The sequence below is a fragment of the Vicugna pacos genome, unplaced genomic scaffold, assembly GCF_048564905.1.
Source record: "Vicugna pacos unplaced genomic scaffold, VicPac4 scaffold_117, whole genome shotgun sequence".
Taxonomy (NCBI): Eukaryota; Metazoa; Chordata; class Mammalia; order Artiodactyla; family Camelidae; genus Vicugna; species Vicugna pacos.
The window spans coordinates 13,660-157,838 of NW_027328797.1; the positions used below are offsets into that span (position 1 = coordinate 13,660).

Consider the following 144,179-nt stretch of genomic DNA (forward strand, 5'->3'; position numbering starts at 1 on the left):
GAAAATCCACCTGGCGGCCTCCATCAGTTTTCTTCCAGCCACAAAATGCCTCTAGGTCGGCCCGCTAACAAGTCCCCCAATAAGGAAAGCCGGCATCCACACTGCCCCTGCTATCCCCAAGTAGCCCCGATGCCCATATCCCAGCCTGTGAATGGTCTTCTAATGATCCCCCAGTTGGTGGCACCCACCCCCTCTTCCCCGCTATACAAACACAGAGAGCCACGGCAGCCTTCCCAAATCACAAATTTGATTACATCAACCCCCACTTCAAACCCTTTAGAGGCTCCCTGTTAGAGTTCTAGCCCCACCCCAGACCCTGCTCGCCCATCCTCACCTAAGTACACAGGTCCCCAGTAACCACAGGGGCCCCTGACCTGCTCCTACTTCCCACTTGCTCCAGTCTTATTTTGACTGTTTCCCAAGGAAGCCTTCCCTCCCTCCAACCTCCACAATTTGTTCCTCTCTTCCTAGAACATTCTAGGCTAAGTCAACTTCTGACAATGCTAAGCTCTCAAGAAGCAAATACATTTTGCTTACTAATGTGGCTACACGCTCTCTCCCCTAGACTCACAGAAGTGCACGTGTAATGTATAAATGAATGACCGGTTGGGTCTCAAAGGGACAGACATAACTGCTCTCGCCCGTCCCGATCCTTCGGTCTGTAGAATATCAGAAGCAAAACCAGAAGTACCTTTCCTGAGGGTCACTTCTGTTGACACCCTTCACTGCCTACTGTGTCAGTTCTAGTAAAGCTCAACTTCTTCCAAAGCCCTACATCCCGGACTCTCTCCAGTGTCCTCCCCAGCAGGGGCTCCCTCCACCCTGGACCGCACAGGGCACTCTCCACGGGTGCCCACGCCAAAAGCCTCCAGGCCTCTGCCCGGGCTGCACCTGCGATCTGAGACACATTCTTGACTCCTTCTCCTGGCTGACTCTTACTCTGTCCTCACAACTGAATGTAGAGCCCATTTCTTCCAGGAATTCCTCTCCGATAATGTCCTTTAGGTCTTGTCTGGTCTCTATCTATAGCAGCAGTATATGGTGACCAACTGGGTGTTTGCCCGCTCCTTTGAGACCACGAACACTTGAGAACCACGTGGGAAGGAGTGAGAGATTACAAGACGGTTGAGGGAAGCAAAAAGCAGAAATCACAGTCCAAGTCCCAAATTCAAGGATACTTTCTCAGAAAAAAGTATAAACTATTTCACACGTGTGCAATTTGGCTACTATTTTTGTGGCTTGGGGACAGCAAGAACTTGGTGTTCTAGTCCAAAACCTAGGTTACATGCAAAGAAATGTATACATTCATATCCAAAGGAAACCAGAGCTGCTCAACAACAGTTTGCAGTTAGAACTGAAAGGAACTTTGATAAAGGCAATCTCTCTCTCTCTCTCTTCTTTCTTTTCTGGCATCATATAATTTTAGAAGTATTTGCGTGACTAACAGATGGCTACAGCCCGTGATTCTGCACTGGATTGTTTGGGGCTGAGGAAGACCAGATTAGATTCACTCTGTAAATGCAATCACACCAACACACTGATAGGTGCCGTGGTGGTGAAACTGATGTTCCAAAGCAGGCAACCTTATTCGGTAAGAGAACTCTGAATAGAAAGGAAGAAATGCAATGTCCTATACTGAATTTCATTTGCAATATGGGCCATTAACTGATAGTATATCTTGACTAATGAAACCCAAAAATAAATTGTCAATGTCAGTTTTCTTCATCTGACCATTTTATGCTAACATCGGATATTAAATCCTCACTCCATACGGAAGCTCAGGCCTATGCTGCAGCACAGTTACACCCCGTGGAAGAAAGCCGACCAAGGGAGAATTGGAGAGTTTCCCTTTAGAAGCTGCGAAGTGTGGTTTTACACCTGTATATCATTTGCAACCACATCATCGACAATGGAGTTAGACGTTACCTCTGTGGGGCGAAAAGCACTGCATGCTTCAGAACAATCAAAGAACGCTGAGCTTTGTGAAACAGTCCTGAGGCACTTAAATCATACTTTTTCTGAAAGGCTCCAAATCTGACCCACTTCACCATTTCAGGTATAACAGGGAAGTACTGGAAACAGTAGAGAGAACATGCCCTTGAAGTCTGACAAGGCTCTGCTTGAATCCTGCTACAGCATTTATCAACCGCTAAACAAACCAATTCCTTAACCCCTCTGAGAAGGCTTCCCAATCCCCAAAAGGGGGCTGTCAGCGCCCACCTGGGAGTCATGGATGTGAATGAAACACGCAAGTAGGGCGGCCGACTGCTACCTGACACGGGGCCTGGCTAGTTTCCCTCCGCTGCCCTTCTGCCCCTTTAAACTTGCACTGATCCCCCTGGTAAGGATCAAGTCCCCGGAACAGACTGCCCGTATCTTCGGTGTATCCCTGAATACATGACTTACACTTAGGAGGCCAGAAAAACAACTGCCTCCTCCCAAGTCACTAACAATATTCTTAAGAGTCTGGGTATTTTTAACTCTATTTTTCAGGGAGACTATTCCAGAACTTTCCAAGCACCATTCTCCAGGTTGGCTTCCCTCCCAGTGCCCATCCTTCTTACCTCAGATCCTCTGTCTGACTGCCTCCTGTTCATGGGAAAGCGAGTCCGGTAGGGTGGGGACTCCCTAGGCCTCCCTCCCTCCCTCACAGGTGACTGTGAATACCTTCTCCCCACTCCAACTCCAGCTTCTGAGGATTCTAACCTTCCGTATCCTGCAGCCTCTGCACCTTCCTAAGACGCACACGTGGCCAAGACTCTCCCTTTGGATTTCTTTCTGGCTGGCCCTGCTGAACCCCAGGCCCCTTAAGGATAAATGGGATTGCTCTGAAAATGACAAACGCCGCTGGCTGACACACCAAAGCTGCATGGTCTGGGCTTTCCTCCAACCGAGGCACAGCCCTCCCCTCCCTCAGCCTCAGTCTGCAGATCTCGAGATGATCTAATTCACATGCAAGGCTGTGAACACCAGCTAAGAATGACGACTCCCAACTTGTATCTCTAGTCCAGCTCCTTCACCTGAGCCCCAGTCTCATAGAGCCGAGTGCCTCTTTGAAGTCCTAACTTGGATGAAAAATGGCATCTTAAAAATGCCTCATGTCCACCATTTGCTCTGGAATTCGATTCCTGGCAGGTACCTCCCAGACTCCCCATTTTAGTAACAGCCTCAGCACCCACCTAGTTGTCTCAGGTCACATTCAATTTCCACTGTTCCCTCCCCCAGGCCCTGCCCTGGAATCAGTCCTGTTATTTTCGCCAATAAGCTGATCTCAAGTGTGGTTTTGCAGGGACCATGGCCGGAAACACACAAGCTCACAGCATGGTGCACTAAAAGTCCTCCGTAGGGTGCTCCCTGGAGGGGGAGGCATCTCCTGCCGCTGGTCACCTCAGAAGGCACTGGATTCTCACACAGGAGGCCCAGGAGAAGGGACTCAAGATTTTCCCGTGGTCTGAGCTTTGAAGGGCCCGAGGTCTGGGGGAGCTCCTAATTAGCAGACACACTTGCCAGTGAGCAAATGAGGATGGGGGAACCCACGCAAGGCTGTTATCACTCCAACTCCTGGGCTCTTGGGAGCCACGGGAAAGACCTGTGTCCAGTGTACAGCCCAGACATCACAGATCCCAGCCTGCATTTGCCAACCCGGACAGCCTAGACTCCATCTACTTGCGACACTTACTTCTGTTCTGTTCCCCACCCAGAATGTGATGGACTCATTCAGATATTCTGGCCTGTCTCAAGCGAGACAAATTCAGTGAAAAATGAAGTGTCCACATTTGGACCAGAGCATGAAAGGAGAAACAAGGCCTCATGGTCAGCATGATGGTGGTGGCCAAACCCTTCCACCGGGTGAGATGAACCATGGTGAGGGTGAGAATCCAGGGTCCTAGGTCGGCCAAATCATCTTCCTTCACGGTTGTCTGGGGTGTTGGAGACTGACTACCACAAACTAACGACACGGCTGTCAGTGGTGGATGTCAGCTGCAACAGAAACGGATTCAACTCTTTACTGCCAACATGGGTTAAAAGTAAAGGCCGGGGCAGGGAGGTCTGCACGGCTGCTGAGGCAAACCACAGACCCAGCTCTGAATGCCCACTGGCTGGAGCAGAGAGGAAGCTACGGCCCTTTTAGCTGTCCCTGTGTCCAACAGATCCAGGTGAGCCAGCTACTTAGGAGAAGGTCATGTTGTCCTGATACCCAGAAAAACCAGCCTCGTAAAGGGAACAAATAGTGTCATGGATTTTAGACCCAATTCTGCCCCTTTATGAAGGCAAAGTAAAGTAAATGGCACGGGGAAGTTGAATGCAAAAAAAAAATTTAAAGAACCAAACGGTGACCGCTTCCTCCAACAGCGTCCCCTGCAGCTTCCTCACCAGTGACCGCCGGCCATGAAGCGCCGTCACGCACGTCACACAGCGACAGCCAGGAACCGCGTGCCGAGCACGTTTGTGTAAAAGCAGGAATCGAGCAAAATGCTGCAGAGTTTCACCTTACAAGTTTAAATACTCCATGAAAAGAATCCCTGAGCAGCCGACTAAATCAATTCGCATCTCACTTCTTCAAAACAATCAAACAAATTTAATAAGGGCGCATTTGTCACCAAATAAAAGGAGGACCAAACAGGTCCCTCAAAGCAAGGATTTTAACAGTTATCTAACACCAGTGGGTAATGTGCTAACAAAGCAAATATTCCAAAACATTAGAAAATACAAAATGACTAGGATAATACATGGATCAAGACAGATATTAAGATTTTGCTTTTTAAAGCGATGGAGACAGTATGGAGGGCAATCTGGCTATTTCCAATGCAGGGTGTGCACAGCCCACATTTTCAGATGCAACAACATGCTCACTGGGCAGTACAATTGAAAAAGGAATAAAGAAAAAGGAAAAGAGGAACAAGAGAAAATTAGAAACACACAAGAACAAAAATGATTTTGACAGCATGTACAAGAATTTACGTGAGTGTGTGAGGCCAGGGATGAGGGGATGGTGAGACCCACCCTCACCCCCTGCTCCAGGGAAAGCAGGGACCTGAGGGGAGCGGCGCTGCCGGGGGACCTCAACGTGGTCAGTGCCCCTAACCAAAATTCCACCTACAAGCTTCAAGGCAGCTTTTGAGCTACAAATTGTGGTCGCATTTCAGTCTGGACCGTTTTACTCACTTCCACCAAGAGTAGCAGGAGAGAATTAGGCTCTGCTCCTGTACCAAAGAATTGTTTAAATAATTAATGACTGTGGAATACTAAAAGCAACAATGGGGTAAAAGTGACTGGAGGAGAATGTGCTTGACCTGAGCTCACTGGCCGCGTTATCTCACTGACGTTCAGAAGCTGGCTGAGCCCTTATGGTACCAGAACAGACAGACCCAAAAGGAGGGAGGTTTAATGTGCTGCTGTATTTCGATACTGGGAGCCATGCCTGGTACACGAGGTTCTGGGTAAACAATGGGGACAGTGTCAACCACTGTGGGCTAATTACACATCCGGATACTCCGCCAAGTCCCAAGGGCAGACTTCAAAAGACAAAAACAATCTGGCATTCTCTGGTGGGGCTGCAGACTCAGAGACAAGCATTTGTTGAGCAAAAATATCACCAGTGCCTCCTATGACAAAAGAGGAGGCACTGGCGTGGGGGCTGGGGCAGGGCTCCAGGCTTCCACTGCTCACTCACCAGTCTGTCCAGGGGGAGAAGTGGTCCCTGCTTATGTTGCACCGATGCACCTACCTTGACTAATGCCTGGGGCCTCAGCAGGTGTTGACAGGAGAGGTGAACGGAGCCAGACTTGGTGTAGCACGGTGCTGGCAGCTATGCCCTCAGCAGTGCCCAGGCTCCTATACATGCCAGCTCATCTTAAGAAGCAGATGGGGAGTGCGGGCATGTAGATCACAGGGCCCTGAGAGGACAAGTACAGATCATGGCTACAGCATGCCTCCCCCTTCCTTAAGTCATAGAGGTATGTCTGGGAGGAACAGAAAATTCATCCAGAGCCCGCTACATTGTCTCTCGCAGGTGGGACTCGTGTCCCCTGTGCTTCTCACTCACAGGGCTGGTCTAGACATTCTTTTTATCAATTCTCTAGCATCTTCTCCTCCAACTTACCAACAACCAGAGAGTAGGATCTGATCTTAGCTAAGTTCAAGAGTCACAGAGCACTTCCTTCACAGCGGGCCCAGAAACATGTGCCAGGTTCTCCGACCGTCACCTGTGGGACCACCATGAGCCCTCTCCAGACTCAAGGACAGAGGCCGTAGGCCGGGGGAACACAGCTTCCCTCACTCTCCCCAGCAAAGGTTTCCACGTCTCGGAAAAGGCATCTCACCCTCTTCTGCCCGAGGGACAGCACAACAGATACACCGGGAAACAGAGCTGAAGTTGGGGGGGGTAGGCAGCCCAGAAGAGCTCGTCTGTACTTCCGAGGCAATGTGGGGCCGTTGACTTAATCACAGGGAAAAAGTGAGAATGAACATTTCCCTGCTCTGTCCCATACACCGTGATACGCCTTTCCCTGCATAAGGAGTTCATTCGGAAGTCCCCGGCGGTGTTTCTGATGTCCTAACTTGGCATGGAGGCTGTCGGGCAAGAAGAGAGGGCCTGAGCAGAATAGGTGCTGGGCCTGGGAGGCAGGAGACACCGGCTCCAGCCCCAGCTCAACCAGCTCCTCGTTCCGCCTCTCGGGGTTAAGCATCTCATCTGTAAGCAAAGGGATGGGACTGTTCCAGGACAGGCTGCCCAACAGAAATGAAATGAGAGCCATGTAAATAACGTTTCCCATTTGCCACGTTTAAAATGGTAAACAAAGAAACAAACCAACAAACAAAAAACAAATACTAGAAACTGATTTTAAGAACAGATCTTACTTAATCTACTGTATGTAAAATACTATCATTTTGATATGTAAGCAATATAGGAAGTAAAGAGATAGTTTATATACTTTTACTAGACAAGCCTCAGTGTCTGATGTGCATTTGACCTACAGCACATCTCAGCTCAGTCCAGCCTCCTCCCCAGTGCTCCTAGCATCAGTGGCTTTGACTACTTTATTGGACAGCAACCCCAGGGGTCCCACCATGGTCATGGCTGTAAAGCGGGAGTAAGTGTCCACACTAACCCTAAAAGGATCTCTCTGAAACAAAGGCGGATTCACTTTGAAATGTCTGGAAACCGGCGGGCTGCATCTCCATCCCCCCTTGGCTACAAGACAGACTTCTTCCTTGCTGATCCCTTTCTGGATGTAGGGAAGCAATCCGGCACAAAGCCAGGGTGGACTGGCCTCCAGGTAAACTTACCTGCTGTCTGTGTCCAGTCCCATGAAGTCCTCCTTCTCAAACAGGATGCAGAGGAGGGGAATCTTGTCCCCAGAATTCTTGGGGCCACCATCCAGCCACTTGGACTTGAGCAAGATGAAGAGTGACTCAGTGAAGTCCTCGATCCTCTTCTCCACCACCCTGCAGTCCTCTAAATTTGAAGGCAACGTCGGTGCGCGGCTGCTCGACTTCCTCCACATGCAGTACAAAGACAAAGAGCTGAGAGTCATTATCGAGGTGCCATACAGCTCCTCTGCACGTGGAGCTTCTCCAAGGCCTTGGCAGAGAGACAGTCGGTAATGGTGACAAGGCCCACGACCTTGCAGTGTTTCTGGAAGACGCTCCACCCATTCTCGGGCACATAGCGGTGCCTGTAGTGGATACAGAGTGTCCACTGGGAGCCACATGGGCTGATATGGCTCACCGAGGTGAGTAGCTGATAGATGCAAAAGATATTCTCCTCTGAGATGATCTCCATGGTTTGGACTACAACGGGAAGAGTCTGGTGGTCCTCAGCACACTGCACGTAGTCAGGGATGCTCATGTTGCAGGCCCTGCCGAGACAGGAGAGGAGATCGAGGTACATACTCTGCTGTGTGCTATGGGCCCATCTGGGTTGCGGTGACCTGGTGTGTACCAGACAGAAGGCAAGGGAAGCCAAAGCAAATCCGGGGGTACAGTTTGTCCTCATAGTCTGCACATGGCTACTGTAGCTCGGATCACATTACCCAGTTTTTGGTCTAGGCTTCCTGCCCCTGCAGAGAAATGTCATTTCTTATTTTATATTTCCAAGCACCTAGCAAGGCTCTGATATGAAGTCACTACTCAAAAATGCTGAATAAAGAAATGAACAAAGGATATGCTTTCCCCAAACCCCTTCAGCAGAATATAAAGAAAAGGACCACAGTAGGATCAAAAGATCTGGAATTCTATTCAATTGATTTGAACCCCTTAGCTTCATAGTAATGGATAAGAAAACTTGCCTTGGGGTAGAGGGTACTGTTCATTGGTGGAGCACATGCTTAGCATGTACGAGGTCCTGGGTTCAAACCCCAGTACCTCATTTTAAATAATCAAACAAATAAATACACCTAATTTCCCTCCTGAAAAAGTATTTTTTAATTCAAAAGTCAAAAAACACCTTGCAATTGACACAACATTGTAAACTTGACTATACATCAATTAAAAAAAATCCTTGCCTTGCAAGAATATATCTGGATTACGGATGTTTGCAAATGTAAAATGCCTAGGGTACCACCTGCATAAAAAGTGGTGACTGTACAAATGTACTATCCCCCCTTTATGAGCTATTCTTCCTTTGGGGGAGTTATAACCTCTCAGAGCTAATTTTCTCAGTTTAAAAAATATAAACATTACCTGGTTCTCAGTACTGCTGAAGAATCAGATAACCCTAAGAAAGCATCTGACCCACAGAATTTACTCAATAAATGTTTTTTGAATGAATGAATAAACAAGCAAAGTGAATGCTGCTCCCTGCCAAAGAACATCATAATGATACTTCCTGGAAATCCCAAGCCCACGTTCACCAGACTCTGCACTAACAATGTGGGTGACCTGGGCAGGCCTGTGTGCTTCTCTAAGCCCCAATTTAATCGTGGATAGAAATGAGGGCAATAACACAAACCTCAAATTGTTAGTGAGTCAGTAATGAATTGTACCCCAATATTGCAAGATGGAACCATTAAGGAAAACTGGGCAAAGAGTCCATAGGCTCTCTCCATATTATCTCTTACTACCACATGGGAATCTACATTACATCTCAAAATAAAAAGTCTAATTTTTTAAAGAGGTTTTCGAGGTTAGGTGAGCTCACTGTCTCAAATAAGGAACACACAGTACAAATAGGACAATGCCCAGCCCATGAGATACACTCAGTTAACATTCCCACTGAGCCCACTAGTCCCTCCAACTTCTAATGGTGTCCACTTCCAAGAGCCCATGTGACCATCCTTGTTCTAATTTTCTATTTGTAATTTTTTTCTTTTCATTAAATAGAAACACCCAATTCCATAGAATTCTTACCAGATATCATGATGGCAGCCCTTCAAAACCTGACCACAGAGATCATGATGGCAGCCCTTCTTGGTGAAACAATAAAATGAATAGCCATTTTCACAAGACCTCTGAGTAAATCTACTAGGGAACTTCATCCTGGACTGAGGAAGAGGACTGGGGAGGAGGGGGCATTCAGGGGCACAGAGAATCATGGGCCACCTGTCCCACGATGGACTTTAGACTCACCCTCACCCTTCAGGAACTACTAAATACACACAGACAGAGTGCTATGGACAAGATTTTTTTTTTTAAACAAATCCCTGAATCCCTAGCAGGTCTTGTTTCTACCCATACACAAATGGCTTATTTGCATAATGTTTCACAAAAGCCTTAAAATATTATCACCCCAACTTGACACATCAAGAAACTGAGGTAGAGAAGTTTATCACATTCTACAAGATTAGAGAGAGGCCACGTCAGACACCGTATTTAAATCCAAGCCCCTGCTCCAGTGCTCACACTAGAAAGTGTGACATACTGCCCCTTTCCTGCCCTCTCCCTGCAATCAATCTCTGAATAGTCTTTTCTGTGTCACCTGGAATCACAATCACATTCATTTTCCACAAAGAGCTATGTCACTCCTTGGAGGATTTTTCAAAATCTAAAGGGTTGGTTTGAGAGGAGAGATTTGCATTTTCTGTTTCTCAAAGGAAACATGGCTTTAAAAGAAACTGAAAAGTAGTTATCTAGTCTAAGCCCTCATTGTGCAGAGAAAGAACCGGAGGCTCAGAAGAGATGAGGAAAGGGCCTTATTAACAAATATTGCCTCAGCGCAGCACCAAGCCAGACCTGGCACTTCTAGGGGAGGATCTGAAAGGCCCAGGAGAATGAGTGTTAGAAAACAGAAAGAGAAGAAGCATACAAGGCCCCGTCTCTTCACCACCATAACATGAATTTCCACCAAATTACCCAGAATGGGTGCAGCCAATATTAAGTTTGTCAAAAGAGGTTATAGAATTCTCAACCATAGTGGAAATTCCAACATTTACTGTGCTTTTTTCCCAGTTCAAGCATCAATTCAGTGGGCACTCTGTACCAGGGACTACACGAGGCCTGGGGTTCTCCCAAATACAGATCTCTATTACCACGTGTGCAAACCACATTAAGGCCACCAGAAGAAAAGCGCCCACAGATAAGATGGAATTACTGAAACTGAAAGCAGCAAAAGAGCATATATTACTAGGAAAAACGGTGCTCCTAGTAATGGACTCATGGACATAGAAAGCAAACTGTGTTTAGCAGGCAGGAAAGGGGGGATTAACAGATAAAAATTAGTAAATATAAAATAAATGACAAGGACCTGCTACATAACACAGGGAACTATATTCAATTTCTTGTAGTGATTTATACTAAAAACAATCTAAAACATATATATATATACATATGCATATGTTTATAACTGAATCTCTGCTGTACACTTGAAACTAACATTGTAAATTGACTACACTTAAATAAAAAATAATTTTAAAAAATAAGTAAAAATAAATGCAATGCCATTAAGAAAAAATAAAAGAACTCTCTAATCCCCTTAACTGTAGGTGGTCGAGAAATCTAGCTGCAAACACCAAGTCCACTGGATCACTCCAGCACTGGCTGTCACTCTTTCTGACCATCAGAGAGTCACTTGCTTCACTGAGGTTAATTTTCTCTTCTGTGAAAGGCTACACTTGCAACTAACGATGTATAGAATCTCATCATTCACAAGCCCAAAAAGTAGTGAGGACTTCACATGGGCCAGGCTCTGGTCAGATGAAAAGATAGGGTCCCAGATATATTCATGGGTAGAAGAAGTTTATGCCATAAAGGTATAAATTCTTCCTGTTTTGATAGACAGATTCATTTCAATTCTGGTTAGAATTCCTACCAGATTTTTCTTGGAATATAACAAGTTAATTTATGGTCAGGAATAGCCAAGAAATTTCTTTAGAACCACCACTTGGGTGGGGTGGATAGGTCATTCATTTCCACTGCTCTTTCTGAAGTGATGAAAACGTTCTGGAATAATAATGCATGCACCACTGTGAATATGCAAAAAGCTGCTGAATTGTACCATTTAAATGGATGGAATTCATGGTGTGTGAACTATATCATAATAAAACTGTCCTATGAAAATTATTTCTTGACAATTATTTTTCAGTTTATACACTAGTCTGTCCCACAATTTAAGAAAAACAAAAAACCTAAACAAGCCAAACTATGCCAGGAGCACTTTAGGACTGCAATATCCCTGGGTCTCCATGGCCTCTGGTGGTGCTGTTCCTGTTAACACACACTAGCTGGGCTGGGCTAGTTAGGGACTGTAACTATCTTTTGAAAATCGAGGATCACTCCTTTCACCCTGGGAGAGGGAAGGAAGGAGGATTTCACAGCCTCATGCCTTCAGCACATTTTTAACAGAACCAAGCCCTGCTTTCACCACTGCAATCCCTCTCAATATAAAAACACGTGACATCACCAAGCACCTCCATCATAACACCTGAAAGTGTTCAAGGTACTTACCTGCGGCAGAAACATGGAGGGGGGAGACAGAACCTCGCTTAGCAGTGACGCTCCCTTTTCCCAACTCCACCAGGAGAAGCTGGGCGTTAGAGCCGGAGGCTTTCAGCCCAGGTAGCAGCGCCCACGCCACAGAGCTGGTCCTCAGGCAGCGGGAAAGGGAGAGCAGGGCAGCCCCGGGGTCGCGGGGCAGGGAAAGCGGGGAGGGGGACGCGGGCTGCAGCCTCGCTCGGAGGACAGCCCCAGCCCCAGTCCCAGGCGCCCGCCCCCGTCCGGGTCCGCAGACCCCGCCCGTCCGGGACACAGCCCGCCCAGGGGCGGGGACGGGCCGGCGGACGAGGAGAGGAAGCCCGGGAGGAGAGGACTAGCGGGAGGGAGAGGGGAATGGGACGCCAGCCGCGGACTGAGGGGATCCCGGCTGGGTGAGAGGTGGCAGGTGCACACCAGGCCCTGGACACTGTGGCCGGGGCGCCGGGGCAGGTGGCGCTGGCAGAGGGGTCTGGCCTGAGCAATTCATCTGAACACGGGCTGACTAGCGCCCTTGGGGTCTGTGACAGGCGGACCGCCCTCCCGCAGCCGTCTGACCCCTTTCCTGGGAGCCCCCCACCTTGCACTTCCACAGTCAGAGGCCCCGGCAACAGGCAGGAACCAAAGGCCTACCGGGCGACGTAGTTGAGAAGCCTTTGGGCCCGATCCCCGGCTCGGATATGGAGCTCCCAACCAGCGGACCACTTGGCACTGACTGCGCATGCGCAGGAGGGCCAGCGATCCTCTGGGTTCTGTGAGAGAAGGTGGGACAGCGAGGGAGGGAGAAGATGGGAGCGGGTGGAGAGGACGGGAAAATTGGAGGGATACAGATGGACAGGATGAGCAGAGAGAAGGAAGGGCTCTGGAGAAAGGAGGGTCTTAGCGGAGTTGGAGAAAAAAAGCTTTACCTCTGGGGCACCCCTAGGCGGCAGACCTGCCTCTGTACCTTCTGTTACCCTTCAAGCCCCTCAGCTCAATTTTACCACCGTGATCCAACCCTCCGTCCGATGCTTCTGCAGAAACCCTAGGGAGATCACACCCGTTGCCCCCACGCGGAGCTGGGTTTTCTGTTGCTCTGAGAACCAAGCACCCGCAGGTGTTGTCGCTCAGAACTACCTTGGGAAGAGCACATATTCCCCTTTTACACGCTGGGAAACAGGCAGGCAGGATCTCTGCCTTAGCTCCACTGTCCCAGGTGTTGGGCTGGCGGGGAGCGGGATGGTACAAGATCAGAGCCCCAGACAAAGCAGACTGCCTGAGTGTTGGTGCATAGTCCCCATCCCTCCTGGGTAAACCATACCCACCCTAGTGGAAACATCAAGGGCTCACAGTAGTTCCCTGGGTGTGGGAGAGCTGTCCTCATGTGAAGGAAAAGTCCAGCTGGGCTAACAAGCTAAGTCACAAATCTAAGTGTGATAAGTGTCAGTTTACTGATCTAAATTCTGCTGGGCTATCTCGTAAATCTGAAGTTTAGTGTCAGTTTATTGGCCTAACAACCTAACTCGTAATTCCAAGCTCAACAAGTGTCAGTAATGTGATCTGTTACAAATTGATAAGATCCAGTGTACTTATTCCTTGCTTTTTGTTCTTTGAGCCTTATTGGCTAATCCCCCCTTACTTGTAATCAAGCCTTTAAAACCTCATGTGCACGTCTTGGAGGTACTCAAAACTTCGGAGCCGAAGCCCCTCTGAGCCCACCGGCATAATAATTCTGAGTACTCCAACACTCCGATTGGTGCTTTTTTCTTGGCTGGCCTGTTTCCATAACACTCAGCTCCAGTGCCCAGCTTTCTAGGTAGATAGGAGTGTTACCAAGTCGAAATTCATTCTCCTCAGTGCAGGACAGGCCAATAAGTTGGGAGACCAGATGTTGGGGCATGGAATAGCAAGTTTCTGTAGACCTAGATGGCAAACTAATGTCCTGGAAAACCATCTCCCCAAGTCACAATTCAGGCTCCTTTCCTATGTGCTTGGTTAGTGCAAACTTCTTAGTGTAGGAATTCCTTCTTGTTAGAATCCTTTGTTCTTGCAGCTATCTGCGTGGGTCAGATCCCTGTAAACCTCCAACAAAAGAAACGTTATTTTCTATTCTGCAATTTGCTATCTTCTAATGAATGAAAAAGTGTTAAATATCCTTAAAGGTCAGAGGCTTCAGAATAGGCTCTCCTGTTTATTTCAGGCTCTAGGCAACATTGTTTTACAAGCAAGATGAAGCCTAGGTGACAGAGCACAGGGTTAAATTCAAAGGAACAAATCTAATATGGAGTCAGATTTGTTCTGTTATATTACCCGGCCAGAAGCCACTTGAGGATTTTAATCCCTTTAAGTTAAAAATAACTAAAATTTTAAAGGAATTTACATACATAGGTGGGAATGTGCAAAGCATATCTGGAAAAGCACCCAAAGGATAGTAAACAGAGGCATCTCCAGAGAGGGCTGAAAGAACAGAGGATGAGGGAAAACTTCTTTCACTTGTGTATTTTTGTGCTCTGTTTGAGTTTTTTTTAAACCATTTCCTTGTATTTCTTTTTCAGATAAAAGAAATGTGTAATGGAGCAAAGGAGTAATTAGCTTAGCAAATACAGCAGCCATGGAATCACTAGTCATCACTTTTGATTTAAGCCAGAAAGCATTTTTTGACTCTCTCCAATGTGCTCTGTCCTGTTTTAAGACTTCTATTAATACTATTATTATTATTATTATTATTATTATTATTATTATTATTATTATTATTACTATTACTACAAGTACTACTACTATGACTATTACTATTATTACTATTATTTTATGAAATAATAACACGGTTTACCTCACCCCTGCCCATGGCTGGTGGAAAACCAACTGAGTTTTTCTTGAGTTGTTTTCCAAGGAGTGGAGATGAGTTTATAAACAGAACACATCTTCAGGGCAAAACAGGCAGTGTGCATTACCAGCAGGCCAGACAGCAATGAAGGGTTTTCAATAGAGGCACCCAGAAGCTGAGAGAGAAAGCCTCCAGGACACTACAAAAAGCTGCCCAAACTGCCATCTCCATGGTACTACTGAAATAGGAAAGAACAAATCTGACTCCATATTTGATCTGTTTCTTTGACTTTAACAAATCCAAGTTAATATGCTCCGGTCTTTTCATGGGTTATGATGTCACAGAGGAAACGGACAGGTCAACAAGGAACCACTCTGCCGTGATCACGGAGCCGGGGAAAGGGATGGGCTGCAAGATGTATGAAGCAGCCACAACTGTGCCCGTGCTTCTAGGCAGGTATCCAAAATCGCCTCGACAAGGTGTCAAAAATTTGTGCCCATGTCCTCATCAACAGACATGTATTAAAGACAAATGGAAACATATAAAAGGCCAATACCCTTGCTGGGTACACCGTCCAAAGAACAAAGTCTCAGTTTGACAACTGGCCATCTCGGTTCCATGGGATTCATTCTTGGAGAACCTTAAAAACCACTCTTCTGTCCTCAAGAATTGCTGCATATTTGTCCTATCTTTGGCTCAGGGATGCAGCACGTTCAAGTGAACTTTAATGTCTGCACAGATTTGACTGTCTTTTTCCAGGTTCACTTGTCCATTCCAAAGAGGCTTGAGCTATGTCCATTTTCCGTAAGATCTATTCCCTCCAGTGACAGCTCATTGAGCCTGCAATTAAAAGCCAAGTGAACAAGACTGTCCTCAGCTAAAAAGTTCACCCACCCTTCACTGTTTTCTTAATCTCCTCTCCTGGCTAATTGCAACAGACTAACACCTCCCTCCACCAAGATACCCAACTATGTCATTTTTCTCCCCAAAGAGAAAATAAGGTCCATAAAAGAGGAGACAACTCCATAGTCACCTCTGAATTCTTAGCATATAGTAATGTCAATAAATACAACTCAGATTATTGTTAGTTTCCTTTAAAACCTTTCTGGTTATTTCAATGAGACCTTGGAAGAGAGGTGTTTGCTGTCCAGTATCTTGATCCACAAGACTCTGGAGGCCTTATTCGGAATAGCTGTTCACTGATTCATTCAAAACACAACTTATCAATCAAGGAGTAGCTGTGGTTTTCTGCCAGGAGTTTGTGGTCACTCTCATGCCAGAACAGCTTTAAACTATATCCTTAATTTGGATTTGTTATTTTTCCCCTCTTCCACCAAAATTGACTTTTCTTACTTTCTTGTCTTGAGGAATTTTTTTTTCCTATTTCACCCTTTAGTAAAGCAAGATTCTCACCCATCCAACTCCTAGTGTGAGAGGTCTGGGGCTCACCTGCTTCCCTCCTGTCAAGGCAACTGAAAATCAGTTCAGGAGCCAACCAGCACACCACGGCTTCTAACGCTCACGTATCTCTCAGAAACCCTACTTTCTCGTTTGTCTTGGCTTCTGAGAATTTTCCCTCACTTTCTTGACAATGAGTTGTGCAGCTTGAAAGATGAGGAAGGAAGGTTTTATTTCTCAATCAGCGTTTTAAGGAACTTGTGTAATGGAGGTTTTCAGGAGTTTCTAGAACCCTCCATTGCCGAGACAGAAAACACACTAGACATTTTCTAAATTTAGTTCTCATGTGCATTTTTTCTTTGCTTTTTTTTTTAACTGCTAACAGACATTTTTTAATTAAAAAAAAAATAAGGCCCCAAAAATAATAGAACACTGAAGGGGCAAACAAATTAACGGGCAAAGACAGAAAAATGATAACTACTCTACAAAGTTAATATAATACATACACTATGTATCAGATCAGCAATTCTCAGTAACAGCTAATTGAAACATGACCATGAGGTAAAATTTCTCTCCTGTCAGGACATGGCCAACAGAAAATACAATTAAACCAACAAACTAATATCCTAAGTCTGGCGAGGTACAGAAGGCTACAAGCTAAATGTGTCTTATTCTAGAAAAGAGGGAGTCTCACCAGCTCTTTTCTGTGGAGCCTGAGCCCACGGGAGGACGGTGAAGTGAGCTCTGTAAGTACACAATTAGCAAAGTGAGTGATGAATAAATAGACGTGAGCTTTGATGACAGGGATAATACTACTATTCGTTTGTCCTTTAAAGTATGACTTCACGTTCAGTGATCAATACTTCAGCGTCCTTAGGAGTTGAGATTTTAGGAAAATGCACAACCTGGGCCCAGATCTCCTCTTTAAGCTCGTGACACTGCAGTTAGTTGTCTCAAAGGCAGCTCCAACTCCACATGCAAAGAGCTGACTTCACGGTGTTCCTCCCATAGCCGTCCTTACCAGGGCCCCTGGTCGGGGGGTAAGGTCTCCCTGCGTCTCCCAACTCAGGCCCATCACTCACAGATGTGAATGGACCCCTCCTTCAGGGACCAGATATCCTCAGACTCCGAGTCCCACTACCCTCAACTGACCTACCAGATACTCACTGGCACTCACTCAGCACTGACTCTCTGCTGGAGACCACGCTGCACACTGCACAGTGTATCTCACTGGATCTCCACAATAGTCCTGGGAATTGGGTACATCACTGCTTCAATTGATTAGATAAATTGTTTCACTTCCTTGCGTGCGTCATTCAAACTGACACGGCTACTAAGCCACAAGCCTGGGCCTGAAAACCACTTGAAAATTGGACACTGCTACACCTCGCAGCCACCCTACTCTGACTCATCACATCATCTCCTGCCAAGCCTTCTAAATGTTTCCAAACATTCTAGAAGACAAATATGAACTAGGAGAGCACCCCACTCTCCTACTTAAAATCTGTCAATGATGGTTCACTCCCCTTAGGAGAAAGCCCAACCAGGCCTGAGCACAGCCTAAGGCCCCAGCATCCGCTTTCCCTGCACGGCCGCGCCGCCTCACCCACCACGCAGCTCTACACGTGCCGTGTCTAGGACAGGGATGCTGACTCCGCACAACCCAGGGCTTGTCTCACTCGAACAATGATCACCTTCTTCAGTGTTCATCTTCTTCATTGCTGACTCTCACAAAAATGTTTTCTCATGATGAATCAATATCTTTTTCCTTACAACTGCCCATCATTAATAATGAGCTCCCCCCAAAGAGAGAAGACCTAATTCTCAGTCTCCTTATCTGTAAAGTGAGAATAACAAGGAAATATGTGAGGTTTCAAGAGAAATAATATTCATGTGAGGCTGAGGGACAATTCCATCATACAGTAAGCATTCAATATGTGCTTACTTAATATTAATAAGAATATATTGCATTCTAGCAACCTTCAATCAATGTTTTATGACTTTGTCCAACAGACTACTGACAAACTGTTGGACGAACCACTTTGAGCAGATCAGCACAAGCATACTGGGAGAGGTAAGTGCTGACTCCAGTTACAGCTGCAGCCACCCAGCACTACGGGGCGGGGGCAGTTTGCTCAAACTCTTACATGTTGCTTGAGCATTTAGTTCTCATTATAGAATAAAGACAGTTGTTCTTTAGTCAAAGCTCCTGAAACATAAATCTTCAAAGATTGATGCAAATTAGGTTTCAAGTACAACACTCTCACTAGAATTTATTTGAAAATTATAGTCTTAGCTACTCCGCACATCAAAAGGGCATAATCTTAATGTATCTGACTAAATACACTGAAAGGGTTGTTTAAAAGTAATTAAGAAGAAGCCATTCAGAATAAGCTCTCAGTATCATCTGCACAAAGACCCACCCAAGGGTCTCATTTCTCACTTCCACATAGGTGTTTTCAAGTAGCTTACCTTGGGTCTTGGTTTCTTATAACACGGGGCGGGGAATAGTTGTGGATAGATTTATGTAGCAAATATATACCAAGGGTATTTGTTGTGAAGGAATTCTACAAATAAGAAGATTGATACATAGTCCCACCCATAAGAAATTCAGCCTTTCCATTTACAACAGCATTAAAAATAAAGTGAGAGATACATTTAACAAAAATTTACAAGATTTGTACATTGAACTTTTTGAAGTATCACCAGAATAAATTTTAAAAGATCTACATATATGGAAGACATCCCATTTTCATGGAATGATTGACAATATTATTAAAAATGTTAAGAATCCACAAAGTGAACTATATATTCAGTGGAATCCCTATCAAAATTCCAGCTGACTTCTATGCAAAATTGAAAAACTGATCCCAAAATTCACATGGACGTGCAAGGGGCCCAGGACAGCAAAAACAACCTTGAAAAAGAAGAGTAAAGTTGGAGGACTCACTTTAAAGTGTACTAAAATGCTATAGTACTAAGTCAGTATGATACTGGCATAAGTTTGGATAAATAAGTCTAAGAGACACAATAAAAACCCACGGGGAAAAACTTACATTTACAGACACTTTTCCACTAGGGGGCCAAAAACACTCCATTGAAAGAATAGTCTATTCAACTAATGGTTCAGGGACAGCTGGGTATCTGCAGGCAAAAGAATCAATCTGGAATCTGAACACCCATATTTTATATAACAAATAAAATTAATTGAAAATAGATCACAGACAGAAATGTAAAAATTAAACCTATAAATTTTCTAAAAGAAGACACAGTATAAATCTTTGTGGGCCTAGGATAGGCTTTGGTTTCCTAGATACAAAACCAAGAGCACAAGTGATAGAAGGAAAAAGCAGATAAACTGGACTTCATCAAAACTAAAACCTTTTTCTTACAAAGGACATCATCAAGAAAGTGAAATGACAGGGGAAAAGGGTATCTCAAGTCAGAGAGTGCGTGCTTTGCAAAAAAATAAAATAAATCTTTACATCAAACTACCTCCCTTGTAAAGAAATTGTTTTAATGTTTAAAAAAATATAGTTAAAGGACAATGTGCAGAATAGAAGAAAAATTTTGCAAAGCATGTATCTAATAAGAGAGTAGTATCCAGGATATATAACGAATGCTTACAACTGAACAATACAAAAAAATACACCCAATTTTTAAATTTACCACGAATTTAAATAGATATACAAATGGCCAATAATCATATGAAAAGATGCTCAGCATCACTAGGGAAGTCAAAAACAAAATGAGATCTCATTTTACACCCACTAGGATGGTTATAACCAAAACATGGACAATAACAAATGTCGTTCAGGAGGCAGAGAAACCTCATATGCGGCCAGGGGAAAGGAAAAATGTTGCAGCTTCTTTGGAGAAGTCTGGTATTTCCTCAAAAGCTTAGAGTTATATGTCTCAGCAATTCCACTCCTACATATAGAGTCATCTCTCAATATCCTTGGGGGGTTGGTTTCAGGAACCCCACACCCTGGATACCATAATCCAAGGATGTTCGAGTCCCTTTACAATCAACCATCTGGATTCATGTAGTGGAAACTAAAGATATGGCGGGGCAAATGTACAGCCAACAGAATGAAAACATATTCTCATAAAAAATTTCACATCAATATTCATAGCAGTATCATTCAGAGTAGCCAAAAGTTACTAACAATATCCATCCATCAATGAACGGATAAACAAAATTACCAAGAATAGGCCCACAAACTTTTGGTCATTGAAACTTTGACAAAGGAGGTGAGAAAATACAATGGAGTAAAGACAGCCTCTTCAGCAAATGGTGTAGGGAAAACTTAACAGCTGCATGTAAATCATTGAAGTTAGACTACTCCCTCACAGTATATACAAAAATGAATACAAAATGTGTTAAAGACTTAAACATGTAGACAAGACACTATAAACCTCTTAGAAGCAACCATAGGCAAAACATGTGACATACATCTCAGCAATGTTTTCCTAGAGCAGTCTACTCAAGCAATAGAAAAACAACCAAAAATATACAAGAGGGATCTAATTAAACTTACAAACTTTTGCACAGCTATGGAAACAGTAAGCAAAACAAAAAGACAACCAACCTATGGAATGGGAGAAAATATTTGCAATAAATGAAACTGCTAGGGGCTTAATTCCCAGAATATGTAAACAGCTTTTACACTTAATAAGAAAGAAAAACAAACAATTCAATTCAAAAATTGGCAGAAGTCCTAAAGAAACATTTCTCCAATGAAGACGTACAAACAGTAGCCACATAAAAAAATATTCAATATCATTATCAGAGAAATGCAAATCAAAACTGCAATCAAGTATCACCTCTCACCAGTCAGAATAGCCATCATTCAGAAGTTCACTGACAATAAATACTGGAAAGTCTGCGGAGAATTGGGAACACACCTACACTGTGGTGGGGATACAGTTTGGTGGAGCCATTGTGGAAAAGTGTATAGATGTTCCTCTAAAGACATAAAATTGACCTCCCAGATGACCCAGCAATCCCACTCCTGGGCATATATCCAGAAGGAACCCTAATTGAAAAAGACACCTACACCCCAATGTACACAGCAGCACTATTTACAATATCAAGACATGGAAGCAACCGAAATGTCCACTGAGAGATGACTGGATAAAGAGGTTGCAGCATATTTGTCCAATAGACTACTATTCAGCCATAAAATAATAATAAAATAATGACATTGGCAGCAACATCAATGGACCTGGAGAATGTCATTCTAAGTGAAGTAAGCCAGAAAGAGAAAGGAAAATACCATATGAGATTGCTCACATGTGGACTCTAAAAAAAAAAAATAGAAAGAAACAAAAAAATAAACTTATCTACAGAACAGAAACAGACACAGAGACATAGAAACCAAACTATGGTTACCAGTGGGGAGAGGGTGTGGGAAGAATAAATTGGGAGTTCAAGATTTGCAGATACTGAGTATGTAAAGAATAAACAGCAAGTTTATACTGTATAGCACAGGAGAATATATTTAATATCTTATAGTAACTTATGTTTAAAAAGAGGATGAAAATGAATACAGGTAGGTTCCTATTTAGCTGAAGTGTTGTGCTGTACACAAGAAACTAACACAAAATTATAAACTAACAAGACTTCAATGAAAATATTTTTAAATAGACCAAAAACGAAAAAAAAAGGAAAAGGATATTATCAAGCAAAAAGAATAAAGTACTGATTCAGGCTACAATTATGGATGAACCTTGAAATTTTATGCTAAAATAAGCCAGACACAAAAAGCCAAATAGTGCCCTTTAAAGTGAACTGTATCTAAGCGTTTATTGTACTACTCCTGTAAATTTTCCAGAGGTTTGAAATCTATCAATATCAAAATAAAATGTATTATGCATTAAAAACTTAAAACGCTTCCTCACAGGAGGGCTTTAATTATTAAATGCAGAAACGCATATAAAGCTCTTGGAAAAACAATTTGCACGTCCACACACAGTCACTGCTGTCACTGCCACTCAGAGGGTGGTGACAGCGCTGATGAGAGCTGCCTCCACTCGCTCCCCTGCAGAAAGGAGTGAAGGCCTGAGCTCTGACAGGCAGGGTGAGCGTGAACCTGAGTCATACACAGCCACGTTCCAGACTCTGCGTTACCCAACTTTCTTATACAAACTGCAACATGTAATGTAAACACGCTAGAGGGATGTATCTTACAACACAGGGAATACAGACAATGTTTTACAGTAACTATAAATGGAGCATCTATTGTACACCTGAAACTAATATCATATTTTAAATCAGCTATATTTTTATGAAAAATTAAAAAATATTTTTAAAATGCTATCACTTTAATATTCAATTCGGTTTTTAAGTTACTACTAAACAGCTCAGAATGTATAAAAGCATTTAATTGTGCTGTTTGCTTACATATTTATTTACATTCAGCCTCTTGCTAAAAGAGAATTTAAGCAATTCTGTTAAACACAGCTTAACAACCATAACAACAAAAAGGCAAAACTGAGAGTGAAGAGAAAATGAAGATTCAATACTTAAATGAAACCAGGGGGAAGTAAACTCATAAAAATGGATTCCATGAAGTCAGGGCAAGTGTTAAGGCTGACTAGAAATTCAGCTGTAGGATTCTTGGCAGCGAAACCAAAAAGAAAAGATGATGGGGCGGGTGGTAGAGCGTGTGCTTAGCGTGCACGGGGTCCTGGGTTGAAGCCCCAGGGCTTCCACTAACAGGTTCATACATCTAATTAACTGCCCCCCTAAAAGATCACCAAAGAAAAGAAAAAGAGAAATTTCTTTCCCAAAGAACCCTGATATTAAATTTGGATTAAATATTAAAAAAAAGAAAAATTCAAAAGGTATGTGACACTGAAGGAAAACCCCAGCTGGGCTAACAAGCTAAGTCACAAATCAAAGTGTGATAAGTGTCGGTTTCCTGATCTAAGTTTTGCTGGGGTACCTGGTAAATCTGAAGTTTAGTGTCAGTTTACTGGGCTAATAAGCTAACCCGAAAATCCAAGGTCAACAGTTGTCAGTAACGTGATCTGTTCCAAATTGATAAGCTTCAGTGTACTGATTCCTTGCTTTTTGTTGTTTGAGCCTTATTGGGTAATAGCCCCATACTTGTAATTAACCCTATAAAACCTCATGTGCACGTCTTGGAGGTGCTCAGAGCTTTGGAAAAGAAACCCCTCTGAGCCCGCCAGCGTAATAAATCTCAGTACTCCAACCCTCTGTGTGATTCTTATTTCTTGGCTGGCCTTTTGTTTCCATAACAACACAAGCGATAATGCCCGTGAGATAAATCTGGGGAGGCTGCTGGTAAATCCCCATGTCTCACGTGGGAAAATCTGAAACATCCTTCTCACCACTCAGAGTCATCATAAGCCCACACCACACCTCCTGCCGTTAAATGCAGGAGCACGGTTAGGGCCCGGCCTTTGCTGTCTTTGTGTCATCACAGTGATACAGGATGGAAGGGGGAAGAGCACAGCCATTCAAGGAAGGCCGCAGCAATTGACATCAAAATGGTGAAGGATTCAACCCCCAATAGGCCTTGAGGCTCAGGATGAAGAGATTTAACTTCTAGCAGATCTTGAGCTTCAGTAAACATCCATTGTAATAGTAACCTGGTGAATAACATGCCCCAGGCACCATGGCAGTCCCAATGATAGCCACAAAAGGTCAAAGGGTGGGAAATGGCCAACTCCCAGGGAATCCTAGCCCCTTGCCCTAAGGCTGGTCCTTCTACTTATTAGCATATGAAACCACCAAGCCCAAGAAAACAAGCAACACAGCGCCACCTCGCGGTCACCACTCTCTGTCCCTCTTTGGAGAAGACAGACCTTCTGTCTGTGGAGTGTGTACCTACTTCCAATCTGTGCATGAAACCCCCACACCTCGTGACGTTTCTCTTGCATTTCAATGTATCTGTCTGAATATATATACCTTTACTCAACACTAGCTTGCTCTTGAATTCTTTACTGCATGAAGTCAAAGAACAAAATCTGGTGGGGCACATCCCAGGGGCTCAACGAAAGCCTGGGACACAGCCCTTCTCATGCCCAACGTTTTTTATTCTTGTATCAACAGGACTGGGCTGTGAAGTGAGGTCTGAGGCCCCAGCTAAGGGACAGAACCAGCTTCCAGGGTTCCAATTTGCGGGCAGCCTCTCCCCCAGCTTGGGCCTTGGGGTCTGCCCGGTTCTCTGTGTTTCTCTGTTGTGCTGACTCCCCAGCCATACAGCGTACTCCTAGGCCTGTCCCCACAAAACCCTTCTCTCCAAAATACAAGCACGTCATGTCACAATCCTCTTGTTCAACCAGGAAATGTTCAGCCCACTTTTTTCCTCCCCAATAAATTACCCAACTGTCCTCCCTCCCATCACATCACTTCTTTCTTTGTGAGAACTCTGCACTCGCCACACCCCATCATGAACACAGGTGTCTTGCTGGCTGTGACCGAGATGTTTCTTTCTCACACAGCAAGCGTCCTTTCACTTTCCCCTTGTTACCTTAAAAAAGCCTTTCCTGAGTCACCCACCCCTCTGATTATGAACTCACAATGTGCTGAAGTTGCAGTCACTATGTGCATACATCCCAGTTTTGGCTAGGTTTCCATCACAAGATCTTCATTAAGGAGCTGCATCAAGAAGTTATACAGGGTATTCTTACATCAGAGTGGAGGAACCTGCAAAAAATTTAAACGGCTTTGAAGAGAGTGTTAACCAGGGACAGAGATGTCGCGGGTCCTAGTCAAAAGTGTCATGAGGAAAAATGTTCTCCCAAGGCTCAGAGTGGCTTCTGAACACAGAATCCTCAGGGAGGAGGTGACAGGCAGTGATTAGGGTGGGTGATACAGGTTACGCTCCCCCAGCTGGGGAAGAATAGGTTTTTTTCTTGTTTTCCAAACAATTTCTTACTACCTTTTTCTCTTATTGCCACATACCATTTCCTACGAATTAAGCATATCAATGTCAGTCATTTGGGCCACTTGGGAGAAGCTACACGATGCCATTCACAGGGATGGGGCATGACAGCCACACCAGTCTGGGTTGAAAGACCAGTGGGGGTATTTGCAAGGTAATCACGGGCATGCAGCAAACTCCCCAGCTTCAATGACCTCATCTCAAAGCTGGGGTCAATAAAACTACCAAGCAAATTGCGTGAAGATTATGGCCAATGTTTACTAGGTAAGTGCCCGTGAAAGCTGCCGCTTAATGGGGAATGAGTACGATCAATGAGGCCCTGTCTACCTGCCCACACGCGCCCTGCCTTCCTGCCTTGCTGCAACAGCAGAACTTGTTTAGCTGAGATGAACGCCCCCAGAGCAGCCCAGACGGGAAAGCTCCCAGCTCTGTACGGCGAGACGTGTTCCTTTCCTTCTCAGAGCTGATCACAGTTTGCTGTCGTATGTTTTTATGTTTATCCCTTTTGTAACTGCCTCTCCTCCGGAGTTTTTGCTCAAGCAGCACAGGGCCAGGTGTGTCTTGGGTCCTGCCGGATATTCTGGGCAGGGAAACAGCCAACTCCATATCTGGCTCTGGTGCTGAACGGAGAGAGCAGAAGGCCCAGGGGCCCATGCTGAACTGAGGCCCCTGCACCCAAAATTATGGTCTGACCTTGGGCAAATTACACAGTCTTCTTTACCCTGAGATTCCTCATCTGTCCATGAAAATAACTGCCCATGTCACACAGAGTTACAAGTATTAAAGGAAATCAACAAATTCACAACCTAGCCAAGGGGCTACAAGTGCATCCTCAACAGACAAATGCTGCCTTTACGGCTCTGACGCACGCTAAGCGGGGCGGCCCCACACAGTGAACACTGCTAAGTGCCAGGGTGTTAAATGCTTCATGTGTGCTATAATACTCTTTAGATCTTACAACAATCCCAGGAAGAAATGAATATTATCATGCCCATTTCACAGATTCACCAACAGGTTGAGAGTATGCATTCTATTCCAAGGCCCTATGGTGAAGAAATGGCAATTTAAACCGGAATCTGGGCCCAGGCCTTGGCTCCATCTCTCTCCCATCCACCTGACCACTTGCCTATGAATTCCACCTGTCCAATATAAAAGTTTGCAGCCGGCCATCTCTTAAAAGCAATGTGTGCCACCGTTTGTCAATGTTGTTTAATTACCATAAACTGTTCTCAGAAACCACTACAGTAAAGAAAGTTGGACTTAAGGAATTCTGCATTGCGTTCTCCTGCAATGTGCAGGATCCCTTTCCTACACCTCCAAATCCAAGTGTATGCTTCCTCCGTGTTTATGTTTGCACACGGCTTATTAAAGCAGAAGGTATCTGCAGTAATTCCATCTCGGTTGCTTTCCAAGTTTGCAGATTATCCATATTCGGTCTGTGAACGAAAATACTACAATGTGAATGAGAATACTGCAACCATGTCAGTAAACAAAGAATACTGATACCAAGTCATTAAAGGCTTCCGCCACTCCCCGGCGAGGACAGGCCTGCAGCCCAGCCACTGCAGCAACTCACAATGGTGCCCTCTGAGCAGACTCAGAATAAGAAAGGACGGGCTACTGGCCCGAGATAGCTAGGTGCTTGTCTAAAAAATGAATTCAGTGAGTCCTAATATTTGCTTCCTCCCATTCATACAAAATCACTAAATTCTTGAACTTGAGATACCTGGCTTTCTTTAGATAACAAGTAATCTTTTATTGTTCCAACAACCTGGTCTTTGTTGTAAAGCTCCTATATATCCTAGCTCTTCCTCAACCTCTTGGGAGCAGTCCCTCAGAGAGTTCTGAGAGACGGTCATCCTGGCTCGAGTCCTCCCGCCAAATGAAACATAACTCTTAACTTTTAGGCTGCATGTTTATTTCAGTCAACAGCTTTGGACACCATGAAGCACCACAGCAGATTTCTCTCCACCTGAACTCTCCAAGTAACCAGAGCCTTGGTACCAGCAGTGGCCCTTTGTGCTCATCCGCCTCCTCGGGGGGTCCAGATGAATTTGGCTGAGTCTCTCCTGGTTCTCAGATCTCACATATTGGTTGATGATCCTAAGTTTTATCTGGCGGTGTATCCAGGTACGTGGCCCTCCAGTTGAAAGAACCTGAGGTGAATTACCCACCCAGTGGAGACATCCCGAGTGGGTCCAAGTTGAAAGACACTGGGTTCAGGACTGAGTGGTTAGGTTAGAGGCTGGTCTAATGTTTTCCTCAATTTGGTTACCTCCATTGAATTTTTCAGGATAAAAGTAAAACTCTTATGAGGAAACTTTCAACTCCAAATTTTGGACCATCCTCCTGGCTGGTAACAGCATTCTCGGGTGACAGGGAATCTTCCAGGAGTGGTAGACACAAAGACTTCATGCCACAGAGTTGTCCCTGTGGGAAATCTTACTAGCAAATTTATTCTGAGAACCCGACCTTACAATGGGGAATAGAACTTTCAAAAAAAAAATAAAGAACAGAAAAGAAAAGAAAAAGAAATGACAGATTGCCAGTCTCCAAGTAAAACCCCAGCCAGATTTATGTACATACAAAACTTACAACATTAATCGGGAATAAGAAAAAAAAAAAACTCACTCTGGAAATAACCAGGCCTGATAAAATCATTTTTTGGCATTCTGAACTTATAAAAACAAAATCCCCTTTAGTGGGAACTTGGATTTCTCTTCCTGTGTCCTTGAAATGTAAACGTTTTATCTTTCTCTGGATGTTTTAAGTGTGTGCATGTAAGTATATATATGTTTAGTTTAGTTTTTAAAGGAAACCTTGGACTCTGCCATACAAAAGTTTCAAGTATTGTGTACATACGGTGGCCACGCAAATAAATTGGGATTCTAAGCAATTCTTTGATTGTACCAATTTTCAGATATTTTGCCATCTTAAACTTTGTTGCATCAGCCTGGACCACGAAGGCTTTAAGCTTTTGGAGAGTAAACCTTTGAATTTTATTTAGGCAACACCCCGACTCTCATGTGGAAGGGCCTCTTCATCTTATTGGTTTAAAATCACTATATATATATATATATATATATATATATATATTTATATCTATATAAATTGATGGCCATATGATGGATTTTTTAATTTGGAAAAACTTTTTAATTGGTGAAAGTTTAAAGAGATCTCATTATAAATGGCTGTTTTATTGGTACCTATTAAAATAAAGTTTAAATGCAGAAAAATATATCTAATGGTTAACCTAAGAACTCAGATATAAAAATATAACTGGTTTGAAAAGCTACATTTTTGTTTTTCCTTTCTGATAAATGTTTCTAGAGATGCTAATAAAAACTTAGTATAATTAATGTTAATTAGGTTGAATAACTGGAAAAAGGATTGTAAAAATGTCAAAAAAACAGATAAGTGGCTTATCCCAAAAGGATAAATATTTTTATATGGTTATTTTGAATGAGATCAATAAAATGGACATTTTTGGATTTACATACAGGGTTTTGATACTACACTACATAAAGTTAAAAAAAAAAGGGCCAAAGAGTTCACCTACTCCCCCCCAACATTAAAGTTCAAACAAGTCCGTTTTATTTACCACAGTTTAAAATATATTTATATGTAGACTGAAATACTTGATCAAGGATTGGGACAACAGACCAATTAATGAAATTAAAAATCGAGAAGGGCCTAAGCTCTTTGGCTGAAACTTGGACATCCTAGAGACTTCTATAAAATTATATACAATGTACACCCACAAAAAAAAGGTTTCTGTCACTCCTTCTAGAAATAAGAATTATTGATTAAACTTAATAAATATAAAAATTAAAGGTATAAGATTTAATAAAATTGAGATAAAAGTTTGTGAAATTGGTATATTTAGATGGTCTTTATATAAACCTTTTGCTTATGTTGTGGGATAGATATGTTTCAGTGGAAAAACGCTTCCCCTTCTTGGTATTATAAGGCTGGGCACATGTCTATCCCTCTGAAAATATTAATTGAACAAATTAAAGGAAACCAATATAGTTACTTGAGACGTCCAATATAACGTAAATCTAAAAAGTAATTTGAGTAGCTAAAAAAAAAAATATAGGTTTACCCTGGGTTTAACTTATAACTCAAGGAAAAGAGACCTTAATAAATGTCTTATGCAAGCTTTGGAAGACAAAATAAAGAAAACCTTAGTTTTAAAACATGGAATTCTTTGTTTACAGCTCTTCTCACTGATACAAAAATGCCAATTAAGGAGATAAAATTGGGTCTGGGTGACAGAGCATTTATCTGGGGACCTGGAAGAGAGTGTCTTTGTCTTGCAGATCAGAAATATAAATACAACAAACAGTGACCTAGGACTGAGCCTAATTAGCTCAACGAAATAAAACTTGAGGCCATGAAATTTTTGGCATTTTAGAACTCAGAACTCTGACGGGTCCTTCAGACTTTGTGAGGAAATCTTAATTATCTGTTTCATAAATAGTAAGCCTTAGTGATTTGAGCAAGCAAATTCAGCTTACTCCAACTATTATTATAAATATAAGTAAGTTTTAAAGTGAAGCTATGAGATCTCTAGCTTTTGTCTGTTTATAAGCCTGCATACAGATTATAGAAGTGAGATATTTCTACTGCTAAAAAAAAAAAAATTCGAAGTCAAAGAGCTCTGCTTAATTGATGTAAAAATATAAGAGCTTAAAAATTAAGTATTTTTAAAATAAAAACTTAACAAATTGACTTTCAGTGTCATGTGAATTGGAAAATATTCAATATTAAGGTAATATTTGATATTGTTTAGTTTAAGTATGTTCTAATAAATGTAGACATCTTTAAAATCATCCATCTTAACTATAATACCTTTACTGTACCTAGGTTTAATGAAAGTCAAATAAGATCCTGTTATATCTGTTGCAGATTTGTCAAAAAAAAAATAACAGTAATGTGCTGTGGTAAAATTTTAAGTAAATTAAATGCAAATGAGATGAGAGCTTTGGGTAAATATTTAAAATATATTTTTAAAATGTATGCTTAAAATAATCTCTAAATGTTTGATATCTTTAAATTCTAGAGTTGTGCTAAATTAAGTTAAATGACAAGATTTTATTAAATATCTATGCCATTTTCAGATAAAATAAGATTGAAATATGAATTACTTAACATTTAACTTCCTCTTACAGTGAAACTAAAGGTGTTTAGAAATATTAATAAATGGTTGGTGTCACACAGAAATAGTCTCTATTAGTAAGGGAATGATCTCAGTATCCTAGGAAAGTAATATAAATGCGTAAAGGAAGATGTAAGAATGGAATAATACTTTGTTAATGAAAAATAGTGACTTTCTCCTGAAGCTGGTTACCTCTGAATGGAAGACAAAATAAGGGACACACTAATATAAGTATAGAAAGCTGTGGAAGGCTTGTGGAAAAGGAACCCTGAGGAAAGTTTTGTACGTGGTCAGAATTGGCTAAGTTTAGAATCAAATTGGGCAACGTAAATGAATCTTAGAAGTTAGCTGGAACAAGATTAGATTTGGTTTTCTCTCTGTTAAGAGGAAAAAATTTTCTTAAAATATTAATCCACCTTCAGTAACAGATTGTAAAACTTCTTATACCACTTAGCTGATCTGTTCTGCCTTTACATTTGACATATTTTCTTGTTAATGAATTAGTACTACATTACAGTGATCTATATGTTTATCTGATCAAGTGTTCTGAAATCTTTCAAAAAGCTCCCCAAATATAAAATTCTAATTAATTAAATAAAAATTAATTTAATTAATTAAAATTCTTTTAATCTCCAGTTAAGTTTGGGATGCTACAGAAGGCCCCTGAAACATCCCAAAGAGAGATTTTTAACTATAAAGTTTCATTTGGCATTTTAAATAACATGGAATTGTCAAATGAATCATAAAACTTCTAAGGTTATATTGAATGAGAAATATTATTAATATAGGTATTGTAGAAATTATATGGACTCCCTAAAATTCTGGTTTATCTGAAATGTTACCAGTGATAATTATGGGTATAGTGAACAGGTTTCTTTATTGATTATAGTGTAACGGTGTTTAACCATGCTTTTAAATCTTTTGTCATTTATAGACAGTTAATTGTTTTCTTCTGATGGTTTTGCAAAATGCTTTCTCTTCAAGGAGATTTACTGATTTCTAATAAATTTCAAACTACAGCACTGAACTAAACTGGGTAAGACATTTTAAAGTTCTAATGAAAACTCTCATTAAAAGAATTAGTTACATGGGACTGATTAACCAGCTGAATATGGTTATAATTTTTGATATTGTTTGAAATACTACTGCCTTTTAACCTGTTTCCCAGACATAAAGAATCTCTTCTCCTTAAGCTAGTTATGGTTCACAGCAATTTGATAAATTATAACTATGTATACAGACTTGGAACAGTTATCTTTTCTCTCTATCTGATCCCTCAAAAGACTAAAAATACTTAGGTCCCCAGTGGCTCTATCAGACAAATTAGGGAGATCATCTCCTAAGAGATATAGGAGTATAAAGGTATTTTAAGGATTTTAAAGAGAAAAGAATTTACCTAAATCTGTAAGGCAAAAATCCATGAAAAGCCTTGACGTGGCTTTCTTGGCCTTAGAAAACCTTATTAACATTCTACCCTGAGACTCCGTATTAAAACTTCCAACACAGTCAATTTAAAAAGCCTATATGATCAAATAATCAGATTTAATTTGTAAAGAAATTAATCTTGATTTGGCTATATTTGAGAAAACTGAGGGTAACTTTAGAGAGAAAAAAATTATATTTTAGTCGATATTAAATTCTAGTTTTGTTAATTGAGGTCCATATTTACTAAGACACTTCCCAGATCATTCCTTGCTGTTATGTCACACTGCTGTACAGTTTAATTGAATTATGAAAAGAATACTCTAGGTTTGATTCTGAAGCTCAGTAATCTATCCTTGGGTAAAATTCCAATGCCCCATGACCTGCAGCCAGGGGATTATGCATGCTGAAACAGGCATGACTTAAAGAACTGTCTCCAACCTGAATGGAAAGACCCTTTTTCAGATACTCTTAACTAGACCATACACACCAAAGCTGAAGGAAACGGAGTCTCGGATTCATTTCCTATCTGAAACAGCCCCTGCAGTGCACTGGCCTATAGAGCGCTGTTCACCTTAAAACAATGCCCAAATGGAGAAAAAGCTTCCATACCAGGATGAGAAGAAGACGACATCTGAGCTAGACTGCTGACCCAAGACACCGGACCAGGACTGTATACCAATTACTTTGATAATTTCTCCAACCTTTGATTATGAACTACTCCAATTGTTAAGTTTATGATAAATTACCTATGTCTAGTACTTCTGTGTTACCTTGGTGGGTTTCCCTAATACAAGGCTCTAACTAGGTAGCCCTCAGAAACATTATTCTAAAAAGAATTTATAGTTCTGTTTAGGCCACTGTTGATCTTACAAGGTGGGAGATTTCAACTGGCCAATTAATACCTGCTCTGACCCTGACCATAAATATGAACTTTCTCATAGGATCAAACTCAGAAACACAAGCAAAATTTTAACCCAAAAATACAACTTCTTGACTATTAAATTCTTACTCGTGACTTTATTAACGTTACTAGCTGTATTACTTATATCCTGTCTATTTTATAAAATTGTTGTCTATTACATTTCCCAATGTGTAACTAGGCCCACAAGATTGATGATGGCTAAACATCTTGAAGAAACAGATAAAATTTATAACCCTGAATAAAATAAATATAATAGTGTGATTCTAGGTATGGGAATGAGCAAAGAAGGTTAAACACTTCCTGGATCATAATAGAGTAGTAAGACAGGTGATCCAGAGAACTTTTAGTATCAACAGGGCCTGATAAAAAAAACTAACACCTTGAATGGCAACTCAGAAGATTCTTCACCTGAACTAGGAATGAGCCATCCTAGCAACGTGGGACAAAATTGGTCATGAAATGTCTCTCAAAATATTGGTCGAATTTAGGACCAAGGGGGAACACTGTGAATGAAAATACTACAATGTGCATGAAAATACTGCAACCATGACAGTAAACAAAGAATGCTGAATCCGAGTCATCAGCAGCTGCTGCCAACCCCCAGCGAGTACATGCCTACAGCCCGGCCTCTCAGCCACTCACAGTGGTGCCCTCTGAGCAGACTCAGAGTAAGAAAGGACAGGATACTGGCCCTAGATAGCCAGGGGCTTGCCAAAGGAATGAATTCAATGACCCAAATGTTTGCTTCCCACCATACATAGAAAACCACTAAATACTTGAACTTGAGATATCTGGTTTTCTTTAGATAACAAGCAATATTTTATTGTTCCAATTACCTGATCTTTGTTGTAAAGATTCTATTTATCCTAGCTCCTCCCCTACCTCTTGGGAGCAGACCCTCAGAGTGATCTGAGAGGCTGTCATCCCGGCTCGAGTCCTCCAGCCAAATAAACCAAATCCCTTAACATTTAGGCTGAACGTTTATTTCAATGAAGTCCCAGAGTAGACACAACTCATCAATTCTGTAATGGAACACACTGAATCAGGAACCAAAAGCGTGTTTTAGTCCAGAAAATCTCCAGGTTCCTATTTCTTCCTGTCATTATACAATCCCTCCAGAACTCATTACTTTGCTGTCTGCTCCTCTGGCAACCAAACTCAGAGAAAAGTCAACTCAGCAGAGCACCATGCTGGGGAGAACCCCCCGCAGAAGCACTGCAGGCTGCCTTCCCTCCCGCACGCTCTGCTGACCCTTGGTGTCCTCCGTGGAGACCAGGCCAACACAGCTCTTCCCAACAGCTGCAAAGTCGCTCACGTTAAATAAATCATTTTATTTTATATGATATTTTACGTATATACCCATCTCTGAAAACAGCTTTGCCAGAAGCCCAAATCTTCAACATTAATCTGCAAAGGCAAATCAGGTCCCAAGGGAAAACAAGTCTTAAGACGACGCTAAGGCCTCCAAAGTCCTCTCCACGACCATGAACCAAACTGCATGCAGGTCTGCAGCTGCAGGAGGCTACATGTCTGCTTTTAAAGCAACCCCTTTCTGCCCTCGGGTGCTACAATGCCCTTTTATGCCCTCCCATCACAGGGCAAGAGCAGCCGCTGCAGAACCTTGCAGGGCAGCACTGACAGGACTGGACAAAGGGGATCAGAGCTAAACAAAGCATTCTGATGACACGAGCTTGTCACTGTGTCTCTTTACAGATGTAGATATATATAGAGAGAAGTGGGGTGATATTGCTCAAAGTCACACAGCTAATAAGTGGCAAAGTATATAACTCTGCTCCTCCCTCCTGTGTGACGCCCAACTGGGACAACCACAGGGTTCTCTCGTGGCTGCCTGAACAGTCTTTTCCTATCACTCATGACACACAATAGTGTCTGAACTTAGCCTGCATTTGCAGCATCTTTTCCCTCCAGTTTCTCAGGAACAAGGCTGTTCGGGCCTGTATGAATTCCGGCTTCCTGAAATCTCCGTGCTCAGGCTGGTCTTGCCTGTGCATCCGGCCCGCTGCTCAGAGGCTCTTCCTCCCCTGCAGGAGGACGTTTCTAATCTTCACAGGGACACAACCTCAGGGGAGCTCTCCTCTCGCCCTCAGCATGGCAGGTATCCCAGGCCTCATCCCTAGCAGCCCCGTTAGGACGGTGTCTGCCCAGCTCTGCTAGTCAGATCAGCAGCCTCACTGCCAGGGATTATACCCAGGTCACACTGCAAACCTACTGCCCGCCTCACAGCCCCCAGCCAGCAGGTCACCTGGAAGTCACAGCAAGTGCCCCACCCAATCCAGCAGTCTCTTCTTTTGCCAGCACCACTGATGAATGGTTTCCAACCTTCGGTCAGTTTCGCACAAAACAGCACCTTCAACTGTGAAACGGGCGGTTTTTCTTCTGCACCTCATCCTTACTGGAAACGTAAAGGGAAACCAAAAGGCCTTTTCTCAACCCTTTTCTGATGAAACCCTCCCACCCACAATACTCATATGCTCAAGAGCTTTGGATCCACATGATTTTCTTTCTCTTAGGCTAAGTGGCTCAAAAAACTAAGGGATTCTTTCTCCTTTGAGGGTATTAGCACTCAGTTTCTCGGCTTTAATCTGTTTTTGTCTCTCTCTTCAGTGACCCTAGCAGTTGCCACCTCTTACTCCCTTCAGCAGCCTCCCTCCCAACATCTAGTCTAGGAAATCAGCTGTGATGAGGGGCACGGGGGCAGTCACAGAAGATGCAACTAAGGCACAGAGAGGCTACATAATTTGCCCAAGAAATCACCTTGAACCACCAACAGAGTGTGTCACGTCCCTCTGTTTAACTCTAATGCTAAGCAAGTTAACTTTTTGTAGATTATGTTTATAAATAGATGAGGTATGAAAATACATACAAGGACACACATCAACTCTAAGATATTCATTAACTCCACTATTTTGTTTCTATTTATTTTATTTCTATTAAAAAATTAAGAACCCCTGCAGTCAATATAGCAAAATGTTACTGGGTTTTAAATCCAGAATATACAGGGGTTGTGTCATTACTCATTCTTGTATGTATTTTCACAAGACAAAATGATTTGAAAGTCTCTCTCCCCGCCCCCTACTCACTACTGGCTCTCACCAGAGCTCCCAGACCACACATCTAACAGCCTTTCACTTTACCCACAGCTGAACTCATCAGTTTTCCCCCAGAACTCCCTCTGCTGCTTTCCCTCCTCAGAACACAGCAGGACCATTATTTAACTCATTAATCCACCCAGAAACCTGGGCCTTACTCCATCCTACCTTCACAGACAGCATTGATCCTTTCCTCTTTACCATCTAAACATGCCTTCAATCTGTTCGCTTTTACCCACTGACCGTCCCACCGCTCAAGTGGAAGCCAACAACACTGCCCACCTGGACTCATGAGTCTCCCAAGTGGCCCCACAGCCACTCTCCCCTACTTGAGACAAATGTGATTGTGTCTCTCCCACGCTTTTGGACTCATTTCAGACCCACTGTTCTTAGAAGAAACTTCAATTTCTTCACCTGGTGAAGGTCTTTGCCATGAAACTGTCAGCTCAGGAAGGGCAGGACACACCCTCGTCCCTCGGCTCCACCATCTGGCAGAGCATCAGCTTGGGAGGATTGAGTTCTTAGCAAACTACTTCACTTATCCATACAAATCCATGGTAGATTAGAAAGATTTTAGATGTTGAGCTTGACTATTAATTTGGGGATTTTGCACTGGCAACCTGCAAGTATATATTCTAATTATTGTGTCTTCTTAAAACCATACCCAGATTAAAGGAGTATTTGTGGAATGTCTTTGGAGTAAAAGGGACTTTTACTCTGTACTTTTACAGATTTTACGTTTTAAAATATGAACAACCCGGACAGGGTCAAAAATAGTACCGCCTCACAAGTGACAGAAGACAGGTGAGACGCATATAGCAACAGGTCACAAAGATGGTAAGAGCAAAGTTGTTTCTCCAACCCCCGAAAAAATTCCTCCAAGAACTGAAAACTCAGAAATTTGAAAGTAAAATACTATCATATAAAGAAAGAAAATAAATAATCCTCTTCATCAGGGTTTCTAGATCTGACTGCAGAGTTATTAGCAGGCCATACTGAATCCTAGCACAGAAAAATCAGATGGACTAGTGGTGAGTAAGTTCCAGGAAAACGGCAGTAACTCCTCCACTTGAAAGAGGACACACACTCACTTGTTCAAGGTGATTGTAAACCACATTCTGCAGAAATTCAGAAGATTCAGGCACCGCTTCTAGATGGTGATGACACGGAAGGACGGCTTGGATGCATGCTTCTAACTGAGTCACCGGCATTCTTACACTGCAGGGGGAAATGGAGGCCCTCAGCCAAGAGCACAGTTGTTCCTGTCATGTATCCCAGGCCGTGCCTCGGGGACTCAGTGTACTGTAGCAGTCCGGCCCCAGGTGAGGACCCGCAGCGTGGCCCAAGCAAGCAGGAGGGGCACTGTGCTTGAGAAATCCCATCCCCCATGGGGGCAAGAGGGGCTGGTGGGGTTGTGTGAACCTATAAATGCTCATAGAAATACACCTGCATACATTGAAGTGATAAAATTAAAAGTAGCAGGCTATTTAACAAAATTTCAATTGTCAGTGTTAATTTTACCATTCCATTCCGCTTGTCCCCTGCACTCTGAGACAGGCTTAGGCTCTCTCACACATGCAGCTCTGATGCAATAGTTGTGAAGTTATTTTACTTTGCTGCAAGTGTCTTCGCTCCCAGTGTCACTGTGACTGTCGTCTCTTAACACAGTCAGATATCTTCCTGGATCTCTCCCTGAGTTCCTTGCTCCTGCTTCTCAGATCCTGAGATAAAGAACAGGTGAAGGCACATGACTGGAAAAGTCAATGTGGACTTGACCAAAGTCCTCAGTGACCCCCTAGGTGAGTGCTGCCCACCCCTTACCTTCGATTCTCAAGGTTCTGCCCAGGGTGACATCCAGCCAGGAGAGAGTCCTGGGCCCTATTAAAAGCTGTGTGGCTTGGGTGCAGGGAAAGCTGCAGGAGCTGGTTCCGTAGCCGGTCCCATCCACACCTCTGCTCCTCTCTCTCCCGAGGCAGCGCTGCCAAGCCCCCAGGCTCCCTGAGCTTCTGTCTTTCTCTTCTACTCTACTTCAAGCCCTTTTCCTCTTCCTTTATTCCCTGATTATCCCTAGCTGGAGTGATTTTTCTATCATAGAATCTGAAAAAATTTCCTGCACCTGAAAAAGAGGTGCCAGAGGTCAACGCGCATATGGTGGTTCCTGAATAGAGCCCCTGGTTAGGGGGACCCTCACCAACACTCATGGGGCATCAGGCATGTTGCAGGGTCGACCACCACCAACAAGAGTTTGCTGTGACACCAAGGCACGCACAGCATCCCTGCTCACTAAAGTGTAGTTGTAGTCCTTTATTAAGAAGCAAAAATAAAAAAATTGCTCATGTTTCTTACTAAAATTATTTATGAGGGAGAAAAAGAAATTGTAATAGAAAGAACAAATTTCACTCCATGTTAGATGTGTTCATTTGGCTTTAATCCTGTACCTTGTTTTCTAGGCTCAGACTTGCTATCTCTGCACCTTTTGTAAAAGAAAGTTGCCTTTAGCCTGAAATATCCAGGAGGGTCTATTCTCCGGGCTCTGATCTTTAAGGATATTTGCTCTTCTACACTTATGTATAGATGGCAAGTTGTAAAATAGTGAATAACCTTTCTTTTTTTTGGAGGTTTTACAGGGGCACCATAATTTGACCCACATGGACAGCTGCAGGAACAAAGGATTTCAAGGACAAACAATTCATACAGCAAGAAGTTTGCAACAACCAGCCACATCCCCGCCGCTTTTTAGTATAAAAGGAGACTGAATTCTGCCCTGGGAAAGAGAGTTCTACTGGATAACAATATGCCATTTTCTGGGTCTGCCAGCTTTACAAATAAAGTCTCTTTTCCTTACTCCAACATCTCATCTCCCGATTAATTGGCCTGTCATGCAGCAAGCAGAACGAGTTTGGACTTGGTAACAAATTGACTGCCTTAGAGGTAGTATGTCTCCACTGTTTCCTCATTTCCAGTATTCCACAACCTATCAATTTTATATGCTTTTTAACAACATGAACAAAAAACCTATTACAAGGAATTGATTCCACAGAAATAAAATTATTTCTACTCCCTCAAGACTTTTTTCTTTTCTATTTTATTTTGTTTTGCTTATTGAAAAGAAAATAAATTCAAATCTTTTTATTTCACGTATTTTTATAACTAGATATTGTAAATAGTACAAAGATATTTAAATTGCAATAAAAATTGTTCATATATTAGTATAAAGATATATACACAATCAATGCAGATTAGGAAAGGAGTAGATATTTACTAAAAATCCACTGCACATCCAGTCTTTTACAAGCATATCCTGGAATATAAGCTCTATTATCCAGGGTCCCCCACCCCCAATCTCACTGCGGAGTCCCTTAGTAATCAACTACCAAGGCACCAGCATAGAACCATGAGATCACTATTTTAGGTATAAATGAGAGTATTAGCTCATTCAATTCTAAAACAGAAACCTTAAAATAAATACTGAACTTACTTACAGATAAACAAATTTGGACACAAAAAAGTACAGTTTCTCCCCCAAATTCACAAAGATAATAACTGGTAAAGGCAAGATTTGAACTCATGTGCCTTGAATATAAAGCTAAGTTGGAAATCCCCTTCAACTGTGGAGGACCAGCAGCACAGCCTGTCACCCTATCTTTGTTCAGATCTGGCTTTAGACAGCCTGAGACAGCACCCCTTCCTATGGAACTCGAGGGCAAACAATAACAATAAGGATTTTATATTCAGTAGTTTCTTAGGTCTCAATTATATAAAGTGTCAGCAGGTCAGCAGAAAACTCTGGGAAATATGAGTGGGTCCAGAGCTTTTTGCTGATAAGAAACTCAATCTATCAGGACAGAGTGACCTTCCCATGAGAGGCCTCATGGACATAAACTAAAGGCAACTGAGCAATGAAAACTAGCAAGAACATGGAACTCAAGCAAGAAGGATCCCTACCATCCCCTGCCCAGTTGCCTCTTCACCTTTGTGGACAAGACGGCAGAAGGTCCATGTTCTTGTCCAAGTTACAACATCATGGATTCTCACCCATATAATATTACGACTCTATGCTGTCTTAAGTCCTTTCCAACTAAAATATGATGACACCAATATCTCAGCGGAATGTCTATGTCTCCACTTTCTCTCTTCTATTAGGAGACTATATTTATGGCCACAAAGCCGAAATTCAATTAAAAACACCATGCACGAAGCCTGGTGAAAGTCTGTGTAAGAGACATTGTTCTCAAGCTCAGTGAGTGAAAACTCAGAAAAAGTGGTCCTTATCCCTCTGCAAGTGGAAGGTAGCCTGATTGTGTGTGTGTATGTGTGCACACGTGTGTGTGTAAATCAAATACAATGTATTCTGGGATGTGCACAGATTTTTTTTATGTTACTATCATTTCATGAGGATGAGCCAACCTTTAAAGTAATTTGAATCTACTATTCTGAGAGAGTCTCAGGATCTTTTGGTGGAGGATGGGAAAGGGGAAAGGAAAGGAGGAAAGAAGTAAATGAAGCAAAGCTGTAAGTATACTGCTAGGGAAAGCAAGACATTAATTTTGTTCCTACTTGCATCACACACAAATTAGGGACTGGCTTTCCCACATGTCTTGTCAAGCACTGAGTTGCAGAAGAACAGGTGACAGCCCATTTCTCACTGAGCTTGTGACTGTACGTGGCATCTTATAGACACTAATTATTTAACCTGATCAAACAATCTAGCAGCAGGCTGTAATTCTCCTCTTTTGAGAGATAAGAAAACAGGAAGTGAAAGAGGGTATATAGCTTGACAAAAGTCAGAGGACAAGTAAACTAAAGAGGATGAATTCAAACTCAGATCTGAATGCAGAGTCTGATCTTCCCACTCCGAGGGCTGGAAATTCCTTAACACACAGGGTCCCCAGCTCCTCTGCTTTGTTCCTGGCACCAAGCATTTCCCATGGCGATATTCTCCAGTTCTCAGACACAGTGCTCTGTGCAGCCAATAACCTCCATTCGACCTTGATCATCTACCTGTCACGCCCACCAGGCTTCACCAGGCAAGAAAGCTGGCTTTCAACTGCATACAAAGCCACCCCTGTTTTATCCTGGACTCTTCAGCGGCTTTTCCAGCATAAACACAGCCATGAAAGTGCTCACAGTTTGTACATGAGCCACACTACCTCTCTCCATCTGTCTCCCCACCTATACTACTTTACTATGACCATTTTGAGAATCTTGGAAACAAATTTTTAAAAACAGAAAAGAAAGGATTCTGTAACAAGTACTTAATACTTACAATTTAAATGAGAAGTTACAAAGTGAGTATTTACAAACCGAATCTGCCTTCCTAGGTGTCAGTTTTAACAGTTAAAATATACAATAGCAAAAAATTCTGACTTAAAAAATTAACAAAAACATCAACAATAATCTGGAATAAACTCAAAAACAATGCCCATGTTGTACATGGAGGAAGTACACGACTGTACTGTGGGGTAAAGTAAGAGGTGTGAAAGTAGAGACATCAACATTTTGTATGGAGGAAAGCAGTTTTGTAAAAATGTACATTCTCCTAAAGATAATTCAAAAGTACTAAAAAATCCCACGAGAGCACTTCTTTTTTTTTTTTAACTTGAAAAATTATATTAGAATTCTTCAGGAATAATAAAGTCATAATACTAACCAAGAAAATTTGGGATCGAAAAGAGAATCAAAAAATCGCACTGTCAGATATTAAATAAATGTTTACAATATGTAAGATATAGTGCTAGTGTAAGAAAGTAAGATTGATAAAAATAAACCATGAGCTCAAAAAGAGACTCTAGTGTACATAAGTATTCTTTACAGGTGGGATTTCAAGTTAAAAAGCAAAGTAGGAATTCAATAATTGTCTTGGGACAATCAGAGAATCCCCTGGAAAAAACAAATTCTATTCCAGTCATAATGACCGCAAGAAAAATTACAGAATGTGATGTGAATATTAGAAAGTACTAATAACAGCGAATATAATTCTTTGCTCATATTAATTCAACTTCTCTTCACTATAACAAGTACCATCATCATCTCCATCTTAGAGATTAAAAAAACCTACAGAAGAAATTTATACCATTATAAGAAAGTATTTCTAAGAATAATATCAGGAATAAAACCCCAAAAGAAGACATTTACAATCTTAAGATTATTTTGGGCCACAACAAAAATGAACCTACTGAACAAAATGAAAGGCAAAAAATGAGAAGGAAAAGCTCTCTGATACATGTTGATGAAGACAAGGGGTTAATGTTCATAATATACATAGAGCTGTCACAAAGCAACAAGAAGCTGCCTCACTTAAATGTGTGCAAAGGACAAAAGAGATCATTCACTTTTTAAAAGTCAGATGGCTAATGAGTGAAAAATGCTCAATACCTCACTGGTCATCAAGTGCAAATTAAAACAATGAAAAAGTACTTTTGCTCATCATATTGGCACATATTTTTAAAAGATATTCTAGCTAGTGTCCATCTTTGAGAGAACAAACTGTGAGCGATCTTTTGGAGGATGACATGTCAATGGATATGAAAACTCTGAAAAACGTGTGTACACACAGGCTGAACTCCACATTTTGGAATCGTTTCATTTAGAAAAATTCAGTTCAAAAAGATGTACTTATCAGAGCATTTACACAGCACTGTTTACAATGGTGAGAAGGAAAGCTGAAGTGAAATCATATCCAGCGATAGAGAATTGGTTACATAAGTTATTCTACATCTTTTCATTCCCCACAGGAGAAGGAATTTCTAGATTCACTTGAAAGGAGCCTGTGATTTATGTAGTTGTCACATCCAAGGACTAAATTTCCAGAAAACTTAACGAAAATAATACTCATACAAGATCACAGGAATGTTTGTATAAGAAGTATGCCAGTCAAACACCCTTTCTGACAGTGGAAAATGGAGAAAACTTAAGTGTCCACCATCAAGACAATGATGCGGTAAATCACGGTGAGCTGTGGGCACTAAAGTTCCGGTGTTTCGGCGTGGTCCAAGGCCTTGTCCACAGTACGCTCCCACGAAAGGTGTCCTTACACAAGAGACCAAACCTGCATATCAGGAAAACCCTCTACTCTATCTGAAAGGACCGGGTGAGTCTGGAGGGAGAGGACGTCTGTGATATATACCTGAGTGAATAAACCGAGCTGCAGAAAACATATAGTATGGCCTTATTTTTCAATAAAGCATATATACACACACATAGACATAGATTTCTCATATACGTGTATGTATGTGTTTATTTATATTACATAGGCATAAAGGTCATGAAATATATACTCCACATTGTCAGCAGTTTTTACTCTCAGGAAAAAAGGGGAAGGGATGTAGGGGACTTTCGGTACCACAACAGATCGCTTTTCAGAATTTCAGTTAAGTATACTTGGAATTTAAAAGTTTATTTAAGTCCAAAGTAAAATGGACGAGGACTCCACAAGACAGAATGCTATACTAGTCATTAAAAATCATGCCAGGGGAGATAGAATATTGTAGAAAAATGTGTAATAAGCCGAATGGAAAATGGAGGTCTCCACACAGTATACAGGCACACATTGCTCGCTGGTTTTTATGACAGAGGTAATACACACTGATGAAAAGAACAGAAAATAGATGTTAATGTGTTAATTATTATCTCTGAGTACTGGCACCAGGATAGATCCTTTTGACCCTTTTTTCAGACATTTATATTAAATACACACTATTTTTCATCTGAAAAATGCATTTTTAGATGTCTAGTACCACACATTGGAAAATTACACGAGTACTTACAGAAACAAATAACTAGGAGACACCGCAGCAGCGTCACAAAGTGTAGAAAGGGCGATCCTGAATAACACCGCACAGTTACATAAGGACCCACAAAGTGAGAGCACCTGCTGTAACAGGGCGCGGCCCCCTTCCATTTGTCAGATGTGTCTTCAGGGCTGAGGCAGTTCTGAGCACGGCCAGTGTCAGTGCTGGTGTCTGGATGGATGCCACTGGAGGTGAGGGTGCCTGCAAGCCGAGAGGAAGAACAGAAATCATCCTCTGCTTTTTCTGTCTTGTTTCTTTTCTCTTTTAAAGAGAGGCGGAAATAAGATAAACTGGACCTTTCCTACTGAAATTTCAGTAATGAAACCATTTTTAAAGTGATCACAACTTATATTCTGCCTATGACTGTCTTTTCAAAAAAGCATCATATTTATAAAATGTTAATTAACTCAGTTAATTAACTCCCTGTTGAAACATTCTAGTAAAGAGCATGAACTGCAGTATGTAAAAGAACCACACCTGCAGTGACTAGCTCAGCTGTCTTGACGGCAGTGCAGTCAGCCCCCACCATCCCGTGGCCCTGAGCTCCTGATGCTGGTAAGAGAGCGCGCTGCTGCCTCAGATGGAAAGAAAAGGTGAAAGCATTTTCTGAAATCTACAGCACTGACAAAACATAACTGATAAATCCCAGGCTCCTTTGAGGCTGTCATTTTCCGTTTCTGGCCAACACCCGTCAATGAGCAGAACCACCCCATTCCCGAGTCATGGGACTCACGTGGGCAGAAGTTTTGGAGAAATTTCCAGGTATAGAATGTAAACCAACTATACATAAAACTCTGAAAAAGAAAAGATGCAATAATCTGATTTTGGAAGACACTAAAATATTCTCCTAAGCCTTAGTACTTGGAAAGGCTGGGCTTCTACTAAGCCACTTATTTATTTCACAGCCAATGAGCATCTCCCACAAACCCTGTTTCCCTGTGTCTGCTGGGAGCTTCAGGCACATTGATGTTGTCTATCTTATAAGTCACAAGGCAGAGGCGTGTGTCTCACGCTGGCAACTCTCACACAGGCTCAACTCCTAGCCTCACTGTATGAACTTGGCCCCATTTTCTCACCTGTTTATTTGGTACCTGTTCTTCTGTAAGCTGCCTGAAATGCTTATTGAAACAAGTCAGAAGAATGAGTGGGTAGAGAAATGGACAGATGGACAGGTGAGAGATGGGCAGAAAAACAGAGAGTCTCCAAGAGAAGGGGAGCAATCAAAATTACCTATGCAAAACCCTCTTCTAGTCAGGGAAGGAAACCACCACGGAGAAGTGTGAAGAGGCAGGTTGCTTAGGACTGTTTCCTGGATTCCATGAAAAGTCACACCAAGAGATGAGAGGGTAGAACTCTAAATAATAAAAGAAAAAATCATGCATGTTTGAAAAATATATCTACATTATGTACTTTCTAAAGAATAGAGTCAAATTAGCAAGGCCCAATAACACAATCCTTGGGTATATACAGAAGTGAGAATCCCATCTCCAATCTGCAAGGCATCCCTTTGGAGCACTGAGAGTCTACACGGTGCAGTCATAAAGCCATCACCGCAAAAGCAATGCTATCCTGCACTTACGAGGAAAGAGCAGTTGTGCTCGGTCTGCCTACACGTGTCTTTTACACCCCTCAGCACCTCTACGGGGGAGGGACGCCTAGCGAGCCCCATCTCTGCAGGACAGAAAACAAGTCCAAGAGAGGCTAAGCCGACCTACCAATTCTCCATCTCACAGGACTTGTCACTCCAGACCAGGACTCGAACTCGGACCCACGTTTGTAACCACAGTACTACCGTATTTTATGTGCTTTTTGTGTGTATAATACATTTGTTTCTGGCATGAAAGGGTATTTAATAAATGATCGGTTGTCTTGTCTATCTCATTAGTTCACAATCTTTATATTTTTGAATTGTACTCTTCCCCTGGAGAAAGGAACGGAAAGAGCGGGGGTCAGAATGAGGTGGGGCTCCATTCTTTATCTGTTGCCTCATCTCATCCAAGTCCCCAAACAGGGAGAAAGAGCAAATGTTCTCTTCATCATTTAAAGAGAGGGCTCCAGTGACGGTGACTTACTCAACCCCAAAACCAAGTCTGGGGGAAGGGCACATGCAGCAACGAGAGCAGTATCACCTGTAGGAAGGCAAAAAGAGCTCAGGGGATGGCTCAATGGGTCAGCCTGATTTCATTTCAATCGATAATACAATAGCACACTCTAAAAAAACTAGAATGCAATGGATTTCCTCTTTCTTGACATCTAGCAAGTTTCCACATCTCACATGTAACATTATCACGAACTAGTGAAAGGAAGAGTCCACAGACAAGGAAAATCAATGCCACAGGCAGGCTGAAACACAGGCTGGAGGAAAGGAAGGGAAAGGGCATAGTAAAGAAGAGGCGAAATTCTGGGAAAAAGACATCATCACAAGGACTCTCAAGCATCATCCAGCAATCATATAATCATTCTTTCAAGAGAGAGTTACTTAGGTCCTATTTTGTGCAACATTGTACAGTGGGCGAAGCAAGAGCACAGCGTCCATGGTGGCAGCAAGCTGCGGAGCTCCAATACACTTCTGATCCCGGTACCTTGCACACTTGTCCTCAGTATAAAGGCAAAATATATAGTAAAATAATCCAATGTAAACTCTATGCAATGCTGAAAAAAATTAAAGAATACCTAAATACCTGGACAGACACACCACGCACATTCCTGAATCAAATGACAGCATTCTTGGGATGGCAGTGCTCCCCAGAGCGATCCATATATTCAACGTGGACTCGATCACAATCCCAGTGGGTTCCTCTGCAGAAACTGACTATCTGCTGCTACAATTCATATGGGAATTCGAGGATCTCAGTAACCAAACCGTACTTGAAATAGAAGAACAGTTTGAGAGGACTTGTAATTCTCAATTTCAAACCTTACAACTGTATCTCCAGGTGAGATTAGAGGCCATTTTTAAGTTATAATTGTGTTTATCCTTATTTTCTAAATTCTGTACAACGAATATACCTGTTAGAATAAGAAATTTAAAAAGTAAGGTATCTTTTAAAACATGCAAACCTATTCATTCATTGGGAAAAAAATATTTTGACTATAAAGAAGTAAACAAATATCTAGTGAAAAAGGACTATTTAAAAACAAGAGTGCATTTACATTTTTTGTAAATTGGAAACTGAAAAGCACAAACACATCAAGTTTCTAGGGAGAGTGTTGCAACATATTAATTGTTATTTCCAAAATTCTAATTGAACAATGAAAACTCAAGAAAGAGAAAATCTTGATTGACAGCCAACTGCAAACACATGGAGAGCAAAGGCCTAGAAATCACAGTTCCTTTAACTCTGCTACTAACTCAATAGGAGAGGAAATTCCTCAGTGAGGGGACAGTGGAATCCCATGCATAAGACAGGATACACAGTACAAACTGCACTAGAATTGGGGGTGATTTCCATAGAAGAATTCTAAAGTTACAACATTGATGAAAAACTATAAAAACACTGACAGACAGATTAAAACACACAGTCATATATATTATATAAAAACATATGAAGTCTGCCCCCATGTTGCATAGAAATACAAACATATTTGTTCATTTATGGGCACTGATTACTTTATCCCAGGTAGAATATTTCAACTAAAATAGATAATCAATAATACACTCCTCTTGTCAAAACTAGTTGATAAGTTACTCTGCTATGTATGCATAATGTGTCTAAGATAGATTTAAAATTAGTGAAAAAGATTTTTGTATGGTTTCTTGAACCCTTCTCAAAACACCAAGCTTAATTTTAAAATAAATCTGAGCAGTATTTCTATATGATCTTTTCCCTTGTGAAATGAACAACACAGTCTGTTGTCAAAATTCTTTCCTTACAATGATTCACGAGCACCGTATACTCACAAAACTGCTGGACAGCAAGGCACTATCCAGACACTGTGACAAATCAAATGAAACACAAGGAAGACAGTGACCCTATTCTGCAGGGCTTATAATCTGTTCCAACACCGGGTTTTTATTTGATTTGTTTGATTGGTTAGAAAAATAAAATCACTCAAGTACATTCTTCTTTGAGCATTATGTAAATCATGACTCTCTTTTTAGTGTCATGAGCAGGAAAGACTTGAGTATGAATTGATTAGATCAACTAGGCACAATCATCGCTGGAGCCTGTGTAATAAATAAGTACATGAGATCTAAAATAAACCTACACAGATCTCTGCAAGGAAAATGAAGAGGTGAGTTCCCCAATGAGAAAACAAACAATCAAGAAATCAAAAAAGGAAAACTTTTTCATTAATGATTCCAGGCAGTAGTGGAGCATGGTGGTGAAGATCACAAATGCTGGGGACAAACATGAGGGTCTGAAATCCCACAGCACTGGGTAGCTGTGACACTGATATTTCAGTGAAATTTTCTGCACCTCAGTCTCCTATCCATAGACTGGGGACAGCCACAGCACCCATCTCCTAGAACGGTCTTAAGAATTAAGTTATTTTTTATATAAAAGTTTAAATAAAATACCTCAGATTTTAAATATTACCCCAAAAGCTCAAGGAACAAAGAAAACAGTGATAAATTGGAGTTCATCAAATGTTAAAAATTTGCTTCAAAGACACTATCCAGAAGGTGAAAAAACATCAGAGAGGAGAAAATTTTTTCAAATTATTTATCTGATTAAGTATTTGTATCTTCAAATAAAAGAAAAAACTCCTACAACTCAACAAGAAAAAGAGAACTCAATTAAAATGTGTATAAAGTATCTGAAAATGTATTTTTCAAAGAAAATATACAAATGGCCAATAAGCACAATCAAACGATGTTCAATATCATTAGCTGTAAAAGAAATCAAGTCAAAACCACTAGGAGAAACCGCTTCACACTTACTACAATAGGTTATAATAAAAAAAATGTGTAACAAGCACTAATGAAGACACAGAGGAAGCGGAGCGCGCAGCCCTTGCTTTTGAGGATGTAACACAGGGTGGGCACTTTAGAAAACAGCCTGGCAGGTCCTCAGAGAGTTGAACATTTGGTTTATGAATGACCCAGCATTTCTGCTCTCTGGTCACACAAGTAAGAGAACTGAAAACAAATGTCCACATAAAAATTCCTACAGGAGTATTCACGGCGCCATTACTCTTCACAAACAAAAAGCAGACACAACACAAACGACTATCACCTGATGAATGGGTAAACAGTAGGGCCCAGATATACAGTAGAATATAATTCAGCAATAGCAAAGCATAGAGTACTGACCCAGGCCACAACCTGGAAATACATTGAAAAAGTTACTCAGTGTGAAAGAAGTCAGTCACAATAGACAGTTCCATTTACATGAAATAACTTGTTTTACATGAAATGTCCAGCACAGGCAAATCCATAGAGAGAGAACAATGGCTGCCTGGGGCTGGGGGAGGATGAGGAAGATGGGAATGACTGCTTGTGCATACAGGGCTTCCTGTTGGGGGATGAAAATATTCTAAGATTGACTGCGATGCACAATTCTGGGCTTTGAGTAAAAACCGCTGCACATTTTAATGGGTGAATTGTATTAAAACTGTTAAGGACAAAAGCACCTAGGGCCAGAACCTTCAAATAGTAAATGCAAATTGCTAACTTTTATTACAGGAAGAAGAAACTGCCCTCAGCATGAAAGCAGGAGATCGGCAAATATGGGTTAACAGAATTGGACAAGAGCATTTCACTTGAAAGAGTTGCTGAGTGTACACGAAATATTCAGAAATAGGAAAATCAGCTTGACATCACGAAGAAGCATTCTGCTTCAAATGCAGATCAAGGATTCGGCAAGCCCAGCTGCTAGAAATAACCAGAGAAGAAACCTGGTTCTTACAACAAGCACCAGAGCCAACAAGGAAATGGTGGTGAGGAAAGCAGGCAGCCAAAAATCTGGAACAGTTTGCTACAAATAATTTCTCCACTGAAAATTCAAAAATAAAATGAAAGTGATGCAATGCTGAGCTGGCCTCACGTTAAAGGGCTTCCTCTGCTGCTCGACAGTTCTGTAACCCCGAATGAGAGACTCAGGAGAATCAGCATGGCTCCTGGCAGTCCCCAAGTGACTGCCCTCCAGCACGTTTACCACCATCACATCTGCCAGGGTTGTATTGCAGAGAAGAGACCAACTTCTAAAAGGCACAGGAAATGTTTACCAGGGAAGAAAAGGCTGCTGTCAGTCCTGGGACAGAGGCAGTGTGAGCAGAGGCCAGAAGGCTGCAGGTGAACTGGAGCAGACCTGGGGCAGGAAGGGACCACGGAAGAGCAGATCTCAATTTTCTACTCTCTCTCCCTCGGGTAGGAGAGATAAAGCCTGCATCCTTCTCACCTGGAACTGTGGGTTCTGGCTGGCAGAAGTCTTACGTACAGGGAATGAATACTCAAGACTCTGTGGAAAAAGTCACGAAAGAGAGAGGGCGTAGGGACCCAACTCCACGAGCCTCTCAAATGATCCCATATTTATTGTGTATAATCAAAGGAAAACGTCATTAACAGTTGTGTGATAGTAAGCAGGAACTTGGGGAAAGAAGGATGAGACAGAGATTGTAGAATCCACCATGAGTACAAAGGCTTAGTGTATCTTTAGGTAAGTCATGGGGTGAGGGGAATAAGATACATTCTTTAGACATGTGAATTACAAAGCAGACCACCAGACCAGCTAGGTCCTTGCTTGGGGGATAATAGAGTATCTAACTGCACACAAGCCCAGCCTTTATAGCTGTGGGCCTGGGTCATTGCTTTGCGATGAGCAGAGTGCTATCTAAAACATCATCTATGCAAGCAAAGCATTATCTCTGCTTTTTAAGGCAAGGAGACAGGAGTGAGGATGCACAGGCACTTGCTTCCAAAGCAGTTACTAAGCATACGTTTTCTTCTTAAATTTGACAGGCGGCTGGGTTCTGTTACAATTTGTTAACCCAATCATGGGCTCCCACATGGAACCATTATGGAGGACACCCTAAGGTGACAAATCCTGGCTCTGGGTCTTTTCCTGCCAGCTTCAGCCACTCTAGCAGAGTCTAGGCACATTCCTGAATAATGATCATACAGAACCACCCACACTGTTAACTCCTGGTGCTTGAAACTTAATTTTAGCTCTACACAACTTAACGTAGAAAAGTTTCAGAAATAAAAGATATTATATTTACTTTATATCTCATCATAGGACTGATTTTTCTGATTGCTCTAAGCTGCTTCTTCTTGGTAAAGCACCTAATTCTGCAGGTGAATTCAGTACTTTCTTTGGGCATAACTAGCCAGTTTGGGCTCGCTAACTTCTATTGGTCAAATACCGATACACTTAATTGATTTCATTGTTCATCAATTTCAGCTGGGAGCAGAGGGAGTGTCACTCTTTTCATCAGCCCAACCTCAACTCTTTATCATCAGCAACTCAGGACTCCGGAAACCAAAAAAAGCTTTTGTTTCCCTTCTACAGGATACATAAGCCTGGAGAAAGAATTCAACACAAATGTTAAAACAAAAATCAATAAACCTGAAGCAACTCCATCTCCGAATCATGATACACAATGACATGAGATTAAGTGTGTCAGGCCCAAAGCATGGGTGAGCCTGACCACCTGATTTCTATTCTTCAAAGGAAGGAAAGTTTTCCTATTTTTTACTATCACTCTGTCATTGTTTCTGATTAAGCCAAAAACTAGTGTATGAAATAATTAAGCATTGAAATAACAGATTTTTGTTGTATCAATTACAGAAGGCATTCAGAGGTGTTAGGAAAAACCACCTCTGTAAAAAATGCAAAATTTCTTCCACTGTGAAGAACACGTATACAAAATGCAACAGAGAATTCAAGCTCTTGTGGAGAGGAGCAAAAGCCACAGAATCAAAGCAAAGTCATTACTATGAGTCAACTCAAAATTCACTGGACAATCATGTTCAATGCATTCAATGAAATTGAAAGGCATACTGCAAACCATACACTTAATGATCTGCAGGCTAGAGGAAGAATTTCTCTCTTTAACAGACAAGAGTAATCAATAGGGTGCCCCACCAAACAAGGACCAAAGAACAATCAGGTTTTTAACAGTTATGATAAATCAGCATTTTCTAAAGATCAAAATCCAGAAATTTTAAACATTCATTCACACCACAATGAAACAAGCACTTAAAAAAAAAAAAGAAAAGAAGCACATAGAACATGTACATAGATCAATGAGAATTTCTTGAGACGCTGGAAGAAACAGGCTATAGTCTTTTACTTGAGAAATAAAACTACTTTTAAAGATAAATGCTAAAACACATTTCATCATTCATGTTGCCTTGAAAAATCTGAGGCACTTGTATCTGATTAGAAAAGCAATTCTGAGTAATAGTGTGTTACAATTCAGAGCCAGTTTGCTTTAGAAGAAAAGAGAAAAGAAAAGCTACTGTTTCTCATATACTGCACAAAGTGTGAAGTGTCTCCCTGCCTCTTTCTCCTCCCGTTTTCTAAGCTCATGCTTCCCAACCCTTCTGAAACAAGTATGAGAACCTCTTATTCCCGCCAATATGCCAAATGACAAAAGAAAATCAATTTATTTGTGTAAGTATATGCTTAAACCTTGAAATGGAAGAGAAAGATATCAGAAGTCTATATGGAACTTATTTCTACATTCCTGAAATCACACACACAAACGTTCACACAGACACAGACACAGACACAGACACATACCCCCTGGATTACTGGGAAATTCACAAACTTAGGATTTCCATCTTCTAGAAGATAACTTTGTAGTTAGTTTAAAATACAAAACTGTCAGCTTTGGAAAGCCTTGATCACCTGCTAAACCATCCAAATATCAAAGAGACCCAATTAGCCTTCTCGGTAGAATGTAATTTCCCATGATGGCAAAACATACCCTAAAAAGTCCTGGATCTAAGTCTCGTGTTTATCACTAGCTATGATCGTTTTTAAGCACATTAACAGATTCAGAGACGTATGTCTCAACAGCATTTATTCTTATTGAAATAGTATACGTGTTCATTTGCCTATACAGAGACCAGGTCCCATGATGGAGTTTAAGAGCTATTTTGTGTATTGCAATATTTATTTTTAAGTGCAGAAAAGGAGGGTGGGTATTACTCAGTTGTAGAGCACCTGCATAGCATGCACAATGTCCTGGCTTCAGTCCCCAGTACCTCAAAAAAAAAAATAAATAAAATAAGGGCATATTTAAAAATGAGTAAAGTTATAAAAAAATGCAGACTAAAAACCACTGCAATCTAGGAGACACAATTACAATAAAAAAAAACAAGAGTTTCTATCAATTATTGGCTATTTGCCAATCGCAGAGACAACCAGAAATCACACCTGATAACCATCACGTGTGATTCTCAGCAACCCTACTAAGTAGACACGGATGGGAAACCAGGCTCTGCAGATGAGGAGACGGAGCTCAGAGGAGCCGGGGACGCTGACCGTCCTGCTTCCCGTGACACCACATCAGCCCAGGGCAAGCGCTGACGGAGCTGCAATGAGGGGACACCCAGCTGCATGGAACCTTGGGGCACTGGGGAGTCCCAGAAAACACTAAAAACTGTTCAGTGAAAAACCAGCTCAAATATAATACACTGTGCCACATTCTTTAAACAGGGAACATGAGTGAGACCTTTTTGATGCCTCCGTGTCCTTTCTGCCATCGTCAGTTACTTGCCCTCACAGCGTGACCAGTGATGAACTGGACCCCATATGAAGCGCACTCAGATGGCAGAGCATTTGAAGCTGTTTTATGAAGTTTGTAAGACTCTGTCTGTGCCTCACACAGGCGGTCATCCATCACTTCTCACCGGTGTGGATGTACCACCTGAAATCACTCCTTTCTGCTTTTTAAAATCCCTTCATCTACTCCAGACTTTTCAATAGCAAATAAGCAGCTAAACCACAGACAGTGGACAGCTTTTCACCAAATTTCTTGAACAGCCCATCGGACTACCTGGAAGCCCTTTACTTTTATTAAACCCACTTCCAGGTACTTCATCATTTTCGGATTGGTGGACTTGGCCTCTGACTGAGCTACTCAGAGAGCTCCCAGCCTCACATCCGTGAGAGGACCCTGCTGTTGGGAGAAATCAGTGAGAAAGGCGTACATCCCCCAGTCATGTCTGCATGGCTAGAAGTGCCACAACGTGCTAAAAATTTATACCATCATAACCCCTGGGCTCCCATGGACTGGTTTCACATTAACCAAACTCATGAGACACTGATGCAAGAAAACCAGAAATTTAACTTATTAATGTAACAGAAGATGTGAAACTATGAACCAGACTGCAATATCAGAGTTCAACCATGAGTATATGTTCTCCTCCACGGCCCAAACACGGGCAGGCAGTCACATGGCAAGTGTGGACAGAAGCAGAGCAGGAAGGATTTCTAGATGAATTCAATGGACTAAATTTCTGTTATACCAACAGATCTGCTGCCTGGAAAACAATTAATTCTAATCACGGTGCACTCTTCGTGGACAGTTGCCGAGACACGACTGTGAGCACCTGTGTAACTCTCCTTTCCCTGTCCTTTCTGGGCTAATTGATGCACAGACGTACAGAAATCGAGGGATGCAGATACATCTAAACACCCAAAGCCCATTCTGGGAGCCACAATACCATACAGCCAGGGTTAAAATACTTGCTCTGCCACTTACTAGTTCTGTGACCTTGGTCAACTTACCCTCTGTGTGCCTCAATTTCCACACTGTGAAACTGGGATAACAATCAAACCTTCCTTACTCGCTTGTTGAGAAGATTGAAGGATTCATTTCTGTAAAACGCTCAGAAAAGAATGTAGCACATTTTGGGTGCTCAACAAATGTCAAATTAATATTACAGTGGTTTACAAGTCTCCTTCCTAATCATCTTCTGTGTTTCCTGGCTAGACTAATACCCAAAGGAAATTCTTATTTCTCCTTTTATAAACTCATGGGATGAACCCTTCTGTTCCATCCCACCACCTGTTTAAACTGATGGAAGGGATACCTCCTCCCCACTCCTCTGGGCCATGCAGAGTGCTACTCCCTTCACAGCCCTGACCCCTGGCCCACAGCTAGCCCTCCTCACATTAACAGATTGAGTTGTGATTCCGGGGAGACAAGCAGGGCATGTGAAACCCTTCCTTTCCCTCCAGTGTTGACTACCCTAGGGAAGCACCCTGGATGCTCAGCTCCATTGCAGAACAGCCCTGTGCATGATGGGGCTCATTCTCTCAAGGGAAGGCTTGCTGTGGCCCAGAGATACCTGGGACAGGGTGAGTCTCTACTTCTGGGACACAGTATCATGACACTCATTTATCCACAGCCCTGAAGTTCATGGAGAACGTGGCTTCATCAGTAACAAAGAAGACATTTATCGCCTGCCTACTCTTTTGTGTCATCTCTCAGTTGGCTGCTGGAGACAACATGTGTATAAGTATTGGTTCCCCTTAGGCCCCAACATATATGAAGTAACAAAAATTTCTGTGGCTTAACGTTGGTCCAGGGCGACTGTGTAACAGTTCTGACTCTGCTGATGCTAAATTATGGGTGTAGGAATTATGGAACGTCCTCAAATATCTTTCATCATAAAATCAGCTTTTCTTATTTTCTTGTTTCTTTGTAATTACCAAAGACTATAAAATGATGGCTGCACACAAAACAGCAGCTAAAGTTTATGAGCTCTCTTGACATACCCACTGTGGTAAACATGTTACATAATTACTAATTCTCACAATTCTACAAAGCAGATATGAGTGTCCCCTTCTCACAGACGAGGGGAAAACTCAGAACGAGCTGACTCAGGATCACATGGTTCAGTGTCAGCACGTGCAGGCAAACCCAAGTCAAGAAACTACACCCCATCATATATGTACCAAATCAACTCCCACCAATTAACACACAGCGGCGGGGTCAATACTCAGGGAACTCAACACACCTTTCAGCTTTATGGTGCTCCAGAGGCAGCTTCTAGCTGTTTTATAATATCCCGGCTCACTGGTTTCTAACAATAGAAGAAAAGCCCGATTTTGCCATTGTTTGCACAGCAAGTCTGAAATGTTCACAGCGAGATAAAAGAATAAAACTATGATATAAGCAGAAAAAATTTTCCAGGTAGAAAGACATAATGGACGTTGTGCTATTCTGAAGCATTAAGCAAAGGAATCAAAATAAAATCACATTGTTTAAGCCTTATTTTACAAACAGAAAAATTAAGACTGTAAAAAGTTGCAACAGCGCCACCTATGGCTAAAAAGACCTTCCAGGTTGCCGGGAAACATGCAACACAAAAATTGACTGTAAGATGAGAAACGAGAATCAGATAACTAGAAGCTTATGTAGCATATACTGCACTTTGCTTCGGGGGGATGGAGGGGTATTCAGTATTTAATCTGATATTGCTAATACTCCTAAATATAAACAAAAGACATAGGCTCATGGAAGCTCATCTTAGAAGAGGAAAGAATCCAGTCCAGCCACTTCATTTTACACGAGGGGAGACTGAGACCTGAGATCTGTCCTCCTGGCAATCAGCAGCAAAGCTCTCCTAGGTCTCATGTCTTGCACTGTAGTAAAAACCAACAGAACTGTACTACGCCTATATTCATAAAAGTCACGTCTGTATTTTTCCAACAGTAGGTAATCTAAGTATCTTGCAAAATACTTCTCAAAGAGCCAGGAAATCATAGAAGGGTATTGAAATACAAAAACATTTATTTACATATTAAAACAGCATGAGCTTTATTATCTCTATTAAAAAAGTGACATGTCAAATCAAAATTTTGAAATTTTAAAACCTGAAAAGAGTGCAGAAAAAAATCAAAATTTTCTTTAGTCACAAAAGAGAGAAGCTTATTCCCTGATAATAATCAATGTGGATTTTTCTAAACTTAATGGTTCTGGTCAGAATCCCGAGAAATTAAATGTCTGATGGATGGTTACACGGCAACATGAATTCTGAGCTTACATTCTGTGTAAATAATCTTCAAGGTCGTCTGCTTAAGGCAATTTAAGTAGTCCCTGTCTCACTAGAATGACACAGATTTCATTAAAGCTTCATACTGCACTTAAAAAAAACAATCCTAGTTACTTTAAGCCATATTAATGTATATCATATATACACATATTGAATATGCATCAGAAATAAGCTACACTTTTTAGTATTCAGAGTTGATACTTCTAAACTATCAGTCACTGTGAAAGCACATTTTTATTAAGCACCTCTACGGTGCTTTGTATACAAGGCGTCCAGCTCTCACAGTCAGACAAGGTAAACCATATTACTCAAATTTCACAAATGACGAAATATACTTAAGCCATGTAAACAACTAAGATATTCATCATCAGGAAAGAAAAGAGTAAGGATTTTACTTACAATACTCACTGACAAAGTTTTCTTTCATACTAAGACTACATAAAACAAATTCAGTGTTTGGAAATTTTTCAGTAAATAAGCACCACTAGAAAAAACAAGTAACATCATTAGCAACAGTTGGACTTTCAAAGACCACTTCTCTCTTGCACAATAGTTATTTTAAATGTTTTGTTTTTAGTTCTCACAAAGCACTAAATTAAAAAACTATTTCCTTTACAGTCATTACCTGAGAATAAAACATTTGTGAAAATGTACAATTTTAATTTATGCCACTCTGCCTCTCATTCTCACTGGTGTCTCTCCTTTGAAGACCTCATCAGGCTGAGATAGCTAAAATCGGTCATTTATGGGCTCACAGGAGTTCGGGAAAACACTCAACGGGAAGCTGATTAGAGGAGCAATTGAGAATTCATCCTGTGCAGCCTGGATTCCAGCATCGAGCTAGCCACCGCCAGCTGCGTGTCATTTGGGGCAAGCTGACCCATCTCTCAATCCCTCAGCTACAAAAAAGGAGACACTGATACCTACAATCAAACACTTGCTATGAAGTAAAATATGAGCAAAGCATTTTAGCCTCAGTTAGGCGTCCACTCACAGCGAGTTTGGTCATTATGATGATGAGGATGGCTGTTAACAAATTAAGCTCGACCAAACAGGAGAAATCACCTTAAAGGAGAAACATTTTAAGTCCATGAGTATTTCCTTTTGGGTGGACTGTAGAATATTTTTTGATTTTTTTTTAATAAACCAAATTTTGTCCATTAATTGTAGATTTACAGGTTCATGGACAAGTCTCCAGAAAAATAATTAGAGGCCTCTAACCTCTGAAAATTAAGATGTAAATTTAAAAAAAAATCAGGGAAGAGATTATACCTCATTTGGGAGAGTATGTGCTTAGCATGCATGAGGCCCTCAATTCAGTCCCCAGTAACTCCATTTAAAAACTTTGTTTTTTAAGAAATAGAGAATTAAAGCAAAAGGATGGAGGAATACGGAAATTTTTAGAGACTCATCTCAGATTTAAGATAGGGAAGAAACCATCCAATTCTCAGAAGAAATCTTGAGGACTATGTAAACTGGATCTGAGATGTCTAGTCTTTTAACATTATTCATGAAATCATATTACCAAGTCTTAAAACTACCTGATAACCCACAGTGGTGATACTGATCATAACAGCTACCATCACGTATCGAGCTCCGGCTAGGACTGCTCTGTTCTGACATCTCTACCCCTAAGGCCTCACCAGGCGGAGAGCACTAAATTCGGTCATTTATGAGCATCTCGTGTAAGTCCTCCATTTGTGCTTCTCACTCTCCCCTCACCAGCTCCTCTGAGGGAAGCACTGTTATCATCTTCCCCACCCGCAGATAAGGCCACTGAGGCACAGACACTAAACCCGTTCCAGGCCACATTGGAATTAAAGGACGTCTGTATTTCTGCTGTTTTGCTTTTGACAAAGGAATCTGAGATATCAATTCAAAGCAGACTGTTAAATAATCAAGTCTGTCAGGTCTTCACCTCAAAGAGCAGATACTATAAATTCCTGATGTAGGATGAGGCTGCCGTCACAAACTGACTCAGCTTGAAATTAATATCCAAGATGAAGCAGCGGATACAAGTAAATATTCACGATTGTCAAGTCTGCCCACGGGTCTGGGCCCTTCACTGCCTGAAAGGGGGTGAAATCCCCACCCGTGTCTGGGAGGGAAGCGCGGCTCTTCCCGGGCTCACCCAGGCTTCATAGGCTATTTACCCCCACAGACTAGCCTCAACGGTTAAAAGCTCTCAAGATTTTTACACCAGGCAAAACTGAAAGACATTTCTGTAGATGGAGCACTTTCTCAGGCTTAAATTTTTTTGCCTACACTCAGCCAGAGGGAGAAAAGAAACAGGACTCTACAAAGTCCTGACCCTCACCACTCACAGGAGTAGAATGACCACAGCAGAAGATGGCCCTTCACGTTGCAGGATGTGAACAAAATAAAGATGTCCCAACAACAGGCACTCCCAGACACAGCGCTCAGCAGTCTTCTGCACAATCACAGTTGTGCAGCCCTCAACACCTTCTATTTCCAGAACACTTCATCAGCCCAAAAGAATCCCCCTATCACTAGCATTCACTCCGTAATCCCCCTCCACCCAGCCCCTTCCAACCATCACCTGCTCTCTGCCTCTGCATGTGCCTTTTCTGGGCTTTTCAGATCACTGAAATCAACAATATCTGGCCGTTTGTGTCTGCTTCCTTTCAATTAACATGCTGTTAGCAAGGCTTGTATATTTTGAAGTGGTATCAGCATCTCTTTATTTTTTATTTTTTTTGGAAACGTTAAAGATTATTAGAAGGTGGTAAGTACTATCAAAAAGAGTAGAGTGGAGCATAAGTGATTGGGTTTCAAAGGGAAAAGTGTGGGTTGAACAGTCAGGGTGGACTTCCCAAAACAGGTGGCATTTTTCATTTTCCTCTTTTTTTTCTTTTTTATTCACTCTTACGTGTGAATAATGTTCCACTACATGGAGATACTACATTCTGTTCATCCATTCAGCAGCTATGTATGGACGAGGTCCAGAAGAATGAGTGTAAGGGGTGACTAGCATGGATGGCATTTAAGCAAAGGGCAAAATGTGTTTTCAAAAAAAAGCCAACAAACAGAGGCGCAAGGAAATTCAGTGCGTTTCTGAGCAAAGTGCTTGCTTGCTTCGGCAGGACTACCGTGCAGGGCTGGGGCGGATATTGGCAGGAATCACGGTGAGGGAGTCACCTGAGAAGACATCCCACTGCAAGCAGCTCAGCCAATCCTCCTCCCTCATCCTGTATTGTTAGAGCAATGTTTCTAGGTTACTCTTATTTCAATTAATAGCATTTAACTGCACGTCTGATCATCACCATCAGACCACATTACCTCCAAGTCACAGAAAATCATTCACTGACCGGAGCAGCACCAGGACATAATGGTGATGGATTAGGGAGTCCTGCAGCATTCCAGCCTGCAGGCACAAACCCCACATGTGCCCTGGTGATGTCCAGAAAATAAAATGCATGGAAATATCTCACTGCTGGAACACGACAGCTGCCCTCAAATTGCCCGAAAATCATGCTGGCAAAGCACTACTCAACCTTCTCAGTACAAAAAAAAAAAAAGCTAAGAAGGCAAATTTAGGCTCTTCCATTGAAAACCAGCAGCCACCACTGCCAGTATTTGAGCTGGAATGCTCCTGACTTTGAAAACCACTGCGCAGTTACTTTTCAAACGTGAAACTCATATATATATACCACGTAGATGATATTGCAGTAGGATTTTTCTTTTCAAAATTTCCAGTTGCAAAATTAGCACAAGAAAGTTTATGTTTAGGCTTTAAAAAAAATCAATTATCCTCCATTTTCTTAATTTTGAACTTATTATTATTTTATAAATGGAGCTATGGTGCGTATTTAAAACCTTTTGATTTCTGAAAACAAGACGTTTATGACCTCACTATTTCAGAGCAAACTTTAACGATTCGTTGAGAGGTGGGGCCTGGGGTGCTCACTAACAGCTCTTTAAATACTGACAAGGATGTGCTATTAAGTAATACAAAGGCTCTAAGTCCACATTAGCTCAGAAAGCAAAGAAACCACACCAAAGACTTCCTTAAATATTTTATATATTCCTATTCTTTTGAATATTAAAGCTCTTAAAACATATGATTTTTTTTGAAAAAGACAACAGCTGTAATAATTTTCCTCTCACCAAGAAAGCAATCTTTATCAGGAATAAAAACCCCTATGGAAATCGAAATGACAGGACGTTTCTAGCTAAGTGAACACCCAGATCTGAACACAAACCTAAATCCTATCAGATCTCACTCGAAGGAGCTCTACAAAGGCCTGGGCAACCCTGGAGATTAGCTCTTTTGTTCCAAATGTTGGCTGAGCTAAGATAATCACACTAGGCATGGAAAGAGAGAAGAGGAATGTCCACCTGGCAGCCTCCATCAGTTTTCTTCCAGCCACAAGGTGCCTCTAGGGCAGCCCCGCTAACAAGTCCCCCATAAGAAAAGCCGGCATCCACACTGCCCCTGCCGTCCCCAAGTAGCCCCGAAGCCCATATCCCAGCCTGTGAATGGTCTTCAAATGATCCCCCAGTTGGTGGCACCCTCCACCTCTTCCCCGCTACACACACACACAAAGCCACGACAGCCTTCCCAAAGCACAAATTTGATTACATCAACCCCACTTCAAACAGTTCAGAGGCTCCCTGGTAGAGTTCTAGCCCCACCCCAGACCCTGCTCGCCCAGCCTCATCTCAGTACATAGGTCCCCAGTGACCTCAGGAGCCCCCTGACCTGCTCCTACTTCCCACTTGCCTCCAGGTTCATTTTGACTGTTTCCCAAGGAAGCCTTCACTCCCTCCAACCTCCACAATTTGTTCCTCTCTTCCTAGAACATTCTAGGCTAACTGACAACGCTAAGCTCTCAAGAAGCAAATACATTTTGCTTATTTATGTGGCTACACTCTCTCTCCCCTAGACTCACTGAAGTGCACGTGTTATGAATAAATGAATGACGGGTTGGATCTCAAAGGGACAGACATACCTGCTCTCACCCGTCCCGACCCTTTTGTCTGTAGTATATCAGAAGCAAAACCAGAAGTACCTTCCCTGAGGGTCACTTCTGTTGACACCCTTCACTGCCTACTGTGTCAGTTCTAGTAAAACTCAACTTCTTCCAAAGCCCTACACCCCGGACTCTCTCCAGTGTCCTCCCCAGCAGGGGCTCCCTCCACCCTGGACCGCACAGGGCACTCTCCCCGGGTCCCCACGCCAAAAGCCTCCAGGCCTCTGCCCGGGCTGCACCTGCGACCTGAGCCACATTCTTGACTCCTTCTCTTGGCTGACTCTTACTCTGTCCTCACAACTGAATGTACAGCCCATTTCTTCCAGGAAGTCCTCTCTGATAATGTCCTTTAGGTCTTGTCTGGGCTCTATCTATAGCAGCAGTACATGGTGACCAACTGGGTGTTTGCCCGCTTCTTTGAGACCACGAACACTTGGGAACCACGTGGGAAGGAGTGAGAGATTATAAGACAGGTGGGGGAATCAAAAAGCAGAAATCACAGCCCAATTCCCAAATTCAAGGATACTTTCTCAGAAAAAAGTATAAACTATTTCACACGTGTGCCATTTGGCTACTATTTTTGTGGCTTATGGACAGCAAGAACTTGGTGTTCTAGCCCAAAACCCAGGTTACATGCAAAGAAATGTATATATTCTTATCCAAAGGAAACCAGAGCTGCTCAATAACAGTTTTCATTTAGAACTGAAAGGAAATTTGATAAAGGCAATCTCTCTCTCTTCTTTCTTTTCTGGAATCATATAATTTTAGAAGTATTTGCGTGACTAACAGACGGCTACAGCCCGTGATTCTGCACTGAAGTGTTTGGGGCTGAGGAAGCCCAGATTACATTCACTCTGTAAATGCAATCACACCAACACACTGATAGGTGCCGTGAGTGGTGGAGCTGATGTTCCAAAGCAGGCAACATTATTCTGTAAGAGAACTCTAAATAGAAAGTAAGAAATGCAATGTCCTGTACTCAATTTCATTTGCTATATGGGCCATTAACTGATTGTATATCTTGACTAATGAAACCCAAAAATAAATTGTCAACTTCGATTTTCTTCATCTGACCGTTTTATGCTAACATCGGATATTAAACTCTCACTCCATATGGAAAGCTCAGACCTACGCTGCAGCACAGTTACACCCCGTGGAAGAAAGCCGACCAAGGGAGAACTGGAGAGTTTCCCTTCAGAAGCTGCAAAGTCTGGTTTTGCACCTGTACACCATTTGCAACCAGGTCATCATCAAAGGAGTTAGACGTTACCTCTCTGGGACGAAAATCACTGCGTGCTTCAGAACCATCAAAGAATGCTGAGCTTTGTGAAACAGTCCAGAGGCGCTTAAATCATACTTTTTCTGAAAGGCTCCAAAACTGACCCACTTCACCATTCCAGGTATAACAGGGAAGTACTGGAAACAGTAGAGAGAACATGCCCTTGAATTCTGACAAGGCCCTGCTTGAATCCTGCTACAGCATTTACTAGTCGCTAAATGGACCAATTCTTTAACCCCTCTGAGAAGGCTTCCCAATCCCCAAAAGGGGGCTGCCACCGCCCACCTGGGAGGCATGGATGTGAATGAAACTCGCAAGTGGGGCGGCCGACTGGTACCTGACACGGGGTCTGGCTAATTTCCCTCCGCTGCCCTTCTCCCCCTTTAAACTTGCACTGTTCCCCCGGTAACGATCAAGCCCCCGGAACAGACTGCCCGTAACTTCTGTGTATCCCTGGATACATGCCTTACCCTTAGGAGGCCAGAAAAACAACTGCCTCCTCCCAAGTCACTAACAATATTCTTAAGAGTCTGGGTATTTTTAACTCTATTTTTCAGGGAGACTATTCCAGAATTTTGCAAGCACCATTCTCCAGGTTGGCTCCCCTCCCAGTGCCCATCCCTTCTCACCTCAGATCCTCTGTCTGACTGCCTTCTGTTCATGGGAAAGCGAGTCCGGTAAGGTGGGGCTCCCTAGGCCTCCCTCCCTCCCTCACAGGTGATTGTGACTAAATTCTCCCCACTCCTCACTTCAACTCTAGCTTCTGAGGAGTCTACCCTCCCGTACCCTGCAGACTCTGCACCTTCCCAAGACGCACACGTGGCCACGACCCTCCCTTCAGATTTCTTCCTGGTTGGCCCTGCCCAGCCCCTGGCCCCTTAAGGATAACTGGCATTGCTTTGAAAATGGCAAACGCCACTGACTGACACACCAGAGCTGTATGGTCTGGGCTTTCCTCCAACCAAGACACAGCCCTGCCCCCCTCAGTCTCAGTCTGCAGCTCTCGAGATGATCTAATTCACATGCAAGGCTGTGAACACCAGCTAAGAATGACGACTCCCAACGTGTATCTCTAGTCCGGCTCCTTCACCTGAGCCCCAGGCTCATCGACACGAGTGCCTCTTTGAAGTCCTAATTTGGATGACAAATGGCATCTTAAAAATGCCTCATGTCCACCATTTACTCTGGAATTCCATTCCTGTCAGGTATCTCCCAGACTCCCCATTTTAGTAACAGCCCCAGCACCCAACGAGGTGTCTGAGGTCACATTCAATTTCCACTCTTCCCTCCCCCAGGCCCTGCCCTGGAATCAGTCCTGTTATCTCCATCAATAAGCCCATCTCAAGTGTATTTCTGTAGGGACCATGGCCGGAAACACACAAGCTCACAGCATGGTGCACTAACAGTCCTCCGTAGGGTGCTCCCTGGATGGGGAGGCATCTCCTGCCGCTGTTCACCTCAGAAGGCAGTGGATTCTCACACAGGAGGCCCAGGAGAAGGGACTCAAGGTTCTCCCATGGTCTGAGCTTTGAAGGGCCCGAGGTCTGGGGGAGCTCCTAATTAGCAGACACACTTGCCAATGAGCAGACGAGGATGGGGGAACCCACGCAAGGCTGTTATCACTTCAACTCATGGGCTCTCAGGAGCCATGGGAAAGGCCTGTGTCCAGTGTACAGCCCAGCCATCACAGATCCCAGCCTGCATTTGCCAACCCGGACAGCCTAGACTCCATCTACTTGCGACACTTACTTCTGTTCTGTTCCCCACCCAGAATGTGATGGACTCATTCAGATATTCTGGCCTGTCTCAAGCGAGACAAATTCAGTGAAAAATGAAGTGTCCACATTTGGACCAGAGCATGAAAGGAGAAACAAGGCCTCATGGTCAGCATGATGGTGGTGGCCAAACAATTCCACCAGGTGAGATGAACCAGGGTAGGGTTGAGAATCCAAGGTCCTGGGTTGGACAAATCATCTTCCTTCATTGTTGACTGGGGTGTTGGGGACTGACTACCACAAACTAACGACACGTTAGGGGGCCCACGTGGTGGGCGTCAGCTGCAACAGAAACGGATTCAGCTCTTTACTGCCAACATGGGTTAAAAGTAAAGGCCGAGGCAGGAAGGTCTGCACGGCTGCTGAGGCAAACCACAGACCCAGCTCTGAATGCCCACTGGCTGGAGCAGAGAGGAAGCTACTGCCCTTTTAGCAGTCCCTTTGCCCAACAGATCCAGGTAAGCCAGCTACTTAGGAGAAGTCCATGTTGTCCTGATACTCAGAAAAACCAGCCTCGTAAAGGGAAAAAATAGTGGCATGGATTTTAGACCCAATTCTGCCCCTTTATGAAGGCAAAGTAAAGTAAATGGCACGGGGAAGTTGAATGCAAAAAAAAAAAAAATTAAAGAACCGAACGGTGACCGCTTCCTCCAACAGCGTCCCCTGCAGCTGTCACCTCCGTGGCGGCCACATCCTCACCAGTGACCGCCGGCCAGGAAGCGCCGTCACGCACGTCACACAGCGACAGCCAGGAACCGCGTGCTGAGCACGTTTGTGTAAAAGCAGGAATCGAGCAAAATGCTGCAGAGTTTGACCTTACAAGTTTAAATACTCCATGAAAAGAATCCCTGAGCAGCCGACTAAATCAATTCACATCTTACTTCTTCAAAACAATGAAACAAATTTAATAAGGGCGCATTTGTCACCAAATAAAAGGAGGACCAAACATGTTCCTCAAAAGCAAGGATTTCAACAGGTATCAAACACCAGTGGGTGATGAGCTAACAAAGCAAATATTCCAAAAAATTAGAAAATAAAAAATGACTAAGATAATAGATGGATCAAAACAGCTGTTAAGTTGTTGCTTTTTAAAGCGATGGAGACTGTACGGAGGGCAATCTGGCTATTTCAAATGCAGGGTGTGCACAGCCCACATTTTCAGAAGCAACAACATGCTCACTGGGCAGTACAAGTGAAAAAGGAGTAAAGAAAAAGGAAAAGAGGAACAAGAGAAAATTAGAATCACACAAGAACAAAAATGATTTTGACTGCATGTACAAGAATTTATGTGAGTGTGTGAGGCCAGGGACGCGGGGATGGTGAGGCCCAACCTCACCTCCTGCTCAAGGGAAAGCAGGGGCCTGAGGGGAGCGGCGCTGCCGGGGGACCACAACGTGTTCAGCTCCCCTAACCAAAATTCGACCTACAAGCGACTAGGCAGCTTTTGAGCTACAAATTATTGTCGCATTTCATTCTGGACCGTTTTACTCACTTCCACCAAGAGTAGCAGGAGAGAATGAGGCTCTGCTCCTGCACCAAAGCATTGTTTAAAAAATTAATGACTGTGGAATAGTAAAAGAAACAATGGAGTAAAAGTGACTGGAGGAGAATGTGCTTGACCCGAGCTCACTGGCCGCGTTATCTCAATGACGTTCAGATGCTGGCTGAGCCCTTATGGTACCAGAATAGACAGACCCACAAGGAGGCAGGTTTAATGCGCTGAACCACTGTGGGCTAAGTACACATCCGGCTACTCCGCCAAGTCCCAAGGGCAGACTTCAAAAGGCAAAAACAAGCTGGCATTCTCTGGTGGGTCTGCAGACTCAGAGACAAGCATTTGTTGAGCAAAAATGTCACCAGTGCCTCCTATGACAAAAGAAGTGGCACTGGCGTGGGGGCTGGGGCAGGGCTCCAGGCTTCCACTGCTCACTCACCAGTCTGTCCAGGGGGAGAAGGTGGTCCCTGCTTAGGTTTCGCTGATGCACCTACTTGACTAATGTCTGGGGCCTCAGCAGGAGTTGACAGATGAGGTGAACGGAGCGAGACTCTGTGTAGCACGGTGCTGGGAGCTATGCCCTCAGCAGTGCCCAGGCTCTTAAACATGCCAGCTCATCTCCAAGAAGCAGATGGGGAGTGCGGGCATGTAGATCACAGGGCCCTGTGAGGACAAGTACAGATCATGGCCACGACATGTCTCTCCTCTTCCTTAAGCCATAGAGGTATTTCTGGGGAGGAACAGAAAATTCATCCAGAGCCTGCTAGGTGGGCTCTCGCAGGTGGGACTAGTGTCCCCTGTGCTTCTCACTCACAGGGCTGGTCTAGACATTCTTTTTATTAATTCCCTAGCATCTTCTCCTTCAACTTACCAACAACCAGAAAGTAGGATCTGATCTTAGGTAAGTTCAAGAATCACAGAGCACCACCTCCAAAGCGGGCCCGGTAGCACATGTCAGGTCTTCTGACCGCCACCTGTGGGACCACCATGAGCCCTCTCCAGACTCAAGGACCGAGGCCGTAGGCCGGGGGGACACAGCTTCCCTCACTCACCCCAGCAAAGGGGGACCACGTCTCGGCAAAGGCATCTCACCCTCTTCAGCCCGAGGGAAAACACGATAGATATACGGGGAAACAGAGCAGAAGGTGGGGGGTAGGCAGCCCAGAAGAGCTCATCTGTACTTCCGAGGCAAAGTGGGGCCATTGACTTAATCACAGGGACAAAGTGGGAATGAACATTTCCCTGCTCTGTCCCATACACCGTGATACGCCTTTCCCTGCATAAGGAGTTCATTCGGAAGTCCCTGGCGGTGTTTCTGATGTCCTAACTTGGCATGGTGGCTGTCGGGCAGGAAGAGACGGCCTGAGCTGAAAAGGTGCTGGGCCTGGGAGGCAGGTGACAGCGGCTCCAGCCGCAGCTCAACCAGCGCCTCGTTCTGCCTCTCGGGGCTCAGCATCTCATCTATAAGCAAAGGGATGAGCATGTACCAGGACAGGCTGCGCAACAGAAATGAAATGAGAGCCATGTAAAGAAAGTTTCCCAGTTGCCACGTTTAAAATTTGAAACAAAGAAACAAACCAACAAACAAAAAACAAATACTAGAATGTGATTTTAAGAACAGATCTTACTTAATCTACTGTATGTAAAATACTATTATTTTGACATGTAATCAATATAGGAAGTAGAGAGATAGTTTATGTATTTTACTAGACAAGCCTCAGCGTCTGATGTGCATTTGACCTACAGTACATCTCAGCTGAGTCCAGCCTCCTCCCCAGTGCTCCTAGCATCAGTGGCTTTGGCTACTTTATTGGACAGCAACTCCAGGGGTCCCACCATGTTCCTGGCTGTAAAGCGGGAGTAAGTGTCCACACTAACCCTAAAAGGATCTCTCTGAAATAAAGGCGGATTCACTTTGAAATGTCTGGAAACCGGCGGGCTGCACCTCCCTCCCCCCTTGGCTACAAGATTGACTTCTTCCTTGCTGATCCCTTTCTGGATGTAGGGAAGCAATCCAGCACACAGCCAAGGTGGACTGGCTTCCAGGTAAACTTACCTGCTGTCTGTGTCCAGTCCCATGAAGTCCTCCTTCTCAAACGGGATGCAGGGGAGGGGGATCTTGTCCCCAGAATTCTTGGGGCCACCATCCAGCCACTTGGACTTGAGCAAGATGAAGAGTGACTCAGTGAAGTCCTCGATCCTCTTCTCCACCACCCTGCAGTACTCTTAGATTGAAGGCAACGTCGGTGCGCGTCTGCTCGGCTACCTCCCCATGCTGCACAAAGACAAAAAGCTGAGAGTCATTAAGCGATGTGCCATACAGCTCCTCTGCATGTGGAGCTTCTCGAAGGCCTTGGCAGAGAGACATTCGGTAATGGTGACAAGGCCCACGACCTTGGGGTGTTTCTGGAAGACGCTCCACCGATTCTCGGGCACATAGCGGTGCCTGTAGTGGATACAGAGTGTCCACTGGGAGCCACAAGGGCTGATATGGCTAACCGAGGTGAGTAGCTGATAGATGCAAAAGAAATTCTCCTCTGAGATGATCTCTATGGATTGGACCACAACGGGACGAGTCTGGTGGTCCTCAGCACACTGCACGTAGTCAGGGATGCTCATTTTGCAGGCCCTGCCGAGAGGGGAGAGGAGATCGAGGTACATTCTCTGCTGTGTGCTACAGGCCCATCTGGGTTGCAGTGACCTGGTGTGTACCAGCCAGAAGACAAGGGAAGCCAAAGCAAATCCAAGGGTACAGTTTGTCCTCAGAGTCTGCATATGGCTACTGTAGCTCGGATCACATTACCCAGCTTTTGGTCTAGGCTTCCTGCCTCTGCAGAGAAAGGTCATTTCTTATTTTCTATTTCCAAGCACCTAGCAAGGCCCTGATGCAAAGTCACTGCTCAAAAATGCTGAATAAATAAATGAACAAAGGAAATGCTTCCCCAACCCCCTTCAGCAGAATATAAAGAGAAGGACCACAGTAGGATCAAAAGATCTGGATTCCTATTCAATTTATTTGAACTCCTAAGCTTCATAATAATGGATAAGAAAACTTGCCTTGGGGTAGAGGGTACTGTTCATTGGTGGAGCACATGCTTAGCATGTACGAGGTCCTGGGTTCAAACCCCAGTACCTCATTTTAAAAAATCAAACAAATAAATACACCTAATTTCCCTCCTGAAAAAGTATTTTTTAATTCAAAAGTCAAAAAACACCTTGCAATTGACACAACATTGTAAACTTGACTATACTTCAATTAAAAAAAAAGCCTTGCCTTACAAGAATATATCTGGATTACTGATGTTTGAAAATGTAAAATGCATAGGGTACCACCTGCATAAAAGGAGGTGACTGTACACATGTTCTATCCCTCCTTTATGAGTTATACTTCCTTTGGGGGGGTTATAACCTCTCAGAGCTAATTTTCTCAGATTAAAAAATATAAACATTACCTGATTCTCAGTACTGCTGAAGAATCAGATAACTCTATGAAAGCATCTGACCCACAGAGTTTACTCAATAAATGTTTGTTGAATGAATGAATAAACAAGCAAAGTGAATGCTGCTCTCTGCCACAAACCATCATAATGGTACTGCCTGGAATTCCCAAGCCCACGTTCACCCGACTCTGCATTAACAATGTGGGTGTCCTGGACAGGCCTGCGTGCTTCACGAAGCCCCAGTTTAATCGTGAATAGAAATAAGGGCAATAACACAAACCTCAAATTGTTACTGAGTCAGTAATGAATTGTACCCCAACACTGCATGATGGAACCATTAAGAAAACTGGGCAAAGGGTCCATAGGCCCTCTCCATATAATCTCTTACTACCACATGGGAATCTACATTACATCTCAAAATTAAAAGTCTAACATTTTAAAGGGGTTATCGAGGTTAGGTGAGCTCACTGTCTCAAATAAGGAACACACAGTACAAATAGGACAATGCCCAGCCCATGAGATACACTCAGTTAACATTCCCACTGAGCCCACTAGTCCCTCCAACTTCAGAGCAAGAGGATGGGTCCTCGTGGCAACAGGCCACAGCACCTGAAGCTAACAAAGCTAATGGTGTCCACTTAAAAGAGCCCCTGTCACCACACTTGTTCTAATTTTCTATTTGTAATTTTTTCTTTTCATTAAATTGGAACTCCAAATTGCATAGAATTCTTACCAGATATCATGATGGCAGCCCTTCAAAACCTGACCACAGAGATCATGATGGCAGCCCTTCTTGGTGAAACAATAAAATGAAAAGCCATTTCCACAAGACCTCTGTGTAAATCTACTAGGGAACTTCATCCTGGACTGAGGAAGAGGACTGGGGAGTAGGGGGTAAACTGGGACACGGAGAAATATGGGCCACCTGTCCCACAATGGACTTTAGACTCACCCTCACCCTCCAGGAACTTCTAAATACACACAGACAGAGTGCTATGGACAAGAATTTTTTTTAAACAAATCCCTGAATCCCTAGCAGATCTTGTTTCTACCGAGACACAAATGTCTTATTTGTATAATGTTTCACAGAAGCCTTAAAATATTATCACCCCAACTTGACACATCAAGAAACTGAGGTAGAGAAGTTTATCACATTCTACAAGATTAGAGAGAGGCCACGTCAGACACCGTATTTAAATCCAAGTCCCTGCTCCGTTGCTCACACTAGAAAGTGTCACATACTGCCTCTTTCCTGCCCTCTCCCTGCAATAAATCTCTGAAGAGTCTTTTCTGTGTCACCTGCAATCAAAATCACATCAATTTTTCACAAAGAGCTATGTCACTCCTTGGAGGACATACCAAAATCTAAAGGGTTGGGTTGAGAGGAGATATTTGCATTTTCTGTTTCTCAAAGGAAACATGGCTTTAAAAGAAACTGAAAAGTATTTATCTAGTCTAAGCTCTCATTGTGCACAGAAAGAAACGGAGGCTCAGAGGAGAAGAGGAAAGGGCGTTATTAACAAATATTGCCTCAGCGCAGCACTAAGCCAGCCCTGGGCACTTCTGGGGGAGGATCTGGAAGGCCCAGGAAAATGAGTGTTAGAAAATAGAAAGAGAAGAAGAATATAAGGTCCCGTCTCTACACCACCATACCATGAATTTCCACCAAATTACCCAGTATGGTTGCAGCCAATAGTAAGGTTGTCTAAACAGGTTATTGAAACCTGGAATTCTCAACCATAGTGGAAATTCCAGCATTTACTGTGCTTTTTTCCCAGTTCAATCATCAATTCAGTGGGCATTCTGTACCAGGGACTACACGAGACCTGGAGTTCTCCCAAATAAAGATCTCTATTACCACGTGTGCAAACCACATAAAGACCACCAGAAGAAAAGCGCCCACAGATAAGATGGAATTACTGAAACTGAAAGCAGCCAAAGAGCATATATTACTAGGAAAAATGGTGCTCCTATAAATGGACTCATGGACATAGAAAGCAAACTGTATTTAGCAGGCAGGAAAGGAGAGATTAACAGATACAAATTAGTAAATATAAAATAAATGACAAGGACCTACTATATAACACAGGGAACTATATTCAATTTCTTGTAATGAGTTATACTAAAAACAATCTAAAACATATGTATATATATATGCATATGTTTATAACTGAATCTCTGCTGTACACCTGAAACTAACATTGTAAATTGACTACACTTAAATAAAAAATAATTTAAAAAATAAGTAAAAATAAAAGCAACGCCATTAAGAAAAAATAAAAGAACACTCTAATCCCCTTAGCTGTAGGTGGTGGAGAATTCTGGTTGCAAACACCAAGTCCACTGGATCACTCCAGCAATGGCTGTCACTCTTTCTGACCATCAGAGAGTCACTTGTTTCACTGAGGTTTCTTTTCTCTTCTGTGAAAGGCTACAGCTGCAACTAACGATGTATAGAATCTCATCATTCACAAGCCCAACAAGTAGTGAGGACTTCCCATGGGCCAGGCTCTGGACAGAGGAAAATATAGGGTCCGAAATATATTCATGGGTAGAAGAAGTTTGTGCCATAAAGACGTTAATTCTTCCTGTTTTGATAGACAGATTCATTGCAATTCTGATTAGAATTCCTACCAGATTTTTCTTGGAATGTAACAAGTGAATTTATGGTCAAGATTAGCCAAGAAATTTCTTTAGAACCACCACTGGGGAGGGGTGGATAGGTCATTAATTTCCACTGCTCTTTCTGAAGTGATAAAAACGTTCTGGAATAATAATGGTTGCACAACTGTGAATATGCTAAAAGCTGCTGAATTTTACCATTTAAATGGATGTACTTCATGGTGTGTGAACTATATCACAATAACGCTGTTATATGAAAAAATATTTCTTGACAAATATTTTTCTTTTTATACCACTAGTCTGTCCCACAATTTAAGAAAAACAAAAAACCAATACAAACAAAACTGTGCCAGGAGTTCTTTAGGACTGCAATATCCCTGGGTCTCCAAGGCCTCTGGTGATGCTGTTCCTGTTAACACACACTAGCTGGGCTGGGCTAGCTAGGGACTGTAACTATCTTTTTAAAATTGACTGTCACACGTTTCACCCTTGGAGAGGGAAGGAAGGAGGATATCACAGCTTCATGCCTTCAGCTCATTTTTAACAGAACCAAGCCCTGCTTTCACCACTGTTAATCCCTCTCACTATAAAAACACGTGACATCAACAAGCACCGCCATCATAACACCTGAAAGTGTTCAAGATACTTACCTGCGGCAGAAACACTGAGGGAGGAGACAGAAGCTTGCTCAGCACTGATGCTCCCTTTTCCCGACTCCACCAGGTGAAGCTGGGCGCTACAGCCAGAGGCTCTCAGTCCGGGGAGCAGCACACACGCCACTGAGCTGGTCCTGAGGGAGGGTGAAAGGGAAAGGAGGGCAGCCCTAGGGGGGAGGGAAAGGGGGGGTGCGGGCTGCAGCCCCGCTCGGAGGCCAGCCCCAGCACCAGCATAAGCCGCCCGCTCCCGTCCAGGTCCGCAGACCACGCTCGCCCGGGAAACAGCCCGCCCATTGGTGGGGACGGGCAGGCGGCCGAGGAGAGGAAGCCCGGGAGGAGAGGACTCGCGGGCGGGAGAGGGGAAGGGGACGCCAGCCGTGGACTGAGGGGATCCCGGCTGCGTGAGAGGTGGCAGGCGCACACCTGGACCTGGACAGCTGTGGCCGGGGCGCCGGGGCAGGTGGCGCGGGCAGAGGGGTCTGGCCCGAGCAATCCAGCTGAACACACGCTGACTGGCGCCCTGGGGGGCTGTGACACGCCGACCGCCCTCCCGCAGCCGCCTCACCCCTTTCCCGATATCCCCTCACCTTGCACTTCCACAGCCAGAGGCCCCGGCCCCAGGCAGTAGCCAAAGGCCTACAGGGCGACAGAGCTGAGAAGCCATTGGGGCCGATCCCCGGCTCGGAGCTGGAGCTTCCAACCCGCGGTCCAGCTGGCAGCAACTGCGCATGCGCAGGAGGGCCAGCGATCCGCTCTGGGTCCTGAGAGAGAAGGGGAACCGAGGGAGGGAGAATAGGGGAGGAGGAGGGGAGGCGGGGAAAAGTGGAGGGAGACACATGGACAGGAGGAGCAGAGGGAAGGCAGTTATCTGGAATTGGGAGGGGAGTAACAGAGATGGGGAGAAAGCGTTTTACCTCTTGTGGCACCCCGAAGGAGGCAGCAGTCCTGCCTATACACCCTTCTCTTACCCGTCATTGCCCACAGCTCATATTTTACGTTCCTGGCCCAGCCCTCCAGCTAAGGTCTCTGCAGAAACCCTACGGGTATCATACCCGTTGCCCCCACAAGGAGCTAGGTTTACTGTTGCTCAGGGAACCAAGCACCCGCAGGTGTTGTTTCTCAGAACTACCTTGGGAAGAGTACATATTCCCCTTTTACACGCTGGGAAACAGGCAGGCACGATCTCTGCCTTAGCTCCACTGTCCCAAATGTTGGGCTGGCAGGGAGCGGGAGGTAAAATGTCAGAGCCCCAGAAGGAGCAGACTGCCTGAGTGTTGGTGTAGAGTCCCCATCCCTCCTGGGTAAACCACACCCCAACCTCGGGGAATAATCAAGGGCTCACCGTAGGCCCCTGTGTGTGGGAGAGCTGCCCTCAGTCCCAGTGTCCAACTTGCTAGGTAGGTAGAAGTGTTATTGAGTCCAAATTCATTCTCCTCAGTGCAGGACAGGCCAGTAAGTTGGGAGACCAAGTGTTGGGGCATGGAATAGCAAGTTTCTGTAGACCTAGATGGCAAACTAATGTCCTGGAAAACCATCTCCCCAAGTCACAATTCAGGCTGCTTTCCTATGTGCTTGGTTTTTGCAAACTTCTTGGTGTAGGAATTCCTTCTTGTTAGAATCCTTTGTTCTTGCAGCTATCTCCCTGGGTCAGATCCCTGTAAACCTCCAACAAAACAAACGTTATTTTCTATTCTGCAACGTGTTATCTTTATATGATTGGAAAAGTGTTAAATACCCTTAAAGGTCAGAGCCTTCAGAATAGGCTCTCCTGTATATTTTAGGCTCTAGGCAACATTGTTTTACAAGCAAGAAGAAGCCTAGGAGACAGAGCACAGGGTTAAAGTCAAAGGAACAGATCTAATATGGAGTCAGATTTCTTCTTTTCTATTACTGTGGCAGAAGCCACTTGAGGATTTAAATCCCTTAAAGTTAAAAATAAGTAAAACTTTAAAGGAATTTACATACATTGGTGGGAACTTGCATAGCATATCTGGAAAAGCACACAAAGGATTGTAAACATTGGCATCTCCAGGGAGGCGTGTAAGAACAGAGGATGAGGGAAAACTTCTTTCACTTGAGTATTTTTTGCTCTGTTTGAATTTTTTTAACCATATGCATATATTTCTTTTTCAGTTAAAATAAATGTGTAATGGAGCAAAGGAGTAACTAGCTCAGCAAATACAGCAGCCATAGACTCACTGAGTCATCATTTTCGATTTAAGCCAGGAAGCATTGATTGTCTCTCTCCTATGTGCCCAGTGCTGTTTTAAAACTCTTTTATATATTTTTTTAATAAAATAATAACATGCTATCCCTCACCCCTGCTCAGGGCTGGTGGGAAACCAACTGAGTTTTTATTGAGTTGTTTTCCAAGGAGTAGAGATGAGTTATAAACAGAACACAACTTCAGGGCAAAACAGGCGGACTGGTTTTCCAGCAGGCCAGATAGCGATGACGGGTTTTCAATAGAGGCGCACAGAGGCTGAGAGAGAAAGCCTCCAGGACCCTACAGAAAGCTGCCCACAGTGCCTTCTCCATGGCACTACTGGAATAGGAAAGAACAAATCTGACTCCATATTAGATCTGTTCCTTTGACTTTAAACATGTGCCCTGTTTCCTAGGCTTAGTCTTGCTGTTTCTGCACCTTTTGTGAAACAATGTTGCCTAGATCCTGAAATATACAGGAGACCCTATTCTCAAGGCTCTGACTTTGAAGGATATTATCACTTTTCCATTCGTATAAAGATAACAAGATACAGAATAGAAAATAACATTTGCTTGTTGGAGGTTTACACGGATCTGACCCAGGTGAAGAGCTGCAAGAACAAAGGATTCTAACAACAAAGAATTCATACACCAAGTTTGCAACAACCAAGCATTCCCGCTTCCCCTTTTTAATATAAGAAGAGCCTGAATTCTGACTTGGGATGATGGTTCTCCAGGACATTGGTCTACCATCTTCTCCGCTGGCTTTACAAATTAAAGCCGCTATTTCTTGCCCCAAATCCTTGTCTCCTGATGTGTTGGCCTATAATGCACGAGTAGAACAAGCGTGGACTCGGAAACACAAACATACATTGAAAGTACGCATTTGGTATATTAAATGACCTGCTTCCACTCGTATTCCTGAGGTTTTCTTCTCTTGACCACTCCTACTATATTTATGAAAAACCTGTCATGTGGACACATTTCCTTCTCTAGCCACTACCCTTCCATGTAAAAACTGATGCCAAGAAGGCAATGGAAGTTGCTAGAAGGTATTACCTGGCCAAAAAAGAGCAGAAGTGGGTTCTGGCTGATGTTCAGGAGCAGGCCGGGGCACCTGACAAGATGTCATAAGTACGGATAGACAGCTGGGCACCAAAGGAGAAGCTTCTAAACTTCCATGAGGGAATTGTTGGATAGGAAGGAACAGTCCCAGACTATAGCTCTGATCCCACCACGAGCTTCCTGGGCAAGGCTGGGCAAGTCATTTAAATTCTCTAGACCCGTGCTGTCCAACACGGGAGCCACCAGCCACATGCAGGATTATGATGTTATTCTGTAGCCAGACAGAATTATAAATAAACACTTTATTGCAAAGGGTCAGCAGGTATAATATTTAAAAACATTATTGGTTATCTTGCCTTAACAAGTTATTTTTGTATGTCTAGCTTTCTGTGGGTTGTAATGCCTGCAACTAATGTTTCCCTTACAGTGAGGTATTTTGAAATTATAAGTTACTGGACACAGTACACTTATATCACAGTTGAAAAAAAACTGATCTAAATAAGCAAGGTGATCTGACTTAGTAGTTATGAGCAGGGGCTCTGGGGTCAGCCTGCATAAGTATTAATTCTCACTCTCCCTCCAGGGAGTTCTGTGTGAATCTTGGACAAATTATTGTTGCTGTTGTTGTTGTTGTTGTCGTTGTCATTGTTATTATTTGTGCCTCTTTTTCCTTACCTTTTAAATAGCGAGGAAAATGTAGACTCTATCCCCTACAGTGTTGGCAGGATTAAATGAGTAAACGTCTGTGCTGCCCACTTCCCTGGGTTTCAGCATTCTCCAGGAAATCAGTGCCAAACGCAGTGGCATTCTCCACTGTCTTCGTCAGTCTGGGATTCTGTAACAAATTACCGTGTGTCGGGTGGCTTAAACAACCAGCATATTCCTTATGGTTTGGAGGCTGAGGCTTTCAAGGTCAATGTATCTGGGAGAGGATTGCCAGCTCGAAGATGGCTGTCTTCCCACTATCTTCATGGCCCAGAGAGGAGAGAGAAGCAAGCACTTTGGGGCCCTGTATAAGAACACTAATACCATTCATGAGGGCAATACTCTCATGACCTCATTTTATCCTACTAATCACCTCCCAAAGGCCCCGCATCCCTATATCATCACCCTGGGAGATGAGGTTTCGACATATGGATTTTGAGGGGATGCATTCAGTCCACACATCGGCTAACTCTCCCAAACATGCAGTCATCAAACCTGTAGCTAATTTCAAAATAATGTTTATATCTCTCTGCCCATTTCCATTCCTACATCTACTAACACTGAAGCCCTGCTACATTTTATTTCTTATTTTCCTTGTGAGGTTTAATTGATTCCTCTAACTCCAAGGATTCGCTCACTCCAGTCTGCTTGACAGCCCTGCCAGGTAGGACTTCCTTAAAACACCTTCCCACTTCACCTGGTTGTTTTTTAGGTGTAAATGTCAGAATTCTCTCCACACCCCATCCTAGACCTTTAATCCCTTACACTACCGCTCACTATGTTATTTTCCTATTACCACTGTAACAAATTCCATTAAGCTTAATAGCTTAAACCAGCACAGACTTATCAGCTTATGGCTGTGGATGTCAGAGATCCAACACAGTTCTCATTGGGATAAATTCAAGATACCAGCAGGGTTCCTTCCTTCTAGAGGGTCTAGAAGAGAATGTTTCCTTTTTTTTTTCCAGTTTACAGAGGTCACCCACCTTCCTTAGCTTGTGCCCCTCAACTTCCTCCATTTTCATGGTCAGCAGCCTTTCTGAACATTGCTCCATCGCTACACCTCCCTCTGATTTTAAACTCAGCTGGGAAATATCCTCCATTTTAAGGACCCCTGTGATTACATTCAGCCCACCTGGACAATCCAGACTACTCACCCTATTGTCTCATCTCAGGATCCCCTTGTCCCATCCCACTCAGGCAGTATGTATGTGGCTGTGACATTCACCTTGTGTAACATTTCCTCATGAGCAATTTATGGTTCAAGGCACTTATAAGTGACTTTTTGTTTTTCTTCCTTATCCTTTCTACATTCAGTTTGTCTGGTGAGATTATATGAATCCTTTTTATTTGTGCCCCTGCACTAATCTATAATAATGTATCATGGGTTTAAAGGCTAACTAATAGACAATTTAGGAGACAGAAATCCTCTAAGATTTTTAATCCTAAAATATCTGTCATCCCTTTTGCCATGTACAGTAACATGTCACAGGTGGCTACCCTGTGGCCGGGGAGGGACATGATTCTGCCATCACACTCCCCTCATTCTCACCAATGTGCTGATCAACTAACCAAGGATCTATGCTCTCCAACTCACTCACTTCCTCCTCCTTTCCATTGACTATCCTGTTCCCACCGCTTCCTTCATTCACCACATCAGGATTTCATGACCACATTCTCCCCTAAATGAAATGGGTATCTTGCATCAAATGCCTGACAGCTGTTCTTATTGTACATGCACACACTGACCTACACATAATCCCGTCCATCTCTTTATTTTCCTAGAATCTTCCAGAAGAATCAGTTCCATGATGATAATGATGATACTGACAATGATGACAGGGGCCTCTCAAGGATTCTGATAAAGAGGGAATCGATAAAGGGAGGGAATCATTGCAAAATTGCCCCAGAAACAGGCTTAAAGGTAAATAACTCTTATAGTGTTTAATGAAATTGACTAATATTTAACTATTTTTAAGACTTTATATCACTGAATTTAAAATTTTAACGGGAATTTTCATTCAACACTAACCAAGATTCAACTCTGGGACCAAAATCTAAGGATTTCTGTCTTCTAAAAAATTGTCCACTAGCCTTTTAAACACGTGATCCTTTTAAAAAGTTTAGTGCTGGGCTGAAAATAAGCAGGATTCATATAATCTCACGAGACACAGTGAATGTGGAAAGACTAAGAAATAAAAATAAAAAGCCATTCATAACGTCTTGAACTTTACGTTGCTCACAGGGGAAAATGTTTGCCAATGTGTGTGTCACATCAACATGACGACTGAGTGGGATGGGGAAGCTGATCTTCCTCATCAGTCATTTATGCTGATTTGTTAGATGCCAAAACAGTTTCCTCATTGAAATTGCTTCTAACAATTATGGAAGAATTTAGGTTCTACCAAAAGCAGGCTGAACATTTTCCCCTGCTTTCAGGTCTCTGGACTGAATGTCCCCACAAGAAGGACATGATTATGTTTCATAGGGAAGTCTTCCTGAGAAGCAACAGGCTTTTCTAGGGCAGAACTGCAGGGCCCCCCATGGAGGGCTGGAGGAGGTCTAGAGGGGACACTGGAAAAATAGCAGGAGTGAATTCAGATACTGCTGCTCAGGTCGCCAAAGACAGCATTGCTATCTCTAAGGATATGACATTCTCCCAAATTTTCCATGAGTGAAGGAGCCTGTGAACACTAAGCAGGTTGTTAAGACACAGCAGCACATAATTTGCGTGACAACACAATTAGAGTATGATTTGATATTTGCAAAATAACTAGCCCATTGTTCTTTGAAACTGCAGCAGTAGCAATAGAAATAAAAAAGACTGAGCCGTCTTGGAGACAACAATCAATAAACAATTCTAAATCTGCAGAATTCCTTGACAATATTCAAGCAATGAGCTAGATGTGTGCTGCAGATACCTCTTACTGCAGGGCTCACTCCTGCAAAGCATAGAACTAGTTTCTCAGCACACAGAGGGAAGCAAGTCAAGATTCCTAATCTTTTGAGATTTACTAGATGGCTGGAAATATCAGACAAGTACATACAGGCAAATATGATTAAATGGAATCAAATAATATCAAATGTGATTTGAGCACAGACGAAAGAGAAATTCCTTTCACCTGGGATCTAGAGAGACTTCTTCAGAAAATGTGGCTCTGGAGACGGCCAAAGACATGGGTGGAATTTTGGCAGAACAGGATGTAAGGAATTTAAAAACTTATTCTATAATTCATATAAAAATTCAAAGGATCCCAAAAATCCAAAACAACTTTGAACAAGAAAAACAATGTTGGAAGACTTGCACTATCTGATTTTCAAACTTTTTTTTTATAAAGCTACAGTAATCAGAAATTATGGTGTTGGTGTAAAACAGGAAAATAGAATAATGGAACACAATAGAATGTTCAGAACTAAACCAAGACTTATACAGACAATTGATTCTCAAAAAGGATGCTGTGGAGAAAGGATCTTTTCAGCATGTAGTGCTGGAACAATTAGATAGTGATATGCAAAAAAAAAAATGAACTTTGATTCACACCTCACAAAATATACAAAATTTACCTCAAAATGGATCATAGATCTTAATAGGAAATCTAAAACTATAAAACAGCTAGGAGAACAAGCATAGGCTTAAGCTTTATGGCCTTGGGTTTGGCAAATTTTTCTTTGCTATGACACCAAAAGTATCATCTATTTTAAAAAGAAACTGATAGAGTGAACTTTATGAACATGAAGACTCTTCAATGCTCTTCTAAACACTGCTAAGCAAATGAAAAGACAAGCCATAGACAGAAGCTATTTGCAGATCATATATCTGATAATGGTCTCTCTTTGTATCTGATCCAGAATAAAGAGGTCTCAAAATTCAATAATAATTCAAACACCTGAATGAATGAGGCCAGAAAATACACTTCAGTAAAGATATCCAGATGGATAATAAGCATATGAAAAGATGCTGATTAAAGGTGTCATTAATGATTAGAGAAATACTTTTAAAAACCACAGTGAGATACTAGTTCACATACATACTAGAATGAATACAGTTAGAAAGACTGTCCTTACAAGGTGCTGGCAAGGAAGTAGAGCAACCAGAACTGATACACACCACGAGGAATTTACAATAGTACAACCATTTTGGAAAAGTCTTTAACAGATTCTTTTAAAAAGGTAAACACCTATGTACCATATAATCCAGACATTCCTCATCTGGTGCTTTAGAAAGGAAAAGCATATGTCCATACAAAGACTTATAACCAAATATTCACTGCTATTTTATTTATAATAGCACAAGTTGTAAATAACCCATGCATCCATCAAGAAGTAAATGCAGAAAGAAATGATGGTCTATACAAACACTGCTCACAATAAACTCTTCAGTAAAAACTCAGCACTAAACAATATTCTACTATAAGACAAATAAGCTATTAATACAGCAACACAGATGATTCTCAAAATAATTACACTGAATGAAAGAATTCAGACAACATAGAGTAGATACTGCATGAATCCATTCATATAAGGATCTTGAAAATGCAAACCAATATGTTGTGATAGAAAGCAGATCAATGGTTCCCAGGGGAAGAGACGGGGAGGGAGGGAGGGACAACAAAAGTCAGGAGAGAAGCTTTGTGGGTGATGGGTATGTTCACTGTCTTGAGTGTGGTCATGGTTCCTTGGGGATATTCTTACGTCAAAACATATTAAGCTGTACACTTTAAACGTGTGAAAATTATTTTGCCAAGTATACCTCAAAGCTGTTTTAAGAAAAAAGGCACTTTAGTCCTGATCCACCTCAGCGCCTGATTGGAGTGACATGATCAGTCCCTCACACTGTCTGCCTAACGGGAAGGTAGAAAAGCTCTCACAGAAGATAACATGGATTTTTCATTTGCAATGTCTGCCATGTAATAAAGAATTTCTAGACATGCAACATGTCCAGACTATATGACAGATAACATGAGAATAAGGAGCATTAGACAAAGGATGCAAACCCCAGGTGATGTAGGCATCAGAGTTACCAATAAAGGCTATAAAATACTTTTAATATATTCAAGAAAATAAGGAAATGATGGGAGATTAGATAACAGGGTAGAGACTTTCACCAGAGAAATATACTGGAATGTATTTTTAGGAAAAATCAAACTGATACTCTAGAACTGAAGCTTTCAGCTCTGGAAACAGGTAAACAGAGCTAATTAGGATCCCTTTTAAGTAAAACTTTCAGTAATTCTGGGTAAAATATAACAACAAAGTAACACAGAGCTAACTATGGAAAGAGAAGTTCCCTGATGACAATACAAAGAGGACACTTAAAGCCCAGAGTGGTCATCTTGTGAGCTGATGCCACCGCACCCTGGAGGGAAGGGGTTTTCATCTGCACATAAATAAGGATACAATGTCCATGTAGGAAAAAGGGTCCATACCAGATGTAGAAGACTCTTCCTCTATATCTATATAGTCAGAGACAGAGATGTAAAGTGGCAGCAGAGGTCACAGTGACACAGGGCCCTGGGCCAAGGAGTGTGAGCACCTCTGCAAGCTGGGAAAGGTAGGATGATGAATCCCTCCCAAGAGCCTAGGTGTGGAACTTAGCCTTGGCCACTCCTTGGTTTTAGCCCACTGACATTGAATTTGCACTACTGCACCCTAGAACAGTGAGAAGATGAATGTGTATTGCTTTAAGCCACTGAGTCTTTGGTCCTTTGTTACAACAGCAATAGGAAAGGAACTCAGGAACCAATATGAACTTGAACCACAGGCTGCCTGCTGTGCTGGCAGGGAGTCCTTTGTCTCTGATCCTGGGGGAGTGTCCTGTCCTCTGGCAGCATCCACAAACTACCTCATGCTAACTTGGCAGTTTGCAGAGGGTTAAATCTTATCCCTGCACAGTTCTTGATATTTAGTTAATAAAAATGATGGTGTCATCATGGGTATTTTTCCATCTTTTAAATACCCTTCAGTCTTCTAATAAAGCTACTTCTAATTAAGAGACCATGTAAATAGTTTTCAATCTTCATAATAAATAACTGTGGTTTTATCTGGTTACTTAAATTATGAATAATAATGTTCACATTTGTAAAAGTTATTAAAATCAACATTGTTTAATGAAAATATCATTTCTTTTCGCATGAACATGTATTAACTACAAGAAATGTTCCATGCTTTCTTCTACGATTTACTGTTAGAGCCTTAAAGAATAATATTTTCCTCAAAAGATATTACGGCAAAGGGATTTCTTTTGGTGGAACTGTTCCGGCATCAAATCTGGTGCATGTCTCAGGCCACTGGCAACATAGAGATGATAGAAATTAGGAGGCATTATAAACACAGAATCATTTTTAAAGGAATTAAAAAAACTGGATGTGTGTAAACAAAGAATCAGAGAATATTCTGGTGAAATAAATGTATTTTTCAGCTTAAGCAAGACATGGGGTGAATAAATCTGAAATGAAAAAACCACCCAGAGATTAGCAGCGAGTCATGCACGCAGTGTGAATGATCAAAACCAAGTTGTTTCCAAACCAGTGTGCAGGCTTGATGCCTTCATGAATCAAATCTGTGTGGCACCAGGCCACCTCGAATACATGTTGATGAGGTATTTATAAGCCCTTCACCATCCCAAATCAAAGCCCACGCACGAGCCACAAGACCATCACCTACACATTTGGAAAACACACAACATGGTGAATAGCACTTTTCTTGTTCAGTAGCCGGTGGCAGCGAACTGTCAGCAGACAGAGATACAGGGACACAGAGGCACCTCCCCTCACTCAGCTGATAAACTTCCGTGCATCCCTGGGGACAGGATTGTCATAAAATGCACCATGGATTGATCCTCCTCCTAGGAAAGGAACCGTAGTGCTGTCATTAGGTTTGAGCAGGGGTGGGTGGAGGATCTCAGAAGAGTTGTTTCAGCACACCAATAGAATTCTTGGCCACCGTGACCACGAAAGACAAGTCCCCTGCCATCCCGGTAGGCACTTGGGCTCCTGACAAAAGCTGGGCTCAGTAAAGGGTTGAGTAGAAGGCACAGACCTGAGGGATGCCCCAGCAATAGGCAGGAGGTAGGGCCTGGTTTATACTGCTCTGGGTGTATCCCAGACTCATCCGAATACGAAATCAGAAATTTGCAAAACAGCAGAGCTGGGGTGGATCATCTACTCCAGACTCCTCACCTTACAGTTAAAAGGGTGGCAACCCTGACAGGCAAAGCAACGTGCTAAAGGCAGAGCGTGGAAGTGGCAGTGCCAGATGAAACGCAGCGTGCAACCCCCGTTCAAGGCCGCTGACTCTGACGACGGGGCCAAGGTTTCCAATGAGGAGAATAAGACAGTGTAAATACTTTGTTCCCCCTAAAACCCCAAATGTTTTTTAAAGGCACAAAAACTCACCTTAACTAGATCTCTTCTGAGGGGGCTCTCTTCTGCTTCTTCGTCTTTCTGTCTCCATTTCCCTCTCTCAGACACAAACACATTCAGTTTTGTGAAAGGGGACTTCCTTCCATACAAAGACAGACTTCACATCTTCAGAAAGATACCTGAGAAAGCACGTTTCTCAATTCAAGTCTTTGTGTGAGTTCTGGGCAACTGGCTTATTTTCTAGAACAATCGGTAGTTACAAAATCAGGAAATCATCTTCCACAAAGGCAGAGTTCTGGTCCGTGTTGATAAAGTTGGGGATGTCACATTTCATGAGTCTGTTCGGCTCCTCCTCTGGCCACCTGCTGCATCTGATGGCTTCCTGGAGCCGAATAACACTGTAAAGGGCTATGGTAGGGATACCAGCTTTGGCCTTGTCCAAGTGGTCCACTTCATTGATGTAGCAGTGAAAGAGGGACCTAGATTCGTCATTGCACTGCCAGAGAACACCTTGGGCAGCAGCGGTCTTCCAAAGTCTGACACAAAGCTGTTGAGTCTAAATCTCTTCTCGGGAGACTCTGCATTGCTACAAAGAAAACCAAAATAAAATATCGTTCACAGTGTAGCTCGGTGACCTGAAGAATCATAGTTTTTGCCATCTACTGAGAGTAAATCCCTGCACAGAGCATGCTGACATGCACTGGAATTGAAAGACATCACTTCTGAACACATACAATTAAACTCAAGGCAAAAGTCTAAAGTGAGGGCCCATGGACCATCCTAAAAAGACATCGTTCCCTGAGAATCCTCAATATTGGTGCCTCGCACACCAGTGTTTCTCCGTGGGACACTCAGATCTCTTCATCAGGATTCGTTAAAGTGCTTCTTAAAATGCAGAATCCTGGGGTGCACACCCTCAGAGTCTCCAGAGGTAGCGACTGGTAGTCTGTATTTTCATAGCCACCAGGATAACTAAACATGCTCAGGTTTAGCACCGCAGTCTACATCGGGTCACCTGAGCATCGACAATTCTGTCTCACGGGATGGGGGGTGCCATGTGTGTCAGGGTGCTGTCCTACCCATGTGTCTCCCCTGATTCTCAGAACTGACAGTGCTGCCCCATTGGGCACGAAATACCACCGTTTCACAATGCATACGCAGGGCGCCCGACTGAAAAACAATCAGTGATAGGAGAGGGGACAAAACTCAGCTTCCTGTTACCTTGTTTCACTTACTGTGGGACGAGTGATCAATTCAAGGGTAATAAATCAGTGAATGAGTGAATAACATGACTCGCGTTAGTCCCACGAGTGCCTGGAAGAGCAAGCCTGGGCACATTGAGAACCATAACAGCCCATCTACTTAAATGTCATCCTCCACAGATCTATGTAAAGGTTACTTCCACCCAGGCAGTGACTCCAGAAGGGCAAGAATCATGTATGAACACACTCTCAAATCCAGAACAGAACCTGACAACAATTAGGCTCTGGAGTCTGCGTTTAGCGAGTGTGGAATCTCAGTGATTCCAGCTCTTACACCTTGCCTTCCCATCCCACCACACACGATATGGCCCTTATGTCCAGTTCTCCCGGGGCTGGGGCCACGGAACCCATTTATAGGACTGGAAGAATCTGATCATTTAAACCATCCCCCAGATTATCATCAAGAGTCACCTGCATTTCAGGGATCAGTAATCCCAGAAGCTTTGCAGTTCAGGCAGCTGAGGGATTTTTATATCAGCTCTGTCTTCTACTGTGACTGCCTGGGTGACATCAGACAAGGAATTCTGAAAAGCCTGAACTTTTCCTTTCAGGAATAATCTAATTAACAAATCTCGTTGACCACTCAACAAATGTGATGTGAAGATCAATGATTTTACACAGGAGTACAACATTCACTAGGTCGTGGATTTAGAATCAGAGGAAAATCATTTTAGAAAGATTGACAGAATGTAGCTTTAATGCGAATTTAAGTATTCTTACCTTTCAGTAAATCATCTTCCCCTACTTATCACTTCACCCAAGTTTAAAAGATGTCTGAGAACAGGGATGAGTGTGCCAGCAATCTGAGACCCAATAACCTAAAATGTCACCTAGGAAAAAGAGGGGAGTAACACATTTTTAAAACGCATGGCGAGGATGGCGGGGCCATCCCCAACCCCAGACTAAGAAGCTCTGAGTAATAGCTTTCCTGCCTGCCTGGGGCATCAGCTGATGTGAAAATCCACCCAGAAACCTCACTGTCCAGCAGCTCTTCCATAACACAGGCTACACTTTCTCAGAATTAAGAATTGCGTCCAGTAACCACTTCGCTGAAGAATAAAGACAAAGGAGAACAAGAGAGTTCTGCCCCTCCCAAGGGAGAGCCCAGACCTCGGGCTGCATGCACTGCGCCCACCTCCCTGGAGAAGAATAAACTGGAGAAGGGCGTTCTGCGAAACTGGGGCAGCAAAGGTTGAGATGGGAACAAATTGACCAGCTGGCCAGGGACAGCCCCCTCCGTCGCTGCCTTGGCGGCTGCCTCAGCCCTCTCAGCCCATCCTGCCCACCTCTGGTGGCTAAGCTGTCAGGGAAATTGCTTTGCGATCTGGAGCAACAGAGGCTGCCCACAGGCCAATCTGCGGAAAAGATGGGCGCTAAACCCCCAGCTCCCGAGTGACAGGCTCCATACCCCCGCCAACACCCCGACGCCCCCGCACCCTACCGCAACCCCGGGGAAATATGACCCGAAGAAGTGTGACCTGGGAACGAGGGGCAGCAGAGGCCGCCCCCACGTCAGGCCTGCAGAGAGATTGGAGCTTATCCTCCAGCTCTCCAGGGGCAGCCCCTGTCCTCTCCACCTCCTGATCTCACCGCGCCCACCTTCCAGGAGCAATCAGACCAGGTGTGGGGTGTCAGGCGAATCTTGCACCAGAGAGGACGTCCCCAGGCCAGGTCAGGGGAGAGGAGAAGAAGTGGCCCCATTAGGCGGGGCAGCCAGCCGTCGCAACTGCCTCTGCCCCTTGACCGCATCGGGCCCGTCTCCCAGGAGCAAGCTGACCTGGAGACGGGCATCCGGCTTCTTGGGCAGCAGAGGACGCCCCCAGGATTGTTCGCGGGGAAAAGGAGAGCAAATTGACACGATCCGCGCTGCAGGTCTTCTACCCCCGCCACCGCCACCCCCGCACCTTAAAGGCACCTCCCAGGGCGCCCCTCCCCCAGCAGGCTGAGTAGGACACGTGAGTCTGGTGACCTGGGGCAGGAGAGGCCACTCCCACACCAGGCCATTGGGGAGACGGGAGCCAATCCACCAGCTCCCCAAGGCAGCCCCTACCCCCGCAGCAGCCACCACTCTTGCCCATGACCTCACAGTGGCCTTCTCTAGGGAGCAGGCTGACCTGGAGATGGACGTCCGACGAACTTGGGACAACAGGGACCGCCCCCAGGGCAAACCATGGGGGGAAGTGGGAGCAAATGGACAAGTTCCATGGGAAAACCTGCCGCTGCTGCCACCACCCCCAAAGTACCAAGTCCAACTCCCGGGGTCAGGCCGACTAGGATACACGCGTCTCGTAACACAGGGAAACAGCGACCGCCCCCAGGACAAGACGCGGGGAAGATGGGAGCAAATGGGCCGCTCCCCCGCTGCAGGCCCCCGACCACCGCCACCCCTGTACCCTGACTACCCTGCCTCCCGCCCCCAGCAGGCAAAGTGGGACAGGGGTGTCCCGGGACCTGGAGCAGCAGAGGCCGCCTTCAGGCCACGCGGTGCAGACATGGAGCTAATCCACAATCTCCTCCGGGGCAGCCTCCCTATGCCTGCAGCCACCACCTTACCAGCCCCCTGACCGCACCGCACCCATCTCCCAGGAGCAAGCTCACCTGGAGTCGGACCTCAGGCAAATCTCCGGCGGCAGACGTCGCCCCCAAGCCAGGCCGTGGGGGAGAGAAGAAATGGAGCAACTCCCTGGAACACATCCCCTGCCCCTGCCGCCTCCGTCGCCGCCTCCCAGGAGCAAGCTCATCTGGAGACCCGCGTCCCACCTCTAGGGCAGCAGAAGCCGCCCCTGGCTCCGCCTCTGGGGAGAGCGGAGCCAATTGATCGGCTCCCCCGCGGCAGCCTCCCTCCCCCCGTGGGTCCCGCACCTTAACGGCCCCGCCCCTACTCCGCACTCAGCAAGCTGAGTGGGACAGGAGTGTCCGGCGACCTGGGGAAGAAGAGGCCGCTCCCAGGCCCAGCAGCCGGGACAAGGCAGCTATTCCACCCGTTCGCCAGGGGTAGGCCCGCTCCGCCCCTCTGCCGCTGCCACCGCCCTCTGACCTAACCGCCCCACCTCCCAGGAGCAAGCTTACCTGGAGTGCAACATCTGGCGAATCTCCGGCGGCCAAGCCCCACCCCAGGCCAGGCTGCAGGGAAGAGAAGAAATCGATAGGCTTGCCCGGGCAGCCTCCCAACCGCCACCGCCGCCGCCGCCGCCCAAAAGCATTGCAATAGCCCACCGGGGTCAGGCTGACTGCAAGGATGTGCACTTGCCTTCTTATCCTGGCCAGGTCCCTGAGCACCTCCCTGCATCCCTACACTCCCTGCACCTCTGCACCCCTGCTACTCTCTGCAATTCTGCATCCCTCCACCCCCACATCCCCTGAAATGCCTGCGCCCTCCACAGCCCCTGCACCCCTGTCACCAGTTACACTTTTGCACTGCTTACACTCCTGCACCCCTGCATGTCCCACACACCACCTCTTGGGCCTTTGGCAGAGTCTCTGCTGTTAGACCAATGCACAGTGACTCACTCTTTGCCAGTATATGATGCATCAGTGGACGTCAGGGGTTGCCTGCAGGAAGGTACATGTTCCTGGTCACTAGCCTGGGCCACTAGGGTGATCTCTGTGAGGTCACCCAGGACGGGTTCAGAGATGCTGTTCTCTGGGAAGAGAGGAGTTGAAACCGGTCTTGAGGGCAGAGCTGTGCTCACCAGGCCGTCCACGCTTCATGTTTTACACAGGGCTTCGGAGAAGTGAAATGGATCCGGCCAAGTAATACCGGCCTGCTGTGAGCCCACCTCAGTCCTGGGCTCTGAGTCAGACCGACTGGCTCCCTCAATCAGGGCCCAGTTTGGGCACCTGAATGGTCCCTTTGAGGCATCCCAACAGTTCTCAGGATGAAGTCTGGCTGCTTCCACCCCATGGCCCTCCCTCCTACTGTGCTGGCCTCAGGAAGGTTCCTTATATGGGGAAGAAGGCAGCCCACACCCTACCCCACCCCTCACCTTTCTCTAACCCAGGCTGGTGCTCTCTCTGCCCCTCAGAGTCTGGGAAGCCATCCCTCTTCAGTTATGTCCCTTCTGAGATGGACTTGCTTCCACTCAATTCTAGGCGAGGATGCACCATGGAATGCACTGGGTAAGAGAACCAAAATAAATAATTTCTTCTGTGAGGTTGCCTGTTTATCTACTGGGGCTGGGCTGTGTGTAGTTTGCTACAGCTATTGGTGTGAGAGGCTAAAACAGCCTGTGTGTCCTTGTTTTCATCTCCCCGCTGTCTTTGGGTTTTCCCTAGACACTCCTGAGACATTTACTTCTGTTAGTATTATTCCTGTTATTACACACGGGCCCTACTGACATGGAGGTAAGGTGTTGGGGGAGCGGGACAGAGCAGGGCATCTGCAGTCCTGTGATTAGTTCTCATTGAGCCTGTGCCCTGAGCTGTGACCTCCACAAGTGTGTCTCTTTCCCCCCACCCCAATTTGGGTGACACAGAAGGGATTTCCCTTCTCCCAGGTTGGTTAGGCTCTGGTAAAATAATTTCTCATTAAAAAAACAAACAAAAAACAACTTCCCCCAATGAAACAGAATGTTCTGGGTGTATTTCAATACAGTTATTTTCTCCTCTCCAGGCAGGAAGCATGAGGAGTTATCCTCTGACCTTCATTCTGAGAACAGGACATGGTCCTGGATGTAAAATACATGAAAAAGAGCATGGGGCCCCTCTGACTGGCCCCCTGGACTTGTCACACTCTGATTTCCCCACACTGAGCCTCCTGCTGGCCTCAGGGACCTGTTAAATCTGCCTGCCCCCGGGGTTCTTAAAAAAGCAGGTTCTGCCTTGGGAGCTGTGACTCTCCAAGCCTGCCCGCTGTTCCCTTTGCAACCTCTCTGGGTTGGAAGCAGCTTTCCCCCTCAGTCTTCTGGGATCTAAGAAGAGCAGTGGGTTTGCAGCTCCCTCAGATTTGGTGTTATTTTCAGGACAGGAGGAAGAACTTCTGAGCTCCACACGAGCTGGACCAGAGGCTGGAATCCTCCCTTCCTCTGCCACCGTGCAATCAGTGGCTGTGGTTCTAGCCGAGTTTCTGAAGATGTGGACTTAAACACACATATCCCAGCCCTCACAGGAGCACACAGTCCCATAAATCCCCCTAGTTTCCACTGGTAACTATGGAGCCGATGGGGACACGGGTTTCGGGACCACAGAGGCCTGACTGCACGACTTGCTCCGTGGCCTATTTACGTGGTTGCTCCGGGCCTTGTCTGAAGTGGCTTGTTTACCACACCTGGTACGTGGGAAACACAAAATAAGTACTAGAACCTTCACTTTTTCTCCCTCCAGGGCCTTCAAACGTAGAAAGTAATAAGTGAACTCAGACAGCCTAGTCACCACAATGAGGTCCGTCCAGCCTGGCTCTCCTGAGTGATGGGCACTGACTTGCACCTTAACTCGGAACAGTAGGGGAACTGCCTTCCTCTAACTGGGCCTCTCCCCACACCAGGCACGCCCGCAGCTCAGACGGGGCCAGCTCCCCAACTGAGGTGTGTGCTGGTGGCTTCAGTGTGACCTGGCCCTGCCGGGACATGAACCTGCAGTGAGTGAGGTGGAGGGTCGGGTGGAGGGGGGTCCCTTCTGGGGTGGCAGGGGGCCCGGTAGCACCCCTCCCAGCCTGGTGCCTGGGGCTCCCTAACACCTCCTACAGCTCCTGGGTTGGCTCCGGTCCTGGCCACTCCACACACCCTCCCAGTATCTTTTCATTATGTCCCTTTTCTGCTTTTATCAGCGAGAAGTGGCTTCTGTTGCTTGTTCAGTGAAACAGTACATCGGGAAACCAGACTACTTCTAACATCAGTAAAATACCAACCTCGGTCAGCTCGCCGGGCAGACCGTGCAGCACAAAGGCCTGAACAGGGCTGTGCGAACGGCTTACGTGAAGGGTCCTCAGCATCTGTCTTCAGAGATACAGAAGCTGATGGTTCAGGTAAAACCTCAGGGTGGGATTGAGGAATCCAAAGCTGGTTGGTTTCAAAGGCTAACTGGTCAGACCAGACCCCTGAGCTGTGGTCAGAAGCCTGGCTCAACGTCACGCAGACTCAGCGCCCTAAGTGCCGGGTGGGGCTGGTGCTGTTCCCTTTGCAGGCTCTTGTTGGGGATTCACTGTAGCCCCTTAAATACAGCAGAAATTCCAGCCCCATTAGCCCCCACCCTGAGTGTTCCATGACACAAATCCCGGGAGTGTTTAATTTTCATCTTTGTTTAGGAGGATGAAGGTGGTTCAAGAGAAGACATAAATTCACACTTAGTGACACAAGGTCACAGCCAGTACTTCCTCCACGGAGAGCTATGTGCTCCCACAGTGGTGGCTGGGGGCTGGGCAGAGACCCTCTGCTGGTCCCAGAGGGACTCGCTCCTCTGGCCACAACTCATGGGTTGGACAGCAGATCCAGAGGGTGACAGAGCATCTTTCCTGGGAATTTGGAACTGACACATAGAAATCAAGTTCACTCATCTGGAGTTTGGCGGAGGGGAGGGGCGGTGGTTGGAAATCAAATGAAACCAGAGCATGAGAGACACTTAGAAGTGAAAGAGCGAGAGACAGAGAGACTGAGCTTGTGAGAGCAAATAGTCAGAAAGAAGGCAAACAATCAGGGGACAGAAGAATTCCAGCTCCTGACTGTGTAGTCTGTCCCAGCCCATCAATGACCCCGCGAGATGTTTAATAACATTCCAGTTTTGCAGATTAGGAAACAGGCTGAAAGAGGTGGGGGCTGGGTTTGGGTGCACAGTTAATTCAATTGCCACTGGACCCCACACTTCCCATTGCCTGAAGGCACCCTAATCCTCACTGGGACCCCTGTGGTCCCCTGACAGCCCAGCACCCTGATCAAAGGGACCCTGCGGGAGTGGGAACCCCTCTTGAGTGTGGAGAGTTCCCTGCCCCGAGATGCCATGCATCAGCAAGCTCCCGCTCACCCCAGGTTAACATCAGCCCAGCTGTACAGTCTCCCAACCCGCTTCCCTCCCTGCCAGGCACCCCCATCCTTACCACCGAGTGTACTGCAGGAATTCAGGCACAGGGATGCCCAAATCAACACGAGCCCATCGGCTATAGAAAAAGCAGACTCCCAGGCCCACCTGGGTTGCGAGGGGACAGAAGGTGTCCTCAACTTTCATGTGTCTAAGACAATCTTCTTCAGCTGGAGGTTCTAGAGAAAAATAAAAGGTCCAAAACATAGTTCGGTGAGGAATTCCTCCAAGGACCTGACTCCAGTGTCTACAACCATGTGTACCTACCCCCGGAATTGGGGTGAAGGTGGATTATTGATCAGCACAACCCCTGGTGGCCCAGCTCCTTGGCTTGGCTGCCCAGAGGGGGCTGGGGGAATGGGTAAGGCCAGGGCACTCAGGAAAAGCACAGAGGACCTGACCTCTCCCTTCTGCACTCGTAAACCCTTCCCCAAATCTCAAGGCATTGGACAGAGATCCGCCACAATAATGAGATGCTCCCATCTCTTCACTCACTCCTGTCGGTTCACTTACATGCTGAGCATCCACTGGGTCCCAGGACAAGACACATAGGATGGCTGATGGGACAGGCTTGGTCCTTCCCCCTGGAACCTGTTCAATCTGATCAAAGAATGATCACTTATAAAGAGTTTCTCAAAATTATACAGAGACCAAAGACCAACTGCAGAGTGAACCAAATTTAAAAATATATATGAAGATCCCCCAGTCTCCCCGCCTAAGGTTAACAGCATAAAGCAAAAAGTTCTTGCCTTTAATCAGCAGGGAAGTTGTCACCCCCTCTCAGGTGGAAAGGAGAGTTATTCTTTGAGCACGTCACAGAAGTGCTCCATCGGATTGGACCAGGGCATCTACATTCATTCAGCAAATGTGTATAAGCTCCTACTACATACGGGAATCTCCTAACTAGACCGTTCCCAAGGCTCTCGGGCTTTATCAGTCAACAAAATAGACATGACTCCCCATCACTGGGGGCTCAGAATTTTAGCAGAGGAAACAGGCAGCATGTTGGGGTAGCAAGAGTTTGGAAAAATTTTTAAAAAAGAGTGATATGAGCAAACTCGGGTGATGGCGGTGGGATGGGAGGCAGGCAGGAGAGAATAAGGCAATCCTGGCAGATCTCACGGAGTAATGAACTTGAAGCAGAATAGATCCGGAGGAAGAAGGAAGAGCCGGAGCCAGAGGCCCCCAGAGTGAGGGGGAGAGTGTGGGCAGAGAGGCAGAGCACGCCGGGTCCTGAGGCCTTTGTGACGACTTTGGCTCCTAATGACATGGTGACCCGTTTAGTGAGTTTTGAGGGGAGGGGTGATGTAGTCCAACTTATGCTTTTGTGTTTGTGTTTTTTGGGGGGAAGTAATTTATTTATTTTAATGAATGTGCTGGTGATTGAACCCAGGATCTCAAGCATGCTAAGCATGCGCCCTACCACTGAGCAACACCCACCACCCCCAATGTATGTTTTTACAGGCTCCCTCTGACTCTGTGTGGATGAGAGATTGTAGGAAAGCAAAGATGGAAACAGAAGGCTATTGGTATCCAGGAAAGGCTGAAGGTGGCTCTTAGGAGGGCGGGAAGCAGAGAGCAGGTATTTAATTAAGACAGAATATCCAGAATTTTCTAACAAGATGGATTTGCTGTCTGTGAGTGTAAAAGAAAGAGAGAGAAAGGACATGGTTCCAACATCTGGGCCTGGACAATGGGAGGGATGTCCTCTCCGGATGGGAAAGGGGATGGGAAAAGGTGGGGCTGAGCAGGTGGAAAGGGGCTGGTATCAGCTCAGTTCTTCAATGTCATGGTTAAGGGGTGTGTTACATATTGCCACAGAAGTGCCTAATAGGTAGAGGAATCTGTTTTCTTTTTCTTTTTAACATTTAAAAAATATAATTAAACATATTAATTGTATTATGTGAATGATTTGGGAAATTTGTTTCATGCCAAGTTATATGTTAAATATAGCCAAATGGAGCATATATCAAAAAGGGGAGAAATGAGGGCTTTCACATAAACTGACTGTCCGTAACGTAGGTAAAATTTCAATAAAACCAGTCTTCAGGGCAAAAACCTCATCTCGGTGTTACATAAAAATAAATGAAAAACGACTATGTTGATGTACCATTATTTCATGTTACATAATAGCCCCAAACTAACAGTGTTTAACTATGAGGCTTGTAGAAATACTATTCGCTTTATTCACATAAATACAGAAGTGCAGAAATGTTCTAAGGTAGAATTAGCATCTTAGTGGAAATAATACATATTTGAGCATTTTACATGATATATATGTACTGATTCAAAATTTGGAAAAGTAATTTCATAGTAGAACATATGTATGAATGTGAAAGCAAGATGAATGAAAGGAAAAGAATGTGATGTGAGTCTCAGGGATAAAGGCTCAGATGGAAAGGGGAAATCAGGGAATTTTGGAGAAATCGAGAAATTGATGGCATGCCAATTTCCAAGGCTGGGTTGCTTCCACCAAAGGAATAGCAGAGAGAGAGAGGAGAGGCCCAGGAACCCACCCTGGGGAACACCCACAGTATATGTTTGGAAAAAACAGGAGACATTGGCAAAGGACCAGCCAGCAGGCCAAAAGCAGAAACAGACAGAGAGATGGGCTGGGGGTTGAGTGAAGCAGGAACACGGGGTAGGAGGGATGGAAGAGCTGGGTCAAATGCTGCCGAGGGGCCAAGCATGATGAGGAGTCAAAATTGACCACTATATTTAGCAACATGGGGTCACTGATGGCCTTGACAGGGCAGTTTCCATAGAGCGAGGGATCAGGCGAAAAGCCAGAATGGGTGTAAAAGGGGATGGCTCAAGAGAAGATGCAGACAGTGAGTTTAAACAACTCCTTAAAGATTTGCTGCAAAGACACAGGGTGGCAATTGGTGGGGGTGAATTAGGGTCAAGGAGTGCTGTTGGTTTAAGAGGATGGACGTTTATATACTGATGGTGCCAACTAGCAGGAGAACAAAATAGATGAGGCAGTGAAAGAGAGGATGGTTTTGGGAGTGACAACCCAGAGAAGATGGGAGGGATGGGGCCTCGGGGACTTTTGGAGGAACTGGCTTTCGATGCCACTTTTAATAAGCGGTGGGGCACCGAGAGTGAGGTCACAGACATCAGAAGGCGAGCGGATGTGCTGGGAGTTGCTTGTGAAATTTCTCTTCTGTTGGCTTGTTTGCTTGTTCAAAGTAGAAAACTAACCTTACCAGCTGAGGAACAAGGAGGAAGAAAGAGTTACTGGAGCCATGAGCAGAAGATAAGAAAGAGCCTTCCAGGGAGAATGGGACAGTAAAAAGGGCAGGGGGAGGCGGGGGAGTGCGCTCCCAGAAAGTTACATTTTCTCTTTGACGTCCCCAAATGTGTGACGTGTTATTACCCTTCCTGCTGTCTACAAAATAAAAATTAATTATGGTTCAGAGGAAATGCTATTTCATTCTAAGACGCTGCCTGTTTCTCAGGAATGGTCATCTTAAACTGCAAATATTACAAACAATGTTGAAAAGATGAACCTGTGTACCTAAAATCCCCTATTTTCTATTAATCTGTTTACTACTTAGTTCCCCTATCAATAACACATAACAAATACTGCCATGATGGAGGTACACCGATGCTTAAAAGGAAATGAGATCTGTATCCTTTTGCTAAATTCCATGGCTTCCTTAAGATGCAGTTCCACTTGGAATTTAGGAATGTCTGGTATAAGAAGTGAGAAACAGTTTGAGAAAATCCCGGCTCAGAATTATACATCACAACCACATCTCACAAGTATATACAGCCGTAAAAAAGTTTAAAAGCAAAACTCCGTAACTACTCTTAAAGACCTTTGCAAACCTGGGCCTGCCAAGATGTTTCCAAACTGGAAAGGAACTCCAATCTCTTGCCTGGTACCGGGACCAGAGGCTGGCCAGCCTTTTCTGTAAAAGCGAGAGAGTAAATATTTTCAGTTTTGCAGATCATTTTGTTGTAACCATGCAGGTAGGCAATAAGAAAGCTAAGAGCACTGGGAGATAGGAAACAAACGGGCATGCCCACACTCTCCCTTCCACTCAGGGCAGCTTCTCTGTGGTGGGGAGCTTTGCCACAATCACTTGCTTCTTTTTTCCATTGGTTTCTTTGTTTCCACCTTACTGCTCGAGCTCAGAACTTCAGGTGGGCCTGGTCCTTCAGCATCCATGCAGAGAAGGCTGAGCGGGGTTGGGAACCCCACCTGATGGAGAAGAGAGATTACTGGGAGGGACATTGTGGAAGCCACCATGACACGAGACAATCACACCTTCCGGGGTGAAAGGGAACGAAGACAAGGGAAGGACACAGTAGTGGGACCCCTAGGTCGCCTGCCAGGCTTGTTATCCCTCCACGGCAACCATGGGGGCCTGGGGGGTGTTGGGCTTCAGCTACGGTGATTAGGATGAAGGGACTCAATATAAAGGACCCTCCAACTCCTCACTAGGTTCCAAACGCAGCCCCTCTAAGTCCACCCTCTGAGTTTCTGGAACTCTGCTGGAAGAATACATGAGCAGGCCAGAACCAGAGCCCAAGCCAAACATGACAGGGGTCTCGTGGGGCTGTAACCCCATGCTCAGTGGTCGGGGACTCCTTGCAAATCTGCAGAAATCCCTGTTCCACCTCATTCCTGGGAGAAACCCCAGATCTCCTCCTGCTCTGTCTGTTCTTCTCTTGAGGCTATTGTCCTGGAGGGATGCTGAGTCCTTGAACCTGGTCCTCCAAACGTACATAAGCAGCCTGTTCAATAAAACAAATTATGCACTTTTTCACATTTGCCAGTTTTTTGATTTCAGAAAGGCTGTGGGACTCATTCTCACAGTCTCCTGTGCCCCCACCACATGGTGGCCCTCTGCTCATGTAAACACGATTTCCCACAACTGCACCCTGCCTCCCAGCTTGTCAGAGGGGAGTGTCCCACAAAGACACAGGTGTTTGTGAGGATCCTGTCCCCCAGCAGAAAACCTGCTCCTGGAGCCACGGTCAGGGATCTGGCCTCCTAAGCCGCTCAGCTCTAATTCAAAGCCTAAAGTGGGGGCCCCGAACATTGCTGAATGACTTTCTGAATCACCTGGACTGGAGGGGACTGATTTTCTTTCCAGGAATGGAGGTAGCGCAGCCTCCATTTTCAGGGCTGACCTTGACGATGGATCTAGTTCCCCCGACTGCAACACAGGAAGGAGTGGCCCTTCCATCCCACAGGTTGGAGACCCAACCCAAGGGAGTACTGAAGCAGTGCATTGCTGCCAGGTCCAGCATCCCTGCAGAGTGGCCTCTGCCCTTGAATGACCCCCTTCCCAGGGCCTTTCTTGCCCGGACACCACCACACCCCAGGCTGTGCCAGAGCTCTGGGGCTCTGCGTGTCCAGGGCACACAGGTGGCACCTGAGCCAGGTGTCCCCTGGGCCTCAAGGGAGAGAGGTCTGCTTCTGCATCAGGGGAAGGTGACCCCACAAGGCTGGCAGGACACTCTCAATATGGACCTCCAGGAGCCCTGGGAGCAGTTTCCCTGCAGGTGTTAAGAGCCATCATCAGGAGGGCAGGCCCCTCTTTGTGCAGACCATCCAGCAGTGCTGGGCCCACGTGCTGACCTCAGAAATCTACATGCCCCCACGATTCCCCAGGCAACCTCACAACTTCGTCACTTGGTGACCTGGGTACCACGAGCTCCTTGGCCATCCCATGAGGGTGGTCCTTGCAGGCATGGTCTCCAGGTTCTCCTGTTGAGAAATCCCCCTGGGTTTCTGTGGTCACAGAGCAGACACCAGAAGATTCTAGTCCTGCAGTGACCCCCACAGCAGTCAGCTCCCCTGTGCATGTCCAGGGACAAATGACAGCAATTTATTGCCAGGAACCGTGATTCCATACTAAGTTCAGGAACCTGGTAACTCACTCTGCACCCCAAAAAGCTTCCATGAGAAATGTGTGTATTGGGATGTCTGTGCCCCTAGAAGAGCTGTTCCTGAGGGTTCCTGGGACCCTCCAGCCCCTCTCAAGGTTCTCAGATCCTGGGTCTAAATTTCTATCTGCCTCTTTTGGTGTACGGCCACCTGTGTCTCGTGGTCATGGGTCACTTTATTGCATGACTTGGCATGTTCTTAGTGCTCGTCCTCCACCCCTGCACTAGACTCCCAAGATGTTCCCACTGACCCTTGGCTCCCTGGGTGGCTCAGGGGGCCCTAAGTCTGCACCCTTCACTCTCCTCCTCTACCCCCACCTCTGGGGCCACCCCTAGGTGGACTTGGAGGTGTTTGTAAATGAGTCTTACACAAGGACATGTCTGGACAAAGCAGGACCCCACCCCCGGAAAACTCACCTGCTCCCTTCTCAGAAGAGGACCCCACAGCCCCACATTGCCTCCCAGGGGTCTACTCAGGACACAGTCCCCCAGTTCTGGGCAAGGTGTCTCCCTGGAATCCTTGCTTCCAGGAAGAGTCTCTCTGTCCTTCTTCAGAGTTTAGAGGTGTTCCCATGTCCCTGACCACCAAGATGCCCAGCACAGTCCCTTCAGTGACCTGGAGAGACAAGGAACTTATGTGGCCACAGGTCTCACAGGACACACCTGCTGGGACCCCAGGCTAAAGGGCTGTCCTTCTGCATTCTCAGGTGTGGCTCCCGTGGTAACTTTTTGCAGGGGGCCCAAACGGGGAGTGTGGCCCAAAGCAGTTCATGGGGCTCTCTGGGCAGGGAAGACTTGGGCCAGGTGGCCTTGCCTGGTTTCCCTGCTGGGCCACTCTGAAAACCCCCGCTCCTCTGGCTGTGGCTGGAGGCCCCTCAAACCTCAGGGCGGGGCTCTTTCTCTCAGCCTCCACTGACTCCAAAGCCACGCTGGTGCTGGCGAGGGGAAAGAGCTTTCTTGCCTTCTTTTGGCCAAGTTGCCACAGGTGGATGCTGCGGGGAGCTGGAGAGAGAGGTAGCACTTGCTCAGATGTGAGTGGTTAAGCAATTTGACACCCTGTCAACTAGCCTTAAACATTGGAATGAGGTCTTTCCCGGTAAAGCTGGAAGTTACTTTCAGTAACTTGTCTAAAGATTTCTTTTTTTTTTCCACTTAAAGACTCATAAAACCTCTCCCAGGTCATTCCTGGTATGGACCATTATCCAGGGATCAATCAGGAAATGCAGGAGGAGAGGGGTGGGGGTGGGGGAGAGGGGAGGTTAGATCAGAGCCCACGGAGAGGAGATGCCCCTCCCAGGAGCCTCACACTGGGCAGTGGCTTCTGGCATCCAGCTCTCCTGTTCTCAGGCCCATTCCATCTGCGGGGTTTTCCAAAAACATAATGGTGGAAGGGCCATGGAGGACACCTAGAACTTCCAGAATAGACAGGGGGAGCAGAGTTACCATGCTGGCCCTGGGTTTGGAGACAGACCTGCAGTGGAGACCACAGGCTTCTGAGAAGCCAGTTTCGAAATAAAGGCAGTATGCACTGGAATACCCGGCTCGAGAGAGTGCTTCATCATAGACATGTAATTTACATAGTTCTCACCACTAAATTCTGTGTTCCCAACACGCTACATGAATGACGGCTTCAACACACATTCATCTCTGAGATGTGAAAAAGTGTAGAGCCGCTCTTTCATCCTGCATAATGGGCATGGCTACACTTAAGAACACTTACCAAGATTTCTCAGCAAGAGCCAATTTCGAAATAAAGGCAGTTTGTGCAGGAAAACCCTGTTGGAGTGAGGGCTTCCCCATACACATGTAAGTTATAGAGTTCCCCTCACCATGAAACGCTGTTCCCAACATGCTACATGCATGAAGGCTTCGACACACATTCAGTTCTAAGCTGTTAGCATGTGGAGAGCCGCTCTTTCATTCAGCACAAAAGGCATGGTTACACCCAGGAAGATTTACCCAGATTTCTCAGCTGCTTCCTTCAGCCAGATTCAAAATAAAGGCAGTTTGTGCTGGGAAAGCCTGTTGGAGCGTGTTCAGAGCTGTTTCGGGCTCTGTCCCAGCTGGAGGGTGCAAAGCCCAACCTCCAGAAAGAGGGACCAGGACCCCACCCGCCAGGTGGTGTTGCCTTTGTAGGGGAACAGTGATCTTTGGGTAAGATATATTGCGGCTCTCTCTAAAAACTGCTTTGACTTAAGTTTGCATCCTAGTCACCAGTTCCAGGACAACAGAAAAGGCATACCCTACATCCCTTTGCACTCAACTCTTCCCAAAAGAGCAAATATTTGTCCATGAAAATACCAGCTGCTCTTCTAAGGCCCACTAAATACCCAGCAGTGTGGGCGGTGCACTCTTGATCAGGGACAGGTGGAGAGGGAACAGCGGTCCTCCAGCAGGCTTGGCCTGGTGTGGCAGCTGCGCTGTGGGTGCGTGGTGGGGAGGGAATGCAGGGAATCCTGTTTGAGGGGCCTCTGTGCACGCCTGCATTATAGTCTGAGGTTTCATACAAAGGCTCCAGGCATCCTAACTGGTCAGATACAGCCCCCACCCTTGGGCTGGAACCACCAGGAGATAAGTACCTGTAACAGGGACGGTGCCTGGTGTGGGGAGAGGTCATGGGACCCTCCGGGGGCAGGGGCGGTGGTGCTGGGGAAGGCAGGGGATGCAGTGAAGGGTGGAGGGAGCAGGGTCCTTTGCTTGGGGGTGCGAGTTCTTTGGGAGACCACAGGGAATGGCACACATCATCCCCACCCTATACCCCAAATTCCTAGCCCCGCCAACACAGGGGCTGCTCTGCACCCTCTCAACGTGGCTCTCCTGTAAGACCGCACCCAACCAGGCATCTGGCACCCTGCCCTACCTCCCCTCTTGGGACAGATCCCGTCTTCTTGGAAACTGCCTAGCAGCGCGTATTCAAGGCCGGCAGCCGGCCTGGCGGATCTGCACTTCAGGTGCCCTACCTGGCCAGCCGTGCCTGCCTGGGCTCAGTCCTCTATCTTGCCCACCGGTAGCCTGGGTCCACTTCCGGTGCAAGCGGAGGCCGCGGAGCCCTGGCTGAGCCCCGCACAAGGACAGGTGAGAGTGCCCCCACCCCGCCGCCCCGCCGCCCCGCCGCCCCGCCCACTGTTGGCAGCATTGCCCCAGCCTCCGGCCGGTGCCACCTGCAGCTGAGGACCTCCGCGCGGCCCCGCCCGCCCCGGCCCCACCCAGCTGCCCCATAAGCCTCCCCCCACCCCCGTCCTGGCCGCGCCCTTGCTCCCATTGGCTCCGAAAGTTCTGCTCTCGCACGTCTAACCTCGGGAGGACGCAGACGCAAGCGCTAGGGGAGGGCCCCGCGGCGTTGCCATGGATAAAGACGCCGCGCTCCTCGCGGGCTGGCGTGCGCTTCTGGGGCAGGCAGCGGGCTCCGGAAGTGTGCAGCTGCCCGGGGCCATGGCGGTGTTTGCTGCTGGGGATGGCGGCTTGCTTGGCCGGGCCACTAGTTCTGGCCGCGTCAGTCGGCGGCCGACATCCTTTCTGGGGCGGCGTCTCACAGACGGTAAACGTACGGCAGCGCCGTTGGCGGGGCCAGTGCTCATGGACCGGGGTGGGATCCGGGTTGGTGTGGCGGCCGGGGAGGGCTGTGGTTGGGGCGGGGGGGACAGGGCTGGGGCACAGCCTCCGGCTTTCCTCCCCCTCGGGCTCTGGGGCTTGGACCGCGACTCCAGGTAGCCCTGCGTGGCCGCGGCCTCCCAGAACCCCTGGGAAGGGCAGGTGGAGGACCCGTCTTTTATGAAGCGGGGCCTTACCCGCGTTTTGAAGAGCCCCAGAATCAGATGTTGGAATAGGGTGGTTTATCAGCCTTGTATATCAGCAGGGAAATTTCAGTTCCATCCAGATGTTGGCTCCTTCGCTAAAACTCAGGAATAAGACAAGGGTCAGTGTCAATTAGCAGTTATCTAGGGCTTGACTCAAAATAGACTGTGCGGGGTGTAGAGATGGTAGATGGGCCCTCCCTTTCAAGGTTGGTAGTCTTCTGGGATTAGAGGCCTCAGTTGAGGATTACATCCTCATCTGCAGTAATGGAGGTTGTGGGAAACATTAACACAGAGAAGGGAGGGGTGTTGCTGCGGTAACTCATTAAAGAAGCCAGGACACTTGCCTGGCTCTTGTGTAGGAGAGTCTCGCCTAGGGTAGGGCAGCAGTTATCAAAGTGAGTCCGAGGCCCCTGAGATGCAAGACTATTTTCGTAGGAACGCCGGGAAGTCACCTGCCTTTTGCACACTCTTGCACTCCCGAGTTTCCTGTGGGGTTTTCCAGGGAAAACCTAGTCTGTGATATCACAAAACAGGTAATGTAGAGGCAGATAGAATTAAGCTCTCACCAGTCCAAAAGAGATTCTCAGAAATTAAAATCACTGCTATTCCTCTCATTAATGATTTTTGTTTAGAAAAATATACTTATTTTTTGCTTAAGAGTATTAATGGTATCATGTAATAGGTTGTTATTATTTTTAAGTGAACTCATAAGCATTTTTTAAAGTTCTTATTTAACTTCTAACACTGGAACTATTGATAGATTTAACCCACATAAACAGCAGCCTTTTGAAGTCCTCAGTATTTAAGAGTGTACAGGGGTCTTTAGGCCAAGAAGTTTGAGATTCCCTGGAGAACGGGTGCTCAGGTACTAGTCAGGTGCTTAGCGTTGATAGACAGATGCCAAGATGTCTTCTGCATGTGCTCCCGGACTCGAAATAATTGGCCACACAGAGATCGGTGGGCAGTGCCTCCACTATACAAACCAGAAGCTGCTGAACGTGTCTTGAGTCTAGGCCATGTGCTGTGCAGAGATTCCCATTGTATCTGTTCTATCTAAGCCGGGATTCCTGTGCAGAGACCTGGCTCTGAAGACCCGCTCTCCTTTGCTCCCTGCCAGGTACCTTCTGTGTTATGTCAACCCTCCGGAGGGCTTCAGCCTCCGTAGGGGCGTCTGTATCCACATCGCCTTCCTCCTGAAGACCCTGCTGAAAATGGAAGAGTCGGTGCTGGTGATACCCCCTTGGGGCCGCCTCTACCATTAGCAGAGCCTGGACATCCACCAGGTCCGGATTCCCTGGTCTGACTTTTTTGATCTCTCAAGTCTCAACAGAAACATCCCTGACAATGAGTACGAACAGTTCATTGCAGGTGAGATGGTGATAGTTTAACTGGGGCCAGACGGTTTTTGTTCTGGTTCCGATGTGAACATCGGGCCGTCTTGCTTCGGGTTTGTCAGTCTGCTTAGGGGCCGTGCTCATGTTTCCTGCACTGCAGGTGAATTTGGTCTTTCCACAGTTTTTCTCAGGAAATATATCTGAAGTGTATGAGCTCTGTGTTCCCTCCCCTCTGAAAACCCTGGCCTTCTGGTGAGATGGAGCGGTGACAAGGAGGCCACTGCCACAGAGGCCTTGTCCCAGCAGGACTCGCTCCCTGGGCAGTAAGGGCCATTCTTACCTGAAGGAAAACACGATGTATGTGTACCATGGGCCACGTGCTGGAGAAGGTATGTAACCTCTCATTCAGTATAATTTGGTCCTGCTCAAGCTTCCCACTTTACTTTTTGTAGGAGGTAAGATTTGAAGATTTTCTTTGAATACAGCTATTTAGAGCTTATCTTTTTTTTTAATTGAAATGTGGTTGATTTACAATGTTTAGTTAGTTTCAGATATACAGCTGTTTTGTTAGTTTCAGGTATACAGCATAGTGATTCAGTTGTACATATACATAGTCTATTCTTTTTCAGGTTCTTTTCCATTATAGGTTGCAAGATACTGAACATTTTCCCCTGTGTTCTACAGTGAATCCTTGCTGTTTGTCTGTTTTACATATAGTAGTTTGTAATTGTTAATCCCAAACTCCTAAGTTTGTTTCCTAAGTCTGTGAGTCTGTTTTTGTTTTGTAAATAAGTTTATTTGTATCTTTTTTAAAAATTCCACATATAAGTGGTATCATATTTTACTTGTCTTTCTCTGTCTGAGTTATTTCACTTTAGTGTGATAATCTCCAAGTCCATCCATGTTGCTGTAAATGGCATTATTTCCTTCTTTGTTACAACTGTGTAATATTCTTTTATATCTAAATACTACATCTTTATCCAGTCATTTGTCAGTGGGCGTTTAGGTTGCTTCTATGTCTTGGTCATTGAAAACAATGCTGCTGTGAACATTGGGGTGCAGGTATATTTTGAAATTAAGGTTCCCTCTGGATATATGCCCAGGAGTGGGATTGCTGGATCAAATGATGTCTTTTTTTAGTCTTTTGTGGTATCTCCATATTGTTTTCCACATTGGCTTCACCAAACTACATTCCCAGCAATAATGTAGGAGGGTTCCCTTTTCTCCAAGCCTCTCCAGCATCTATGGTGAGTGGATGTTTGAATGGTGGCCATTCTGAGTAGTGTGAGATGATAACTTATTGTAGTTTTGATTTGCATTTCTAAGATAATTAGCGATATTGTGCCTTTTTTTCATATGCCTATTGGCCATTTGTATATCTTCATTGGAGAATTGCTTGTTTAGTTGTTCTGCCCATTTTTGGATTGGGTTGTTTATTTTTTTTTCTTATTAAGTTGTATGAACTATTTTTATAGTCTACAAGTTAAGCCATGTTCAGTCTCATCTTTTGCAAATATTTTCTCACATTCCATAGGTTGTCTTTTCATTTTGCTTATGGTTTCTATTGCTTTGAAATAGCTGATAGGTGTAACTAGGTCCCATTTGTTTATTTTGGCTTTTATTTTCTGTTGCTTGGGTGGATTGCCCTAGGAAAACACTGCTGAGATATATGTCAAATAATGTTTTGCCTATGTTTTCTTCTGAGAGTTTTTTAGCGTCTTGTCTAATGTTTAAGTCTTTAAGCCATTTAGAGTTTGTTTCTTTTTTGGTTTTTTTTTTTTCAACTCTATTATATGCTTTCGATTTGTGGTTACCCTATTTTTCAAGTATATCAACCCATTATCATATCTATTTCCTTTAGACTGATAATCACGTAGGCTCCAACACATCCTAAGAATAATGAGAAAAAGGAAAAAGAAAGAGAAAAAAATCTATCTTTTCTTGCTACCATCTCCCTTTCCCACCTTTTTGTATTTTGATATACTTTTTCTTTTTTACATCTTCATGTTTATTGTCTTGTAACTCGTTATTTCATTTCCAATGATGGTTTTCCCATTTCTATAGCATCCTGCTTCCTTTCTGTTTAGAGTAGAACCTTTTAATGTCTCTGTTTGGTTCCATAATGCTGAATTATCTCCCTAACCCCCTCCACCCTGAGCTTCTGAATACTCAGTACAGGGAAGCCAAACCATCCTAGCCTTCATCAGTCTTGGGATGCAATCTTCAGAGTGGGAAAGAAGAATCATTGAAAAATAATATTCTGTTTGTTGCTTTCTACCCTTGCCCAGAGAGTGAGAATCACCTCTGAAGGCGGAGGAAGAAAGATGGGGGCATGGGGCACAAAGTCTTTTCTCCTTTTGCTACTGAAAAAATGATTTCTTTTGTAATTAGTGATGATGCCCTTTAAATTGGTAAGATCGAGATTCCACAGCTTCAGCGCCTGTGAATAACCAGCTGGGAGAAAGCTCTCCAGGGCCCCTGCAGTGGGAAAGGCAGCCCCTCTGAGCACCTGTTGTTCTGTATTCTTCCGGCCTCCACACAGTTTCGCTAGGCACTGTGCAGGACGATGCAGTTCCCCAAGGTGGAGGACTGGGAGACCCCTGCTTGGTGGCAAGCCACAGGAGCCCACACTTGAAGGACAAAATGAAGAGTAGTGGGGCGGGCATAGGAACAGAGGATGGTTGAGACCCAGGATAGTTTCCTGGAGGCCAGCAGGTGAGACTGGCGGGGCAGATGGGGCCCTGGTGCATGGGCAGTCCTTGAGGGATCTGAAGCAAAGATATGAACCAAGATACTGGATTCGTGTGGGGGTAAATCGCCCCCTGGAGGCCACGTGGCAGTGCAGCGAGCCCAGGAGGAGAGGGCATTTCCCCAAAGTTGGGTTGACAGATCACAACCAACTCACTGGGAACCGAGAGGTACAGAGATATTGTTAACTTTTTGTCCCGCTTCCTGGAAAAAAAATTGCTTCCTGTTGAATAGCCTGTGTAGTTAGTGAGAATTAAAGACATGAAGTAACATTTCCTCAAAAGTCATCCATTGTGCAGTTGTTAATAATGGTCAAATGCAAACTTGAATAGATTAAATCAAACAGTCATCATCGTATTTTAAAATCTTTTAAAATAAAAAATCTTGCTGTCTTTGTTCTTCATTTCAGGGTTCACTTGGTGATAATAGTAACAAAAGCAACAGCAAACCTTTAAAGAATTCTGTCCTGCTGTTCAAGGAACTCTGTGTTCATGACAAACAAATGAGGTGGCACTTTACAGGAAGGACAGTCATTAATCACACAGCTAGTAAATGGCAGGGGTGGGACTTGAACCCAAGCTGTCTGACCCCAGAGCCCCCTCTCAGGCCCTTCAGTGCAGCTCATCACTTGGTATGCCCAACAGAGGCCAGCATTAAAGAGCAGCATGACCTTGGCTGCTTGGCCTCTGTTTCTTCATCTGTAGAATGGGGGTGTGGGCAGTGAACTCTGTGAGCTCAGTGGTCACTTCCTCCAGCTCTGCTATTCTACTGCTTTGAGTTAATTTAAGAAGTATCCGAGCCCCTGAATGGCCCACCCATAGGCTGGCGCTTTGCTAGGCCGTGGGTTACGGAGAAAAATAAGATCAGCCTGCTTCTCCAAGGAGCCTGTGTCCCTCCACGGCAAACGGCTCTGAGGCCCAGGCTCCCTCGCTGGCAGTCGGGGACTGGGCAGGAATGTCTGATAGAAGATGGAGGCAGAGCCCTTCCGGGAACAGTGGTGGCCACAGAGCTATCAGGAGCGGGAGCATCTGTCCAGGCTGCTGAGAGGGGGGCCCTCATGAGGCCAGTAGCCCCCCCAAACTAAGCCCTCAGGACAAAGATCCAGCCATTCCTGCAGTGTCACAACAGAGCCAGTCCATCCTCATCACTGTGCCCCTGTGCTCCTTTGTCCTGGGGCCTCTCTTCCCCCTACACCCAGAAGACTCATCTCTCTCTCTTCTCTGAGGGTCCCCTCACTTCACCCATGGTCCCTGCTTCCTAGGCCACCATCTCTGGAGTTGACGATTTGCCCCCTCACACTCTCCGTTTGATCAGGAGCCTGGGTTGACCTCCTTGTGCTCACTTTCCCCCATGAGGTGATTTCTCCTCCTCTCTTGGGAACACCTGGAAAACCCAGTCCATTCCTAGCAGTGCCTGCCACCCTGGCCTCCCTGCTCATCTGCCTCAGTCAGGAGCAGCTGGACCACCAACTCTGTATTGCCTCACCGCCTACCATCAAGACGTCAATGTTGATTCTCCCTCCACCACCCAGTATGGTCATTGTAGGGTCTTCTTCTCCGTCAGCCTGAGCCAGACACCTCCCATTCACCCTACCCCCGGGCTCATACCCGGGCGTGTCTCCACCCCAGGTCCAGCCTCTCTCCTTTATGTGCCCAACTCTAGCCATCCAGCTGCTTCTCCACCAGCCTCGTTGGCCCTCCTTCACCCTCACTGGGGCATCATGCACTGACTCCTCTGCTTTCCTACCTGTCCACCTTCCTCTTACTTCCACTTCCCCACCTTCCAGCTCTGCATCCACAGTCAGCACTCTCTTTATGACAAACAAAACTCCCTTGACCCTTGATCTTTTCATTTCCTCACCAGGATGACTTCCATCTCGGTTCACCCAGCTCTATTTGTTCTGAGCCTGCAGGCAGCAGGCTCTCCCAGCACAGATTTCTAAGACTACAAATCAATGCCCAGCATGTTGCCACTGCCAGGCAATCCTCCAGGATTTCTCTAGTGAGCACATTTCCCCACTTGCCACACAGTGGTGTCAAAATTCTATGCTCTCTGCACACCTCTAAGCTTCCCTCTGTCTCTTCCCTGACTCCCAGCAGATGGCCTTGCCTCCTGCTTCAGAGAGAATGACATGTTACTTGAAGGGAACTCGCTCACCTGCAGCAAATCTGCTCACCTCACCTTTTATCTGTCCCTCTCCCACCTGGACTCTAGCTGTAGTTGTTCTTAATTTAGTGAGTTTAGTTGACATATATATACACAGTTAAAAGCTTAGCACACTATAGGCTACCTTCTTGGGCTTACTTTTTCAATTTAACATAGGGTGTATGATGCATCCACTTCGTTGCATGTACCTGCAGTTCATTTGTTTTAACTGATCTTAAATGTTGTGTGTGTGACAGTAACACAAGGCAAGTGTAAGCCAGGATTCAGGATGCTGGTTACTTCCTGTGAGAAGAGGCCTAGGGCAGGATAGGACACAGTATGTCACTGTCAATAGTCCTGTTCTGGTGCTGGGTGACAGGTTCACAACTGTTTCTTATAATATTAATTTTAATACATAAATACTTCTGACAGGCACCTAAGGTGAGAATGTGTCATGAGCCAAGATATACAATGGATAATATTACATCATTATTGTTATGTAATCTTGTTATAAAATATAATATTCATAATCCTACATTGTTATGTGTTATATATTATATAGATGCATGAATTATATATTATGTATATAAATAACTACATATGTATTATATACTATCTGATAATAAATAAACAGAACATAACATGCTAGTATATCTACTATTATGTATTATTTAATAAATAATATACTATATCCTGTTATATGACATGGCACCTAATCTTTAATCAAATAAAAATATGTCACTATATGTAATGGTAATTAATAAAATTAAATGAAAATGCCCGCAGCTTTTAACGCCAACACCGCTCCAGCTGTCACTGTCTATCTTCTTCCCTTTCATGGTCGAGGTCCTCACGGTGCTATCTGTTCCCCTTTTCATCTCGTTATCCTGAACCTTCCTCCCCCTCCCATCCCATGCTGCCTTCTTCCCCGTGGTCCCTCTAGTCACCAGCGGCCTCTGGGGCACTGATTTCAGGGCAGTGTCTCAGGCCCAAGCTCACCCGCCTGTCCTCCACCTCTGCCACTGCTGGTGGGGACAGGGCGGGGGGCAGAGTGCACCTGTTGTCCTGGAAGAGAATACAGCACAGACTCCGTGACCAGCAGGAGGTGTGGCCGGAACCTGCAGGACTGGGGGGAGAGCCAGACTGTCTGCATCCAGACCGGGGGCACTTGGAGTGTGAAGAAGCCCAGTCCTCACTGCCCCTGAAGTGAGGAAAACACCCTCAGGTGAGTTAAAGTGCTTATGACCTAGGTCTGTTGGCTGCAAAGGACAAAGGGGTCCCTAAGGGGAGGTTAGTTGATGTTCCAGGCCCCACAAAGGCCCTAAGGGCTGGCGGGGAAGCAGGCTGGACGCTCCACTGGACCCAGTGTCCCCTCAGGGGTGGGGCCTTCCGGAACAAGCAGAAAGCCCTCAGTCTCTGGGGGAACGCGGCAGTGTGGGAGCATCCCTGCAGTGAGTCAAGTGACGTCAGGGCCTGTGGGATCCGTTTTTATGGCCACATTGAGCCACAGCAGAAGCCACAGCAGGAGTGGATTCCTGTCTCTCCAGCTGACATCCTCGTGTCTGAGTGCCAGGCTTCAGACCCGATCCCCTGGGGTGCTAGGACAGTTATACACAGAGGCGGCTCGGGGAGGCCTCAAGAGGGCTGTACTGGCCTTGCTGTCGACATGATTACACAAAGATCAAACAATCCATCGATGGGAAGAAAATAAGAACCATGGTCACATCTGGACCGCAAGCTTAGATGTGGTATATGGGTGATATTTATCGACAATCTGGCGAGGATCTGGTCAAAGCTAGAGGCCAAGGCAGCAAACCGGTAGTGACACTAAGGAACATCGTGGTGTAGAGGCTGGATTGGGGGTCTGAAGGCTCCTCCCAGGAGGAGCCTCAGTGTTTGGGAGGTGGCTAATGTTCCTGCTTCATGTCACTAGCAAGTGATGCCACCTGCGGAAAATCAGCTATAATCCTGAGCCGGGTCAGCCCTGGGTGATGTGATAAAGGCTCCTACAAGAGGAGGCGCCAGACGGATAGTGAACCAACCAACAGGCTGATGAGTTTCTGGCCTGTGTTTATCGTGCTTTCGCAGCCAAGAATGAGGAGAGAGTTGAATGGTTCACCATGAAGATTTTAACAACTTAAGAGAGTTCCGTGTCTCACTGCATTTCAGTGTCACCCGGAGGAATTCAAGAGGTGTTTAGACCCAGAAGGGACTAACAGCCTCTTGGTTCCTCATCAACCTGACAAACCCACCAGCCCTCTATGGCCAGACCTTGGCAAGTGCCTTCCCTTGTTCTAACAAATCCCTTTCCACTCACGCCTGTGGTATGCTTTTATTTTTGTTTAATTAATGGGAATGAAGATACCTTACAGCCTCTTCAGATCTTTCCTTAGGCCTTCTGCTCTTAGACCACGGCAAGGGGGCCCGCTGCCCTGGGTCCTGCACTGCAGAGGGTCCCTCTGGCCCTGACACTTCCTCTGGCCATGCCCTCCATGGGGTGGAGTCAGCAGGGCCAAGGGGGCAGGATCATTGGCTCCATCCCATGCTCTAGAAGCCCAGGACCCCAGATGCCCTGTCTCAGCAGCCCCTGACCCATTCCTAGTGCCTGCACCGGCTCTCCCGGAAGCTCAGATTCCCAGGACTCACAGAGAGGCCAAAGGGCAGCTGTATGTATGGAGGGTATGAGCAGATCCCGAATGTGAGTTTTGAGTGTCCCCCTGTGAACATCCAAGGCCACTTGTGGCAAGGGATGGACCCAGCATTGGGAAGAAAAGGATCAGGCTAGTGGTCAGAGACTGGGAATCAGCTCTCCCCACACGCTCACTTTCTTTGCCGGACTCCCCTGTGTCTTGGAATTCTAAATTTGAACCTGGTCTTCCCCCTTATAATGAACGTATATTTGTAAAGGCAGGACTTTAGAACCTACAGCACTTAACATGTTTACATGTACAGGATGTGAGCTCCCAGGTATGCTCTGGCCTGCACTTCCAAAGGTCCAGAGCAGTTATGTTGGCTCTACTGAGACTGTAATTGGTAAAGACCATCTCCAGAGAGGAGAGCTCCTGCTTCACGCTCCAAAGTCAGGACCTTCTGAGTGGATAAAACAATGGACACTGTGACCCTCAATTGTAAATTGATTTAGAATAACGCCAAAGTGTGTAAGACTTGTGTGTGTGCACGCGCGCACCTGGGGACGTGTGTTGTACATGACTGTGTGTTTGTGTGTGCTCACGTGCACCTGGGGATGTATGTGGTTCTGTATGTTATGTGTGTGTGTGCGCCTGAGGATGTGTGTGGTTGTGCGTATGTTATGGGTGTGTGGGTGGTACATGACTCCATGTGTGTGTGCCCGTGGGGATGTATGTGGACTAGTGCCAGTGTGTCTGCACGTGTGTTTGTGTGTACGTGCATGCATTACTTTTAATAGTAGAAGCTGTCCTTTAGAAATACGATGTAGTAAAAATTGTATGATGTCCTTTGCTGTATAAATCAAAATTAAAATTATCTTCAATCACCAGAAATTTAGTCCCCCTCAGATTCTGTTTTATTTCCATATTGATTATGTCTTCATTTTACTGATGAGGAAACTGTAGCTTAGAGATGTTGACTGACTCAACCAAGGGCATGGAGCTCGCGCGCCCAGGGCCAGGACCCAGTCCAAGCCGCACTGCTCCAGAGGCCTGGAGCCCTGCTCATGATCATGCGTGGCCTCTTGGCGGGGGAACAGATTCTGATGGGCTGTGGCCAGTGTGCAGGCTGCCCGTGCCGGGGACTCGGGAAGCCGGGTGGAGAGTACCAGACAGCAGACAAGAGTGAAGGGCTGCTCAGAAGTCAGATAGTTTCCTAGGTCTTGGATGAGGAAGGAGGCTCACTGCTCATCCTTGATCCCTTTGCTGGTGGCCAAAAGGGACCAAGGCCCACGAGAGCACTTCTGGGAGCTGCCTGCCAACACCTGGAAAAGGACTGCTCAGGACTGGCTCTGCAGTAGGAGCAGAGGAAGGAAATGTCGCCTCCTGGTGGACATCCTTTGTGATGGCAGTAGGAGGCCTAGGAGCCTTGGTATTGAGGTGGCAAGGCAAGGTCCTAGTGGATGATCGTTTCCACGTGTCTTAAAAATCATTGCTTCATATATTTTATCCATTTTGTGGTTTATTTTAGGGTGGTAAATATGGTCAGTGTTACTCCATATTACCTAGATTAATTAATTTTTTTATTGTTAATTTTCTCTTCAGTGATTTGGAAGCTATATTGCCTCTTAAAGAAAATTCTCTCTAAATCTTTATAAATCATCTCTAAGTTCATAAATTTTTATGCAATTGGACCAGTATTCCTATAAGAGTCTCAAAAATGAAATAATCTATTAGATCCTGTTCCTCAATAATGATAAATTTAGCATATTTTACCTCTCTGTTGTTCTAAATTGTGTGTGTGTGTGTTTGTGTGCTCCAGTTACTACTTTTTAGACAGTTGCTTTAAGTTTGTTACATTAACAAAGAAAATATAGGTATATACATCTTGGATTTCATTGCTCACTACCACTATTTAATCCCATGTCTTTCCCACTTTTGAGTTATTTACTTATTGGGATTTCCCAATCAACTGGACACATGATTGACTAATTGTTTTTGAGTGGTGGACTTGGAACACTTACATATCTATATGCAGATTTATGTTCTCCTGGTCAACAATTCTCAGAGTGTTGTTGATGGCCCAAGCCTTGTTTTAAATTAAGGCATTGTTTTTCATCACCAAAAAAAAAAATTATTAATTTAAGGTGTTGTCTTTTTATGGCTGGCTAGTCTTTTATGGTGAATGGATATTAATAGAGATTTCCTTAACCTTCCTCCTTCTTTTTGCCATAACTCGAATTCATTGAGAAACATGTTTTTACCATTTCTCAGATGGGCTTCAACTTTGACTTCTGCTTTAAACCATCACCCCACTCTTTTTCTCCATGCTTATTCCTGAAAAAGTGAGCTCTCTATTGGTTTATAGGTGGTTCCCGTCAAAGATTTGTGACTCCCTGTCCAAAGTTCCAAAGGAAGAGAAAAGGAAAGATTCCTGTTTCTGGTGGTTACATTTTGTCAGGTTAGAGATCTAGTTATCCATGTGGCTGCAGTGGAATCTGCAATATCTTGGCTCAGAGTTTCGTTTTTCTGGCTTACTAGGGGAACCGCATTAGCTGGGGTCACGTCGCTGTGGCCGTTGTCAGGATCCTGGGACTGAGGCAGCCCCTTTGCCTCCTTGTTATTTTGATCTTGCAAACTGGGTCCCAGTTATGTGAACCCTGCACCTGGTGGCCAGGATCGCCCCACACGTGACGTGTACCCAGTTCCTTGGCGTCCCTCACTGCTGTCAGCTAGTTCCAGTAAGAGTACGTGATGGCTTCCACTACTGTCCTTCCTCCATCCTCTCCAGGCAGGCCCTCCTTTCCCACTAGTTGGCCCTAAACCTTCTCTCCTGCTCTACATACGCTGACGGAATTCCTCAGGGTTTCCAGCAGGTAGATGGGTCTCTTCTATGTTTGGACCCCTTCAGTGCTTGCAGTGAAAATATAGGATGTGGGAAGGAGGAGCTTGGGGATTCTCCATATCTAGGGCCTCCCTATCCAGCAGATTCAACTAACGGTGGATTGAAAATATTGTTGAAAAAACAGAAAGTTTCAAAAAGCAACACTTGAATTTGCCATACACTGGCAACTACTTACATAACATTCATGTTGTATTAGATACCATGAGTAATCTAGAGATAACTTAAAGTACACAGGAGGACACAGTGAAAGAGAAAGTGACAACAAATATATGTGTATACTCATGTATAACTGAAAACTTGTGCTGTATGCTGGAATTTGATACAACTTTGCAAAATGACTATAACTCAATAAAAAAAGTTTGTATATATATATAAAAGTAGATGGGGGGATGTACATGAGTCCCATGCAAGTCCTATGTCATTTTATACAAGAGGCGTCAGCATCCATGGATGTTGACTTCAGGGTGAGTCCTGGAACCAGTGCCCCATGGTTACCAAGGGATTACTGGAAGTCCAGGCTCCTTATCCCAGCCTGCCATGTCCCCACATGGTCTGACTCCTACCTGTACCACACTTCCCTTGTCACTCTCCTCCAGCCCTGGCAGACTGCCCTCTGATTCTTGAACAGGCCACACTCACTGCACTTCATGTCTGGCCCTTAGAAATACCCATTACTTTCTGAGCATGGCTCTGCTTTCACAAGATGGGCTGCATTGTCACTAGAGAAGTCAGTGTGGAGGTTCCTTTAAAAACTGAAAATGGACTTAACTCATGATCCAGCCTTCCCATTCCCGGGCATATGTCAGAAGAAAACTCTAATTCAAAAAGTCACATGCACCTCAATGCTCACAGCAGCAGTATTTATAATAGCCAGGACATGGCAACAACCCAAATGTCCATTGACAGGTGACTGGATAAAGAAGTAGTAGTATATTTATACAATGGAATACTACTCAGCCATGAAAAAACAAATAATGTCATTTGCAGCAACATGGATGGACGTAGAGATAGTCATTCTAAGTGAAGTAAACCAGGAAAAGAGAAAAATGCCATATGATATCACTTATATGTGGAATCAAAAAAAGAAACATATGAACTTAAATACAGAAGATAAACAGACCCACAGACATAGAGAAACAAACTTACGGTTCACAGGGAGAGAAGGAGATGGGAAGGGATAAATATGGGGATTCGAAAAGTGCCCCTCTTGGGGAGTGATGGAAATGTTAGCTATCTTGATCGTGGTTATGGTTTTCTGGGTGTAGACATTTATCAAATTCACCAAGTAGTACATGTGAAATATGTGTATTTTATTGTACAGGTATCATACCACAATAAACGTGCCCTTAAAAAAAAAACAGGAAAACACTGGCAGCATTTTGTCCTACGTTTTTATGTGTCTTAAGTGAGTGGGTCTTCAAGATTCTGGTCTGCCATATTTTCTGAACCAGAAGTGCCCTCCTTCCCTTTTCTTTGGTAAACTGTCAGTGGGTGGCATTTATTCCCATGGCTTCAACTGCCCTCTGTCCAATGATTAACTGTCAAATCTTTTCCAGCATGGACATCTCAGTTCAGTCCCAGAAATATATTTCTAATTGACAAGTAGACATTCACATTTGGTTAGCACATAAAAATCTCAAGCTCTGTTTGTCTGGATTTACACTCGCCCAGAACTAGTTTTACTTTTTCAAACAATGGCATCACTGTCCCATCTCTTTTCTGTGCCAAACATCTGGGAGTTTTCCTTTACTTTTCCACTCCCTCACCCCCATCAGTACTACAATTCTATTCCTTAATGTCCCCCTACTAAGTCCCTGCTCCTCGCTCCCCACTGCATTAATTCCCACCCCTTTCTAGTCTCCCCAGTGCTGTACTTTAGAGTGAACAATCCACTTTGCTCACTTTTAATGACTAATCTGTGTCACTCTCCTCCTTAAAACCGCAAAGAATTCCACGCTGCGTGTGTGAGGAAGTCCACGCTCTCTGATTTAACGTCACACCTTCTCATCACCTCATTGCTGCTTTTTTTCAGCCTCAGCTTCCGTTAGTTCCTCACAGCCTCTAGCCTCACTGACGTTCCTTCCCTAAGTGCAAAGTGCTCTTAGACATGACCAGGGGTCTGCACGAGACACGCAAGCTGCTGAGAATCCCGTCCCCACCATGCACTCTCCTGGTCTACAGATTTGCTGGAATCCGTCAGATGTCAGTGCAGAAAGCATTTCCTCTCTGACACCTTCCCTATCTTCTAGAACACAGCCCCAGGCAGTGCAAGAGCCCCTCTGAACATATAGTATATATGATGCAAAGTGACTCTTACCACATTGTTTTGAAAATCTATTTAAATTTGTATCTTCCACGACACACTGTGATCTCCTTGAGGGATGGGGGGCTGTATGGTATTTGTCTAGACAGCTAATGTCTGGCATAGACCCCGGGCCATCGGAAACAGTGTGCTGACTCATCAAGAAGACTTGTCGTCTTTGCGATGTACGAAAGACTACATGCTCTCTGATCTTACACCATCCGGCAAGGGTCAAAATAATTTCACATAGAACTACAGAGGCAAAATATGTGTATTCTTTTCCTCTTTGTGAGCCCGAGATCATAGGCATCCTGGAACGGAGGTGTCACTCAAAGCTGTCTGTCCCCTAGGCTGTTACGCCCAGCTTCAACATATTTTTTGAAGTTGTAGGGATACGTGTACATCACCCCGTCTTAGAGCAAATGGTGCTTCAGCCTGACCAAGTTTAATGTCCATATAAAAATCAGAAATCTTCCAAACTGAAGCCTGAAGAAACATTTCCCTTTTCTCCTTCCAGTCTGTGTGTCATCTGCACCCCACATCCCCACTGCTCATCTGCGTCAGGCCACGTTCTATCTAGAAACATTTCCGGTGGGACACTTGGACAAGAACTAATTACAGCAGTAATGAAACTGGTCCCATGAACGTAGGCTCTGCACAACAAGGATGTTTGACGGGAGGCCTCAGCCGCGGCCTGCAGGGTCTGTTCACGTTTTCTGCCTGGCTTCCCTGCAGATGTTGTGCAGAAAATGAAGCCTGCAGTTAAAGTCATAGAAGGCCCAAGAAATCCAGAAAAAATGGAGTGAGATTCATCTCCTTGGGAATATTTTTGAAAACCATCCACTAATAAGAAGAAGAGATTTAAGAGGTACGTTTCAGACCAGATGATGTCCAACTGCAGGCGGGTCAGTTTTGTCATTGTTGCTCGCTAGTTGGCTTTCTGCTGCTTCTAACATGCCGCCTGTAAGAGAAGTGGCCTGAGTCGGCCCTCAGAGCAGAAAGGTGAGCTGGGCCTGGAGACAGCCAAGCTCCTCTGCTGTGTAGTGACCCGCTGAGAAGGAAGGGTTGGCCCAGAGCTTCCTCTGACTCTCTCCCTCAGTTATAAACTCTATGAAGGGAAAATGGAACAAAAATCTTAATTCAATATGGTATTGTCAAAGTATAAAAATAATTGTCTTTGGAGGGGATGGTATAGTTCAAGGGGTAGAGTACATGCTGGATTCAATTTGCGGTACCTCAATGTAAAAAAATAATAAAAAAAATCTTTAAAAAAAGAAAAATAACGAAGAAGAAAAGAGATCTCAAACAACCCCAGTTTAAAAAGAAAAAATTCCTTTAAAAATAGTAGTCAGCTAGGCCTTTTGCTAGACTAGGAGTTTGGGATTAACAGGTACACACTACTATGTATAAAATAAATAACCAACTCTCAGGTCCTTAATAAATTAGTTCAACCTGAATCCTTTTTCTTTTTTCCCCTAAGCAACCCGTGGAAGCCTCTGAAATTCTCATCTTATAAAAGAATTCATTTAAAGGTGGTTTGAAAGTTACTGGTTAAAACAGTTATTTGTGGTTCCATGAATATAGGTCTAGTAAGAAAGACAGACAGTAAACCAGTAAGCAAATAAATATATGATGTACTGCCAGGTACTAATAATTGCCACAAAGAAACATAAAGCATATTAGGAGAGAAAATGTTTGAATAGGAAATATGTGTGTGCTATTTTAAATAATCTGGTCAGATAAGTCCTCTCTGAGGGTAAATAATTTGAACAAAGTCCTGAATAAAGCAAAAGAATAAGCCACGTAGGTAACAGACAAGAAAAGCCTCCCAGGCCGGAAGAAGTGTAAGTACTAGACTTGGAGTTAGAAACGCAGCTGTCCTGGTGGGGACCATCGGGGCGGTGAAGATGGGCTGGAGCAGAACGGTGAGAGCTGAGGCTGCAGAGATCGGTGAGGGCCCGGATCACATAGGGCCTTGGTAGGGACTCTGGATATCCTTCTGAATACAATGGAAAATCACGAAAGTATTTTGCAATGCGGAACTACTTGATCTGATTCATACTTTAATAAGACCGTTGTGGGTAACGTATGGGGAATAAGCAATGGAAGCAGGGCAAGGTAAGCTGATGGGAAGCCAGTGGGAAGAGTGCTGCTGACCTGGAGAGAGACACCGAGGTTGGACTGGGATGATGGCGGGAGACGGGCAGAAAGGGGGACACGATTTAACAGTAACGGTCACAGGCCTTAATGCTCGAGTTGGACACAGACACAGAGTGGTACAGGGTGATGGGTGTGTGATATTTGGGGATGAGCCACAGTTTTTGTGCAGAGACCTGACAGGAGAATAAAGTGGGGACGTTGACGTCGGTAAGAAAGGTTGGTGGGTTTTGAATTCCCCCTAGAGTCGCGTCTGTTTCTCTGTACATGACGTCAGCAGAGCAGGGATGGGTGTTCCTACTTCTGCAGAGAATTGCGTGTCCTCCTCATCGACTAATTCGAGAGGCCGACCTGCCCATCCAATTGCAACATCTTGAATCTGCTTCTTTCTATCCAGGAGGAGATTTCCAACTAAGATGCCAATCAAAAATTCCCGTGTCCAGAGTTAGAGATTTGTGCCTTTGGGAGGGTCTCAGAGATGCCTCCACAGAGGCTCGGTGTGCTCTCTCTCCCTCAGAGAACACAGTTACCTTCAGTCCGCTGGGTCTCAGCAGAGAAGATTTCACACATAGCCCCTCTCAGGCCCTGGGGACCAACCTCCCGCTTGGCCGAGCTCTGAAAATGAGCACGAGTTCCGGGCAAAGGGCCTTCTCCAGGGGGCCATCTGGCAGATTACATGAGGACAGTGTACAAAAGGGTGGGAGGGTTGATGGTATAAATGCATTTTAATTTTTGCTCTGAAACTGATTCTGTCCTTCCGTTTTGTTAAGCAAGTGTTCTTAGGCCAGACATGATTCTCCTTTTTTCTTTATATTTGATCATCCAAGAGGTTTAGATAGGGGATTTGTTTTAGGGTAAGAATCTTTAAAAAAAAACCCTTGCAAATAGCGTCTTGTTAGGCATTTTGACAAGTGAATTCTCCAGGCAGTATTGAACCCCCTTGTTCCTCCAGGGGGTCTCCAAAGGTATACATGTTCCAAATCTGACCCAAAACCAATGAGACTTTTCTTTTTTTTAAGAACTTCACCATGGACAAAAGATGTCACTAAAGAAGGTGAGAAAAGAGCAGGTCCCCATAATCCAGAGTCCCTCCCAAAGAGCCCACAGAAGTAAAGAGGAGATGAACGAGAGAAACGTTTTATTTATGCACACGCAGGAGCCAACCAGAAAAGTAACTACCATGTTAAATGGTGAAAGTTAAAGGCTTTTTTATCAACCTAACTTAATAGGGAAAAGGGAAAGGAGAGAATTGGCTTCCATGACAGCTTTTCTTCTGCATCTTTTGAATCTCAGTTATCTTCAGCTTAAAGAGGTTTTGTATTAACCGTGGGTTCCATCTGACTTTCCATTCCTCAAACTTTGTTCTTCTTTTTCAAGATTCACTCATGTATTCTGACCTCCTGGATTTTCCACGTGAATTTTAGATTGATTGTCAATTCCTGCAAAATACCACCTGGGATTTGGGTAGGCATTCTTTGAATCCTTAGATCTATTCGTGGACCTTTGTCATCTTAGTAGAATGAAGCCTTCTGCTCCATGAATATGGGATTATTCTCTTTGAATATAGGTCTTAATTTCTCTCAACACACTCTCTCATCTATTGTAGTCTTCAGTGTCCAAGTCGGGTACTTCTTGCTCACCTGTATTGGATGCTGATTCAGAAGAGACACGACCTCCTGGAGAACCTCTGCTTCCACTGAGCTGACATGGAACTGAGTCCTGAGAAGGCTTTAAATTCTTTTAAAAATAGGATTAATGTACTTTAATTACTCCATAGATGAGTAATGAATGGGTCACATTAGCATAGGATTTTAATCCTTTTAGAATTAGTAGAGTAATACAGACACAGTACAAAAAATTGAAATATTGCCTAAAAAAGAAGTGATTTGTAATTCCCACCCACAGCGGTGTCTGTCATGAATGATTTGGTGCTTATGTCTCAGTCTCTGTGTCTCTCAGTATGTCTCTCTCCATCTCTGTCTCTCACACACTCACAATCAGGTCAATTTCCATCTATATTGATTTCACACACATGTGGTCGTGCAGATGGGACCCTGGATGCAGAGAGTGGGTCTGCATACTTCCACCCTGAGGCCTCCCTTGACATTGGGTTGAGACCAGGCACCCACTTTTCCAACTGAACAGCATTCATTCATCCACATGAACCAGAACGAATGGACCCCATCCCCTCTCCATCAATATTAGTGTTGCCTTAATTCCGACTGTTTCAACCAGTGCTGTGATGGACACCCTTGAAAAGGCATCTTTGAATAGGTGTGTAAGGATTTTATTGGGATGAACTGTAAGTATCAGATCTTCTGGGGAAGAGATGCATCTGTGGCCCTTTGATGTGTCCTGCACCCTGTTCTCCTGAAGAGGAGTGTCCCTTCACTCTTCCCTCCAGGGGATCTGCTGGAGCCTCTGCCTGCTTACATTGTCACCAGGGCTGGTTGTCACCTGACTAAAGAACTGCCAGTGTGATGGTGACCGATGCTGTCTCTGCAGTGTTTCTCTCTGCCTCTGTTCTCACCTGAGAGGTCAAACATCTCTAACACACACTGGCCACCTGCATTGCCTCTCATTGGAACTGCCCATGCCTGTTCTGTTTCTGTTTAGAACACTGAGTTTCAAAAGGATTTTGGACTACAGGGATGGGAAAAATTTCTCCAACCTTGGGTTATGAGGAATGCATTTTCCAGGTTGTGGTTTGCCTTTCAAGCAATTTTTCTGGGCTTTTACTAATTTTTTTGATTCGTTTGGTTTTGTTTTTGCCACAGGAAGAGCTAAGCATCTCCCTTGTGTCTTCTGGCTGTGGTGTCACAGGGGGAACAGCAGTGTCTACCCTGAGATTATGCACAGAGTTACCAAAAGGGCTTCATTTTGTGCATCACATCTTTAATCCCCCTGCATATCCCCTGAAAATAATAAAAATGCTGCTTCAAGTGAAAACAAACAAAAATCCTCAGCCCCAGGTGAAAACATGTGGGCAGGAAGGAAAAAATCCTTTTTAAAAATTTCATTGGCAGGGAACAACCAGTAGAGGTAAAGACACGCAAAGAGAAAGAGGACTTGGGCTTGTCAGGGGCTGGGTGAGGAGGGAGGGGAGTGCATGCTCTGGATCCAAGGTTTCACTTTGAGGAAAGAAATAGTGTGAAACTAGATGGTAGTGATGGTCGCACAACATTGTGAATGCCCCTAATGCTCCTGAATTGCACAATTTAAAAGGGGAAAAGTCTACATTTTATTACATGAAACTCTAAAAAGAAAAATAAATGATGTCATAAATGATGTGAAACAAGCAAAGGAAACTAAAGAAAATGAAACAAAAACATCTCCAGCGGAAGGGACGTCAAGTTTGTGGGGGGACTGACGGTGGAATTTTGGAGAACATTTTGGAGAAGAAGGTGTGGGTGGGTGCAGAGGGGGCTCTACCCCAGGTGGTGGTGATGCCTGAACTGTTTCTCCGTTGCCCAGCAGTCCAGCTGCAGACGCAGGTTCAGGAGGAGCTGCAGGAGCGGCAGGAGGGAGCTCGAGGTCTCCTGCTGGATCCAGTTCGTCCCATTTTTGGTCTCTGACATCTTCCCCTGCCCCTGCCTCCTCTGTAACTATTGGAAGTGGAGAGAGTTTTAAGTCTTGTGGAAGATCTCATGCTGTGAGAGAGGAAAAATTTACGCACCTGCCTCCCTTTCCATGTGCCTCTACAAGGACAGAAATCTTCCCAGAGCTTTCCAGACAGCTCCCACCCAGAAAGTGCCCACAGGATGTATTCTGTGACTGAATTTTTCCAGACAGGTGTTCTGAGGCCATTCTCTTTTCTGGTCCCAACAGTAGCCTCTAGGGACACCTCCCTGTGTGGCCCAGCCTTCGCCCCACCCTCACCTACACACATACACCAGCCCTGCTTTTTTGACCTTTGGTCTCTGCTTCGGGGGCTCCTGGTCCTCCACCTGACTTGCAGCGAGGTGGGCACGGTGCTCCAGGTCAGACCAGGGTGTGCTGAGCTACCCGTCAGCCCCGGGTAGGTCCCTGGGAGAGCCCTGGGTGATGTCTGGGTCAGAGGCCTGCCCCACTGATTTGTGGGCCATGGTGGTGGGGACCCCTCCATATCCAGACCCACCAGGAGTCTGCGCTGGCCCTCAGAAGAGTGACACACCAGTCCTTCACTTGGGGAGGGGGCGTTGGTGTTCTTATTCATCAGCTTCTTTTCAACATGTGGTATCTGGCTCTGCAATGATAGTGACCAGCAGCTGACCCAGCATGGAAGTCTCAGAGTCCTTCCCGGCCAGGAACACTCCTGATTCTGTAGACTCTACCCTCTGCTGCTAGATCAGACCGGAACCTTGTTCAGCTCAGACATCCGGGAGGGAAAATGCATACCCAGAGAGCATGGGCTCCACCTCGGGCGGCAGGACCCTTCCCCGGCTCTCCACATCCCAGCCAGCCAGCTTTGTCCTGGGCTGTCTACGTGACCGGGCCCCCAGGCCTCTGTCCTGCTCTTTCTTGAGGCAGATACCCATCCCCAACATGACTGCTCCACCTCCACCAGGCAGGATGGGGCCGTGTGGCTACCTGGATGGGATCTGAGTGGTGGCCCAGCCTGGGGGGGCCTGCCCTGGGCCTCCCTGTGTTACCTTTGGGTCTCTCTGGCCAAAAGGCCAGAGGCGCCTTGGGTGAGACCTGACCCAGTGCCGGCAGCGTTGGTAGAGACCCTCGCTGAGGGCTTTCCGGGGCCTGTGGCCTCAGGATAATGGGATGCAGCAGAACATGCCTCTGTCTCCAACCAGGTGAGCTGAGTAGGGACTTCTCTACAGAGCGGGTGCCTGGTGACTTCGGTTCCAAATTCTGTTGGGCTCTATTGCCAGGGAAGTGAGGTCACTTCCTGGGGTCCACTTCTCCAAGCTTCCTCCTGACACAAAGCTCCTCAAGGGCCTTTCTGGGCTTCCAATCTCTCATTTCTCACTCCATGCCATGTCCACACACAGTGACACCAACTCAGCCCCCCCATAGCCCTGGGGAGTCCTGGATGCAACCAGTGCTGCAGCTCTGAAGACACAGCTGGGTTCAGACCTGGCTCCCCCTACTCAGCAGTGTTATCATCCTGGACAAACCACGTGCCTCTCAGGGTCTCCCCAATCCCCCATCAGCACAGTGAGGATCATTCTGGCCCCTGCTTCCTAGAGAAGCCATCCTGTCTCTAGACCTAGAAACACCTATTGCATCTGTCACCCCCACGGGCTGGCATCACAGGGAGATCGTGCACAGACTCAGCAAAGGAAGGAACCCACAGAGGGCTGGCGGAGTGCAAAGCACACCCCACACAGGCCGGGGTCTGCCCTGGGGTCTGGAGAAAGTCACTTTCCTTGCTGCTTGCATCCCCGCTCACAGTCGTGAGACTGAAATTAAATACAACTCTGACATCGTCCGCTCTGGCATACAACCTCCTAGGTCATTCTGTCATGTTGACATACAGGCCCAGTGTCCCATCTCGGCCTCTGTGGTGGGCTGCCCCACAATGGCTTCCTATTTTTTGCCTTCTGTTCCCACACCCTTGTGGGATCCCCACACCCTCCCCTGGAGGGTGGATCGACTTTGGGACCAGGTTCTGACACATAGACTGACTTGTGAAAATGTATGTGAGTTCCACTCATTACCAGCTCCAGTGTTCCTTCTCTCTGTCTCTGTCTCTCAGTGCCTCTCTGAGTTGTCTCTCTCTCTGTTTCTCTGTCTCCCCCTGCTTCTCTGTGTTTCAGTCTGTCTGTCTCTTTTCCTGTATGTATGTGTGTATATATTTATGTGTATATGTGTGTATTTATGTGTGTGTATTGTACGGGTCCAGGGCAGGTCACTTCTGAAAATCCCTTGACGACATATTGATTATTTTGAATTCATGTTACTGAAGAAACATTATCTTTGAAAATTGTGCAAGCACTTTGGTGGGATCTTCTCTAAGGCTCAGCACTGCTAGGGAAGGGATGCACCTGTGGCACTTTGATGCATCCTACACCTTGTTCTGCCGGAGAGGAGCGTCCATTTGCTCTTCCTTCCAGGGTACCTCCTGGGGCCTCTGCCTGCTCACGTTGTCACCAGGGCTGGTTGTCACTGGGCTAAAGACCTGCCAGGGTGATGGTGGCCAATGCTGTCTCTGCAGTCTGTCTGTCTGCCTGTGTCCTCACCTGAGAGGTCAAGCATCTCCAGTACAAACCGGCCACCTGCACTGCCTCTCGTTGGAACTGACTCTGTGTGTTTTGTTTCTTTTCAGAACACTGGGCTTCAAGAGCTTTTTGGACCACAGGGATGTGAAGCTTTTTTCCGATCTTGGGTCATGAGGAAAGGTTTTTCCAGGCTGTGGTTTGTCTTTCCAGCTGTCTTTCTTGGCCTTTGTTTTCTGCTTTTGTTTGGATTTATTTTGCCACAAGAAGAGCTAAGCATCTCCCTTCTGGCTCTGGTTTCACAGTTAGAACAGCAGTGCCTACCCCGAGATTATACACAGAGTTACTAAAAGGGCTTCATTTGGTACGTCTCATCTTTAATCCATCTGGACTTTCCTCTCAAAATACAAAAATGCTAATTCACGTGAAAACAAAAAAAAAATAATTCACCCGTCCCTACTTAAGATATGTGGGCAGACAAACCAAAAAAAAGCCACCTTTTATACGATTTCATTGATAGGGAACCTCCAGGATAGGTAAAGACATAGAGAGAGAAAGGGGATTAGGGCTTGTCATGGGCTGGGGGAGGTAAGACGTGGGGTGCTCTTTGTATACAAGCTTTTACTTTGAGGAAGGAAATAGTCTGAAACAAGTGGTGCTGGTCTCACAGCACTGTGAATGCAATTAATGCTCCTTAAAATTGCACAATTTAAAATGGGAAAAGGCTAAACTTTATTCTTATATACTTAAAACAAAAATAGAATATAGTATAATAGAAAAGAAAAAATCTGACTCCATAGAAGATCTGTCCTTTTGGCTTTAACCCTTTGCCCTCTTTTCTAGGCTTAGTTTTACTAGCTCTGCACCTTTTGTAAAACAATGTTGCCTTTAGCCTTAAATATACAGAAGAGCCTACTTTCAAGGCTTTGATTTTTTAAGGATATTAACACTTTTGCACTTATATAAAGACAACAGGTTGTAGAATAGAAAACTACTTTTGTTTTGTTAGGGGATTTACAGAGGCACTATGACCTGGTCTACGTAAACAGCTGTAAACCAAGATAATGGCGGACTAATATCTTGGAGAACCATCTTCCCCATGTCAACTTCAGGCTCCTTTTCTACTAAAAAGGGGAGGGGCTGTGGTTGGTTGTTTCAAACTTGTTGGTGTAGGAATTCTTTGTTCTTGGAATCCTTTGCAGCTGTCCACGTGGGTCAGATCATGGTGTTCCTGCAAAACATGCAACAAAACAAACTTTTTCTATTCTGCAACTTGTTATCTTTATAGGAGTGCAAAGTGTTAATATCCTTAAAGCTCAGACTTTTGAGAATAGGCTCTCCTGTTTATTTCAGGCTAAAGGCAACACTGTTTTACAAAAAGTGCAGAGCTTGCAAGTCTAAGCCTAGATAACACGGCAGAGGGTTAAAGGAAAAGGAACAGATCCAATATGGAGTCAGATTTGTTCTTCTCTATTACAGTGACTTTTGGTGAGAGCTAAGTGGATGATTCCTGGGTGGGTCCTCCACTGTCCCAGGCTGGATTTCAGGCAGGATCCCTGCCAGACTCACCATGATTTTGGACCTAATCTACCACAGAGAAACTGAAAATTATTGGATTAAAATTACCTTTCAAAATCCCTTCAATTGCCTGTAAACTATACCACAGCAGGGGATGTCTCATTGGCCAGTCAACTGCCAGTCTCCCCTGATGCAAGGGACAAGTGTTGCGGCAAGATCCATGGTGGCCTGGCCAGTGCACCTTCCTACTTTGCTCTAAAGCTTTGGCTTCCTCACTTTGACACTTTAAAAGCTCCCTTCCCTCTTCCCTCTGGCCTGGTGTGAATGAACAAGTTCCCTGCACCCACCTGTGCTGAGTCCATGCCATGCACAAAGCCCCATGCACACAGCCCACCATCTGATGTCTAACCCTGGGATTAAGTGCATACTCTGAACTCCCCCACCCCAAAGGTCCGCGTGCCCAGTGCCTCCGCCCTAGGAGTCCAGATCACCATCAGGACCATCAACCACCGAAAGCCCAAGGCCAGTGGCTGGCAGTCTGGGATCAACCTGACCCATCAGGTCAGTTCAGGCACAGGCTGCGGGGATCAGGGTGCCAAGGCAGGAATTGGAACCACCTTCATCCCAGCCTGCCTCACCCTGTAGCCTCAGACATTAACTCTGAAGGTGCACACTAGGCTCGATCCCCCACTGGTGGCAGTAGTCATCATTACTGGAGCACGGATTTCCCCACCCCAACCACAGGGTGAAGGGTGAGTGAGTGAGCTCAGGGTAGGGGTGCACTCAGATTTAAGGGGATCCCATGGTGTGGGGGTACAGGTTGAGAGGTGTGGGGCCCGATCAGAGTGGAAATGACCTGGCTGAGAGGTGAGGGGGATAATTTCAGGATGTTGGGTGTCCTGTGCTGAGGCATGAGGGGTAAGCTTGTGGGTGTAGGGGCCATAGGTTAGGACCTAGCAGGATGGAGTGTCAGGGCAGGGACCATGGTGTGAGGAGAAGGAGCCCTGTCTTCAAGGTCTGGTGGGAGACTGGGCCTGGCCAGTGGTGGGAGGGTAGTAACAGGGAGGGGAAGTTGAGCAGGGAAAGTGGGGCTGGGTGGGTGAGGCCTGGCCTAGGGCAGTCGTGGTTCTAGTTCAATGCCAGGACCCAGTCGGTGGCTGGGTGAAGGCTCTGGGGATGGAGACCCGGCGGGACAAGCAGGAGGGGCCCCACCTGGCTCCTCCCGGCCCCAGCGGCCAGGGCCGGTAAAGCAGGAGACCCACCCGAGCAGTTTGCGCTGCGGGCGGGAGGAGGAGGGGCGCACACGCGCAGACGGACAGACGCGCGGACGCCGGAACCCACCCAGAACGCGTGGAAGCTGGCGGCAGCCGGTTGCTCCTGGACCAGCTCCTGGAAGAGGAACACGGCCTGGGGCCTGGGCCGCCGCTTGCCCGCGGCTCGGCTGCCGCTGCCGGACAGTTAAGAGGGCGCTGGTGGGGGCGCGCTGCTCGGGGAGCCGGCGGGGGACGCCTGGGCTGTGCAGCTGAGGAGGCGCCCAGGGAGGGGTGCGGAGGTGAGGTCCCGGCCGCGCGTCCCGTTAGGACCCTGAGGCGGGTCCCAGCCACCGCTGTGGTTCGTGGTAACCCCGGTATTAGTAGTTCCTGAACACCGTGTTTTTGCCGCCGCTTATGCACGGGTTTAGGAGAGCAGGTACAGCCCCGGGAGTTGGGAGGGCACCGGACGGTTCCAGAGCATCACCGACTGGCCCTCAGACGATGGCCTGCTCCTGGCAGGCGGGTGCGGTGCGGTCGCGGGGCCTCGGATGGAATGGGGGCTGCCCCATGAGAGCCCCTGGATTTGCTCCCATCTTACCTGCGGCCTGACCTTGGGGGCGGCCTCTAAAAACCCAGGTTAGTGGGACTCAGGTTACAGGTCATTCTGCTCCTGGGAGATGGGCTCGGTGCGATGAGTGTGCTGGGATGGCTGCAGCAGCAGCGGGAAATTGTTGCAACCCCCGCGCTCTCACAGGGCAGCCCCAATCCCGCCATCGCAGCTGCCGCCTTTCCCTGACAGCACAGCACCCGCCTTCCAGGAGCAGGCTGACCTGTAACCTGAGTTCCACGAACCTGAGACAGCAGAGGCCAAGCTCAGGCCATGCGCTGGGGAGTTTGAAGCAAATCCAAGGGCTCCCATGGGCAGACCCCATAACCCGCCACTGCCTTCAACCACACCGTGCCCTCCTCCCGAGAGCAGGCTGACCTGCGGACCGTGCCTGGAGCAGCAGAGGCCGAGCCCTGGACAGGCCATGGGGGAGATGGGGGCAAGTCTACCAGCTTGCCAGGTCGCTGCCCATCTCCCTGCCACTGCCCCAGGTTCGTGGATCAGTTGTTTTCAAGTCAGTGGTTTCCTGAGATGCAGGCGTGGTGCAGTCAGGTGGCGGGGGCTGCAGGGAGGGGTGCTGCCCCAAGGGGAGCAGGTGGACTTGCTCCCATCTCCCCTAGGGCCAGACCTGGGGACGGCCTCTGCTGCCCCAGGTTTGCAGGACGCATGTCATGTCAGCCTGTCCCTGGGAGGAAAGCTCAGTGTACTCGGGGCAGCCTCAGTGGCTGACAAGGATTTTAGAAGTGGGCTCTAGCCCAGCATAACTAACTCTCCTTTCTTCTCCTGCTTCCTCAGTTGGTGGCTGTATCAGCTTTTTCATTATAGGTTATTGCTAGATAATGAACATAGGTTTCTGTGCTATATAGAAGAAACTTAATTTAAAATCTCTTTTTATATATAGTGGCTGACATTTGTAAATCTCGAACTCCCAAATTTATCCCTTCCTATCCCCTTTCCCTGGTAACCTTGATTGTTTACTAAGTCTGCAAGTCTGTTTCTGTTCTGTAGATGAGTTCACAGTGTCTTTTTCTCTCTTTTTTTACATTGCACATATGAGTGGTATCATTTGGTATTTTTCTGTTTCTGGCTGCTTTCACTTAGAATGACGATCTCTAGCTCCATCCATGTTGCTGCAAATGGTTTTATTTTGTCCTATTCATGGTAGAGTAGTATTCCAGTGTATAAATATGCCACAACTTCTTTATCCAGTCATCTGTTGCTACATTTAGCTTTCCTCCATGTCTCGGCTCTTGTATACAGTGGTGCTGTGAATACTGGTGTGCAGGTATCTTTTCACATTGGAGTTCTTTCCAGTTATATACCCAGATGTGGGATTGCTGGGTCATAGGGTAAGTCTACTTTTAGTTTTTTCAGGGATTTCCATGCTTTCCATAATGACTACACCAAACTAGATTCCCACCAGCAGTGTAAGAGGGTACCCTTCACTCTACAGCCTCTCTAGCATTTATCATTCATGAACTTTTGAGCGATGGCCATTCTGAATGATGGGAGCTGATACTTAATTATAGTTTTGATTTGAATTTCTCAGTTTATTAGTGATATCGAGCATTCTTTCATGTGCCTATTGGCCATTTGTGTCTTCATTGGAGAAATGCTTGTTTAGGTCTTCTGCCTATTTTAAGATTGAGTTGTTTGTTTTTTTGTTATTAAGTTGTATGAGCTGTTATATATATTCTGAAAATTAAGCCTCTGTTAGTCGTATCATTTGCAAATATTTTCTCCCATTCGTAGGTTGTTGTTTCCTTTTGTTTTACTTATGGTTGTCTTTGCTGTGAAGAAATTTATGAGTTTAATTATGTACCTTTTGTTTATTTTTTCTCTTATTTCCATTGCCTGGGTAGATTACCCTAGGAGAATGTTGCTAAGATTTATGTCAGATAATGTTTTGCCTATGTTTTTTTAGGAGATTTATCATGTCTTGTCCATCTGCATCTTAAGCCTGTACTCAACATCTGTGCTTCAGTTTTGAATTTTGAGCTTCTTAGAGAAAACCTACTCTTAGCTCATACGTCAGATTCAACATGTCTAAAGCTGATTTCATAATCTTTTTTCTTGCAGCGTCTCCACTTATTCAGTGGGATAATCATTCTTTCGGTCTTGAATACACAAAGGCTTGGAGTGGTCTTTGATTTATCTTTCTCTCACCACCCTCCACATTTTGTCAGCTTCTTGAACTGTATGTTTTTGGTTTCAAGTGTCTATTCTGATTGCTGAAACTCTGATGAAGAGCTTTCATCCCTGATACATGAATTTTTCCTTCTGCTGAATTCTTGGATATTCTCTCCCCCCCTTTCAGTCAACCTACAGTTTTGGTGCTCCCACATCTACAGTCAAGTCAAAGACTTAACACAACCAGATCTCAGCCAGGGAGTCTCGACCCTTCATCATTTTGGACTTACCTTATTTGTTCCAATCATTATGTAACTTAGCCTCCTAGGGTAACCTGTGCCTTATTAAAAACCAGGAGTCACCAGCCTTTTCCTATCCAGTCCTCAGTTAAAACAGCTTAGAATTGCCCTGAGAACTAGTTGGAGCCCCATCCCCTTCATAGAGTCTTCCCTAGTTATTCCAAATACTTCTAGCTCCTCTTTGTATTCCTGTACTGTTTATGATCAGTAGTCTGTAATCTTGGATTTGAGTACTGACTTGGTACCATTCCTGGGTGGTTTCCAATGTGTCTCCTCACTTAGCTGGTAACTGGAGAAGACTCACTTGTTCAGCCTCCTTTATACCCCTCACCCTGCTTAGCATCGGGCAATAACAGGCATCCAGGCAGTGCTTACCTTCTTTATTTATTCGCAGTGGTGGTGGTGTGGATTATAGCTAATAACTATTAATTCAGTGTTGCAATTAAAAAAGAAAGCCAAGAAAATCCATAAAACTTTATCTCCATGTTCAGTTTAGTGCTTTACCTCAATAGTTTTCTTAAGACTGTGTTTACATTCACATAGTGTTCAGTGCTTGTACAGTTCCCTGAGGCAAGCAGGTGAGATGTCATTATGTTTGACTTTCATGTTACATTTCATATTGGATATATTTGTGCAATGACAAAACCTTCTTTTATAAGTAAACAGCCGGAAGCCCAGAGAGACTAAGAGCCTAACCCAGGGTCACCTGGTTAGTGTTTGGCACAGGCCAGGACCGCAGTTCACATCTTCCAGCTGATCCTCTTCCAGTGCCTTTTCATTCCACTGCTGGGAAATGTAGCCCCATCAGCCAAACGGCCAAGTCACATTGCTGCCCCTTTACCTGCCAGTGATGGCAGTGCTTCAAAAAGTGGCAAAGGAAAGGTCAGAAATAGGAGTGATAAAAGACATGGAAGTGCTGGAAATGGATCCTCAACCTCCTCCTCCCTACTTGAGCGCCACACAAGTGTCCCACTCTGACAGTGCTGTTCATTGTTTATAACATAGCCTTAAAATCAGACTGATCTTTTATAGGGCATGCTTTTATCCTGGTCCCTTTCCTACTAGTAGTCACCGTCATGGGCAGAAAGTGCCTGGCTGTGCTCTGTTTGTCACGTAGGTGGGAGGGAAAGTGGGAGAGGGAGTTGGTTGAACTGAAGCCGAGCTTTTTACAGCTCTGTTTTTCTAGGACCAGAGCAGTTCCACTCTTGCTTTCATCACCTCTCCACCTCCGAGTCCCAGCCACCCATTCCTGCCTGCTTCCCCACATGCCACATCCTGGGGGAGGACAGAGTGTTGGGCAATGCCCCCTCCGCCCTCTGCTCTGGGAGGTGCAGGAGTCTGCATTAACTTTTGAGCTGTTTTGGTAATTGGGCTTTTCCAGCTTTTCTAGACATCTCCTTTCCAGCTCTGAGAAATTGGAGATGTAACTTAACCATACATGGACTATACTAATGTATTCAGTGACATTAGTGTCATGTTGTCTATAATTGTGTTCTGTGACTGGATAGGAGGTTTTTTATCTCACAGGATGCTTCACATCTAATTCTAAAGTCCTAGAGGCTTGCAGGTGTAATCCAAGTTCTTACATGTCTGTAAGGTAGACATGAACATTATTTGATAATATGACCATATGTTCATAGATTACGGTTAGTCCACCGGCTCTGTATCTAATGAAAGTTTAAATACCAAACGTTTGAAGACAATTTGCGGGCCATGTCTTTTTGCCTGTAAGTAGTTGCAAAAACTGAAATCACAACTCTACCACAAGCCACAGTTTTTCCCAGTAGAGAAAGCCCTCTAATTTTACAACCTCTAAGTAATGCAGTGGTCCTTTGAGTGAGATGAGGGATGCCAGAGTATTTTTTGGGACACTAGTGTGGCATGACAAGTATTCTGGGACTGGTTACAGTTGAATCTCTACTTCCTATATCCTGGACTGATTACAGAGGCAATGTTAGTGCGGTAACTATCTTGTGAATGCAAGTGTAGCTAGGAAGACAACAGAGAAAATAGAAGGGATATAAAGAAATGGAGGGACTTCATAGCAGTACAAATGGTGACTTTGACACCACCAGCTGCTGATGTGAACTTGGCAAGAATTTGTGAGAAGTGGTGGGTGTCATTGCAAGCAGGAGAGTCCTGCAGCTTTTGGGGTGAACAGGCAAAGGGGAGAGCAGATATGGTGGCTATCCAGGGGCTATTTTTGTCCTGAATGTGAAAGTGTCCAGTCCCCTGTTCAATTTTGCAGCCACAACTTCACATGACTCAGGGCATTATTTCCACCAGAATACCATAAAAATATAAACAACCTCTGTTTCCCAAAGTGTTTGTTCTCGATCTGAGATGACTGTCCTGTGCTGGTAGGTAAGTGGGCGATGGGGCCTATTACATCACCCCCTCTCACTAGAAGTCTACCTCGCTGCTTTTCAACCTACTCCTAGAGGTGCTGTCATTCTGTTACACCTAGGCCTGTAAGACCGTCTTGCCTGAATCCTCACGTGAAGAGGGATGGTTATGTGCAGTTTTAAAAAATTGCTTGGGTCATGTGGTCCTTTGTTCCTTCCATTGGAAATCACTATTCCAGAGCAAATAGTATGCATCTATACAAACTATATTGTTTGTAAGATGTCTTTAGAGGTTTTGCAGTAGGTTTAAATATTTGCTTGGTGATGGCATCTTGATTGATTGAAGGAGGCAACCCTCACTAGGGGCATTGTGTGCTTTCTGTCTGAGAGTTCCTTTACTGGCAGCAGAGTGTTCGTAGGCAGAGTTAGAAAGTTACCTGATCTGAGAAGCCGAATTTGCCCACAGCTGGGAATTGGCGGAAGAGTCTGTTATGGAAGGAAAGCTTTAGGATTATCTGGTAGCAGAGTTCTGGGATCCAAACCCTGGGAAACCTCAGCTTTTGTAGAGTATGTTCTGTAACAATAGGCTATAGGATATTTTTTACACTTGTTATAGGATGTAGAGTTGGGGAAAGGCTTAAAAGTGCAAGAACCTTAAAAGAGAATCTCCGAATATTTTAAAGAAGACAGTTCTCAGAATGAGAGCTTTTCTGGAAAAGACTAGCTCTTCACTTCACAGGGGAAGCAGGGAGCAGGTGTAACTGCACTTACGGTAACTTCAAAGGTAAACCTTACCCTCCCACTTAGCTGTTTCCTGGTGTAGGTTCATCTCCCACATCTGTAGTTTTAGACCTGATGTGTCATTTTCTGGTACTCCATTCTGCTTCTTAGTGAGAGACTGACCCAAAGTCACATAGCAATTGAAAAATTGCGCAAAGGTCTTTATTGTTAAAAATGTGGACCTGTGGCAGGGTGCTGCATTTGCAAGTGACTTTCAGTACAGAGACCACTGAAAAGAATGCAGTGTTATTTCTTATTTTATTCCTTTAAGCCTTTGAATAGAAGGTTTTCTTTGCAGAGTGTCTGGAGTACATCAGAACAAGCAGGAACTAAAATAGCTTTAAGAAAGCTCCAGTATAGACGTTGCTTATAGTGTGGTATCTGTCTTATGTTAATTCTTTAAAGCAGGAAGTTGTAACTCTCAATTTCTTAAGCAAATATAAACATTCTTGACCCTTATTGACGTTCTTTGTTGGGTGAAGCTGCTTTTGCTTCCATTCTGAGCATTGAAAGGCCTTCTATGATACTTCTACCACTCCTCAGTATTTTATTTTCCCTCTGTTGTGAACTTGTTTTTAAACTTGAAGCATATATAAATATCACTAACTTGCTACATATGTAGATATTCTGTGTTACATACTCAGAAAGTTTGTGTACATCACACGTATCTACATAATTCCCCCCTTTCCAACTGTGTTCCTGATGAAAGGATGGTGGGAAATGGCATTATGGGGATATGTCTTACAGTACACAGTGTTTCCCCTGTTCCCTCTACCATATCTGGATGTTCTTTCATCTTTCAGCTTCTAGACTTACTAGCTCTTTTTCTTAAGCCAGGTGTATCTCATCCCCCTGCGCACACACACATGTGTACACACACACACACACACACACATTCTACTGTAGGGAGTAGTGTGCACCATCCAATTCTCCCACTCCAGCTCTGGACCCACACACTGGAGGCAGTGTCTTGCACGAATTAATTTGTAAGTTGCTTTTTAAAACTCGAGTGGTCAGGAAATAGGACTGATATCCACACCTAGTAGGCAGGCCCTCAAGGACAACTTCTATGGTTAATGCCAGGTTATCTTAATGTTTGAGTACCTGGGTTTCATGTCTTCCTGTGCCACCTGTGTGACCCATGATTCCCACATTTCTGTCTCCTGCTAGAATTTTTCTCTCCAACTCTGGACTCTTACAATCTTCTGCTGATTTGACATCTTCACTTGAAACTCTGATATCTTAAAAGCAACATGTGTAAAAACTGAGCTCTTTGTTCTCCTACACCCCAAACTGGTTCTTCCTGCAACCTCCCCCATTCAGTTAGTGGAAACTTAATCCATCCAGCTGCTTGGGTCAAAAAACTTGGAGTTATTCTGACTTTCACTGACATACCACATGAATTCTGTCAATAGATCTGGTTTAACACTGCCTTTAAAACATATCCAGAACCCAGCCACTTCTCACCATGGTTCCTGCCTCCACTGCTGCTTCCCTACCCTGAGCCACTGTCCTCTCCTCCTGCACAGCCCTTCTCAGAGGCTTCCCTCCTTTCATCTCTGACCCGTTTCGACTATTCTCACCTAGCAGTCAAGTGAGCCTCGAAAACCTAAGTTAGATTGTGTCGTCCTTCTGCAGTGCCTCCCCATTTCACTCTGGGTAAAAGCCACAGTCCTTACAACGTCCTCCAAGGCCATACAGGATCTGCACTGACCCTTCTCTGCAGCTCCAGCCGTGCCCCCATTCTGGAACATGCGAAGTGCACGCTGGGCTCGGTGATGGTTATTCCGTCCACCTGGGACTTCTCACCTCCAAGTCTTAGTTCTAACCTCAGTCCTCAGTGTGGCCTGCTCTGGTATTTAATACAACATCACCCTCATCCCATACCCTAAACTCTCTTTACCTTGCCCTTTTTTGATTTTTCCATGGTTCCTCTTTCCTAACATGCCACCTCCTCTGCTGCTCTGTTGTGTGAATTGTCATCTCCACCCCCATCCCAGCTAGACTCCAACAAAGCTCCGTGAGGACAGGACTTTTGTATTGTTTATTTATCTATTCCAACTGCCTAGACTAGTCCTGGGTACATAGTAGGCAATCAAAAATTATTTGCTGAATAAATTAAAAGACTATTTTAAAAATGAATCATCCTTTCAGGAATGGGTGAGGATAGGAAGCTGCATCAAGGACAATGGTGCAGTAAATAATGATATTTGCCTGTTGTTCTTTGTGTGATTTATATATGTGTTTTAGTCTTAATTTTGTATCCCAGTTTCTTAATTTAATATCTGTATTAAGGTGTAATTTACAGGCCATGAAATTCACACATTATAATTGTACAAGTCAGCCATTTTAGCTATTTCTAGATTTGTGCAACTTTGTCCTCACAAAGTCCCCTTGTGTCCGTCCATATGCAGTTTGCCCCCCCTCAGTGGCACCCTGATTTTATTTCTTTTTTTTTTTTGGCAATCACATCTCAAACGGATAATTTACACAGCAGTACTAATATAGCTTTGCACTTTTAGAAATGACACACTTAAATATGAAATTAGCGGTCATTGCTGAATGTAGGTAGCAGTATCAGACATTGGTGAGAAGAATGGACCTGAGTGTCAGACTGGCTGCAGTCTTACCCAGCTCCACCATTTACCAAGTTACCCAAATTATTTTCTGCCTCAAGCTCTTTATCTGTTATATGGGGGTAATAATAGCAGCTTACAGAGTTGTTGTGAGGATTAAGCAAACAGGGAAACAAAATTTAGTATAGTGGCCTGCTTATGTTATTACCTAAGAAATGGGCTTATGTTATTACCTAAGAAATAGCCTTGCAGGTAGAGGGCAAAATTCAAATCAGTTTCTAAAGTATATGTAAAATATAATCCAGTTCCTGCCTGGTTTGTAAACACTTATGCCTACTGAAGAATTTAAAAGCAGGCTAATTTCCAACAGAAAAGATCATTTCTCAGCATTTCTTTCAAAGAGAGCTGCAAAATCACTTTTACTAACTAAATGTTCCATGCCCAACTCTGACAGAAATTTGACAACAGGGACGTAATTATCTACATTTTTGTTAAAATGATGCTGACCATCAGGAAGTGTTCTCAATTATATTTTAGCCTTTATGTTGAGAAATACTGTGAGACTTCTTCTAAATTAATGGGTGGGGGCATTCATTGTAGCTCTTGTAGCCTGATAAGCCTGCACTAAATTATCTTTTTTAAACTTTTAATTAAAGTAATAAATTAATTTTTTGCTGGGGGTGGTAATTAGGTTTTTATTTATTTATTTTATTTTTAGAAGAATTACTGGAGATTGAACCCAGGCCCTTGTGCATGCTAAGAACATGATCTTTCACTTGAGCTATACCCTCCCCCCTAAATTATCTTTAATAAGGTCTTTTTCTCTGTTTTGTTACTTTATGTACAGAAGCACAAAGCAGGGTCATCAGAAGCCTCTCAATCACAAAGATGATAGTAGTGAAAAACATTGCGCAGTGACAGTGAATCCTTGGCATATGAAGAAAGATTGTAAAGTCCTGAATGAATTAAGAAGGTATTGTTACCTTAACATACATGTAAGCATGGCTCTCTTACCTTTATTTTTCACTTTATAATGAAAATAATCCCCACCTGTCAAGGTTGCTTTGTTTGATAGAGGGAATATCTAAACCCTTTTCTGCAAGTTTTTTAAATAAGTAAGAGCAGTTAATTTATCAGAAGTGTGAATGGTGTAATCTGGTCTGTGTAGTATGGTAGCCACCAGCCACATGTGGCTATTGTGAATTGAGATGTTCTATAAGTGGAAAATACATAATAGATTTTCAAGACTTTGTACAACAAAAATAATGTAAAATATTATTAATAAGTTTTAAAAGTGTCAATCACACTTTTGAAATGATAGTATATTGGATATTTTGGGATAAATGTAATTATTACTGGAATTAATTTCACTTGTTCCTTTTTATTTTCTAAATGGGATTACTGGAAAATTGTGACTTGCACTATGTTTCTGTTGACAGTGCTGGCTTCTAACTTATTGCAAATAATATGAAAAGAAAACTTTGATTAAAAATTTTGTAATTGAGTAGTTGATTTGCATCATATTAGTTTCAGGTGTACAAAACAGAGGCTCAACATTTTTATAGATTATATTCCATTTAAAGTCACCATAAAATAATGGCTATATTTCCCTGTGCTGTATGATACAGCCCTGTAACCTATCCATTTTATACGTAGTACTTTTTACCTCTCAATCCCCTAACCCCTTCCTGCCTCCCCTCTTCTCCTTCTCCCCATTGGTAACCACCAGTCTGTTCTGTGTACCTGTGAGTCTATTTCTGTTTTATTATAGTCATTAATTTGTTTTATTTTTTAGATATACATATAAGTTAATACATAGAATATTTGTTTTTCTTTCTCTGACTTATTTCACTTAGCATAATACCCTGTAGGTCCATCCATGTTATTGAAAATGGCATTATTTTATTTTTTAATGGCTGAACAGTATTCCATTTGTGTGTGTGTTCATGGTATGTATATATGTGTGTGTATATATATGTATACATGTATATATACATATATATATATATATATATATATAATATACCACAACTTCTTTATCCAGTCATCTGTCAGTGAACATTTGGGTTGTTTCAGTGTCTTGGCTATTTTAAATAGTGCTGCTGTGAACATTGGGGTGCATGTGTCTTTTTGAATTAAATTTTTCTCCAAACATATACCCATGAATGGGATTGCTGGATCACACGGAAGTCTATTTTCATTTTTTTATGGAACCTCTTTTCTGTCCTCCATAGAGGCTGCACCAATTTACATTCCCACCAATCGAGTAGGAGGGTTCCTTTTTCCTTAAAAGGTAAAAAATTCTCTACATTTACCTACCTTCCTTTCAGTTTAGGACACAGTTTGGCAAAAACCAGATAGAATTTAATAGGAGTAAATACAGTATTTATTTTGAATGTCCATGCATTATGGATAGATATGTTATTGATGAGTTGGTTCCCTATTTTTGTAGGTGCAGATGTTTTTATAGCTTCACAGACATTTCAGTCTTGCAGAGAGGAAAATTTCTTTTTATTTTGCTGAACTTGTCCGGGTGTCTTTATCGGACTTGGTCCAGGCCTGCAGAGGTGAATACACATCCAAACCTGAACCATTTGAATGTCTGCAAGATATTAAGAGTCTAGAATATCAGATCTGGACTGTAACTCTGGTAAATGACATCAGTGACTGGACTCAAGAAAACTCCATTTGAGGACAAAACCTTTCATAAGCCAAAAAGGCTTTGAAATTGTGGCAAAGCCAGAGACTTTTGTGCACCACTTATGGCCACAAACCCATGAGGACAACCACAGGCCTTCTGGAGTGCCAAGGAAATTCCATGTGAGGAGTCCAGCACTCACAGGAATCCAACAAGTCCCTGTCTGCCAGAACACTTTCATTGCTACTGTGCTGTTTTGAGTAAATGTCTTTTCATCAGGTTCAAATTGGTTTGTTGTTATTTTTTTGCATAAAAAAACAACTTCTTGTTCCCTGGTGAAAGTAAAAGCCTAACATTTTCTGATTTCTTTTGACAGAGAAAACATGAGCCTGTGGATCTAACCTCATCTGTGATGGTCTGCAGCTGGGAGCAACCAGATCAGTGTCAGTCCCCTTGCAGCCATTGGCTGGGAGCCTGCATGTTCCTTGGAATGGTATTTGAAACATGTCACACTAGCCGTGCCTTCGCTGTGGGCTGGGAGGCGAGTCACTCAGAATCTGCATTATGGAATGTATGTTTCAGATCTACAGTTAGGAGATCTTTTTTAATAGCCAGAGAATATAGTCATAAATATATCTATTAATGTATTTATGCAAGAACATTTTTAAAGATTTTTTTATTATAAAAAGTTTCCCCCCAAAATTGAAAATGAAAGAACAATGGAATTAAAAATCATCTGTACCTTAATTATACATAAAGAATCATAAAATCCTTCTAAACTTTTTTTGTTCAAATGAAGATATTTTTCCCTTCCAAAAAGGAAAATTATCATTTCACATTTTTTTACTTTCTCCTTTTATTATATATTCCATATCAATAAATATAAATCTTTTAAATCCCTTTTAATGGCTGTTTAACACTATATTGAACAGATATGTAAATAGTCCTAGGTTTCAGAAATTTAAAAAATTGTCATTACAATACCACTGCAAAGAATATTTTGGTGTTTCTATTTTTAGTTACTAATTTGGACTAAAAATTAACAAGTTTGCTTTTCTTCATCTAAAACATTGGTTATTTTATGAAGGAACTGTAAGGATTTTAAATAACTTTTCAGTAATTTCAACAAAGAAATTATCTTTAAGGCAAAAATGTATGATGGATTGCAAATCTATTTTTATTATATCTTCACTTTTACCAGTGTGACATATGTGTGTGTTTACACAAGTGCTTTAACTACCAGCAACGTAAGAAAAATCTGTGTACTAAAAATGTGAAAATACTTTCCCGGTTTGTGTTTCCATTCTCCCAATGTAGGTTTTGGATGACAAGCTTGTATTTGCAAAAGTACACCCCCTGTGGGAGGTGTTCTGTACATACGCTGAGATACTGCACATAATATTGCCTCTGAAGCCCAATGATCTGAAAACCCGGTCCTCAGCCTTTGATAACTTGAGATGTTTTATGAAAGTCCTCCAAGTGGATGAAAGTATCAACAACCGGAACAAGAGCTTTTCTTTGCCCTATTTGAGAAGAGCTCCGTGAATGACTTTTATATTCAGCATAGAGATACATTCTCCAATCCAACCACCAGAAACCGCATTGTAAGTCTAAACCGAGTTTAGCTGCTGTCTTGGGGGTGATTTAGAACCTGCTGTTGAATTATCAGTGATTTGGTTTGGTTGGTTTGATTTGGTTTTTAAAAGCTGCCCATAAAAAGGAAAAAAGAGAAAGAAAAGAAATATGCCTACAGATTCCTGTTAGGATAGTAAACAGTGGCTGGTTAGTTACCTTGTATAAACCACAAGCTCTCTTAGAACATTTTTAGGTTTACTTCATCCTTTCTCAGATCAAGTATCAAGTAAGGGACAGTGTTAAAAAAAATTCAGGATTAACAGGTTTGTGAGCTCCAGGATTTGCAAGGCAGCTTTCCCTCCCCATGGTGTAAGTCAAATGGCAGAATTGAAATAAAGCACCTCATGTATCCTCCGGTGTTAACAGGAAAAGGCTAATCTTCTTGACCTTGTTTCTTCCTGGGTAAAATGAAGATAATATATCAGGAGGCGACAAGCTCATTTAAGGCAGGAAGCATGTTGTCTTGTTCACTGCTGAATCTCAGGCACTGGGAAGGCTGAGTTTAACGAGCGAATGAATGAACGAACTGTACTTCCCCCACAGTTACCATGTGGGACAGTGAGGATTAGAAGCTAAGAGCATAGACTCTAGAGGGGAGGGCACAGCTCAAGTGATGGGGCGCATGCTTAGCAAGCATAAGGTCCTGGGTTCAGCCCCCATCACGTCCTCTAAAATAGACATATAACACTAATTACCTCCCCTCCCCCACCAGAATTACCTTATTATCTCCCCACCACCAAAAAAAAAAAAAAAGAGAAGTGGCCAAGAGCGTAGACTCAAGCTGGAACACCTGTGTTGGTTTCTCGCTGTCGACCTTGTAAATGTCATTTACCCTCTGTGTCTATCAAGTTCCTCACCAATAAAATGGGGATAATTGTAGTACCAACCTCGTAGAGATGCTATGGGGATTAATGAATCTGTGTCAGTGATACAACAGCCCTGGCTTATATTAAGTACTATGCATCTGTCAGCTCTTTTCATAATTACTGACAGATGTTATTATCGACAAAAGACGTATTAGTTCTTTGAAAGAGAAATGCATGTTAGACCATTTCATTTATCACTTTCTGTAATTCAGGCTTTTCCCTCTGAAATAACATTTTATGTCTGTGCACTAGAAAGCCACAGGGCTTTCCAAATTTCATCTGTCTGGGTTCTTGTCATGATGGCAATACTGCAGATTGCTGACATTTTTTAGGGACTCCGTCTGAGATGACAGCAACCCCTCAAATTTACGAGCGCTTCTCTAACTGATAACATCTCGCTAGAAATGAAGTTTTTATAATGTAACAGCTTCAGATGCTTAATGATGCCATAAATGCAAGGATGTTATATCTAAGCTCTTTAAATAAATCTTGTCATTGAAATAAAGGAAATACTATATTATAGCCCTCTATGACTTTGTTATCTTTGCTATCTGTTTATCTGACTCTCTAAGACCAAAGAAAGCAAATACTAAGATTGATCATTACTACTGTGTGGTACACGTATTTGTGGATGAAGACAATATTGAAATGCACTGTTTAAGATATTAAAATGGACATTAAACAGCTTCTTGATGCACATGCATGAACAGAACAGGGAGCTGGGTGCAGGGAGCAGACACTGAGCTTCCTGGATTAGAGACCCAGCTTAGCAGTCCAGCCCAGCAGTCCACATGTTTCATATTTATGTCCCAGCAAAATTAGCAGTGAGAGTCTTAAATGAACTTTGGGGACACTTGCAAACAGCTGTCATGATTACTAATGTGGGACACCAGGATTCTACAGTGTTTAGTTGGCATCTGTGCATAACCAGTTCTTTTCCACTAAAGCTTCTTGTAATTGCTGGTCCCACATCCAGGTTGAGGAATCATCTCATGTGGTGTTTGGGAGGGAGGTAAGTGGAGTCAGGACCCATGTTAAGGCTGGGTGGGTAATAATCTGGTGCTAGTACAAGACAAAGGAAAGTAGGTCAGGTGGGAAGGAGAATGACTGGATTTAAACTTTGTTTCTTGAGTAAGCTAAATATATGACATCATGTCAAGTTACTTTGTTGTTTATATTCCATTTGCTGTCACCAAATAACTACTGAATTGTGGGGACAAAAATGCCTGGGTTTTAGAATTGACCCTGCCCCTAACCTGCCAGAGTCCAGGTTCCTCTGGGTGCCCAAAGAGGGGGCTGGACCATCAGGTGTCCCTCCACTGCAGCAGTTTGGGCACTTGGGTGGCCTAGATTTTTGCTGTGGAAGACTGGCCCGGTTGTAGGACATTAAGCATCTGCAAGGTGGTCCCAGGACTGTGACATCTAAGCGTTCCTTTCCACCCACGTTTGCAAATGACCCTCAAGGGGTTAATATTAATCCTGGGTGAGAATTATGAAAAATTATATGGTACCTCCATCCCTCCTGGCAAGTGAGGGCCCCTTATTTACAAATGACCATGAAGTATTAGCACCAGATTTTATCAACAGAACATGTGAACATTTTGTGACAGTGACACTCATCTGTTTGCTTCTGATTCCCAGTGCCACTTCAACCTCCATCAGAGGACTTCAGCTGCCCCAGCGATCAGGGCCTTCTGTACAGGGAATGGGCTCCTCCTCGAAGCACAGACAAGCAGCAGCCCTTAGGTCTCATCAGGTGAGCTGTTGTGGAGAGCACTCCAGTGGGAAGGGCTCAGGGTTGTCCTCATGGCATCTGAGTGTGACAGTCCTCCAAGAGTGTTAACAACCAGGAAGCTCACAGGAGCTCTGAACTTCGTTGCCCCAAGTTTTTACTGCAGGCTTTATTACAAAGCCATGATTTATTGGGTCACTACCGACATGGCTAACCCAAACCCTAACTGTAAGTCAAACCTTTCCTTAGCCCTAAACTTTGAGCCCCTTCCTCTCCTGGTGGCCACTCACTTGTCACAAAGCTTAAAGCCCCACTCCTCTAACCACATGGTTGGTGTCTCTGGCTGGCCAGTCCCCATCCTGAGTCATCTCATGAACACAAGCCATCCAAGGTTCCACCATGAATAGCATAGACACTCCTATCTTGGGAAATTTGGAAGCTTTAGCGGTTGCTGCCTAGGAACTGGGAAAAAAGACCTACCAAATTCTTCATTAAATAGGAGTAAATGTTATATTTCATTTAAATTATAAAATAAGAGAGAAATTCTCACTGCTTTTCTGTATCTGCTGTTCGACACCGTTTCACTACACCACGTGATTGTAATGTCGTGCTCAGCATGTGTCTTCTCAGAGCACCAGCGCTGGCTGCTCCCCGGGAGCTTATGCTGTTTGGGCAAGGCTGCTGGGGGGATACAGGCCAAGGACAACCGAGAAAACAAAAATAATCGGGCAAATAAGGAAACAATGTCAGATTGAAATGAAGAAATAACACAGTGTTGAGATGGGAGTCTTGGGGGGAAGTGAGTTAAGAAAGTTATCTTTGAGTAGGTTACATGTGAGCTGAGATGGTGAAAAGGAGGCTGGAATTTGAAGATCTGGGAAAAGTCACCCATGGAATAGAGGCAGCTTGTCTATTGGCCCTGAGGCACAAATGTGCTCAGCAGGTTTGAGGAGATACTGGAGCCAGCGCTGGTGAGAGTGATGAGACGCGAGGTTTAGAAGGGCATCAGGAGCACGGAAAGGAGTGTAGACTCTAAGCGCAGTGAGAAGCAGTCATGATAGCTTAAGCACTAAAGTAATTTTCTCTCATTCACATTTTGCAAAGATAATGTGGAGAATGTATAGCAGGGACTCAGGAAGCAGGGAGGCCAGGTAGGAAGCTCTTGGATTGGGCCAGATGAGAGATGGTGGGAGCCAATGAGGAATGCGTTTGGGGAGTGGGGCTGACAGGATGCAGTTATGGGCTGGCTGTGGATGGTTAGGAGAAGAGGAGGGTCAAGGTAGCCCCAGGTCGGTCTGGAGCCAGGTGTCTGTTCTTTCTTTTCTCAGTGCCCCATGCAGTTGCCCATCTACTTGGGCAAACCTCTTAATCTTCAAAGTGAGGGTTTTAAAACACTGAAGTCTATTTGTTGTTTCACATTTTATGGAAAGATTCAAACATGTACAGAAATAGAGAGAACAGTACAGCCAGCCT

General features: G+C 44.6%; 1 protein-coding gene and 4 long non-coding RNA genes across 5 annotated transcripts; 2 read left to right on the top strand and 3 right to left on the bottom strand.

The window, feature by feature from the left end:
* Positions 1–5,640: 5,640 nt before the first annotated feature.
* On the bottom strand, positions 5,641–73,515 carry LOC140694988 (trafficking protein particle complex subunit 9-like). Its single transcript, XM_072957978.1, has 5 exons — positions 73,241–73,515; positions 72,648–72,787; positions 67,992–68,210; positions 7,291–7,862; positions 5,641–5,897 (listed from the first exon to the last, which is right to left on the bottom strand). Exons 3-4 carry the CDS (start codon positions 68,012–68,014, stop codon positions 7,538–7,540), a joined length of 348 nt encoding a protein of 115 aa, XP_072814079.1. The 5' UTR covers positions 68,015–68,210; positions 72,648–72,787; positions 73,241–73,515; the 3' UTR covers positions 5,641–5,897; positions 7,291–7,537.
* A 22,759-nt stretch (positions 73,516–96,274) lies between these two features.
* On the bottom strand, positions 96,275–99,289 carry LOC140694989 (uncharacterized). Its single transcript, XR_012070646.1, has 4 exons — positions 99,045–99,289; positions 98,581–98,779; positions 96,889–97,005; positions 96,275–96,469 (listed from the first exon to the last, which is right to left on the bottom strand). It is a non-coding gene; the product is annotated as an uncharacterized lncRNA (long non-coding RNA).
* A 2,224-nt stretch (positions 99,290–101,513) lies between these two features.
* On the top strand, positions 101,514–106,720 carry LOC140694990 (uncharacterized). Its single transcript, XR_012070647.1, has 4 exons — positions 101,514–101,701; positions 103,078–103,328; positions 103,476–103,683; positions 106,452–106,720. It is a non-coding gene; the product is annotated as an uncharacterized lncRNA (long non-coding RNA).
* A 14,800-nt stretch (positions 106,721–121,520) lies between these two features.
* Positions 121,521–122,975, bottom strand: LOC140694992 (uncharacterized). Its single transcript, XR_012070648.1, has 3 exons — positions 122,810–122,975; positions 122,296–122,403; positions 121,521–121,783 (listed from the first exon to the last, which is right to left on the bottom strand). It is a non-coding gene; the product is annotated as an uncharacterized lncRNA (long non-coding RNA).
* A 4,227-nt stretch (positions 122,976–127,202) lies between these two features.
* LOC140694993 (uncharacterized) lies at positions 127,203–140,066 on the top strand. The gene is made up of 4 exons (XR_012070649.1): positions 127,203–127,397; positions 138,070–138,128; positions 138,850–139,044; positions 139,791–140,066. It is a non-coding gene; the product is annotated as an uncharacterized lncRNA (long non-coding RNA).
* Positions 140,067–144,179: the final 4,113 nt, after the last annotated feature.

What these genes read in the sequence shown, in the direction of transcription:
- LOC140694988 (XM_072957978.1), bottom strand. Translation starts at nt 68,014, where the DNA reads ATGGGACTGGACACAGACAGCAG. An exon ending in GGACTGGACACAGACAGCAG is followed by an intron (nt 7,863 to 67,991) that starts GTAAGTTTACCT and finishes CTGTCTCGGCAG; the next exon opens with GGCCTGCAACATGAGCATCC.